Raw genomic sequence first — 144,179 nt, forward strand, 5'->3', positions numbered from 1 at the left:
GGTTTTGCTACACCGCCGCTTTGTTTTTGTTTTTTTGTTTTTTGTTTTGGCTCGCCTGCCCCGCGTCCCGATATTTGACCTCTGTCATGTGGTCACCCTATCTGGGGGACAGGGTTTTGCTCTGTGCTCTCCAGTGGGCCAGCCCTACTTCCTGGGCCTCCACTCCTGCAGTGTTATTCAGACAGCCTGGCCCAGATCCTCTTTCCTGGGCCCTGGCTGCTCTGCTCTTCCCCTAGAAACAGGTCCCAGCAGGGCAGGGAGACATAATATAAATCAGTGCCTGGCTGAGTCATAAAATCCTTTACCCACCCCTGGGAATACTAACTGCATTATTTCCAAAAATCAGGGCCAACTGAGCTGCCCGGGGCTCTAAGCAATTGCTTAGTCAGCTTATGCCAAGCACCAGCTGTGGTGGGAGACAGAGGACTGAATCAGTCCCAACAGATGAGCTCCTGGTTTAACTCCAGGACTGTGTTCAGATCATGCCTGGTAAACATGCAGAGGGTGGGATGGGAAATCAATGGAGCACAATGGGTGTGTCTGAAATTAGGCCTAGCTGGTGAACAAAATAATGAGGGGATGGGCTATTCCACCCACCGATCCTCCTGGGGACTTTTTAAAGAGAACCTGGTGGGGGGAGGAATTAGCTGATGCTGGCTGACTGGGAGCCGGGTGGGCCAGAGAGAGTGAGCTTCACTGTCATGGCTGCCACCCCCAGCCAGGGGCGGCTCTAGCCATTTCGTCGCCCCAAGCACGGCGGCATGCCGTGGGGGACGCTCTGCCGGTCGCCAGTCCCGCGGCTCCGGGGGACCTCCCGCAGGCGAGCCGTGGGACCAGCGGACTCTCCGCAGGCACGCCTGCAGGAGGTCCACCGGAGCCGCCCTCCTGGCGACCGGCGGAGCGCCCCCCACAGCATGCCACTCCAAGCATGCACTTGGCATGCTGGGGCCTGGAGCCGCCCCTGCCCCCAGCATGTGTTAGGGCCTCAGAATCCACCATTACACAGTTGGGCCTTCATAGCCCTGATGCAGAGAGGTGCGCTGAGCAGACACACACACACAACCTCTGTGTGTCTTTTTCCTTCCCTACCTTATTTTTATTCTGTCCAGTCCCTCTCCTTTTGCCTCTGTATATTTTTCAGTGGGGGCACTAAAAGCAATGACCTAAACAGCCGGATGCTTGTACATATTTGCTCTGTCCTCGGAGTGGCTGATCAGACCATGTGCTGTGATTCTCCAGCAGCAAGGCTGCGATTGAGAGTCAGACCCCCAGGCAGAAGCTGCATTTTCTCTCTCTGCTGTTCTTTTCTCTCCCCTCCATGGGACCTTGGCTCAGATGTTTGGGGCAGTTCACTCTTCTCAGAGCTACTGTTTCAGGCTGTCTGCAGGCTCAGGCAGTCATTGCCTGTTCACATTTTCAAGGTTCTTGCTTAAAAGTCTTTAAATCATGATTTGAGAACTTTGTTAACTCAGCCAGCAGCTATGGGTCTATTACAGGAGGGAGTGGGAGAGGTTCTGTAGCCTGTGCCATGTGGGAGGTCAGACTAGATGATCACAATGGTCCCTTCTGCCCTTGAAGTCGATGAGTAAATGAATTGGGTGCCCAATCCCCATTAATTTCAAATGGGAGCTGAGCCAGCCTTGTCCTGTGGTACGCTTGTCTAAGCTCCTTTATTTCCATGTGGTACTGCTGTGTATCCCTGGTGTAGCCCTTATCCACCATGTCCTGTGTGATTTTGGCATAGATATCAGTGTTTCTTGCTGGTTCAGACTCTGCCTGCACAAACTCTTCCCTCCACCCCTCTCTCCTCCAGCAATCAGATACAGCATCTCCTGAACCATCCATGCTGGAGTGAATTTGTGTGTCTGGGCAGACATGCTCAGCTATGCTGGTGAGCCCTCCAAGGTGCTCCAACAGGGAATGAACGTTCAAAAGTTCCCCAGGGCTTTTCCTGCTCACCTGGCTGAAGAGCATTGGAGTTCAAAGTGCTCACTGGAGCGCTCTGGGTCATCACCTGGAGGCCAGTAACTCCAAATTACAATACACAATGTTTACACTCCCCTTAATTCGAGGCATGAATGTCGCCTCTGACTTTACTCCACTCATTCAGGTGGAGTACAGGAGTCGATTTTAAAAGCCTTTAAGTTGACAGGAGTGTAAACACAGTCATTATACATTTGACCTAATGCTGAATACGTTGACCTAAGCGTGTAGTGTAGACCAGCCCTAAGAGATTTTTCCTCTTAAAAACTCTCCAGCTAAAGGGAAAGGAATCCAGGGATGTTGTTAAATGAAAGGCTAATTTAATATTTTATATTTCATATGTTTTAACTATTTTTCCTTCTTTTTCGATATCTTTAATAAAAGATTGAAAACATTTGTTAGGGTGCATTTGCCATGGTGCTAATCAGGCTGAGGTCTCTGTATACCAAATCCAAGCCCATTTTAACTGTTTAATACAGTAATTCCTCACTTAATGTTGTAATTATGTTCCTGAAAAATACGACTTTAAGCAAAACAATGTTAAGCGAATCCAATTTCCAGATAAGAATTAATGTAAACGGGGGAGGTTAGGTTCCAGGGAAATTTTTTGTGCCAGACAATAGGCATTATATACATTTGAAACAATTTTAAACAAGCAATTTAATACAGTTATTAAACAGGTTGGCAGCCCCCATATCAGCTCCCCTATGCCCCCTCCCCAGCACCTCCCGCCTGACGGTGAGCCCTGTGGATCAGCATCTTCCTCCTGCCCATGGAAATCAGCTGGTTTGCGGTGTTCAGGAGGCAGGGAAGGGAGTGGAGAGGCTGCGCGCCGCAGCCTCACTCCTCCTCCCAGAGCCAGAACACCACAAGACAGCTGATTGCAGGAGGCGGGGGGAGCAGGGGGAAGGCACCGATCCGCAGAGTCCACCAGTGGGCAGGAGGCACGGGGGGTGGGCGTTGGGGTACTGTCAGCCATGGACAAAGCAGGTGGCCAAACAATGTTATAGCGAAGCATTGCACAACTTTAAACGAGCATGTTCTATAATGGAGCAGGGATGCAAGATCGAAACAGCATTGGCAAGAGGATGTTAAATGTATTAAATGTGTTAAATGTTTACTGTATTGAACAGTGACTGGGTCATGTTAACACCTTTGACTCTTTGGGCCCCTATGGGTACATCCACACAGCAATAAAAGACTCACAGCAGTAAGTCTCAGAGTTTGGGTCAACTGAAAGTGTAGATATACCCTATATTACAGCTAAATTTATACAACACTCTTATTCCAGAAGACAATTGCATTGTTCCTGTTTACCCATTGCACTACAGAACTGGGCTAACACAGAAACAAGGCATTCTTACTCCAAAATTAGACTGTCCACATATGGATTTATTCTGGAATAAAAGACGGTTACTCACCTTTGTAACTGTTGTTCTTCTAGATGTATTGCTCATATCCATTCCAATTAGGTATGCGTGCACGCTCGTCGGAAGATTTTTACCCTAGCAACACTCAGTAGATAGGCTGGGTCGCCCCCTAGAGTGGCGCCGCCATGGCGCCGAATATATACCTCTGCCGACCCAACGGCCCTTCAGTTCCTTCTTGCCGGTTACTCCAACAGAGGGGAAGGAGGGCGGGTTTGGAATGGATATGAGCAATACATCTCGAAGAACAACAGTTACAAAGGTGAGTAACCGTCTTTTCTTCTTCGAGTGCTTGCTCATATTGATTCCAATTAGGTGATTCCCAAGCCTTACCTAGGCGGTGGGGTTGGAGTGAGATGTTGCAGAATGCAAAACTGCTGAGCCAAAGGCTGCATCATCTCTAGACTGTTGGACCAGGGCATAATGTGAGGCAAAGGTGTGGACCGAGGACCAGATAGCTGCGCTCCTGGATGGGTACCTGAGCCAGGAAGGCAGCAGAAGAAGCCTGAGCCCTGGTGGAATGTGCACTGAGGTGGCTCGATGGAACATGGGCCAAATCATAGCAGGTACGGATGCGCGACGTCACCCAAGATGAAATCCTCTGGGAGGAGACAGGTAGGCCCTTCATTCGGTCTGCCACTGCGACGACGAGTTGGGGCATTTTACGAAAGGGCTTTGTCCGCTCGATATAAAATGCGAGCGCCCTACGGACACCTAGGGAGTGCAATTGTTGTTCCCATCGCGATGAGTGTGGCTTCGGAAAGAAGACCGGAAGGAAGATATCCTGGTTGATATGAAAGGCCGATACCACCGGAGGAAGGCCGGATGTGGACGCAACTGCACCTTGTCCTTGTGAAACACAGTATACGGTGGGTCCACCGTGAGAGCCCAAAGCTCGGAGACTCGTCTGGCCGATGTAATGGCTACGAGGAATGCTGTCTTCCAGGACAGGTATAGCAGTGAGCAGGTTGCCAGCGGCTCGAATGGGGCAGTCATAAGTCTAGTTAGAACCAGGTTGAGATCCCAGGTTGGGGCGGGTCGGTGAACTTGGGGGTATATGCACTCCAAGCCCTTGAGGAACCTAGAAACCATAGGGTGTGAGAATATGGAGCGGCCACTCTCCCCTGGGTGGAAGGTAGAGATGGCTGCCAAGTGTACCCTCAATGGTGACACCGCCTGGCACTGCTGTTTGAGAGACCAGAGGTAGTCCAAGATGGAATGGATCGGGATCTTGGTGGGAGTAACATTGTGCGTTTCGCACAGCAGGAGAAACACTTCCACTTGGCCAGACATGTTAACCGAGTGGAAGGTTTCCTACTACCCAGGAGTACTTGTTGTACCGAGGCAGAGCAACGTAACTCGGATCGGTTTAGCCATGCAGCAGCCATGCTGTGAGGTGCAGGGATTGCAGGTCTGGGTGGTGAAGTCTGCCGTGATCCTGCGTTATGAGGTCTGGGCAAAGAGGCAGGGGAATCGGGTTGGCTATCGACAGATCTAGCAACATGGTGTACCAGTGCTGCCTGGGCCACGCTGGAGCGATCATGATCAGGTGCGCTCTGTCCCTGCGGAGTTTTAGCAGGACCCTGTGAACCAGCGGGAACGGTGGGAAAGCATACAGGAGATGGCTCGTCCACGGCATGAGAAAAGCGCCCGAGATCGAGCCCGGGGAGAGGCCTTGGAATGAGCAGAACGTCTGGCACTTCCTGTTCTCGCGAGAAGCGAAGAGGTCTATGTGGGGAAAGCCCCACTTCTGGAAAACAGAATGGATAACGTCCGGACTAATCGACCACTTGTGAGACAGGAAGGATCTGCTGAGGCGATCCGCCAGAGTGTTCTGAACCCCTGGGAGAAAGGACGCTACCAGGTCTATCGATTGGGCTATGCAGAAGTCCCAGAGCTGGATGGCTTCCTGACAAAGAGGGGAGGACCGGGCTCCTCCCTGCTTGTTTATGTAATACACGGCCATTGTGTTGTCTGTAACACTGAGACACAACGGCCTTGTAGGTGCTGCCGAAATGCCTGGCACGCAAGGCGGACTGCTCTCAACTCAACATTGATGTGCAAGGCCAGCTCTTGAGCTGACCAAAGGCCTTGAGTGCGAAGCTGACCGAGGTGAGCACCCCAGCCGAGAGATGAGGCATCTGTCATCAGGGACACCGAGGGCTGAGGCGGATGGAATGGCATCCCTGCACACACCAGGGAGGGCATCGACCACCAGTCGATGGAGCCTAGGATGTTCGGGGGGATTGTGATGATCACGTCTATGCTGTCTCTGCCTGGGTGGTATACCGAGGTGAGCCACGATTGGAGGAGACGGAGGTGTAGCCTGGCATGTTTGGTCACGAACGTGCAGGCAGCCATGTGACCCAGGAGACCGAGGCAAGTGCGAGCCGAAGTTGTCGGGAAGTTCCGTAGACCTAGTATAATTGTTACCATCACCTGAAACCGAGGCTGAGGTAAGCAGGCTCTGGCGAGATTGGAGTCCAGGATGGCCCCAATGAATTCTATTCTCTGTGTGGGAATCAGAGTGGATTTCTCTATATTGATCATCAGGCCTAGACGCAGGAATAGGTCCTTGACGATGCCCACATGACAGGTGACTTGGGCCTCGGAGGTCCCTCGAATGAGCCAATCGTCTATCTGGAAAAACATGTATCTGACGGCGGCGGAGAGGGGCGGTGACTACAGCCATGCACTTTGTGAATACTCTTGGGGCTGTAGAGAGGCCAAACGGAAGGACCATAAATTGGGAATATTGACGGTTGTCCACAAACTGGAGGTACCTTCTGTGTGGAGGATAAATGGCGACGTGAAAATATGCATCCTTCATATCGAGGGCGGCATACCAGTCTCCGGGATCCAAGGATGGGATGATGGTTCCCAGGGATACCATGCGGAACTTCAGCTTTATCATGAACTTGTTGAGTTCTCGCAGGCCTAGGATAGGTCTCTGATCTCCCTTCGCCTTGGGGGTTAGGAAATAATGGGAGTAGAACCCCTTGCCCCTTTCATTCTTTGGTACCTCTTCTATAGCTCCGATGGCGAGGAGCGTCCGCACCTCTTGCAAGAGGAATTGCTCATGAGAGGGGTCCCTGAAGAGGTATGAGGATGGAGGGGGAGGGCGAAATAAACTGGAGGTGGTACCCAAGTTCCACCGTGCGTAGGACCCAATTATCCGAGGTTAGATGGGACCACGCAGGGAGGAAAAAGGAGAGGTGGTTGTAAAAGGGAGGGAACAGATCCTGGGTAATAACTGGTACGCCGTCCTCGGGCATGCCTTCAAAAGTTTGGCTTTGGCCCCGCTAGTGGTTTGGCGGGACCCTGATTTTGGCCCCCTTGGGGTCCTAACTGCCGCCTACGACCGCCTCGGCCACACCTTCTCACAAAGTCCTGTCTTTGTCTAGGCGCAGGGTAAGGGCGGTGAGGCTGGGGACAGAAAGGCCTGTGCTGAGTCACCGGCATGTGCATGCCGAGAGAGCACATAATGACCCTGTTGTCCTTCAGGCTTTGTAGCCTAGGGTCAGTCTTTTCAGAAAACAGGCCTCTACCATCAAAGGGCAAGTCCTGTATGGTATGCTGTAGCTCCGGCGGGAGGCCTGACACCTGAAGCCATGAAATGCATCTCATGGCAACACCCAAGGCCAGAGTCCTGGCTGCGGAGTCGGCTGCATCCAACGAGGCCTCGAGGGAAGTTCTCGCCACCTTCTTCCCCTCCTCCAAGAGGGCAGCAAACTCTTGACCGGAGTCTTGAGGGACTAACTCCGTAAATTTACCCACCGCCGCCCAGGTGTTATAATTGTAGCAGCTAAGCAGGGCTTGTTGGTTTGCCACCCAGAGTTGTAGGGCCCCTGCCATGTACACCTTATGGCCCAGTAAGTCCATTCACCTAGCCTCCTTCAATTTTGGAGCAGGCGCTTGCTGGCCATGGTGTTCCCTCTCATTGTCAGACTGTACTACGAGGGAGCAGGGAGGAGGATGCACATACAAGTACTCGTACCCCTTAGATGGCACCATGTACTTGCACTCAACTCCCCTGGCAGTGGGCAGGATAGAGGCTGGAGACTGCCAGATGGTATCAGCATTGGCCTGGATCGTCCAGATAAACGGTAAAGCCACTCTTGTGGGTGCATCAGCCGACAGAATATCTACCACCGGGTCCTCTATCTCCGGGACTTCCTCCACCTGGAGGTTCATATTGAGTGCCACCCGCCTCAGGAGGTCCTGATGGGCCCTCAAGTCGATTGGAGGCGGGCTCGAGGAGGATGTTTCTGCCACCGCCTCATTTGGAGAGGAGGAAGAGGAAAGGCCGGGGACAAGCAGGTCCTGTGTGGGCTCTTGTTCTTGGACGACCTCCTGCTCCAGGTGGATCTGGGATTCTGGTGGCTGAACTGGAGCTTCCTCCGTACCGGTCGGAGGGGGACGGCTAACAGTAGCCTCTGGCACTCGGTGCTCTGATGGGACAGAGCGAGGCGGAACTACAGGTACACCTTGGGCCTGGTGGTACACCCAAGGTGTCCAGAATGACCACTGATGGGGGTCTTGGTCTTGGGCCTGGGTCTCCTGGAAGACTCTGGTGAGCACATCGGAATCATGGTCCTGAGCATAGGAACTGTCCGCATGAGAGGACACCGATGTGTGTCATGATGGCCATGGAGGGGCTGATAAGCCCTGGGCAGAGTCTCCCTCTCTGACTGATCTCGCTCTACTCAGCACCGGGGATCGGTACTAGGAGCCATACCAGTACTGGGAACGAGATAGGACCTGCAACCGGAACGGTGCCGGGAGGTCAACCGAGATCTCGAGGCTTGACGACGGGAGCAGCTGCGAGAGTCACAGTGCCTGGAGTGGTGCCAGGAGCTGGATCAGTGCCGAGAGTACCGGGCCGGCGAACGGGAAACTGATCGGTGCCACGAATGCGACCGGTACCGAGAAGGAGAATGGTGCCGGGAATGCGAGCGGCATCGGGACTGGGACCAGTGACGGGACCGAAAACGCCTGCGGGGCCACGATCGTGAACAGTGCCTCTCTGTGGTGCCGACAGAGGGTGGTCTGATCAGGGCAGGCTTGCTGATCGACTGTATGACCCGCACTGGCGGTGCCGGTGGTTGAGGCAGTGCAGACTCTGTCATTGCGATCAGCTCCCTCGCCGTGGAAAATGTCTCCGGTGTGGAGGGAATAGTGAGCTCAACCACGGCTCTCGCTGGGGAGTTTTTAGGCACCGGACTCGACGGCCCTTGCGGGACCGGAATCGACGGTGCCAACGTTGTCGGTGCCATGGCAGGTGTCGGTGCCGGGCGGTCCGACTTAGTCGAGTGCTCTGGCTGCGGTGCAGGTGTCACGGAAGCAGCAGAAGTCTTATGTCTGTTCACCCTCGGGGAGAGGGAGTGGTGCTGAACAGACGTCGGTGCCGGCGACGGTCGGTGCCGAGAGGCCTTAGCGGTACCGGTGTGATCCAGTGCCGAGGAAGCGCTTCTGCTTGTAGACTGTCCAGCGCTCAGTGCCGAAGGTGGAGGGGTAAGAGCTGCCTCCATCAGGAACTGCTTGAGACGAAAGTCCCGCTCCTTTTTTGTCATAGAATCATAGAATCTCAGGGTTGGAAGGGACCTCAGGAGGTCATCTAGTCCAACCCCCTGCTCAAAGCAGGACCAAACCCAACTAAATCATCCCAGCCAGGGCTTTGTCAAGCCTGACCTTAAAAACCTCTAAGGAAGGAGATTCCACCACCTCCCTAGGTAACCCATTCCAGTGCTTCACCACCCTACTAGTGAAAAAGTTTTTCCTAATGTCCAATCTAAACCTCCCCGTCTGCAACTTGAGACCATTACTCCTTGTTCTGTCATCTTCTACCACTGAGAACAGTCTAGATCCATCCTCTTTGGAACCCCCTTTCAGGTAGTTGAAAGCAGCTATCAAATCCCCCCTCAATCTTCTCTTCTGCAGGCTAAACAATCTCAGTTCCCTCAGCCTCTCCTCGTAAGTCATGTGCTCCAGCCCCCTAATCATTTTTGTTGCCCTCCGCTGGATTCTCTCCAATTTATCCAATTTGTCCTTGGCTTAAAGGCCTTGCAAATACCGCACTTATCTGCGAGGTGAGATTCCCCGAGGCACTTAAGACAGGAGTCGTGGGGATCTCATGTTAGCATCGGCTTGTGACAGGCTGAGCACAGTTTGAAACCTGGTGAACCGGGCATAGGCCCCGGCACCGGGTGTGGGGAAGGGGATAATCCCCAAACCTCTCTTAACTATATACACTAACTATGTTATGAACGAATAAAATTAACTACAACTATAGAAATTTGAACTATATATACAAGAATTAACGAGATAACTATGAGTAGCTAGGGAAGTGGAGATCAGCTAAGCCGCGCTCCACTGTTCCAACGACCGACACGGATGGTAAGAAGGAACTGAAGGGCCGTTGGGTCGGCTGGGGTATATATTCAGCGCCATGGCGGCGCCACTCTAGGGGGCAATCCAACCGACCCACCGAGTGTTGCTAGGGTAAAAATCTTCCAACGAACGTGCATGCGGCGCACGCACACCTAATTGGAATCGATATGAGCAAGCACTCGAAGAAAAAACATTAACTTTAGCACAGGTGCAGCTCCAGGAAGCAATCGATAGTGCAGACAGGCTGCCAGCTACTGCTGGCATTTTAACCTCAATGATGTTTGACCCTGCTTGGAGCTAGTGCAAACTAGAGCTACGGGGAGCATTGCAACTCCAGGCATTGCAGACCAGGGTGGGCTGACCCTTGTGCCAGTCACTGCACGTCTGATTTTGTTTGTTTGTTCTGTTCCCAGACCCAGCTATGATGACGGGGAAGGTTCCCTCATTCTCCCCTGGCTCCACAGTGAGCTCCGCTCTGCCCGGCTACGTCACTCTCTGCCTTACTCTACAGGTTCTCAGGCTGGCGTCAGGTAGGCGCTCTGGCCTTCTCGCTGAGTTTGCTGCCTGTTCTCACGCAGAACTCTGCTGCCCTGCAGCTCCTCACACATACAGAGAGAAGTGAACATGTCACCCCTACTGAATACCCACATAGCTCAGGGCACACCCAGAATATCCCTCCCTCTAATGCTGTCTGGTGGACTCCTGCCAGCAAAACCCTTGGGTGAAAACTCCCATTGACTTCAGTGGGGCCTGGATTTCTCCTCTGGCTTTGGTGTCTCCACTTCCCTTATGGTCCTTGCTTTAATCTAGCACCAGCCTCCTCTCTGCCCCTTCCTGCTAGTGTGAGAGTGTCCCCCTCCCTCCATCCCCCCCCCCTCATCTTGTCCTACCACCTGGCACATTCACTGACAAAAACCTTCATTGACGCAGAGTGAGGGTGAAGGAGCTGTTAAAGGGGATGAAGGGCTTGTAAAACGTGACAAGTGTGGGGGCTGTTTCTGGGCAGTACCTCAGTGTAGAACAGGGTAGGTAGCTCCTGTTCAGAGCAGCTCCCCTAAAAACAAGTTTTCCCTTAGCAAGGAGAAGGCGTTTGACTCTGTGCTACAGTTGTCTTATGCCCTGATCCCTGAGTGATGTGCCTTATCTGCGCAGGCAGAGTGTGGGTCTGTGTGTAGTGGGTGTATTTGATCATCTCTCAGAGAGGGCAGAGTTAAGGTTGGCTTTGAACCTTAACTCTTCATTAGCAAAGATTTTTGTCAGAGTCTTTCCTAGTTTCTTGAACAGAAAGAGGACTCCTTGTAGTAGATGTTAATGGTCATTTAGGCAGTTGTAGTCCTCACTTAGATTTGCAGTTGATACATGATACATGTATCAACTAGATAATAACACAAAGCCCTAGCTTTTATATATTGCTCGTCATCAGTAGCATTCAAGGAACTTTATTCATTATACCCATTTTACAGATGGGGAAACTGAGGCACAGAGCCGTGAAGAGACTGGCCCAAGATCACTCAGCAGGCCAGTGGCAGAGCCAGGAATAGTCCCAGTCCAGTGGTCTCTCCACTAGGCCACACGGTTGCTATGTTGTTCCACAGCACTCCTCGCCCTGCCTGTACATTTTGTTATGGTGCAATGGGGGATAATGGGATTGTGCTTTGAAGGGTTTACAGAGTGTAGTTGCTAACAGGGCAAGAAATCTGAGAGACAGTCCACGTCCCAGCATCTCAACAGTTCCCTGGTGCTTACAGTGACTGTAAGAGTGAGAGAAAACTGCTGAGTCTGACTCCTTCTCCATCCTCTGCCCCACCATCCCTCACAACGTGTAGCCCCCCTTCCTCCTCCAGCATTCCAGATCTCCCTTCCCTTCCCTCACGATGAAGCCATTAGTTAGCACTGTTGAAGCCTTTAATATGTAAGATGTTGTTCCTTGCTGTGTCCAGATGGGGTAGACATACTTGCACTAGCTCTGATCAAGCTGTCGGCAGAGTAGACACAGTAGCATGAGAAACCTCCCTGAATATGTATCTAGCGTCCTGGGCAGCATCATACCTGGGGAGCTAGCCCACCCCCCCTCCCCCTGCTCACACCACCACGGCTACACTTTCTCATGCTACCTCAATCAAAACTAGTGGGTGCATGTCTCCCCACACTGGAAATTACAGCTCCAGCTTGAAGTGTAGACATCTTCTCAGTGTTATCGGCTCACAGGACTTTATCACAAGTCTCATGCTATTTTATGGGTTTCTTAAAGCCACAGCTCCCGGAGGCCTGTAATAAGCTGAGACTCTCAGCTTTCATTTTGGTTTAAAGCAGGGGTCAGCAACCTTTCAGAAGTGGTGTGCCAAGTCTTCATTTATTCACTCTAATTTAAGGTTTTGCGTGCCAGTAATACATTTTAATGTTTTTAGAAGGTCTCTGTCTATAAGTCTATTGTTGTATGTAAAGTAAATAAGAGTTTTAAAATGTTTAAGAAGCTTCATTTAAAATTAAATTAAAATGCAGAGCTCCCTGGAGCCATGGCCAGGATCTGGGCAGTGTGAGTGCCATTGAAAATCAGCTCGCGTGCTGCCTTAGGCACCCGTGCCATAGGTTGCCTACCCCTGTTGTAAAGTACGTTTCGGTCCATCTTGGTGCAGATAAATACTTGGAAATGTGACCCAAGTCATCTTTAAAGGTTCAGAAATCAGAAGGCAGAGACCAATTTTATGATTTTTTAAAAATCTCTTTTATTCTTAAACCAATCTCATAATTTGGGCAGGGGCGGGGGAGGTTGTCTCTTGATTTTCTTTTTGAACACTTCAACGTTGGCAATACACATCCTGTTGCACTTACATTCCTGTCTGTCTTGGTTCCTCTCTAATTTAATTTTTTCTTTTTCCCCTGACTCATTTCACAGCACAGTTCACAGTGACTGGATCTGACCGTCCAGTTACTGCATCCCTAGGTGGGGAGGCCATCCTGCCCTGCCACCTCTCCCCCAGGATGAGCGCTGAGAACATGGAGGTGAAATGGTTACGATCCCAGGACTCTGCAGTGGTGCACCTGTACCGTGATGGGAAGGATCAGTACGGAGAGCACATGCTGGAATATCGAGGCAGAACTGAGCTCTTGAAAGACGACATCACCAATGGGAGAGTTTCCCTGAGAATACATGATATCCGACCCTCCGATGATGGACAGTACACATGTTATTTTCAGTCCCGTGCCTCTTACCAAGACGCTTTATTGGAACTACAGGTGGCAGGTCAGTAACTTGTTCTGATACTTTGACATCTTCAGCGGGGTAATAAGTGGAGTCAGAGGGGTCATTGTGAAATGCCACCGGAAGTGTCTCATTATAGTGGGGCAGTAGCAGTGCCCTGGTTAAGGTATATTCTAGCTCACTGTTTAACAGCTGTTTTTTCTAAGGGCTCTCAAATCCAGAAACATATTCAGATTGTCTTGAAATTTTCTGGGACACATTGGAGTCTGGGACAGAGTTAATGGGCTAAGATTGAGTTCATTAGAGCAAGGATTAATGAGATACACAAACACCAATAAAAAGTCAGGTGATGTTGGCATGTTGTGATTATTACAACTTTTTTGTGCACACCTGGGGCCAGACAATGGCTGATCCTCCCCATGCTGATGTCACCAGTTGTGATTGATGTCAGCTTGTGTCTGGCACCCACAGGGTAACAGTGGTTGATACACAGAGTCCTGTAGCCTGGTATAAGAATGGGAGAATTGAGGAATTTCCCCCCTCCCCGCTCCCCAGGACAGGTAAAGGCAGGCAGATGCTGCCAGAGAGACCAGCAACAGCACATGTGTAGCTAGGTCTATAACCAGGACACGAGGTTTAGGTCAGATGCAGCAAAACCAGGCTGCTGACAATCCCCATGGCAAGAAGACACCTCTGTGCAATTCTACTGGCACAGTGTACAAACCACAGCAGTGAAATGAGACATATACGTGATCCTTCAAGGTACATGCACCTCTCCTCATATTGCAGTGACAGTTCTGCCAGCCTGCTCAAATTAATCCCTCCACCAGTCACTACAGCGACTCCAAACACAGTCTCCGTCATGCCTGGGTGTTGTGGCACCACCCTCACTGAACCGTTCCCAGAGCTTATTGCCAGCCCCAGGAGGCAGAGTTAAGGTTGCAGGGCTGGGGTGGTGTGTGCCATTACTTTGTATCTCTTGGGTTTCAGGAGTTTAAGTTTAGCCGCTCTCTGCATTTTGGAAAGGCACCAGGTCCTGCTGGGCAACCGTAATTCTGCATTGGCAAGTATGTTGTAGAACCCTCGTGGCCAAGATGGAGTCTGCTCTGCAGAGTGGCTCCAGCCAAGATCAGTGTGAACTGGAGTATAGCAGGGTAACTCCCTTCCCCAGGGCACAGGTGGTGGTGGTGCTCCCCCAGATTTGCTGCCTGGCTTATACTGAGCATGCTGACAAGGACTGAGCTTGCTCAGTAATATTGCTGAAGCCAGCTGCCATCACCCTGATCCCCGTCCCCTTCCTCCCCCCCACACACACTATTGATAGGCAAGGGGTGTCCCTGCCTGTTCCAAAACCTCCAGTGTCAACACACACCCATCAGAATAGTAGAGCAATGATAGGATGGGAAAATATGTATTTACAGAGGGATGAGGGTAGAAAAACAACAGGGAGAAAATAGGGGGAGGGATAAAACACGCTTAGATCCAGTATAAGGCCCCACCTGCCCAGTGGTACCACAACATTGAAGCGTAGATGCCAGGCACTGTGTCTGCACTCACAGGTCAGGGATCATGGGCAGCGTTCCAGTTCAGCTGTGAGACTTTGGTGCTTCTGCTTGTCTTCGGCGCCAGTGAACTTTCCCCGGCAAACCCCTACGGTGCCCTCTTCTGCTTCTCTCTGTAAACCCCACAGAGTGGCAACCACTTAACTAGCTAACAGCCCCCTTCCTTATTCCTAGTACAGACTCACAAGCCCCAGTACTCACAGCCCCATACAGCCCTGGATGACAGGGATACTGGGACCTGCTCTGGTTTGTCCTGCTCAGGGGAGTCCTACCTGGCACAGTGCTCCTCCTGGCTCCCGTCCTGTGACATCCCCAGTCGGCTGCTCTGTCCTTCCTGGGCTTTTGGCAAGTGTTCGGCTACTGTCATTGTGTGAGGGCCTCTCGCTGTAGCCCTTTTGTCCAGATCTAGAGACACACACACCCTGTCCCTCCCTCTCTCCACTCTCTTCCCCTGGAACACCCAGCACTTCCTCTGCCCCAGCACAGATTCGAAGGGGCCGTGCTCTCTAAACCCCAAAGGGGTCACAAATATGTTTCTAATTAGCTTTGTAAGTGAAAGGAGTGGAAGAGTTTGGCCTCCCTGCCCATCAGTTTAGCAGCACTCAGCTCCTTCAAATGGCTCTTCTGATTCAACCCTTTGTCCCTGCTGTGCAGTGTGTGGTGAGAGGTGTCGTCTGTGTTCGTAAAAGGGAGAACCAGTCCCTTGTTCCTGCTCAGGAAACTGCAGGATTATGTAGTGGCTCCCCATGATTGCTAGAACAGTAATAAACGAGAGGTAGGGCTGTCTGGTGGATAGTGCAGTGGACTGAGTGTCAAGGGACGGGGGTTCTAGTCTTGCCTTTCTGACTGAGCTGTGCTTGAACTTCGGCAAGTCTGTTTCCTCTCTCATCCTTTGACTGTGTTGCCCGTTTAGACTACAGTCTGCAGGGCACAGACTGTCTCCTACAATGTGTGTACAGCCATGGGCAGCGGGTATAAGAGACAGGAAGGCAATGCCAGACATGGCCCCACCCACACTCTGTCCCCAGCCCTCCACCACTTCAGCACAGCTCCCTCCAGTCTCGTGAGGCTGGGGCCGCGGGGCAGTGCACCACCCACCTTCCCCCTGCTCCGGGGTCAGGGAGGCTGTGGCTGTCTGTCCTTCCCATACTTCGGGACCAGGGAGTCTGGGTCTGCATACCACTCACATAGGGGCCTGGAGGCCTGCTCCTATGGTGTGGGGGGCTTGGCTGCCGTGGGGCCTCCGGAAGAAGAGGTGGGGTTCACCCACTGCCCATGTGTACAGCGCCCAACACACCTGGGCCCCAGTCACTACTGTAAGGCAAACAATCATAGTGAGTGACTCTGATCAACTTTTATTTAAAACCCTTCCAGCCACTCACTCCATCCGCAGCACAGTAACGGTTGAATGTGCGTAACCTGAGCTGCCACAACTGGGTATTACACAGAGTTCATTTCATAACCACAAAAAGGTCATTCCCTTGTGTAATGTACACGTAATCCACCAAACTTTGGTTACACAAGCACCCGCTATAATTCCATGTTACTGCAGCAGGTTCAGTCTGGTCTGACAGCAGAACTCCCACCTGTGGATAACAACACATGATATTAATATGCACATTTTGACAGTAATGCATGCTCACACCCTGAGTTGCTCCAGTTTGGAATAAAGACACCACAATGGAGTAAAGCTGCCCCAAACTGAAACAATCGTTAAGTTCATAAAGGGGACAATCTGAGGGTTAACTGGGACTCTTCACAAATCTAGACACAATCTTATTATTACAACTATACAGCAAATACTTTACAAACAGCACCAACAAAATTAGCATCAAATATACAGATTTCTTTAGTGCCAAATGGTTCACAGGCCACAAATCCTGCATTTAAAACATACACTGCTGATTTGGTATTAATGTCACCACACCGCCATGAGCTGAACCAGCAGCAAGCTCCCAGTTCTTCAAATAGGCTGGTATCTGTCTCTTTGTGGTTATCTTCTCGCTGCAATCAGTAAAAGCAGGCCTGTGAGTATTAGCACTTAGGGCAGAAATCTTCACTTCCCCTCTGGTGTGGCTGTTGCCCTCTGGGTCTGGATGAACTAACTGAAGATTTTGGTACCTTTTTTCTTTATATTGGGAGTGGAATTGCCCCCCATTCTTGGAAATTCCCCTACTAAGCATACTGCAGGGGTTCATAAACTTTTTCCTTTGTTCACCCGTGTTACCTGCACACTGTAGGACACCCCACCCTTACCCAATTCCTAGGGCTCAGGGAGTACTCTTCTGTGGGTTTGCGGGCTCTTTCACTAGTGAAAGAGGCTTACACAGTAATGTCCTCACCCTCTATTTATTAACAATTACGGAGCAGCATACAATGCTATGCTCACCAATCCTGATCAGGCAGGCGGACTTTCTCTGTTGGCCAGGCAAGGTCAGTCTTGTCTGCATTCTGGCTGCTGCCCATCACAGTCATGCAGAGGATTTGTAGCAGCCCTAACCTGGGGTGTGTCTTACAGGCAAGTTCTTTCTTCTTCTTCCAGGTCTTCTTTTCTTCTTCTTCTTCTGTTTCTTCTGCTGGTCTTCTTGGACCCCAGGTTACATAGTGAAACTTCAGTCCTTAGCTGTACCTTAACCAATCATTTTACTAAAGTATTACAAACTAATTATTTGACCAATCTTAACATACTGTGAAACAATTCTTTAACCAATCATACCCCAGCACCTTAGTTGATTTAAATCTTGCAAAATTAGTTATGCAACAGACAGAAAAATCAAAGAAACAGACAGAAACCAGACAGATAAACAATGGAGAAGTGGGGACAATAAAGGCAAAACAATATCACAGTAGAGGTTTCACACCCACAACTGTTGATAAGTAATTCCTTGCCAGACAGAAGGCCATCAGGCCAAGTTTTCTTGCTTGGTGCCACAGGATTCTTTGCTGCTTCTCCTTATAGTGTGTATGGTAACACCCATTGTTTCATGTTCTCTGTGTATATATATCTGCCTACTGTATTTTCCACTACATGCATCCGATGAAGTGGGCTGTAGCGCACGAAAGCTCATGCTCCAAAACGTCTGTTAGTCTATAAGATGCCACAGGATTCTTTGCTGCTCTTGCTTATCTGGTGATGGTGGGTACTATTAGGACAGGATCTCCTTCTTAACAGCTTGATATTACATTGTGTTAATGTAATTTAGATGGAATGTGAGGATGGGACTTTCTGCTTCTTGGCTCATGGCTGCTGCTCTCCTAATGTTGCTGCAGGAAAAGGCCTCAGACCCTACACCTGCCAGACCCTGACTAGCTGGAATTGGTGGACTGTTTAAAAGGAACAGCCACAGAAGCACAGGGGATGGGATGGGTATGGTACATATAATTGCCACCATAGGCCCTTTAACCTCAGTTCTTGATTGCGGCTCTTGAGCATTTCCCATGAATCTGTCGGACCAAAGCCTTGTGAGTCACACCCCTGCTGGGATAGGACTTCATAGCCTGTGCTCTTCTGGTCAAGAATCCCACAGGGAAGGGTCTAGACACCTGTTCCTTCTCTGTCTCTCCTGGGAGGTTGTTTCCCAGTCTAGGCTAGTCTGTGTGAAATTTCCCAACTCCCTGAGGGCCTCTCTGCATACACACTGACACCGCAATAATGAAATCAGTTTGAATTCACACCTGGTTTAGGTACAAGACTCTTGCTTCAGATTAAGATAATTCTATTTCAGTGCATCTTGTCAATACTAAAAAAAATCCAAGTGTGATCTGGTGTGAGAGGCGTGACTTTAACCCAGCATTTCCTTCAGACTGCTGTTCTGGGCAACACAGTATGGGGAGGAGGTGAGCAGCCCTCAGTGGTGAAAGAACAGGTTAAGGGCTATTCAGAAAAGCTGGACATGCACAAGGCCATGGGGCTGGATCTAATGCATCCGAGGGTGATGAGGGAGTTGGCTGATGTGATTGCAGAGCCATTGGCCATTATCTTTGAAAACTCATGGCAACTGGGGAAGGTCCGGGACAACTGGAAAAAGGCAAAGTAGCAAAGTGAGGACTCACCGGTGCGGCGCCTCCTGCTGGTTGTCCAGGGAATTAGCTCAATTACAGCTTTGGAGCGCCTTCTGCAGGCCAGTGTTTCACCTGCCGCTGGTCCCATGTCCCTCCCAGACCCTTTACCTTGGGGTTCTGCCCCAGCATTACCCCCACGCTCTTGGTCTCGCCTCTCAGGGGAACCCCCAACCCTCTATCCCCAGCTTGCCTCAGTGGATGATCATCTGGATGATGGGATGGATTGCACTCTCAGCAAGTTTGCAGATGACACTAAGCTGGGAGGAGAGGTAGATATGCTGGAGGGTAGGGATAGGGTCCAGAGTGACTTAAACAAATTGGAGGATTGTGCCAAAAGAAATCTAATGAGGTTCAACAAGGAAAAGTGCAGAGTCCTGCACTTAGGATAAAAGAATCCCAAGCACTGCTACAGTCTGGAGACCAACTGGCTAAGCAGTAGTTCTGCAGAAAAGGACCTTGGGATTACAGCAGATGAGAAGCTGGATATGAGTCAACAGTGTACCCGTGTTGCCAAGCATGCTAATGGCATATTGGGCTTCATTAGTAGGAGCATTGCCTGCAGAGAGAGGGATGTGATTATTCCTCTCTATTTGGCATTGGGGAGGCCACATCTGGAGTACTGCATCCAGTTTTGGGCCCCCCACTACAGAAGGGTTATGGAGAAATTGGAGAGAGTCCAGCGGAGGGCAGCAAATATGATCAGGGGGTTGGGGCACATGATTTATGAGGAGAGGCTGAGGGAACTGGGATTGTTTAGTTTTCAAAAGAGAAGAGTGAGGGGGGATTTGATAGCAGCCTTCAACTATCTGAAGGGGGGTTCCAAACAGGGGCACCATTTCAGATTTTGGTGGGGGTGGGGCGGCTTTAACCATGATTCCCAGGGCTATTTTTTACTGCATCAATAATCCACAATCACTTCAAAAGTAGCCCAATATATTTAAACATTTTTATTAACACTACAGTCTATACCTTTAAAAAGAATCACTTTCTAGAGTATAATTAAATGATGGATGTTAGTAACATATTGATCTGTAACAAATTTTGGCAGCCAAATCATCCAAATTGTTCAGATTGGCGTAGGTTTATGTTCACTGAAGGGTTTATACAAATAGTTATAATAAATACAAAGGGTTAAGTTAGCAGGAGGTTTCTGATGTGTTGCTGTAAGGATCTGAGAGAGTAAACATCACCTCCATGAAATTCACTGATTGCACTCAAGTTTGTGAGACTGCCACCCTCACAGATGTTAAACAGCAAATCCAACAGGAAATATGAATATTTACCAGCTGGAAGAGAAGATACAGCAGAAAGCTGCATAATGGCTACTTGAGGGTAGCAGCTCCTCAAAAGATATCTGGGGAAAAGGTCCTAGAATAGAAAAGTGCAACCCCACTTTGGGGAGATTTGGTAAAATCCAGACATTCCCAGGGGAACTGGTGTTTCTGTGTCACAGCTGATGGACCTGACCCAAGTCACCTAAAGCCCATTGTTGGCAAAGGAATGACTCCCACAGACAAGTGGGACCAAATGGTAGAATAATGGCAGTGCCCAGTGTGGCCGTTTCACTACAAATTAGAGAGTTGGAAAAAATTGAGAAATTTTAAGTGTAATTTAAGCAATATCTCTGGTGGTGGCAGCTCATGCTTGTTTTCTCATAGCAAGGAGCGATTCCAGGTTTTCTATTCTGCAGCACGGCTCTTGCAGCCTGGCTAGGCTTTACTTTTTCCACTTATCTAAGTGTAGACAATGAAAAAAAAATCAGTTCTACAGCTTTAATTCATTTCACTTTCAATGTCCTAATGCTCCATGTAGACTGCAGACTCACCCCTGCGGCACCTCCTGCTGGTGACTCCTGGGAATTAGCTCAATTCCAGCTCCGGAGTGCCCTCTGCAGGCCAATGATCTGCCTGTCCTCTGGCCCCCATGTCCCTCCCTGGACCCTGGTGCCCTGTTAGCTGGGGTGCTGCCGCAAGCAGTAACCCCTTTCTCTCAGGGTCTCCCCTCCCTGGGAAACCCCCACCCTATCTCACCGTATGGCTACTGCCAGTCATCATCTAGCCCCATCCCCTGGAGCAGACTGTAGTATCAGCCACTCATCACTGGCAAGGAGGGTTTGGACCTGCTGCCTTGGCCTACCCCTGGGCTGCCCTCTGCAACCCCTAGTATCCCTTGGCCTTCTGCTAGGCTGCAGCCTGGGGTTTTCCAGGCTAGAGCTCCCCAGCTCCTCAGCCTGTCCCCAGCCCTGCTTCACTCAGGTACCCTGTCTTTAGCTCCCTGCAGCCAGGCCCTTCTCCCTCTACAGACAGCAGGAGACTGTCTGCCCCTAGATTCTCTGCCTTTATAGGGCCAGCTGAGTCTGTTTGTGGCATGGCCCCAGCTGCAGCCACTTCCCCCAATCAGCCCAGCCTAAAAGCTGCTTTCTCCAGCCACAGCCCCCTCCCAGGGCTGTTTTTAACCCTTCAGGGCAGGAGTGGGGGTCCACCTTGCTACATTCCAATGTTTGGGTTTCAAACACTGCACAGGATTCTTGGCCTAAGAACTATTTTCAGTCAGATACGTAGCCTTTAAAAATAAGTTTTAAGTGCTGGAACTAGGGGTACTGGAGGTGCAGTACCCCCTGGCTTGAAGTGATTTCCATCACATACAGGGCCAGCACAATGACTGCATGATCTCTAGATTATTCTTGGACATGATATTTTTGGAGATCTTTCTATTTTTATCATGAAATACATTTTCAGATTGTGTTGTAATTTGGTCTTTCACCTTTAACATAAATGAGCTGATGCTGAGCTACAGGGTTTAAGATGAACATTTACATGTTTGTCAAGGGGGAAAGTAGCATTAGACTCTAGAGAGAAAATATGTGCATTAATTAACAAATGAAAGGAGGGGATGAAATTAATGATGGCTCGAGTAGCTGAGGTACCAAACTTAAAAAAAAAATCTTAAAAAGTCACTATATAACTAAATGATGGATGTTAGCAGCATGGATCTAGACCAGGGGTCGGCAACCTTTATTATCAAAAGAGCCATTTTGCCCCCTCTTCCACTAAAGAAAAATAGTCTGGAGCCGCAAAACATAACACTGCTTATAAACTTTTAAAAGTTTTAATCTTTTTTTAATTTTACCTGTTACAACAACAGAATACAACAAACAGAAGTGCAGTGTGCATGTGTAGGCCTACTTTGAAATAAATTAAACACTGAACTATGCAGGCCTTTTTGAGTCCTTCCCGTATTTGTGTAAAATTAAAATAAAACGTAGCCCACTTTAATATAAAAAAACATATAGTTGCAGCTTAGCAGTTTTAAAAAAGTAAACATAAAATTAGGAATGTTTTTTGACAAGTCCATTTCAGTGTGCTCTCATCCTCTTCGGGTTTCTTTCTTGGCCAGCAATCAACCGAAGCACCTGAACATACAATAAAAAACTACATCAGCTCCGGGTCTGAAATAAATGTTTTTTTCTGAATAATAATAGCCTATTAAATGCTAGTGTTCTCACCTGTTTAATGTGACTTCTGTTTCTGAAGCTCGATGCTGATCTTCCCTATGTCGGGGCTGTAAGATGTTCTTTGATCTTCACACAGGACTGTAGGCTCTCATTTGTGAGGCGGGAGCGATATTTGGACTTTATGAAGTTCATGCTCAAGAAAACTTGCTCGCATAAGTATGTTGAGCCAAAGATGGACAGGACTCCAAATGCATACTTTTTCATGTTCATATACGTGTTGGGAATGGCACTCCATGTTTCAAAAACAAGTTTGTCGGGTTTGGGGAGGTTTTCAATATCATTCCATTTGTGCTCTTTAACGAGAGTGGCCTTCTGACGGGCGACTTCTTCGAGATCCGCTGTCAGGCTTTTGAACTTGGACACCCATAAGTCTTTATCCGCTATGTCGGCCAGTTCAATTTCAAGATCGGGCTGACTTATCCCTGTGAATGCGGATATGTTCAGCAGGGATGGGTCGATGTCCAGCGGTGTGACAGGGAAGGACAGAGAGTTTTTTTTCCTTTCTGAACTCGCTGAATCTTTCTCCAAATGCAGCTTGCATTGCCATAATTGCACGGTGTAAATAATCACAATTTATGTGATTGTTCTCTTCTTTGAACTCTCTCAGGGAGGGGAAGTGAGAGAGCGTACCTCTCTGTACATATCTGGCAAACACTGTCATCTTGCGCTCAAACGCCAGAACATCCTCCAGCAAATGCAGGGCCGTGCTTCCCTTTCCCTGGAGATTTTTATTCAGCGTGTTTAAGTGACTTGTCATATCCACCGTGAAATAAAACTTTTCCAGCCAATCGAGGTCTCCCAGTTCAGGATAGCTGAGGCCTTTGCTTTCCAAGAAGGTTTTCACATGTTCCAGACAAGCAGCGAAGCGTTTCAGCATGTCTCCCCTTGACAGCCACCGAACTCTGTTGTGCAGCAGAAGATCCAAATATGTGATCTCGACTTCATCTAACCATGAACAAAACTGTCGGTGGTTTAACCCGTTTGCAATTATTTTGTTCACTATCTTAATAACGAGGTTCATCACTTCCACACATTCAGGGGGGAATGTTTGAGCGCACAGTGCTTCTTGGTGCAAGATGCAGTGAAACGTCATCAGCTCTTGATCCAGCGACTTTTGAAGTAAATTCACAAAGCCCTTCTGTGCTCCTCTCATATTGGGTGCACCATCAGTAGACACTGACACCAGGTGAGTGGTGTTTATTCCTTTGGCTTTTAGACAACTCAAAACAGCCTCACAAATGTCCTGTCCCCGCGTTTGGCCCTTTAGCGGTATGAGTTCAATCAGTTCTTCCTGCGGCCTATCAGAGTTCACATATCTGCATAACAGTGCTGTCTGCTCAATATCGTTTACATCACTTGACTCATCACAGGCAATTGAATATGCTTGAGCTGAATTGATGTCATCAGTTTGCTTACTGGTGATGTTTGTTGCCATTTTAATGGTCCTGTCCTTGACGGTCTTTTCAGAGAGAGGCATTTCTTTAATTTTCTGAATAATTTCCTGTTTGTTTTTGAATTCGGAGAATAGATGCTCTGATATTTTTATGAACGATTCTTTCATGTATTCTCCGTCTGTGAACGGCTTCCCCCTCCTTACGATCTCATGAGCTGCCACAAAACTAGCAGCTGTAGTTGAGTTTGAAGAGTTGATCCACTTCTTGAAAGTATGTTTGCTCTGCTCAACTTTCCGTAGTAGTTCCAAAATCGCTCTCTTTCGCCCATCTTCAGTTGGGTACTTTTCAGAAAATGCTGAGTGCTTGTTTTGAAAATGTCTTTCAACGTTACATTTTTTGTTGTTTGCTAATTTCTTGCCACATATCAAGCACACAGGTAAGCCAGCGTCGTTGGCAGTGAAGGCAAAGGAATCTGTCCATGCAGAATTAAACTCTCTATTTTCTTCTGAGATTTTTCTTTTTTGGGATGTATTCATGGTTAGCTTACTGCGGGGGTCGCACACTCAAGAAGCCGCCTGCAGGTAAAGGCGAGGGCTATAGACGTGGATGTGACGCATATTTTAATTGACAAATTATAAAAACTTTTTAAAAATTCGATGTTAAAGTATCACCTTGAACTCCAAGATAACTGTGCAACAAAATAAACAAAAATAAAATAATATATAAATAAAAATTAAATTAATAAATAACCGTTATTCTTTTTTTTCTTTTTTTTTTCTTTTGTCAAGGCTGAAGGGAGCCACAACAAGGAGGCTGAAGAGCCGCATGCGGCTCCGGAGCCGCGGGTTGCAGATCCCTGATCTAGACTATAATAAATTTTGGCAGGCAAATCTTACAAATTGTTCATATTGGTTTTGGTTTATGTGCACTGAAGGGTTTGTCTAAAATGATAAATACAAAGGATCAAGTTGGAAGGCTTTGAGAGTAAACATCATATCAGTGAAATTCACAGATTGTACTCAAATTAGTGAGATTCTGAAATATTAAAGAGTAAGTAAACATGAGCCAAGATTACTTACCAGTTGGAAGAGAAAGACGTACAGCATAGCAGACACAGGCTATACAAAGACTGCTTAAGGGCAGCATTTGCTTGTATCTGCACATGTAAAGGAGAAGATTGCAATCCTGGGGAGATTTGGTAAGATCAAGGCATTCACCAAGGAATCAGTATTGTGTGTAACAGTCTATATGGCCCTACCTGGTAACCTGACCCAAAGCCCATTGTAGTTAAAGGAATGAATCTCACAGACAACTGGGATTAATGGAAGAATAGATGAGGGAGAAAAATTATTCTCCTTAATCTCTGATGATAGGACAAGAAGCAGTGGGAGCAAGGAAGGTTTAGGTTGGACATTAGGAAAAACTTCCTAACTGTCAGGGTGGTTAAGCACTGGAATAAATTGCCTAGGGAGGTTGTGGAATCTCCATCACTGGGGATTTTTAAGAGCAGCTTAGACAAACCTGTCAAGGATGGTCTAGATGGTGCTGGTCCTGCCATGAGTGCAGGGAACTGGACTTGATGATCTGACCCAAAGCCCATTGTTGGCAAAGGAAAGACTCCCACAGACAAGTGGGACCAAACGGCAGAATAATGGCAGTGCCTAGTGTGGTTATTTCACTACAAAATTAGAGAGCTGGAAAAAATTGGAAAGTTTTAGTTTAATTTCAGCAATGTTTGTGGGGTGACACCTCATGTTTGTTGCCAGCAGGGGAAGATCCCAGGTGCTCATTCTTTAGCTCTGCTGCTCTAGCAGTGAAGCACTGACATCCAAAGCTGGGTTTCTAACCTCATTGTGCAGCAGCCAGCCCCCACTCCTTTCTCCCCCCCTTCACCGCCAACCTGAGCAGCCCTGTCTACTGGTGTCACAAGGAGGGGGTTTGCTCTTCTGACATAAGCACACTGACTCCCCGAGCTTGCTTGTTTTGAATTTGAAAAAAAGTGCTGCAGAAACTCCCAGCCCTGAGTAGGATCAGTGAATTTCATGGAGGTGATGTTTATTCCCATCCTTACAGGAGTTTGCAGGGGCTGAGCCTTTAATTGTTCTGCCTGAAGAGTGGGCATCCCTCACTCCGAGCGGGGGAGGGGAGTAAAGCAAAGACACAAGCTGCCTGCATTCCTCTCACCCTTGGCTAGTGAGGGGAGATGCAGGAGACAGTGTTTAGGGGGGTGCTCCAGCCCCCTGTGCCCCCTGTGAATGGCGCCCTTGGTTCCAAAGAAGATGGAGCTTGACTGTTCTCAGTGGTGGCAGATGACAGAACAAGGAGCAATGGTCTCAAGTTGCAGTGGGTTGGATATTAGGAAACATTATTTCACTAGGAGGGTGGTGAAGCACTGGAATGGGTTACCTAGGGAGGTGGTGGAATCTCCATCCTTAGAGGTTTTTAAGTCCTGGCTTGACAAAGACCTGGCTGGGATGATTTAGTTGGTGTTGGTCCTGCTTTGAGCAGGGGGTTGGACTAAATGACCTCCTGAGGTCGCTTCCAACCCTAATCTTCTGTTATTCTATAATGCTATGGAGTGTTTGTGTTTCTCTTTTGCTGAGTGTATTTCCTGGCTTTCAGAGGTACCAGTTCTCTGCTACCCATTTCTGCATTCTGGAAGGGTACAAGGCACTGCCAGCAGAACCAAACTCCCCTATTGCAAGGTTTTTTATTTGTGACTTAATTTAGTGCTTGTCTACATGTATGTAACCCCTACCCGTCAGAGTTGGCAGTAACAAGGGCTGGGTTCAGTATCTAGGGGTTCCTTTTCAATAACACAATGCAAAACCAGCTTGAGCCCCCACCCAGTGACCCGGGACAATTACATACCACCCCCCGGTGCCTCTTCTGGGTGCAATACTTCCCCTCTTGTAAGCACAGAGTCTGATGAGTGTAGTGCAGAGCAGAGTCTGGGTGTAGCAAAAAATGTTTAATGAAGGTGGGAAACAATGCAGCATTATGTTGGGGAAACACCACAAACAAGGTTAATAAACAAATGAGCCAGAAGACCCATCCTCAAGTAGATTGGGCCGTGTCCTTTTCCTTTAGGTTCTTAAGTCCAGCAATTCAAAAGTCATCCCACTCACAGTTGCTGTCTTTGGTCAGTGCAGCCCCAGAGTTCAGAAATTAATCTGCAGAGTTCACTTCCCAGCCTGGGTGGAAGTGGGGAAAGGTATGGAGGCACCTTACACACTCCACTGCTAAGGCCCTCACTTGCTCCTCCCCAAGAACAATTGCCACACTTCTCCCCCAACCACTCTGTTAGCCACTCCTCTTCACTAGCCATTCACCAAGATGTCTTCATCCCCTCCCAGCCTCCCCCAAGTTCTCAATGATTTCAGGTGTTAGTAGAGGAACCTCACTGCTAGGGCATACTGGATAGTCTTGTGGAAGTCTTCTTGCATCAGAACCCCTAGCCCAAAGTAGGTATAATGTTTAGACTTACATATCAGTGATTTCTACTCTACAGCATATAATTAGACTTTTAATTAAGTCTAAATTAGCTCCATTATTACATAAGAGAAAGGGTGGCAATCACATTTAGAGTCATCATAGGCCAGGCTGTACAAATATTTATGTCCCAACCTCTCTCAACTCAATGAGCTTTGGAACCCATGTCCTTTGACTAGCGAGTGCTGCATAGTTGAGAGTGAGTATTTCAGTCAGAAAATGCCAAGTACAGGTCTGCTGTCCTTGATTCACACTACCAGGATAACAATGCTTTATTACTCCTGCCCTAATAACAAAGAGAGTGGGGATCCCACAGCAGCCAAAGTGACCATTTGGGCAAGCACCATGCAAATGAGATCAGTCCCTGAAGTCCTTTTCCACAGCTCACCACCTGATGTCAGAGGAGAGCTCATTCTGACTCTGCTTTCACATACAGATGCACTTCTTTTGATGAACTTCATTTGGCAACAAAAATGATTAGGGGGCTGGAGCACATGACTTATGAGGAGAGGCTGAGGGAACTGAGATTGTTTAGCCTGAAAAAGAGAAGATTGAGTGGGGATTTGATAGCTGCTTTCAACTACCTGAAAGGGGGTTCCAAAGAGGATGGATCTAGACTGTTCTCAGTGGTAGAAGATGACAGAACAAGGAGTAATGGTCTCAAGTTGCAGAGGGGGAGGTTTAGGTTGGACATTAGGAAAAACTTTTTCACTAGTAGGGTGGTGAAGAACTGGAATGGATTACCTAGGGAGGTGGTGGAATCTCCTTCCTTGGAGGTGTTTAAGGTCAGGCTTGACAAAGCCCTGGCTGGGATGATTTAGTTGGGTTTGGTCCTGCTTTGAGCAGAGGGTTGGACTAGATGACCTCCTGAGGTCCCTTCCAACCCTGAGATTCTATGATTATATGATAACTAATGCAAACCTCTCTATGACCCCATTTGTGGGGAGGGAGAGCTCAGTGGTTTGAGTATTACCCCGTTAAACCCAGGGTTATGAGCTCAATCCTTGAGAGAGCTACCTAGGGATCTGGGGCAAAAATCTGTCTGGGGGTTGGTCCTGCTTTGAGCAAGGGATTGGACTAGATGACCTTCTAAGGTCCCTTCCAACCTTGATATTCTATGATACAGGCGGCTAACAGGGGAGTTTTGAGTGGGAGTTTGGAGGGGGAGGTGGAAGGGGGCGGCACCGTGTCCCCTGTGCTCCCCAGGTAAGAACACCAAGCGAGGCCGAGACAGCAGCAGCCAGCAGCCATGAGCCAAGCAGCAGAGGACACACTGAGGATGAGAGCATGCAGCAGCTGCGGTATGTACCTGGTCCTAGCGGGGGACCCAGAACAGTACTATGTATGCATGAAGTGCCGCCTAATAGAGCTGCTGGAGGAAAAGATCCAGGGCCTAGAGCTGCAGGTAGAAACCCTGATAGAGAATAGAAGGGGGTTCGAGCAGCTGATGGAGCAATGGCAAGCAGTAACTGAGGGGGAACGCCCAGGGGCACAGGGGGGAGCAGGGGCTGAGGCCCCTGAGGGGGGACCACCAGATGAGGAAGATGGGCGGTGGAAGCATGTGACCGTGAGAAGCAGGCCAAGGAAAAGGAGAGCCAGTGAGGGGGAAATTGAGCTAAGGAACAGGTTTGAAGGTTTGGAGAATGAGGAAGGGGTAAAGCAGATGGTCACTGACAGTGGGAGGCCAAGAAAAAAGAGACGAGCAGCCAGTCCCATAGAAAAAGGGGAGGAGTCTATGGAAGTAGCACCAAGTTTGGGCCCAGGGAGGATGCAGGATGGCTTAAGGGGAACCACAAGGGATGATAGGAATGGAAGGAGCTTGCAACCAGGGGGGACGGAGGATAGGTTAGAGGACCGCACTGTCCCCAGGCGAAGGCAGGTCTACGTGATTGGGGATTCCATACTGAGAAGGTTGGACAGGCCTGTGACCAGGGCCGATCCGGAGAACAGAAGGGTGTGCTGTCTACCGGGTGCTAAAATACGGGATGTGGACCTGAGGTTGAAAAGGATCCTAAGAGGAGCAGGTAAGAACCCTTTGGTCATCCTTCATGTGGGAACGAATGACACTGCTAGATTCTCGCTAGAAAGGATCAAGGGAGACTATGCTAGGTTGGGTAAGACGCTCAAGGAAATTGAGGCTCAGGTGATCTTCAGTGGGATCCTACCTGTCCCTAGGGAAGGGCGCCAAAGGGGTGACAGGATCGTGACGATTAATAGTTGGCTGAGGGAGTGGTGTTACAAGGAGGGCTTTGGGATGTATGGGCACTGGGAGGCTTTTGGGGGACAGACAACTGTTCTCACGGGATGGGCTCCACCTAAGTAGGGAAGGAAGTAGACTTCTAGGAGGGAGGCTGGCTCATCTGATTAAAAGAGCTTTAAACAAGACACTGGGGGGAGACGGTTGGGAGAGGTCCTGGTGCTCTCCACGCCAAATTTATACATTGGGAGTGAAAACAACAAGATAACAACAGATATAGCCAGAGGGGGACGGTTAGGTGTAAGGAAGAGGGGGGGGACGGATACTAGATCTACAAGTCATACTGGAAGTACTGTGTCCCTACCGAGTTGGGTGAAAAGAGAGAGAGGAGCCCAACAGGAAAAATTAGGATGTTTGTTCACCAATGCAAGAAGCTTAGGTAACAAAATGGAGGAACTGGAGCTCCTGGTCCGAGAATTGAAACCGGATATCGTAGGAATAACCGAAACATGGTGGAACGGTAGCCATGACTGGAGTACAGGTATGGAAGGGTATGTGCTGTTTAGGAAAGACCGATGCAAAGGTAAAGGTGGGGGAGTAGCATTGTATATCAATAATGAGGTGAAATGTAATGAGATAACTAGCAATGCAATAGCAGCAAAGAATCCTGTGGCACCTTATAGACTAACAGATGTTTTGCAGCATGAGCTTTCGTGGGTGAATACCCACTTCTTCGGATGCAAGCAGTGGAAATTTCCAGGGGCAGGTGTGTATATATAAGCAAACAAGAAGCAAGCTAGAGATAACGAGGTTAGATCAATCAGGGAGGATGGGGCCCTGTTCCAGCAGCTGAGGTGTGAAAACCAAGGGAGGAGAAAGTGGTTCTGTAATTGGCAAGCCATTCACAGTCTTTGTTTAGTCCTAAACTGATGGTGTTAAATTTGCAGATGAATTGGAGCTCAGCAGTTTCTCTCTGGAGTCTGGTCCTAAAGTTTTTTTGCTGGAGGATGGCCACCTTAAAATCTGCTATTGTGTGGCCAGGGAGGTTGAAGTGTTCTCCTACAGGTTTTTGTATATTGCCATTCCTAATGTCTGATTTGTGTCCATTTATCCTTTTCCTTAGAGACTGTCCAGTTTGGCCGATGTACATAGCAGAGGGGCATTGCTGGCATATGATGGCATATATTACATTGGTGGACGTGCAGGTGAATGAACCGGTGATGGTGTGGCTGATCTGGTTAGGTCCTGTGATGGTGTTGCTGGTGTAGATATGTGGGCAGAGTTGGCATCGAGGTTTGTTGCATGGGTTGGTTCCTGAGCTAGAGTTACTATGGTGCGGTGTGCAGTTGCTGGTGAGAATATGCTTCAGGTTGGCAGGTTGTCTGTGGGCGAGGACTGGCCTGCCACCCAAGGCCTGTGAAAGTGTGGGATCATTGTACAGGATGGGTTGTAGATCCCTGATGATGCGGTGGAGGGGTTTGAGCTGGGCCTCTCTACACAAACATCCCACACACTGATGGAATACAAGCTGTCAGGAACAGTATCCCTGATGATGCCACAGCACAACTGGTTGCTGAGCTCTGTGCCTTTATCCTCACACACAACTATTTCAAATTTAATGACAATATATATCTCCAGATCAGTGGCACCGCTATGGGCACCCGCATGGCCCCACAATATGCCAATATTTTTATGGCTGACCTGGAACAACGCTTCCTCAGCTCCTGTCCACTCACGCCCCTTCTCTACCTACGCTACATTGATGACATCTTCATCATCTGGACCCATGGGAAGGAGACTCTGGAAAAATTCCACCATGATTTCAACAGCTTCCACCCCTCCATCAACCTCAGCCTGGACCTATCTACACGGGAAGTCCACTTCCTAGACACCACGGTGCAAATAAGTGGTGGTCACATTAACACCACCCTATACCAAAAACCTACCGACCGCTATGCCTACCTTCATGCCTCCAGCTTCCATCCCGGGCACACCACAAGATCCATTGTCTACAGCCAAGCACTGAGGTACAACCGTATCTGCTCTAACCCCGCAGACAGAGACCAACACTTAGAAAATCTCCACCAAGCATTCTCAAGACTACAGTACCCACATGAGGAAATAAGGAAACAGATCAACAGAGCCAGATGTGTACCCAGAAGCCTCCTACTGCAAGACAAGCCCAAGAAAGAAACCAACAGGACTCCACTGGCCATCACATACAGTCCCCAGCTCAAACCCCTCCACCGCATCATCAGGGATCTGCAACCCATCCTGGACAATGATCCCACACTTTCACAGGCCTTGGGTGGCAGGCCAGTCCTCGCCCACAGACAACCTGCCAACCTGAAGCATATTCTCACCAGCAACTGCACACCGCACCATAGTAACTCTAGCTCAGGAACCAACCCATGCAACAAACCTCGATGCCAACTCTGCCCACATATCTACACCAGCAACACCATCACAGGACCTAACCAGATCAGCCACACCATCACCGGTTCATTCACCTGCACGTCCACCAATGTAATATATGCCATCATATGCCAGCAATGCCCCTCTGCTATGTACATCGGCCAAACTGGACAGTCTCTAAGGGAAAGGATAAATGGACACAAATCAGACATTAGGAATGGCAATATACAAAAACCTGTAGGAGAACACTTCAACCTCCCTGGCCACACAATAGCAGATTTTAAGGTGGCCATCCTCCAGCAAAAAACTTTAGGACCAGACTCCAGAGAGAAACTGCTGAGCTCCAATTCATCTGCAAATTTAACACCATCAGTTTAGGACTAAACAAAGACTGTGAATGGCTTGCCAATTACAGAACCAGTTTCTCCTCCCTTGGTTTTCACACCTCAGCTGCTGGAACAGGGCCCCATCCTCCCTGATTGATCTAACCTCGTTATCTCTAGCTTGCTTCTTGCTTGCTTATATATACACACCTGCCCCTGGAAATTTCCACTGCTTGCATCCGAAGAAGTGGGTATTCACCCACGAAAGCTCATGCTGCAAAACATCTGTTAGTCTATAAGGTGCCACAGGATTCTTTGCTGCTTCTACAGAACCAGACTAACACGGCTACCCCTCTGATACTTGACACCATGCAAGGCACTGCATTTAGCCGTATGGAGTGGAAATCCATCAACCTCATGAAGAAACTTGCACAAATACAGACGGATATCATCTTCCTTTCCAAATGTAAACGGATGGACATCATACCTAATGGACTAAAGGTAAAAAATCCACTGCTATCTACATACTACACAGACCACAGTGAGAGATTATGCCATACTCTATCTAAGAAACCGAGGAACCACCTGATCAGCATACTATACAGCAAACAGGAAAACATCAAAAAAGAGCTCTCCAACCTAGAGACTCTCATCAATAACCAAACTTCCATACAAACGGACTTCACTAAAATAAGACAGGAGATCTACATTACACACTTCACCTCTCTAAAAAGGAAAAAGGACTGTAAGCTGTCTAAACTCCTACCTGCCACATGGGGCCACAACCGTGACACCCTAACCCACCCAGCAATATCGTCAATCTATCCAGCCACACACTCAGCCCAGAAGAACAGTCTGTCCTATCTCGGGACTCTCTTTCTGCCCTGCCACCCCACCAACATGATACAGTTCTGCGGCGATCTGGAAGCCTACTTTCGCCATCTCCGACTCAAAGAATACTTCCAGGACAACACTGAACAGCGCACTGATACACAGTTACCCTCCCACCAACAGCACAAGAAGAAGAACTCCACATGGACTCCTCCTGAGGGTCGAAATGACAGTCTGGACCTATACATTGAATGCTTCCCGACGTGCACAGGCAGAAATTGTGGAAAAACAACATCGCTTGCCTCACAACCTAAGTCGTGCAGAACGCAATGCCATCCACAGCCTCAGAAACCATCCTGACATTATAATCAAAGAGGCTGATAAAGGAGGTGCTGTTGTCATCATGAACAGGTCTGACTACCAAAAGGAGGCCATCAGACAACTCTCCAATACCAAATTTTACAAGCTACTTCCCTCAGATCCCACTGAGGAATACACTAAGAAACTGCACCATCTACTCAGGACACTCCTACACTAACACCGGAACAAATCAACATACCCTTAGAACCCCGACCAGGGTTATTCTATCTACTACCTAAGATCCACAAACCTGGAAATCCTGGACGCCCCATCATCTCTGGCATTGGAACTCTCACTGAAGGACTGTCTGGATATGTGGACTCCCTACTCAGACCCTATGTTACCAGCACTCCCAGCTATCTCCGTGACACCACTGATTTCCTGAGGAAACTACAATGCATTGGTGACCTTCCAGAGAACACCATCCTAGCCACCATGGATGTAGAGGCTCTCTACACAAACATCCCACACACTGATGGAATACAAGCTGTCAGGAACAGTATCCCTGATGATGCCACAGCACAACTGGTTGCTGAGCTCTGTGCCTTTATCCTCACACACAACTATTTCAAATTTAATGACAATATATATCTCCAGATCAGTGGCACCGCTATGGGCACCCGCATGGCCCCACAATATGCCAATATTTTTATGGCTGACCTGGAACAACGCTTCCTCAGCTCCTGTCCACTCACGCCCCTTCTCTACCTACGCTACATTGATGACATCTTCATCATCTGGACCCATGGGAAGGAGACTCTGGAAAAATTCCACCATGATTTCAACAGCTTCCACCCCTCCATCAACCTCAGCCTGGACCTATCTACACGGGAAGTCCACTTCCTAGACACCACGGTGCAAATAAGTGGTGGTCACATTAACACCACCCTATACCGAAAACCTACCGACCGCTATGCCTACCTTCATGCCTCCAGCTTCCATCCCGGGCACACCACAAGATCCATTGTCTACAGCCAAGCACTGAGGTACAACCGTATCTGCTCTAACCCCGCAGACAGAGACCAACACTTAGAAAATCTCCACCAAGCATTCTCAAGACTACAGTATCCAAATGAGGAAATAAGGAAACAGATCAACAGAGCCAGATGTGTACCCAGAAGCCTCCTACTGCAAGACAAGCCCAAGAAAGAAACCAACAGGACTCCACTGGCCATCACATACAGTCCCCAGCTCAAACCCCTCCACCGCATCATCAGGGATCTACAACCCATCCTGGACAATGATCCCACACTTTCACAGGCCTTGGGTGGCAGGCCAGTCCTCGCCCACAGACAACCTGCCAACCTGAAGCATATTCTCACCAGCAACTGCACACCGCACCATAGTAACTCTAGCTCAGGAACCAACCCATGCAACAAACCTCGATGCCAACTCTGCCCACATATCTACACCAGCAACACCATCACAGGACCTAACCAGATCAGCCACACCATCACCGGTTCATTCACCTGCACGTCCACCAATGTAATATATGCCATCATATGCCAGCAATGCCCCTCTGCTATGTACATCGGCCAAACTGGACAGTCTCTAAGGAAAAGGATAAATGGACACAAATCAGACATTAGGAATGGCAATATACAAAAACCTGTAGGAGAACACTTCAACCTCCCTGGCCACACAATAGCAGATTTTAAAGTGGCCATCCTCCAGCAAAAAAACTTTAGGACCAGACTCCAGAGAGAAACTGCTGAGCTCCAATTCATCTGCAAATTTAACACCATCAGTTTAGGACTAAACAAAGACTGTGAATGGCTTGCCAATTACAGAACCACTTTCTCCTCCCTTGGTTTTCACACCTCAGCTGCTGGAACAGGGCCCCATCCTCCCTGATTGATCTAACCTCGTTATCTCTAGCTTGCTTCTTGTTTGCTTATATATACACACCTGCCCCTGGAAATTTCCACTGCTTGCATCCGAAGAAGTGGGTATTCACCCACGAAAGCTCATGCTGCAAAACATCTGTTAGTCTATAAGGTGCCACAGGATTCTTTGCTGCTTCTACAGAACCAGACTAACACGGCTACCCCTCTGATACTTGACACCATGCAAGGCACTGCATTTAGCCGTATGGAGTGGAAATCCATCAACCTCATGAAGAAACTTGCACAAATACAGACGGATATCATCTTCCTTTCCAAATGTAAACGGATGGACATCATACCTAATGGACTAAAGGTAAAAAATCCACTGCTATCTACATACTACACAGACCACAGTGAGAGATTATGCCATACTCTATCTAAGAAACTGAGGAACCACCTGATCAGCATACTATACAGCAAACAGGAAAACATCAAAAAAGAGCTCTCCAACCTAGAGACTCTCATCAATAACCAAACTTCCATACAAACGGACTTCACTAAAATAAGACAGGAGATCTACATTACACACTTCACCTCTCTAAAAAGGAAAAAGGACTGTAAGCTGTCTAAACTCCTACCTGCCACATGGGGCCACAACCGTGACACCCCTAACCCACCCAGCAATATCGTCAATCTATCCAGCCACACACTCAGCCCAGAAGAACAGTCTGTCCTATCTCGGGGACTCTCTTTCTGCCCTGCCACCCCCACCAACATGATACAGTTCTGCGGCGATCTGGAAGCCTACTTTCGCCGTCTCCGACTCAAAGAATACTTCCAGGACAACACTGAACAGCGCACTGATACACAGTTACCCTCCACCAACAGCACAAGAAGAAGAACTCCACATGGACTCCTCCTGAGGGTCGAAATGACAGTCTGGACCTATACATTGAATGCTTCCGCCGACGTGCACAGGCAGAAATTGTGGAAAAACAACATCGCTTGCCTCACAACCTAAGTCATGCAGAACGCAATGCCATCCACAGCCTCAGAAACCATCCTGACATTATAATCAAAGAGGCTGATAAAGGAGGTGCTGTTGTCATCATGAACAGGTCTGACTACCAAAAGGAGGCCATCAGACAACTCTCCAATACCAAATTTTACAAGCTACTTCCCTCAGATCCCACTGAGGAATACACTAAGAAACTGCACCATCTACTCAGGACACTCCCTACACTAACACCGGAACAAATCAACATACCCTTAGAACCCCGACCAGGGTTATTCTATCTACTACCTAAGATCCACAAACCTGGAAATCCTGGACGCCCCATCATCTCTGGCATTGGAACTCTCACTGAAGGACTGTCTGGATATGTGGACTCCCTACTCAGACCCTATGTTACCAGCACTCCCAGCTATCTCCGTGACACCACTGATTTCCTGAGGAAACTACAATGCATTGGTGACCTTCCAGAGAACACCATCCTAGCCACCATGGATGTAGAGGCTCTCTACACAAACATCCCACACACTGATGGAATACAAGCTGTCAGGAACAGTATCCCTGATGATGCCACAGCACAACTGGTTGCTGAGCTCTGTGCCTTTATCCTCACACACAACTATTTCAAATTTAATGACAATATATATCTCCAGATCAGTGGCACCGCTATGGGCACCCGCATGGCCCCACAATATGCCAATATTTTTATGGCTGACCTGGAACAACGCTTCCTCAGCTCCTGTCCACTCACGCCCCTTCTCTACCTACGCTACATTGATGACATCTTCATCATCTGGACCCATGGGAAGGAGACTCTGGAAAAATTCCACCATGATTTCAACAGCTTCCACCCTCCATCAACCTCAGCCTGGACCTATCTACACGGGAAGTCCACTTCCTAGACACCACGGTGCAAATAAGTGGTGGTCACATTAACACCACCCTATACCGAAAACCTACCGACCGCTATGCCTACCTTCATGCCTCCAGCTTCCATCCCGGGCACACCACAAGATCCATTGTCTACAGCCAAGCACTGAGGTACAACCGTATCTGCTCTAACCCGCAGACAGAGACCAACACTTAGAAAATCTCCACCAAGCATTCTCAAGACTACAGTACCCACATGAGGAAATAAGGAAACAGATCAACAGAGCCAGATGTGTACCCAGAAGCCTCCTACTGCAAGACAAGCCCAAGAAAGAAACCAACAGGACTCCACTGGCCATCACATACAGTCCCCAGCTCAAACCCCTCCACCGCATCATCAGGGATCTACAACCCATCCTGTACAATGATCCCACACTTTCACAGGCCTTGGGTGGCAGGCCAGTCCTCGCCCACAGACAACCTGCCAACCTGAAGCATATTCTCACCAGCAACTGCACACCGCACCATAGTAACTCTAGCTCAGGAACCAACCCATGCAACAAACCTCGATGCCAACTCTGCCCACATATCTACACCAGCAACACCATCACAGGACCTAACCAGATCAGCCACACCATCACCGGTTCATTCACCTGCACGTCCACCAATGTAATATATGCCATCATATGCCAGCAATGCCCCTCTGCTATGTACATCGGCCAAACTGGACAGTCTCTAAGGAAAAGGATAAATGGACACAAATCAGACATTAGGAATGGCAATATACAAAAACCTGTAGGAGAACACTTCAACCTCCTGGCCACACAATAGCAGATTTTAAGGTGGCCATCCTCCAGCAAAAACTTTAGGACCAGACTCCAGAGAGAAACTGCTGAGCTCCAATTCATCTGCAAATTTAACACCATCAGTTTAGGACTAAACAAAGACTGTGAATGGCTTGCCAATTACAGAACCAGTTTCTCCTCCCTTGGTTTTCACACCTCAGCTGCTGGAACAGGGCCCCATCCTCCTGATTGATCTAACCTCGTTATCACTAGCCTGCTTCTAGCTTGCTTATATAATCACACCTGCCCATGGAAATTTCCACTGCTTGCATCCGAAGAAGTGGGTATTCACCCACGAAAGCTCATGCTGCAAAACATCTGTTAGTCTATAAGGTGCCACAGGATTCTTTGCTGCTTCTACAGAACCAGACTAACACGGCTACCCCTCTGATACTTGACACCATGCAAGGCACTGCATTTAGCCGTATGGAGTGGAAATCCATCAACCTCATGAAGAAACTTGCACAAATACAGACGGATATCATCTTCCTTTCCAAATGTAAACGGATGGACATCATACCTAATGGACTAAAGGTAAAAAATCCACTGCTATCTACATACTACACAGACCACAGTGAGAGATTATGCCATACTCTATCTAAGAAACTGAGGAACCACCTGATCAGCATACTATACAGCAAACAGGAAAACATCAAAAAAGAGCTCTCCAACCTAGAGACTCTCATCAATAACCAAACTTCCATACAAACGGACTTCACTAAAATAAGACAGGAGATCTACATTACACACTTCACCTCTCTAAAAAGGAAAAAGGACTGTAAGCTGTCTAAACTCCTACCTGCCACATGGGGCCACAACCGTGACACCCCTAACCCACCCAGCAATATCGTCAATCTATCCAGCCACACACTCAGCCCAGAAGAACAGTCTGTCCTATCTCGGGGACTCTCTTTCTGCCCTGCCACCCCCACCAACATGATACAGTTCTGCGGCGATCTGGAAGCCTACTTTCGCCGTCTCCGACTCAAAGAATACTTCCAGGACAACACTGAACAGCGCACTGATACACAGTTACCCTCCCACCAACAGCACAAGAAGAAGAACTCCACATGGACTCCTCCTGAGGGTCGAAATGACAGTCTGGACCTATACATTGAATGCTTCCGCCGACGTGCACAGGCAGAAATTGTGGAAAAACAACATCGCTTGCCTCACAACCTAAGTCGTGCAGAACGCAATGCCATCCACAGCCTCAGAAACCATCCTGACATTATAATCAAAGAGGCTGATAAAGGAGGTGCTGTTGTCATCATGAACAGGTCTGACTACCAAAAGGAGGCCATCAGACAACTCTCCAATACCAAATTTTACAAGCTACTTCCCTCAGATCCCACTGAGGAATACACTAAGAAACTGCACCATCTACTCAGGACACTCCCTACACTAACACCGGAACAAATCAACATACCCTTAGAACCCCGACCAGGGTTATTCTATCTACTACCTAAGATCCACAAACCTGGAAATCCTGGACGCCCCATCATCTCTGGCATTGGAACTCTCACTGAAGGACTGTCTGGATATGTGGACTCCTACTCAGACCCTATGTTACCAGCACTCCCAGCTATCTCCGTGACACCACTGATTTCCTGAGGAAACTACAATGCATTGGTGACCTTCCAGAGAACACCATCCTAGCCACCATGGATGTAGAGGCTCTCTACACAAACATCCCACACACTGATGGAATACAAGCTGTCAGGAACAGTATCCCTGATGATGCCACAGCACAACTGGTTGCTGAGCTCTGTGCCTTTATCCTCACACACAACTATTTCAAATTTAATGACAATATATATCTCCAGATCAGTGGCACCGCTATGGGCACCCGCATGGCCCCACAATATGCCAATATTTTTATGGCTGACCTGGAACAACGCTTCCTCAGCTCCTGTCCACTCACGCCCCTTCTCTACCTACGCTACATTGATGACATCTTCATCATCTGGACCCATGGGAAGGAGACTCTGGAAAAATTCCACCATGATTTCAACAGCTTCCACCCCTCCATCAACCTCAGCCTGGACCTATCTACACGGGAAGTCCACTTCCTAGACACCACGGTGCAAATAAGTGGTGGTCACATTAACACCACCCTATACCGAAAACCTACCGACCGCTATGCCTACCTTCATGCCTCCAGCTTCCATCCCGGGCACACCACAAGATCCATTGTCTACAGCCAAGCACTGAGGTACAACCGTATCTGCTCTAACCCCGCAGACAGAGACCAACACTTAGAAAATCTCCACCAAGCATTCTCAAGACTACAGTACCCACATGAGGAAATAAGGAAACAGATCAACAGAGCCAGATGTGTACCCAGAAGCCTCCTACTGCAAGACAAGCCCAAGAAAGAAACCAACAGGACTCCACTGGCCATCACATACAGTCCCCAGCTCAAACCCCTCCACCGCATCATCAGGGATCTACAACCCATCCTGTACAATGATCCCACACTTTCACAGGCCTTGGGTGGCAGGCCAGTCCTCGCCCACAGACAACCTGCCAACCTGAAGCATATTCTCACCAGCAACTGCACACCGCACCATAGTAACTCTAGCTCAGGAACCAACCCATGCAACAAACCTCGATGCCAACTCTGCCCACATATCTACACCAGCAACACCATCACAGGACCTAACCAGATCAGCCACACCATCACCGGTTCATTCACCTGCACGTCCACCAATGTAATATATGCCATCATATGCCAGCAATGCCCCTCTGCTATGTACATCGGCCAAACTGGACAGTCTCTAAGGAAAAGGATAAATGGACACAAATCAGACATTAGGAATGGCAATATACAAAAACCTGTAGGAGAACACTTCAACCTCCCTGGCCACACAATAGCAGATTTTAAGGTGGCCATCCTCCAGCAAAAAAACTTTAGGACCAGACTCCAGAGAGAAACTGCTGAGCTCCAATTCATCTGCAAATTTAACACCATCAGTTTAGGACTAAACAAAGACTGTGAATGGCTTGCCAATTACAGAACCAGTTTCTCCTCCCTTGGTTTTCACACCTCAGCTGCTGGAACAGGGCCCCATCCTCCCTGATTGATCTAACCTCGTTATCTCTAGCTTGCTTCTTGCTTGCTTATATATACACACCTGCCCCTGGAAATTTCCACTGCTTGCATCCGAAGAAGTGGGTATTCACCCACGAAAGCTCATGCTGCAAAACATCTGTTAGTCTATAAGGTGCCACAGGATTCTTTGCTGCTTCTACAGAACCAGACTAACACGGCTACCCCTCTGATACTTTGCAATGCAATGGATAATACAGAGTCTGTCTGGGCAATGGTCACATTGGGGAAAAAAACTACCAGAGCCTCACCCGGGATAGTGATTGGGGTGTGCTATAGAGCGCCGGGATCTAGCTTGGAGACAGATAGAGAGCTCTTTAATGTTTTTAAGGAGGTAAATACTAATAGGAACTGCTTGATCATGGGGGACTTTAACTTCCCGGATATAGATTGGGAAACAAATGCTAGTAATAATAATAGGGCTCAGCTTTTCCTAGACGTGATAGCTAATGAATTCCTTCATCAAGTGGTTGCTGAACTGACGAGGGGGGATGCCATTTTAGATTTGATTTTGGTGAGTAACGAGGACCTTGTTGAGGAAATTGTTGTAGGGGACAACCTTGGCTCGAGTGATCATGAGCTAATTCGTTTCAAAATAAATGGGAGGATAATCAATAGTGCATCTGAGACTAGGGTTTACGATTTCAAAAGGGCTAACTTTACTAAATTAAGGCGACTAGTTAGGGAAGTGGACTGGACTAACATATTTAGGGATCTAAAGGCAGATGACGCCTGGGGTTACTTCAGGTTGAAGTTGCAAGAGTTGTCAGAGGCATGTATCCCGAGAAGGGGAAAACGGCTCGTAGGTAGCAGTTTTAGACCGAGCTGGATGAGCAAGCGTCTTAGAGGGGTTATTAAGAAAAAACAGAAAGCGTACCAGGAGTGGAAAATGGGAGGGATCAGCAAAGAAACCTACCTTATTGAGGTCAGAGGGTGTAGGGAAGCAGTGAGAAAGGCAAAGCGACGGGTGGAGATGGACCTAGCGAAGGGGATTAAAACCAATAGCAAACGGTTTTTTAGCCATATAAATAGGAAGAAAACCAAGAAAGAAGAAGTGGGACCGCTTAAAACTTTAAACGGAGTGGAGATTAGGGATAATCTTGGAATGGCACAATATCTAAACGAATATTTTGCCTCGGTCTTTAATGAGGCTAATGAAGGGCTAAGGAATAGTGATAGAGGGACCGATGGGAATGAAGATATGGGGGTAGACATTACGGTACCTGAGATAGAAGCCAAACTTGAACAACTTAACGGAAGTAAATCGGGGGGCCCGGATAATCTTCATCCTAGAATATTAAGGGAATTGGCGAGTGATATTGCTAGCCCGTTAGCGATAATTTTTAATAAGTCTCTAAATTCGGGGGTTGTACCGTTTGACTGGAGATTAGCTAATGTAGTTCCTATATTCAAGAAGGGGGAAAAAAGTGATCCAGGTAACTACAGGCCTGTTAGTTTAACATCTGTAGTATGCAAAGTCATGGAAAAAATCTTAAAAGAGAGAGTGGTTCCGGAGCATGAGGCCGATGGCAACTGGGATAGATTACAGCATGGATTTACGAAAGGTAGATCGTGCCAAACCAACCTGATCTCCTTCTTTGAGAAAGTAACAGATTTTTTAGACAAGGGAAATGCGGTGGATCTAATATATCTGGATTTCAGTAAGGCGTTTGATACGGTACCGCATGAAGAATTACTGGTTAAATTGGAAAAGATGGGGATCGAAATGAAAATCCAGAGGTGGATAAGGAGCTGGTTAAAGGGGAGACTTCAGAGGGTAGTATTGAAGGGGGAACTGTCAGGTTGGAGGGGGGTTACCAGTGGAGTTCCTCAAGGTTCGGTTTTGGGTCCGATTTTATTTAATCTATTTATTGCTGACCTGGGAACCAAGAGTAGGAGTGGGCTGATAAAGTTTGCGGATGACACCAAGTTGGGAGGTATTGCCAATTCGGAAAAGGATTGGGATATCCTCCAGGGAGATTTGGATGACCTTGTAAACTGGAGTATTAGTAACAGGATGAAATTCAATAGTGAGAAGTGTAAGGTTATGCATTTAGGGATGACTAACAAGAATTTTAGTTATAAGCTGGGGACGCACCAGTTGGAAGTAACGGAGGAGGAGAAGGACCTAGGAGTCCTGGTTGATCGTAGGATGACTATGAGTAGGCAATGTGATGTGGTTGTTAAAAAGCTAATGCGGTCTTGGGATGCATTAGGCGAGGTATTTCTAGTAGGGATAAGGAGGTGCTAGTCCCGTTATATAAGGCGTTGGTGAGACCTCATTTGGAGTATTGTGTGCAGTTTTGGTCTCCATGTTTAAGAAGGATGAATTCAAACTGAACGGGTACAAAGAAGGGCCACTAGAATGATCCGAGGAATGGAAGGCCTGTCGTATGAAAGGAGACTTGAGGAGCTCGGTTTGTTTTCCTTAACCAAAAGAAGGATAAGAGGAGATATGATTGCACTCTTTAAATATATCAGAGGGATAAATACCAGGGAAGGAGAGGAATTATTTCAGCTCAGTGCTAATGTGGACATGAGGACAAACGGATATAAATTGTCAGTCAGGAAATTCAGGCTTGAAATTAGACGAAGGTTTCTAACCATCAGGGGAGTGCAATACTGGAACAGCCTACCGAGGGAAACAGTGGGGGCGAAGGACCTCCACGACTTTAAGATTAAGCTAGATAAGTTTATGGAGGAGATGGTATGATAGGATAACGGGCTTAGTCAATAGGTCAATTAAGTGCCACACTGGTAAATAGTACAATGGGTCAATGATATGATATAACCTTTTTCCAGAGGGTATGGCTGGAGAGTCTTGCCCGCATGCTCGGGGTTCAGCTGACCGCCATATTTGGGGTCGGGAAGGAATTTTCCTCCAGGGAAGATTAGCAGTGGCCCTGGAGATTTTTCGCCTTCCTCCGAAGCATGGGGCAGGGGTCGCTTGCTTAAGGAGTGGGTGGATCGGCTTATGTGGCCTGCATCTTGCAGGAGGTCAGACTAGATGATCATAATGGTCCCTTCTGATCTTGAATTCTATGATTCTATGATTCTATACTTAAATGGGTTTGGAAATGGCTTATCAATTTAGCTTGAGTTAATTCCTTCTTAATTTAAGAGTATCTACAGAGGAATTTACACTTGATTAACTAAACTGGAGCAAATTTGTACATAGAAAAGCCTTAATATTAATATTAATTTTACTGTGTATCAAATATGAATCTGGCCAGATTAACTGACCAACCACACTCATGGAATCACACTTGATTACTAGTTTAATAGGAAATGGCTTTTAATAACCATTTAATAAAACTTTTGGCTCATTACTGGGCAATGCAGGATTATCACAATTTCATTTATTTCTTCTGTAGATTTGGGCTCTGCTCCTGCCATCTCTGTGGAGGGACATCAGGACAGAGGGATCCGGGTGGTGTGTCGATCATCCGGATGGTACCCAGAGCCCAAGGCTCAGTGGAGAGATCACCAGGGGCAGCTCTTACCATCGGCCTCTGAAGAAATAACCCCAGAGGCCAATGGCCTGTTTCAAACAGAGATTGTCATTGTTCTAACAGAAGAGTCCAACCAGAAAGTGTCCTGCTGTGTCAGGAACCCCCGACTCAACCAGGAGAGAGAGTCAGTGATTTCCATAGCAGGTCAGTGCCCGTCCGTGCCACCCATGGATAGACCGAGATGCTGCAGACATGGGCGAAGAGTATTTATCATTGTGTCTCCTCTTCATTGGCCTGAACCTTCAAGGTGCTGAGCAACCTCAGTTCTCTCTGGATATGTCTACACTGCAGTTAGACACCTGCTGGTGCCCTGTGCCAGCTGGCTCAGGCTAAGGGGCTCGGACTAAGGGGCTGTTAAATGGCAGTGTAGATGTTCAGGCTTCTGCTGGAGACTGGGCTCTAGGACCAGGGCCGTTCCTAGCTATTTTGGTGCCCTACGCAGCCCTCCCCTTGGGGGAGCTGTGTGGGGCCCCAGGCCTCTGTGGGCAGGAGCAGCTAGCCCTAGGCCTCCGTGGGGGGCCTGTTTGGGGCCTCGCCCCAGGCCTCCACGTGAGGGGGTTGGCTGGCCCCAGGCCTCTGTGGGGGGTGGGGGCTGGCTACTTCCTGCGGGAAGTGGAGTGACCTGGTCCCAACCTGCCCTGCTCCCCTGGCTCCCAGCAGCACCTCCGGCAAGTACTGGAGGGTGGTTCCCCCTCCCCCCAAGTCTTGGAGCCAGGGGAGCAGAGCAGGCTGGGGCCAGGTCACTCCACTTCCCGCAGGAAGTAGCCAGCTCCCCCCTCCCCACAGAGGTGTGGGACCCCACACAGCGCCCCCCATGGAGGCCTGGGGTCAGCTCCCCCCGCTCCCACCTGTGGAGGCCTGGGGCCCCAGGCTGCTCTGCTCCCCTGGCTCCCACGCAGCTGGGGCCGGGTCTCTCCACTTAGCAATGAGTGCAGTGTCGGGCCTGGCTGCAATCTTCAGGACAGTGGGGGCAGGATGAGGCTGGGGCAGAGCAGGGGTAGGAAGTGTTAGGCCTGAATAAAGATGTAGCACAAAAACCAGTTATGCCAATCTGACTGAAGTCAGCATGTTTCATAAAGCCCTGGGAAAAAGTGAGATAAGAAAGGGAGGTGCATTCCTCAAGTTACCAGCTGCGTTAACTCCTGTCTTCCAGTATCTGGTGCTTGGCAATTATGCTGATAAGAAAGTTGCTGGGGCATCACAACTTGCTTACATTATAAAGAAAGACAGATGTGCTTTGTTATTAAGGTTTGTTACTAACCAAAGGGGGGTGGGATATGGGTTGTGTGAAGTGAATAATTTATGACGTAATAAAACTGTCTATATAGGCTAGTACTAAGCTGTAAAGGCTGCTGGTTCTCTTCGGATACGAGCAGTTCTTTACTGACACGTGCACTTGTCAATAAAGAGCTTTTGTTTTGGACCTTGCTGGTGTTGCCTGTCTCTCTGCGGTCAGACAACGAACTTTGCTGTTGGGGTTCGAGTCCCCGACAGAAGAAGTGGGGCTGGGGCGGAGCACAGGCAGGGGCCTGGGGAAGAGCCGGAGTAGGAGCTGGAGCAGCACACAGCTGCACAGGGCACCAGGAAATTTGGTGCCCTGAATTTCCTAGTTCTCTACGCAGCTGCATGCTTTGCGTATGGGTAAGGATGGCCCTGTCTAGGACCCTGGGAAGTGGGAGGTTCCTAGAGCTTGGGCTTCAGTCTGAGCCTAAAGATCTACACTGCAATTAAACAGCCCTTTTGCCCGAGCCCCCTGAGCCTGAGTCAGTTGGCATGGGCCAGCTGTGGGTGCTAATTGCAGTGTAGACGTGCCCTTTGACTCCAGTAGGAGCTGAGGGTGTTTAGCACCTTTAAGGCTGGGGCACCATTGGCCAGATTTTCATAACAGCTCAGAACCCAGCAATCATCCTTCTTTTCAGTGTGGGAGGGGGAGGGAATTCTCCTTTGTTCTTGTGCTGTACTGAGAACTGTGTTGCAATTGCAAGCTGTCACTGTAAGAGTGGGGGGTTTCCCAGTGCTATTTGCAGGATAGAGGGCTCTGTAGCAAAGCATGTGAGCAGAATCAGGGCTTGTCTACTGGAACAGTTAGGTCATGGCAGGCTGGGGTGCAAATCTGCCTCAAACACTAACTGTCTATGTGAACCTTACCACATGCACTAACGATTCCATACTGTGCTTTGATCTGCCCCACTTTGAAACAGGAACGGATCAAAGTGCACCAGGGAACTTTTAGTGCAGTGCAGCAGGGTGCACATAGCCAGTTAAGGCACAGCAAGCTAGTGCGAGGTGGATTTACACCCCAGCCTGCTGTGCACTCTCTGTGCCTTCAGACAAGCTGACATAAAGCAAGGTGGGGTGAGTTAGACTCATAGACTCATAGACTTTAAGATCAGAAGGGACCATTATGATCATCTAGTCTGACCTCCTGCACAATGCAGGCCACAGAATCTCACCCACCCACCCCTCTAACAAACTCCTACCCTATGTCTGATATCAGAGGGGTAGCCGTGTTAGTCTGGTTCTGTAGAAGCAGCAAAGAATCCTGTGGCACCTTATAGACTAACAGATGTTTTGCAGCATGAGCTTTCGTGGCTTGCATCCGAAGAAGTGGGTATTCACCCACGAAAGCTCATGCTGCAAAACATCTGTTAGTCTATAAGGTGCCACAGGATTCTTTGCTGCTTCTACCCTATGTCTGAGTTATTGAAGTCCTCAAATCGTGGTTTGAAGACCTCAAGCTGCAGAGAATCCTCCAGCAAGTGACCCATGCCCCATGATGCAGAGGAAGGTGAAAAACCTCCAGGGCCTCTGCAAATCTGCCCTGGAGGAAAATTCCTTCCCGACCCCACATATAGCGATCAGCTAAACTCTGAGCATGTGGGCAAGACTCACTTGCCAGCACCCAGGAAAGAATTCTCTGTAGTAACTCAGATCCCATCCCATCTAACATCCCATCACAGACCACTGGGCATACCTACCTGCTGATCAAAGATCAATTGCCAAAATTAGGCTATCCCATCATACCATCCCTTCCATAAACTTATCAAGCTTAGTCTTAAATCCAGATATGTCTTTTGCCCCCACTACTCCCCTTGGAAGGCTGTTCCAGAACTTCACTCCTCTAATAGTTAGAAACCTTCGTCTAATTTCAAGTCTAAACTTCCTAGTGTCCAGTTTATATCCATTTGTTCTTATGTCCACATTGGTACTAAGCTTAAATAATTCTTCTCCCTCCCTAATATTAATCCCTCTGATATATTTATAAAGAGCAAGCATATTCCCCTCATCCTTCTTTTGGTTAGGCTAAACAAACCAAGCTCTTTGAGTCTCCTTTCATAAGATAGGTTTTCCATTCCTCGGATCATCCTAGTAGCCTGTCTCTGAACCTGTTCCAGTTTGAATTCATCCTTCTTAAACATGGGAGACCAGAACTGCACACAGTATTCCAGATGAGGTCTCACCAGTGCCTTGTATAACGGTACTAACACCTCCTTATCTTTGCTGGAAATACCTTGCCTGATGCATCCTAAAACTGCATTAGCTTTTTTAATGGCCGTATCACAGTGGCGGCTCATAGTCATCCTGTGATCAGCCAATACTCAGAAGTCCTTCTCCTCCTCTGTTACTTCCAACTGATGTGTCCCCAATTTATAACCAAGATTCTTATTATTAATCCCTAAATGCATGACCTTGTACTTTTCACTATTAAATTTCATCCTACTACTATTACTCCAGTTTACAAGGTCATCCAGATCTTCCTATATGATATCCCGGTCCTTCTCTGGATTAGCAATACCTCCCAGCTTTGTGTCATCCGCAAACTTTATTAGCACATTCCCGCTTTTTGTGCCAAGGTCAGTAATAAAAAGGTTAAATAAGATTGGTCCCAAAACTGATCCCTGAAGAACTCCACTAGTAACCTCCTTCCAGCCTGACAGTTCACCCTTCAGTACGACCCGTTGTAGTCTCCCCTTTAACCAGTTTCTTATCCACCTTTCAATTTTCATATTGATCCCCATCTTTTCCAATTTAACTAATAATTTCCCATGTGGAACCGTGTCAAATGCCTTACTGAAATCGAGGTAAATTAGATCCAATGCATTTCCTTTGTCTAAATAATCTCTTACCTTCTGAAAGAACATCAGGTTGGTTTGGCACGATCAACCTTTTGTAAAATCATGTTGTAATTTATCCCAATTACCATTGACCTCAATGTCCTTAATTACCTTCTCCTTCAAAAATTTTTCCAAGACCTTACATACTACCGATGTCAAACTGAGGCCTGGTCCACATTAGGACTTTAATTCGAATTTAGCAGCGTTAATTCGAATTAACCGTGCACCCGTCCACACCACGAAGCTATTTAATTCTACATAGAGGGCTCTTTAGTTTGACTCTGTACTCCTCCCCGACGAGGGGAGTAGCGCTAAATTCGACATGGCTATGTCGAATTAGGCTAGGTGTGGATGCAAATCGACCTTAGTAGCTCCGGGAGCTATCCCACACTGCACCACTCTGTTGACGCTCTGGACAGCAGTCCGAGCTTGGATGCTCTGACCAGCCACACAGGAAAAGCCCCGTGGAAATTTGAATTCCTTTTCCTGTCTGGCCAGTTTGAATCTCATTTCCTGTGTGGACGTCGTGGCGAGCTCAGCAGCACTGGCAGCGATGCAGAGCTCTCCAGCAGAGGTGTCCATGCAATCTCAGACTAGAAAGAGGGCCCCAGCATGGACTGACCAGGAAGTCTTGGATCTGATCACTGTGTGGGGTGAGGAGTCTGTGCTTTCGGAGCTGCGCTCCAACAAACGGAATGCAAAGACCTACGAGAAGGTCTCCAAAGCCATGGCACTCAGAGGATACAGCCGGGATACAACGCAGTGCCTCGTGAAAGTCAAGGAGCTGAGACAAGGCTACCAAAAAATCAGAGCGGCAAACGGACGCTCCGGAGCCCACCCCCAGACATGCCGGTTCTACGAGGCACTGCATGCCATTCTCGGTGGGTCTGCCACCACTGCCCCACCAGTGTGCGTGGACTCTGAGGATGGGATACTGTCGACGGACTGTTCCTCGGAGATGTTCGCGGACGGGGAAGATGAGGAGGACGAGGCAGTTGACAGCGCTTACAACGCTGATTTCCCCGACAGCCAGGATCTCTTCATCACCCTCACTGAGATCCCCTACCAACCCTTCCCAGCCGTTACCCTGGACCCTGAATCAGGGGAAGGATCAGTCGGTAAGTGCTTTAAACATGTAAACATTTATTTCTAACAGAACAGGAATATTAACTATGCGAAAAGAAGGTCAATATATATGGGGATGGAACGGAAATCCTCTTGGGAGATTTCCGAGAAGCTCTCCTGCAGGTAATCGAAAAGCCTCCGCATGAGGTTCCTGGGGAGAGCTGCCTTATTGGGTGCTCCGTGGTAGCACACTTTTCCGCGCCAGGCTCTCATCAGGTACTCCGGGAGCATTGCCTCCACGAGCATGGCCGCATAGGCCCCTGGTTTGTGCTGGCTTTCACGCAGCCAGTGAAATAGCACTCTCTATCTGCCTCAGTGACCCTCCTCAGGGTGATCTCGCTCGGAGACTCCTGCATTTAATTACAGTAATTTGTGTACTATTAGTATTGGGAGTGCTTCACTGTTCCTTTGCATAACAATCAGCATCACTTTACAGCCACGTGGTGGAGGCTGCAGAGTGGCATCATACAGGGATCTTTCCCAGGGAAAGACGCGAAGGGGTGCAACAGGGGCAGAGTTTATGCTTTCAGGATTGCCTGTAGCAAGAGGACAGTGGTATACATTGACTTTTAAGCAGCCAAAAGTTTTTGGCTTACCATGCCTGGCTGCTCCACGGATTCTGCTGTCCTGCCCCGCTTGTCTGATCTGCAGTGCAATCCCCCAGGCAATGAAAGCGAATTCCGAAAATTCGAACTTTCCCTGAGTGAGTGCTGTGCATGGTCTTGTTCACAGAGACTGACTAGACTATGTTTCTTCTTTGCAGAAATGTATCTTTATAAGGAAGTCAATCCCTTTTTCCCATCACAAACAGCTGCACCTGTATCCCGACCTGCTCCAGCATGCCCCTCACAGAGGCTGGCGCAGATTAGGCGGCGCAAGAAAAAGACACAGGACGAGATGTTCGCAGAACTTATGGGCTGCTCCCGAGCCGAGGCGGCCCAGTAGAGCCAGTGGAGGGAGAACCTCTCTCAGCAGCAGCACTCACACAGCGAATGGGAGGACAGATGGCGTCTGGAGGACCAGCAGGCGACTCAAACGCTGATTGGACTAATGAGGGAGCAAACGGACATGCTCAGGTGCCTTGTGGATGTTCTGCAGGACCGCAGGCAGGAGGACGACAGAGCCCCCCTGCACTGTATCTGCAACCGCCCTCCCCCACCACAAAGTCCAATACCCCCCTCACCCAAAATAACAAGAAGGAGGTGCGCCAGGGGCCGTGAAAACTGTCACTCCATCCCAGCAGAGTGCTCAAGTACCAAAAAGCTCTCATTCCCTAAATTTTGAGAAGTCCTTCCCTTCCTGGATCACCCAAGCCCAAATCCCAGTTTCGTTCCCTCACTGTGTAGTTGATTATTAAAAATAGTTTGCTGTTCATTACTGTTTCCATCATGTTTCTTTACAGAAGACTTTGTGTGAAGGGTGGTGAGGGGTTTGGTAATTGCATAGGACGGTCACCATTACCTGGGTACAGACACGGGGGCAGGATCTACAGCAGGTCACACACACAGTGCAGTCACTAGGCACCCTGATCAGTCTGAGAGGTGTTTTTCATGTTCTGTGCATAGGCGGCAGGTGCCCTGCTCCAGCTATATTTGGAGCTGGGTCTCTCCCCCGGCCATGCCTGGATCGGGCCCTGGCCCCCAAGGGTCTCCCCCCACCCCACCGCGCTGCGTACCTGCCTGACAGTAGAGCGGCTCCCTGCAGAAATGCTGTCTGGTGCCCCAGGGTCCTAGTGCCTGCCATACACAAATGGCAAGGCAGGCTGCCCTTACCCTGCCCTTCCACCATAGCCCTGAGCCTCTCCAATGCCCCAAACCCTCAGCCCCAGCCACAGCCCTCATCCCCCTACACCTCCTCCCCCTTCCCACACACCCCTCACCCTTTCCTGCACCCCTCACCCCTTCCTTCACACCCACCTGGGCTCTTCTAATTGCACGGGTGTCTGGCTGAGCGTAATCAGCAGCCAGGCGATTTGCCTCAACCTCCCATCCCACCATAAAGGTCTCCCCCTTGCTCTCACAGAGATTGTGGAGCACACAGCAAGCTGCAATAACAATGGGGATATTGGTTTCGCTGAGATCCGAGTGAGTCAGTAAGCTTCGCCATCTCCCCTTGAGACATCCGAAAGCACACTCCACCACCATTCTGCACTTGCTCAGCCGGTAGTTGAAGAGCTCCTTGTCAGTGTCCAAGGCGCCTGTATAGGGCTTCTTGAACCAGGGCATTAGCGGGTAGGCTGGGTCTCTGAGGATCACTGTAGGCATCTCCACATCCCCAACAGTTATTTTGTGGTCCGGGAAGAAACTACCTTCCTGCAGGCGTCTAAACAGACCAGAGTTCCTGAAAACACGCGCGTCATGAACCTTGCCCGGCCACCCGACGTTGATGTTGGTAAAGTGTCCCCTATGGTCCACCAGTGCTTGCAGCACCATTGAAAAGTAGCTCTTTCGGTTAATATACTGGCTGGCCTGGTGGGCTGGTCCCAGGATAGGGATGTGAGTCCCATCTATAGCCCCACCGCAGTTTGGGAATCCCATCGCGGCGAAGCCATCTATGACGACCTGGACGTTTCCCAGGGTCACTACCTTTGAGAGCAGTAGCTCAACGACTGCGTGGTTCGGTACTGACTGGTAGCTGTCTGGTGTTGCAAGTTTCCAGAGGGCTATGGCCACTCGCTTCTGCACACTCAGTGCTGCTCGCATGCAGGTGTCCTTGCGCTTCAGGGCAGGGGACAGCAAGTCACACAGTTCAAGGAAAGTGCCCTTACGCATCCTGAAGTTTCGCAGCCACTGTGATTCATCCCAGACCTGCAGCACTATGCGGTCCCACCAGTCCGTGCTTGTTTCCCGGGCCCAGAATTGCCGTCCCATAGCATGAACATGACCCATTGCCACCATGATCTCCATGGCGCGGCGTACCGTGCTTTCTGAGAGGTCTGTGCCACTCTGAGACTTCATGTCCTCACCGTGCTGCTGGAGCCTCCTCGCCCGATTTCTCAGCATTTTACTGTTGAAGAGGTGTACGATAAGGTGCGAGGAGTTGACAACGGCCATAAGTGCAGCGATGATCACAGCGGGCTCCATGATCGCAGTGGAGTGCTGTGGCGTCCGCGCTGTCACTAACAGGAAAAGTGCGCGAACTGATTTCCCGCCGGCGGGAGTGACGGTTGAATGCTGACAGTTACCTAAGACCACCCTCGACACAGTTTTCCCCCCAGCATGCATTGGGGGGAAATCCCAGAATTCCAATGGGGAGTGCGGGAACTGTGGGATAGCTTCCCACAGTGCACCGCTTCCAATTTCGACGCTTGCCCCGTTAGTGTGGACTCACAAAGTCGAATTAGTGTCCTTACTGTGGACACACAAATTCGACTTTGTAAGGTCGATTCTACAAATTCGACTTAAGTTGATTCGAACTACTCTTGTAGTGTAGACATACCCTAACAGGCCTATAGTTACTCGGATCACTTTTTTTTCCCTTTCTTAAAAATAGGAACTATGTTAGCAATTCTCCAGTCGTACAGTACAACCCCTGAGTTTACTGATTCATTAAAAATTCTTGCTAATGGGCTTGCAATTTCATGTGCCAGTTCCTTTAATATTCTTGGATGAAGATTATCTGGGCCCTCCGATTTTGTCCCATTAAGCTGTTCGAGTTTGGCTTCTACCTCGGATGTGGTCATATCTACCTCCATATCCTCATTCCCATTTGTCATCCTTCCATTATCCCTAAGCTCCTCATTAGCCTTATTAAAGACTGAGGCAAAGTATTTATTTAGATAATGGGCCATGCCTAGGTTATCCTTAACCTCCATTCCATCCTCAGTGTTTAGCGGTCCCACTTCTTCTTTCTTTGTTTTCTTCTTATTTATATGGCTATAGAACCTTTTACTATCGGTTTTAATTCCCTTTGCAAGGTCCAACTCTAAATGGCTTTTAGCCTTTCTCACTTCATCCCTACATGTTCTGACCTCAATAAGGTAGCTTTCCTTGCTAATCCTGCCCATTTTCCACTCCCTGTAGGCTTTCTGCTTTTTCTTAATCACCTCTCTGAGATGCTTGCTCATCCAGCTTGGTCTACAACTCCTGCCTATGTTTTTTTTCCCCTTTTTTGGGATGCAGGCTTCTGCTAGTTTCTGCAGCTTTGACTTGAAGTAATTCCAGGCCTCCTCCACCTTTAGATCCACAAGTTCTTCAGTCCAATCCACTTCCCTAACTAATTTCCTTAATTCTTTAAAGTTAGCCCTTTTGAAATAAAAAACCCTAGTCCCAGATCTATTTTTGTTTATCCTTCCATCTAGTTTGAACTAAATTAGCTCATGATCACTCGAACCAAGGTTGTCCCCTATGACCATTTCTTCTATAAGGTCCTCACTACTCACCAAAACCAAATCTAAAATGGCATCCCTTCTTGTTGGTTCTTCAACTGCTTGGTGAAGAAATCCATCAGCTATCACATCCAGAAAAATCTGAGCCCTATTATTGTTACTAGCACTTGTCCTCCAGGCTATATCTGGGAAGTTAAAGTCTCCCATGATCACACAATTCCCATTAGTGTTTACTACATTAAAAACATTAAAGAGGTCTCTATCCATCTCCAAATCAGATCCTGGTGGTCTGTAGCACACCCCAAGCACTATCTCAGGGGAGGCTCTAGTAGCTTTCTTTCCTAGTGTGATTTTTGCCCAGACAGACTCTGTCTTATTCATTCTATCACTTCTTATTTCTTTACAGTCTACCTTATCATTGACATACAATGCTACTCCACCACTTTTGCCCGCTGCCTTAGGGAGCAGCTCCCTCTCCTGTTTTAAGGTTTCTTGTGTGTTAAGGCTCTGGATTTTAAGACATAAAGTTGTGTTACGCTGCAGCCTTCCAGCAGGAGTATTTATGTTTGTGTCTAACTGCTCTGTGTGCTGTGACCATCACAATTCTCAGTGGGGGTGGGGGAGAGAATTCTCCTTTGTTCTCAGTGAGAGCTGTTGGGTGCTGAGTATTTATGAAAATCTGACTAATGAAGTTATTTTTCCTAAACAGCAGAAGAGAGCCCTGGATATGGTCCGAGTATTGCTACTTAGATTATATCTGAAAATACCAGAACAAAAGTTGAGGCCCAAAATTGGCTGAAACAAAATCTTACCTAGGAGCATCTTAATTTTTAGAAAAAAAGGTTGTGATTTTATGTATTATTATCTACCAAATAACTTGGTTAATACTGAATGAATATTTCCTCACTGTAATAGTACGAATGTTGTATTTGTAAAGCACTATTCATCTGAGGTCTCATAGTGCTTCACTGATGGTTAGTCTATGATATGCCCAGTATTACCTAATTGTTCACAGCACACAGAGAGAGAGTTGAAACCCCACATAAACTCTCTTCCCAAAAGGCTGCAATGTAGCACTGCTTTATTTCTAAGAACCCAGAATTCTAACATGCCACAGACAAATACAGAGAGAGAAAAAGCAGGCTGCTCCCTAAGGCAGAGAGGCAGAATGAAACCCACTCTGCTCTAGGCTGGCTCTTTGCAGACTGACTGCAGAGGACCGAAATGCACACTCTCAAAAGAGCCCTTTAGCCTGCAAGCAGGACCAGGAATCCCCTCAGGATTTCAAGTGTCAGCTTGTAATTTGAACACAGTTTTCAATATACACCACTTAGCAAAGGGCCCTCTAGCCAGCCATTGCTCCAAGGCCCAGGGAAGAGGACTCTGGAGGAATTTTTACTCTGAATCTATAGGCTCAAGTTTTGTTTTTATTAAAATCCTGCTGTGACGGGTTGAATCACAGAAACCCCCTTGGGGCTGCCAACTGATGTGCCAAGTCTACTTCTGCTCCTGCTTTCCTGCCCTATCAGCTTAGGACTTCACTGCCCTGCCTGGTTTGAGCCAGACCTGCTGGTCTGTTGTAAACTCAAACCCAGATCTGAATCACATTCCCTAACAGCTGTGGGCTTAACCTGAAAGCAGCTAACAGCAGCGTTCTTGTCTTTAACACTCAGATGCCCAACTCCCAGTGGGGTCTAAACCCAAATAAATCCGTTTTACCCTGCATAAAGCTTATACAGGATACTTATAAACTCATAAATTGTTCACCCTCTATAACACTGATAGAGAGATATGCACAGCTGTTTGCTCCCCCAGGTATTAACACATACTCTTGGTTAATCAATAAGTAAAAAGTGATTTTATTAAATACAGAAAGTAGGATCTAAGTGATTTCAAGTAGTAACAGACAGAACGAAGTGAGTTACCAAGCAAAATAAAATAAAACATGCCAGTCTGTCTAATACAGTAAAAAACTGAATACAGATAAGATCCTCACCAGTTCCAGAATGCTCCCTATTACAGACTAATCTCCTTTTAGCCTGGGTCCAGCAATCGCTCACACCCCTTGCAGTCTCTGTCCTTTGTTCCAGTTTCTTTCAGGTAACTTTGAGGGGGAGAGGCTCCCTCTTTAGCTAGCTGAAGACAAAATGGAGAGGTCTCCCACAGGCTTAAATACACTTTCTCTTGTGGGTGGAGACCCCCTCCTCTCTCCTATGCAACATCCAGCTATAAAATGGAGACCTGGTCAAGTCACATATCCATGCATGACTGAGTTTCTTACCAGCCAAGCCATATTCCTGGGAAGGCCCAGATGTGGATTGGTGTCTCCAAGGCCTGGTCTACACTATGAGTTTATTTCAAATTTAGCAGCATTAAACTGAATTAACGCTGCACCTGTCCACACAAGAAGCTCTTTATTTCAATATAAAGGGCTCTTAATATCGATATCTGTACTCCTCCCCGATGAGGGGAGTAGCGCTGAAATCGGTATTGCCATTTTGGATTAGGGATAGTGTGGCTGCAATTCGACAGTATTGGCCTCTGGGAGTTATCCCACAGTGCACCATTGTGACCGCTCTGGACAGCAATCTGAACTCGGATGCACTGGCCAGGTAGACAGGAAAAGCCCCGCAAACTTTTGAATTTCATTTCCTGTTTGCCCAGCGTGGAGCGCCGATCAGCACAGGTGACCATGCAGTCCCAGAATCAGAAAAGAGCTCCAGCATGGACCGTACGGGAGATACTGAATCTGATCTCTGTATGGGGAGATGAATCTGTTCTATCAGAACTCCGTTCCAAAAGACCAAATGCCAAAACATTTGAAAAAATCTCCAAGGCTATGATGGACAGAGGCCACAACAGGGACTCGACACAGTGCTGTGTGAAACTTAAGGAGCTGAGACAAGCGTACCGGAAAGCCAAAGAATGAAATGGACACTTACGGAGGGAGGGACAACTGATGACTGTAGCTATCCCACAGTTCCTGCAGTCTCTGAAAACTATTTGAATTCTTGGCTCAGTTCCCAAAGCTTGAAGGGTCAAAAACATTGTCGCAGGTGGTTCAGAGTATATGTCGTCAGGCCCCGCCCCACTCCGTCTGTGAAAGCAAAGGGCGAAAAAATCGTTTCTCGCCTTTTTTCAATGTCACTGTATGTCTACTGGATGCTGCTGGCAGACACGGTGCTGCAGCGCTATACAGCAGCATCCTGTTCCTTTCCCTTCTGGATAGTAGATGGTGCAGTATGGTTGATATCCATCATCGTCTTCCTGTGAGTGCTCCTGGTTGGCCTTGGTAAAAATGGGAATGACTCCCAGTCATTCTCTTCTTTAAGTTTTGTCTCTTGGAGATTCACTCCTGCCTGGAATATCATAGCAGCTGCAGGCTGCTGTCCCCTTTAATCTCTGCTTGCAGAGGCAATAAAGTTAGTGTTGTTTCTTATTCCTGCATTGGGGGGAGGGGTAGCTCAGTAGTTTGAGCATTGACCTGCTAAACCCAGGGTTGTGAGTTCAATCCTTCAGGGGGGCCACTTAGGGATCTGGGGCAAAAATTGGTCCTGCTAGTGAAGGCAGGGGGCTGGACTCAATGACCTTTCAAGGTCCCTTCCAGTTCTAGGAGATTGGTATATCTCCAATTATTATTATTCTTTATTACTTCATCACACAAATGGGGGGATAACTGCCACGGTAGCCCAGGAAGGGTGGAGTAGGAGGGAAGCAATGGGTGGGGTTGTTGTAGAAGCACCCCCTAGAAGGGCTTGCAGCTCATTATTTCTGCAGGATGTCTGAGGCTTTGACCCAGAGCAGCTGTTTGCCGCTCTGGTTCTTCAGTAAGCTTGCCTGATATTCTAGGCAGGACTGACTCTCCCTTTAGACAAAACTTAAAGAAGAAAATGACTGGGAGTCATTCCCATTTTTGTCCCTGCACCCCCAGCCAATCCATGACAGCAGCAGACAGTACAGTATGACTGGTAACCCTCATTATCAACTTGCAAGGCAGCAGACAGTCCAGTAGGGCTGGTAATCATCTGTGCTAACTTGCAAAGGCAAGGGGATGCTGCTGTGTAGCACTGCAGTACAGTGTCTGTTAGCAACATCCAGTAGACATATGGTGACAGTGAAAAAAGGCTGAACAGGCTGAGAATTCCAGTGGGCAGGGGAGACTGCAGGAACTATGGGATAGCTATGGGATAACTACCCACAGTGCAACGCTCTGGAAATCGACGCTAGCCTCAGTACATGGACGCACACCACCGAATTAATGTGCTTAGTGTGGCCGCGTGCACTTGACTTTATACAATCTGTTTCCAAAAACTGGTTTCTGTAAAATCAGAATAATCCTGTAATGTAGACATACCCTAAATTCATTGTTGGCTTAAGTGTTTCTTGATTGGGCACTTAGAATAGTCTGTAGTCAACTGCTTCACTACAGCCTACTTAGAATCAAACAAGTATGCAGCCAATATTCATAACTTCAAATACAAAAATGATACATGCATACAAATAGGATTAATAGATTCAATAGATCATAACCTTTACAGAGATACATGGCATATGTAGCATAAAACACATTCTAGTTATGTTATGTTATATATATAACATAACATATATATATATATATATATACACACACATACATAAGTATATTTCTATAAAGCTTAATGGGGGGCACCAATTGTCACACCTGCATTAACATATTTTGGGCCGGACTCTCTTGTGAAGCTGAACCCCAATCTGCAGCCTTGGGATCACTTAGAGCAACCTAGGGACTTCTTGAGCTTATGCCAGTGGCGATAGGTGTAGCATAATGGAGCTGCCCCTTGCCCCCTCCCTATCCCCAGCATGCCCCCTCTCATTAATTAACCATATTCAGTAACCAGGCTAAAGCCTGGGCTTCCACAAGCTTAATAATAAAGCACAGAGCAGCCACATCTCCTTGTGTATTTCCCTGTGAGAGTCTTGTAACTAGTCCCAGTGTCACCACTGGCACAGTGTCCTGCCTTCATTCTGCACATGTTTGCTCCCAAGTCAATGGCACTTTCTCTTGCAGAGCTGTTTTTCCCACAAGTCAATCCCTGGACAGTGGCTCTGGGTCTGATCCTGCCTCTCCTGGCTGTTCTCACTGCCCTGGCCAGTTACTGCTTCTGGAGGCAGCACAGAGCAAAAGGTGATGTAATGAGAGGGGGTGGGGGGAACACGGTGAGAGACAGACAGAGATTTAAAAACCAAACAAAAAGTAAAGAGACAGGGATTAAGGGGCTTTGATTCAGTGTTTGGAGGAGTTTCAGGCAGTGGGAGCTGGGCTGAGGGTGAAGAGGGAGCTGAAGAAATTATGATCATGTTTGAACCAAGGCTATGGCTACACTTACGGTTTGCAGCGCTGGTAGTTTGCAGCGCTGGTCATCCAGCTGTGCAGGGCCAGCGCTGCAGTGTGGCCACACTGACAGCTACCAGCGCTGCAGTGTGGCCACATTGGCAGCATTTCCAGCGCTGTACTGAGAGGTGCATTGTGGGCAGCTATCCCACAGAGCACCTCATCCCGTTTTGGCGCCGTTTTGGCGCTGAGTATTGTGGGAAGGGGAAGGAAGTGTGTGGGTCATTCCGCTTCCTGTTCCAACGCCCCGCGGTGCATCGCTTCACTTCCCAGCAGTCACACTTTCGCCGTCCACGTTTCTTGCCATTTGTGAGTGGAGCACGCTGTGAAATGGAGCCTGAGCTGCTGAGGAATTTGCTGCTGACTGTCGCCAGCACATCACGTTTGGCAGTTGAGCTATTCCTTCAGCTCCAAAGTGACAGTGAGGATTCCGATGATGATATGGATTTGCCTAAAGCGGGTGACATGAAATTGCTTGTGGCGGTAACAGAAATGCTCAGCACCGTGGAACGCCGCTTTTGGGCTCGTGAGACAAGCAGTGAGTGGTGGGATCACATTGTCATGGAAGTCTGGGATGACGAGCAGTGGCTGCAGAACTTTCGTATGAGAAAAGCCACTTTCATGGGACTGTGTGCTGAGCTCGCCCCCACCCTGCGGCGCAAGGACACAAGATTGAGAGCTGCCCTGACGGTGGAAAAGCGGGTGGCTATTGCAATGTGGAAGCTGGCAACTCCAGACAGCTACCGGTCGGTCGGGAACCAGTTTGGGGTGGGAAAGTCGACCGTTGGAATCGTGTTGATGCAAGTTTGCAGGGCCATTAATCGCATCCTGCTGAGGAGAACCGTGACTGTGGGGAACGTGCAGGACATTGTGGATGGCTTTTCAGAAATGGGTTTCCCTAACTGTGGAGGGGCAATAGATGGGACGCATATTCCTATTCTGGCACCACCCCACCTAGCCTACGAGTACATTAATAGCAAGGGGTATTTCTCTATGGTTCTCCAGGCGCTTGTGGATCACCGTGGGCGTTTCATTGATATTTACACAGGCTGGCCTGGAAAAGTGCATGATGCACGCATCTTTCGGAACAGTGGCCTGTTCAGGAAGATGCAGGAAGGTACATTTTTCCCAGACCGAAAGATCACAGTAAGGGACATTGAAATGCCCATTGTGATCCTTGGGGACCCCGCTTACCCATTAATGCCTTGGCTCATGAAACCATATACAGGGAAGCTGAACAGGAGCCAGGACCGTTTCAACTTCAGGCTGAGCCGATGCCGAATGACTGTGGAGTGTGCTTTTGGCCGTTTAAAAGCTCGCTGGAGATGTCTGTATGGGAAGGTAGACTTGGGGGAAAGCAGCATCCCTGCGGTTATATCCGCGTGCTGTACCCTCCATAATATTTGTGAAGGGAAGGGTGAAGCATTCAGCCAGGCATGGACCAACGAGGTGCAAGTCCTGGAGGCTGAATTTGCACAGCCAGACAGCAGGGCTACTAGAGACGCCCACCACAGGGCAACAAGGATTAGGGATGCCTTGAGGGAGAAATTTGAGGCTGAAAGCCAACAGTAATGTTTTTTTGCCTTGACCAGGAGTGACGTGCACTGGTTACAGTGCTTTTAAGTGCCTGTGTTTTCCTTGATGTTTGTTACCTGTGTTTTCATTGGGGTTTGTTATCTTTCACTTTATGCAATAATAAAAACTGATTCATAATCAAAGAAATCATTTATTTAAAAAAAAGGAAGTACACGGGCAGGGGGGTTGGTTGTTGAACTGTACAGTCATAGTTTTTCATATGTACTGCCAGGAGTGCTGTGCACCTCAGGCTTGTACTGTTGCATGGTGATGGGGGTTGAGTGCAGAGGGTAAGGGTCGTAGTTCTCTGGGCTCATAGGTGACCGTACAGGTGTCGGGGGCAGCTGGTGATGGTGTAGGTAAGAACCTGGATGCTGGGGAACGGGACTTGGAGCTGACATTGGTGCATAGGGGAAAGAGGTTTGGGAGGGTGGGGGTTTGGCACGGTAGTGCTCTGCCTGCATTGCTACCATTGACTGCATACAGTCTGTTTGCGCAATGAGGTTTATAAGCTGCCTCGTGGTTTTCTTCAGCATCAACGCCTTTCTCCTGCTTTCTGTTTGCCTCCAGTGATGCATCTTTTCTCTCCATTCCTGCGCATTTTTATTCTCTGTTGCACACTGGTTCATAACTGCCTTCAACAGTTCTTCTTTGCTCTTGTTCGGTTTCCTCCTCAGGTTTTGCAGCTTTCTTTCAGTCACTGATAAGACTGGCCCAGGACTACTCAAGGTCACTGTAAAAATGCAGCAAATGATACATTTTAAGAGAGCTTCCATTGTGTATAATCTGAAGTTATTTTAAAGTCTCACAAGCATTCCTCACACATTTCAGCAACTGCTAGAGAATTCACAGCCTCCCAGAAATGGTAATGGTAATTAACCCTGGGGTTTCCTTCCGCGGTGTGCTCGAGCAGGGTGCTGCTGCTTTGTTAAATGCAGCACCTCCATCTCCCTCAGGAATTAACCCCGGGGTTTCCTTCCACGGTGTGCTCGAGCAGGGTGCTGCTGCTTTGCTAAACGCAGCACCTCCATCTCCCTCAGGAATTAACCCTGGGGTTTCCTTCCACGGTGTGCTCGAGCAGGGTGCCGCTGCTTTGTTAAACGCAGCACCTCCATCTCCCTCAGGAATTAACCCTGGGGTTTCCTTCCGCGGTGTGCTCGAGCAGGGTGCTGCTGCTTTGTTAAACGCAGCACCTCCATCTCCCTCAGGAATTAACCCCAGGGTTTCCTTCCACGGTGTGCTCGAGCAGGGTGCTGCTGCTTTGCTAAACGCAGCACCTCCATCTCCCTCAGGAATTAACCCTGGGGTTTCCTTCCGCGGTGTGCTCGAGCAGGGTGCTGCTGCTTTGTTAAACGCAGCACCTCCATCTCCCTCAGGAATTAACCCTGGGGTTTCCTTCCGTGTGCTCGAGCAGGGTGCTGCTGCTTTGTTAAACGCAGCACCTCCATCTCCCTCAGGAATTAACCCTGGGGTTTCCTTCCACGGTGTGCTCGAGCAGGGTGCTGCTGCTTTGTTAAACGCAGCACCTCCATCTCCCTCAGGAATTAACCCCGGGGTTTCCTTCCACGGTGTGCTCGAGCAGGGTGCTGCTGCTTTGTTAAACGCAGCACCTCCATCTCCCTCAGGAATTAACCCTGGGGTTTCGTTCAGCGGTGTGCTCGAGCAGCGTGCTGCTGCTTTGTTAAACGCAGCACCTCCATCTCCCTCAGGAATTAACCCTGGGGTTTCCTTCCGCGGTGTGCTTGAGCAGGGTGCTGCTGCTTTGTTAAACGCAGCACCTCCATCTCCCTCAGGAATTAACCCCGGGGTTTCCTTCCACGGTGTGCTCGAGCAGGGTGCTGCTGCTTTGTTAAACGCAGCACCTCCATCTCACTCAGGAATTAACCCCGGGGTTTCCTTCCACGGTGTGCTCGAGCAGGGTGCTGCTGCTTTGTTAAACGCAGCACCTCCATCTCCCTCAGGAATTAACCCTGGGGTTTCTTCCATGTGTGCTCGAGCAGGGTGCTGCTGCTTTGTTAAACGCAGCACCTCCATCTCCCTCAGGAATTAACCCTGGGGTTTCCTTCTGCAGTGTGCTCGAGCAGGGTGCTTCTTGCTTCATGGCTAGGCTGCCTGTTTCGGGGCTTTGTTAACCCTGGGGTTCCTGGGGTTCCTGCCTGCCGCGCTATGCAGTTGGGGAAACCAGCACTGAAACACTCCCTCCATTTCCCACAGGAGTTAATACTGGAAGATATCTCCCTTCTGCGGGTTACCAAAGAAGCAAGGGAGGGTCTCCTACAACAATGCGGATTCCGCCCGGGTCCTTATGCAGCGTGCCTCTGTGCAAGCATGGTTCCCCCACCCCTCCTGGAACAGTGGCGCGGACGCGTTAGCCTGAATGGGACAGGGACCACAATGGCTCTCCCTTTAAACTTGGTCACGCGAATTGCCTATGCTCTTGCAGAAACTTTTGAAGAGATTACAGAGGCAGATTACTGCGACGTGATAGACCACATCAATGGGATATTCCATGTCTAGGCATGCAGGCATGCAGCCATACCATCCCCCCTCCTCTCCCAAAACCTTTGCATTGCAATAAAAGCTGCTTACCTGGGACCTGCTCCTGTGATTCTTCTGCACCAAGTTCCAGGGGCTGCGACTGGCTAGCTTCCTCCTGGCTTGAGAAGAGCTCCTGACTGCATGCCTCCTGGGACTCCGGGGTGTCTTCCCCCACCACAGTAGCCTCACTGTCTGCCTCCCCCTCCCCCTCCTCTACCGGCTCTGAACTGTCCATCGTGGTCCTTGGATTTACAGAGGGGTCACCCCCATAAATCGCATCCAGCTCCTTGTAAAACCGGCAGGTCGTGGGGGCACTGCCGGATCTGCGGTTTCCCTCGCGTGCTTTGCAATAGGCACTCCGCAGCTCCTTTACTTTTACCCTGCACTGCACCGCGTCACGCTCATGGCCCCTTTCCATCATGGCTCTCGATACCTGGGCAAAGGTATCATAATTCTTACGGCTAGAGCGCAGCTGTGCCTGCACAGATTCCTCCCCCCAAACACTGATGAGGTCCATCAGCTCGCCATTGCTCCATGCTGGGGCTCGTTTGCCACGTGGAGGCATGGTCACCTGTAAAGATTCACTGATTGCATTCCATACCTGGCTGAGCAAACAGGAAGGGGATTTTTAAAATTCCCGGGGCATTTAAAGGGCGGGTCACCTGAGGCCAGGGAAGTAGAGTCTGACCTGATGAGCAGAGTGGCTGAACAGGCATTCTGGGATACATCCTTATACCCTGGAGGCCAATCACAGCGCTGGTGTGTGGCCACACTTGATGACCAGCGCTGCAGCACCAGCGCTGGAATCCTTATTCCCCATGCCGAGAGGGGTGTTCGGCCAGCGCTGCAGCCAGGGAGTTGCAGCGCTGGAAGTGCCTTGCAGATGTGGCCACTTACTAATTGCAGTGCTGGTGGAGGCTTTCCAGCGCTGCAAATCGCCAGTGTAGCCATACCCCAAGAATTGTTAAGTGGTTTCAGCCCTTCACATCTCACTCTGGGATCCTGACCAAATGTGTGAGTCCGAACTGTTCCCTGGGGAGCCACATGGCTCAGTTTGAAACACCTGTATGGGGCTCAGTGAGCTGTGCTGAGAGCTGCTGACGAGAAAAACAGAACGCAAAATAGAAGAGGGGTTTATTAGGGCCCAGTTCTGCCCTGTGCTTGTGAGTAGGAGCTGTGGATGGGCAAAGCAGCGTCTGTGCAAATGGAAAGGTTAGTACTTACCTATGCTCGGATTTGCTCTGCCTGCAGAACTGCCCTTCAGTGATCTATGTATTTATAGAGATTCTGGAATTTTCACAACTGCCTAAGGGGTCTGAATGCTCAACTTTTGTTTAAATTAATGGATGCTGAGTGTGCAAACTCCCAAGGCAGCTGTGAAAGTCCCACCCAGAGGGTTTTCTCAACTGAAGGGCTGTGAACAGTACATAGAAATGTACCAGTGTTGGAAGGATTGGGAAGGGGAAATGTCTGTTCCAATGATTTCCCAGTGGGGACGGAAGCAGGTAATTGAGAGAAGCAGAAAGGAGCTTTGTACTTGTGAAAGTTGGAACTGGATGCTGCACTTTTAGAACTGTCACCTTCAGCACCAGGTATAAACTGGTTTAGTTAGTGGTTTTTGTTAACAGATACGTTATGTGGGTTGAGTGCACGTTTAGGTACAGGGATATACTCGTTTTGAGCTGCCCTGGTGAGCTGTGGCTCGGATGCTGTAATAACACAAACACACTCAGGACTTGCACAGCTGGTTTGAGACACTGCTCACACTGGGCACAAGATGGTCTCGCTCAGGCAGTTCTCAGCAGTGACTGTCAGACATGACACTACCTCCATTTCCTGCAGTGTTGGTACCTCAGGGCTGATGCACCAAGGGGACAAGCTCCCAGTGGGAAAGAGCTGATTTTAGAGGTGACGCCTGTAGGGGCCCATCCACACCCCCATCCTTGGCTCCTGCTGACCTGAGCACCCAGCTAAAGAAAGGTCTCTCCACCCTGTTTTCTTAGCTGGGACCCTCCCCATCTACCCAGGCCCAGGGGGAGCTGTTCCCATGTATCACTAAGACCAGGGGACAGGCACCTGCCACAGGGTCAGGAGTTGGCCTTGAATGTAGCAAATCAGACCCTGTCACTTTCCTAGCCCAGGTCAGTGCCCCATTCCCATTGCTCACTTCCATCCTCCATCCCCCCAGTCAGGAGCTTGGGCGGGGGGAGGGGAAGGGGGGAGAGAGCTGGGGCTGTTCAGGGGATGGGCCAGAGGGGAGCAGACAAGGAACTGGACACAAAAACAGACCTTCTCCCCCGCACTGCCACCCTCAGTAGCAGATTAGACAGGAGTGTGACAGGGCCCAGGCAGTGGGGATGCTGGCTGCAGGGATGTTGAGACAGATCTGTCTGTGTGTCCTGTGTATCCTGTATGTCTGTCTGCCCCGCTTTCATAGTTACAGCACAATTACGTTAATAGCAGGAACTGCGCTTTAAACGTGATGGTGAAATCTCACCTCTCACCCTTTTCTTCCTCTAGAGACTCTGCAGTTGGATAAGAAGAGCGAGAAAGGTCAGTGTCTGGGCCCATCACATTACCTGTCAGTAGAGTTATCCCCATAAACACAACAGGGTGAAATCTTGCCGGCTATTATTAATTAATCATTGGAACAATTTACTGAGGGTCATGGGTGGCGGGTGGAGCCCCCTTTGGGAAGCTAGCCCCCAGCTCCACCTCTTCCATCTGGGCCCCCCCTCAGCCGGAGCCCCGAGACCCCCTTCCCCCCTTGGCTGGAGGAGCCCCAGGCCAGCTGAAGCCCCGAGCCCTCCCGCCTCCCACCTGCCCAGAGCTGCCCTGGGTCAGCTGCAGCTGTGCTGTGCCTCCCCTCCCCAGACCTCAAGCTGCCTAGGGAAAACCATCTCTCAGGTCTGGAAGACACTTTTGCTATGCCCCATGCAAGTTCCAGGGCAGCTGAGGAGGTGGTATGTGCTACTCATCTTCCTGGGTTCCACAGTAATCTCCAGTCCAGGGAAATTACTGATGAACCCAGGAAGCTGAATAGCACATACCATCTCCTCTGCTGCCCCGGAACCTGTATTGAACATAATAAATCAAAAACTTCCCCCCAAAACCGGGGATCTGGTGGCTGTGGCAGTGGCAGGGGAGGCTGAGCCTCTCCTAGCCTATTATACCCGCCACCCATGCCAAGGGTCATGGTGGATTCTCTAGCACTGGCAATTTGAATCAAGATTGGATGTTTTTCTAAATGATCTGCTGTAGGGAATTATTGTGAGGAAACCCATGGGCCTGTGGGGAAACCCACGGGCTTGTGTTATGCAGGGGTTAGACCAGGTGATCACAATGGTCCCTTCTGGCCTTGGAATCTGTGAATTGATGAATCACCTCTCACCCTTTTCTCTCTCTAGAGATCCTGCTGTCTGAACGGGAAGGAGAGAAAGGTCAGTGTCTGGGCCAGTTACAATATTAACTCTATCCCCATGAACATGACAAGGGGAAGTCTCACCTCTTCCTCTTTTCTCCCTCTAGAGGCTCTGCGATCTGAGATGGAGAGACAGAAAGGTCAGTGTCCAGAACAGTTACATTAGCTGTGGGGTTACCATTATAAACACAACAGAGGGAATCTCATGTCTCTCCCTCTTTTCCCCTCTAGAGGCCCTGCAATCTGAGATGGAGAGACAGAAAGGTCAGTGTCTGGGACCAATGGGATCTGATGGGCTGAAGATTTCAGGTCATCTCATTCGAATCAGCTCAGTCAAACCAACTTAACTCAATTGAAAGACCCATTTACTGCCAGTGGAGTCACAGTTTAACACCTTGAGCTCAATTTTAGCAGGTGGAGTTACAGCCTGTTTGAATGAGTGATGGGGAACATCTCCATGTCCGCACCAGGGCCCAAGCTGTCAGCTCAGGGGCTGCTCACACTGACACAAAGAGGCTCTGAAGGGGAAAGGATCATTTGATCTAATAAACCCCATGGGAATTACAGAAATGGCACCTTGAGCCCAGGGCCCTGAATACACTGTCCCAGCTCGGTCAGTCTCATTGTTGGAGACTGTGGGTACATGTACAGTGCAAAAAACCACCCATGCCCACAAGTCTCAAAGACTGGATCAGCTGACTGGAGCTCGCGCTGCAGGGCTAAATCTAGCAGTGTAGCCGTTCCTGCTTGGAGACCTCCCCCTTCCCTCCTCAGTGGGTGTCAGACAGGGCCGGCTCCAGGCACCAGTCCAGCAAGCAGGTGCTTGGGGTGGCCCCTGGAAGGGGGCGGCACGTCCAGCTCTTTGGCGGCAATTCGGCAGCGGGTCCCTCAGTCCGTGTCAGAGGGAAGGACCTACCGCTGAATTGCCGCCGAAGAATGAAGCGACGGCGGTAGAGTTCCTGATCGTGGCTTTTTTTTTTTTTTTGCTTGGGGGGCGGCAAAACTATGGAGCCGGCCCTGGTGTCAGAGCCCAGGTCCCAGCCTGAGTGGGAACGTCTGTACTGTGTGAGCCCCACAAGCCTGGCTCTGAGACCAACTGCCACAGGGGTGTGTGTGTGTGTGTGTGTGTGTGTGTGTGTGTGTGTGTGTGTGTGTGTGTGTGTGTGTGTGTGTGTGTGTGTGTGTGTGTGTGTGGACAAACCTACAGAGACTTGTCCAGTATTTAACAGGATCCCTAACCTGGGAACCCCCTGTGTTCTGGCCTTTCCATGCCCATGTAATGTAGGAGGGGCAGGATTTCACCCTCAGTGACCATGTACACCCACAACCTCAGCTTCAGCCTACAGCGGCTCCGCACAATAACCACACAGGTCTGGTCAATGCAGAGCAGTGTGTGGGGGGGGTCTATATTAAATGAAACTGATTTTTAATGGCATGCGAAGGTGGTTTTTTTTTTTTAATTTTTCCCCTTATAAAGTTACTATGGGGCAGAGTTAAGGTTGCTTAGGTGCCTTAGCTGCATTTCTACACCATGGCATGTTTGGATTTCTTTTAAATTGAACCTTAGTTTTGTATTTCCTGAGTTTATAATGCTTGGTTTGGGGATAATTACAAGATCCCTATCATGTGCTTTACCCTTAAATTACAAGTATGTCCTCTCCACCTTAACCCCATGCTAATCATAGACTCGTAGGACTGGAAGGGACCTCGGGAGGCCAGTCAGGCCAATCTTCTGCACTCCTGGCAAGACTAAGTATTATCTAGACCATCTCTGGCAGGTGTTCATCTAACCTGCTCCCATGGTGGAGATTCCACAAGCTCCCTCAGTTTTATCTCAGAATCGCATTATGGCACCGATCTACAAAGAGCCTTAGGCACCTGAACTCCAGCTACAATTCCCGTTTTAGGCACCGTGATCCACAACCCCCCGCTTGGCTGACACCTACCCCTGTAGGCACCTAAATTCACTCAGGACATAAATCTCTGTGTAAGTTCTCACACAGTCTAAGCTTCTGCCTCACTCTAGACGTTTGGGCATCTATCTCCCACCTGGGCCTTGAGCTACAGAGACTTGGTGGGATAACTCACATGATTGGAGTACTGTCATGGATGGATATAAACTGTTCAGGAAGGATAGGCAGGGCAGAAAAGGTGGGGGAGTTGCGTTGTATGTAAGAGAGCAGTATGACTGCTCAGAGCTCCAATATGAAACTGCAGAAAAACCTGAGAGTCTCTGGATTAAATTTAGAAGTATGAACAACAAGGGTAATGTCGTGGTGGGAGTCTGCTACAGACCACCAGACCAGGGGGATGAGGTGGACGAGGCTTTCTTCCAGCAACTAACAGAAGTTGCTAGATCACAGGCCCTGGTTCTCATGGGTGACTTTAATCACCCCGATATCTGCTGGGAGAGCAATACAGTGGTGCACAGACAATCCAGGAAGTTTCTGGAAAGTGTAGGGGACAATTTCCTGGTGCAAGTGCTGGAGGAATGAACTAGGGGAAAAGCTCTTCTTGACCTGCTGCTCACAAACAGGGAAGAAATAGTAGAGGAAGCAATAGTGGATGGGAACCTGGGAGGCAGTGACTATGAGATGGTCGAGTTCAGGATCCTGACACAAGGAAGAAAGGAGAGCAGTAGAACAGAGACCCTGGACTTCAGAAAAGCAGACTTCGACTCCCTCAGGGAACTGATGGGCAAGGTCCCCTGGGAGAATAACATTACGGGGAAAGGAGTCGAGGAAAGCTGGCTGTATTTTAAAGAATCCTTATTGAGGTTGCAGGAACAAACCATCCCGATGTGTAGGAAGAAAAGTAAATATGGCAGGCGACCAGCTTGGCTTAACAGTGAAATCCTTGCTCATCTTAAACACAAAAAAACAGCTTACAAGAAGTGGAAGATTGGACAAATAACCAGGGAGGAGTATAAAAGTATTGCTCAGGCATTCAGGAGTGAAATTAGGAAGGCCAAATCACACTTGGAGTTGCAGCTAGCCGGAGATGTTAGGAGTAACAAGAAGGGTTTCTTCAGGTATGTTAGCAACAAGAAGAAAGTCAAGGAAAGTGTGGGCCCCTTGCTGAATGAGGGAGGGAATCTAGTGACAGAGGATGTGGAGAAAGCTAGTGTACTCAATGCTTTTTTTGCCTCTGTCTTCACAGACAAGGTCAGCTCCCAGACAGCTGCACTCTGCAGCACGGTATGGGGAGGAGGTGACCAGCTCTCTGTGGAGAAAGAAGTAGTTCGGGACTATTTAGAAAAACTGGACGAGCACAAGTCCATGGGGCCGGATGCACTGCATCCGAGGGTGCTAAAGGAGTTAGCCGATGAGATTGCAGAGCCATTGGCCATCATCTTTGAAAAATCATGGCGATCGGGGGAGGTCCCGGATGACTGGAAAAAAGCTAATGTAGTGCCCATCTTTAAAAAAGGGAAGAAGGAAGATCCAGGGAACTACAGGCCAGTCAGTCTCACCTCAGTCCCTGGAAAAATCATGGAACAGATCCTCAGGGAATCAATTCTGAACCACTTAAAGGAGGGGAAAGTAATCAGGAACAGTCAGCATGGATTCACCAAGGGCAAGTCATGCCTGACTAACCTAATTGCCTTCTATGATGAGATAACCGGCTCTGTGGATGAGGGGAAAGCAGTGGATGTGCTATTTCTGGACTTTAGCAAAGCTTTTGATACAGTCTCCCACAGTATTCTTGCCAGCAAGTTAAAGAAGTATGGGCTGGATGAATGGACAGTAAGGTGGATAGAAAACTGGCTAGATGGTCGGGCTCAACGGGTAGTGATCAATGGTTCCATGTCTAGTTGGCAGCCGGTATCAAGTGGAGTGCCCCAAGGGTCGGTGCTGGGGCCGGTTTTGTTCAGTATCTTCATTAATGATCTGGAGGATGGTGTGGACTGCACCCTTAGCAAGTTTGCAGATGACACTAAACTGGGAGGAGTGGTTGATACGCTGGAGGGTAGGGATAAGATACTGAGGGACCTAGACAAATTAGATGATTGGGCCAAAAGAAATATGATGAGATTCAACAAGGACAAGTGCAGAGTCCTGCACTTAGGACGGAAGAATCCCATGCACTGCTACAGACTAGGGACCGAATGGCTGGGCAGCAATTCTGCAGAAAAGGACCTAGGGGTTACGGTGGTTGAAAAGCTGAATATGAGTCAACAGTGTGCCCTTGTTGCCAAGAAGGCTAATGGCATTTTGGGTTGTATAAGTAGGGGGCATTTCCAGCAGATTGAGGGATGTGATCATTCCCCTCTATTCAGCACTGGTGAGGCCTCATTTGGAGTACTGTGTCCAGTTTTGGGCCCCACACTACAAGAAGGATGTGGATAAATTGGAGAGATTCCAGTGGAGGGCAACAAAAATGATTAGGGGGCTGGAGCACATGACTTATGAGGAGAGGCTGAGGGAACTGGGATTGTTTAGTCTGCAGAAGAGAAGAATGAGGGGGGATTTGATAGCTGCTTTCAACTACCTGAAAGGGGGTTCCAAAGAGGATGGATCTAGACTGTTCTCAGTGGTAGAAGATGACAGAACAAGGAGTAATGGTCTCAAGTTGCAGAGGGGGAGGTTTAGGTTGGACATTAGGAAAAACGTTTTCACTAGTAGGGTGGTGAAGAACTGGAATGGGTTACCTAGGGAGGTGGTGGAATCTCCTTCCTTAGAGGTTTTTAAGGTCAGGCTTGACAAAGCCCCTGCCTTGTGAAAGTGAGTGAGAGTGGGGGAGAGAGAGTGACAGAGGGAGGGGGATGGTGTGAGCAGGGCCTCAGAGAAGGGGCAGGGCAAGAGTCTTGGGGTTTGTGCCATTAGGCAATTGGCAATGCTACCAGACAGGCATGTGGAAGCCCTGGCAGTGCCGGAAGAGCACCCGAACAGCACAGCCGGCAGCACTGCCCAAATGTCAGGTGGACCATGTCCACATGGGTGCAGCTTGTGTGTGCATGGGGGCCCAATGACTGTTCTGCCCTGGGTCCCGGAATTGCTGTCAGTGGGCCTGACCACTCCTATCTCCATTAAATCCTCACCTTTCACAGCTCCCTCCTCTCCCAGTTCTCTTCCTGCCTCCCTAATCACTTTTGGTTTCTGTTCTGTTGGGTTGATCTCTTCCTGTCTCCCTCTTTCACAGCACATCCCCCAAAGACCAGTGCTAGTCCATAGGGGTTCTTATGGGGGGAGGGATAGCTCAGTGGTTTGAGCATTGGCCTGTTAAACCCAGGGTTGTGAGTTCAATCCTTGAGGGGGCCATTTAGGGATCTAGAGCAAAAATCTGTCTGGGGATTGATCCTGCTTTGACCAGGGGGTTGGACTAGATGACCTCCTGAGGTCCCATCCAACCCTGATATTCTATGACACTCAAGGCATCAGATACCACCTCTATGCCCAGGGTTGGCCTTACCATGAAGCCTGCTTATTTGTCCCCTTCAACTGAGTGTTGAGAGCCACTATAGCTGGCACAGAGTGAAAGAAGAAAACATCCTTCTGGGGCAGCATTCAAAAAAAGCAAGCAAACAAAGGAAGCTTTTCTATCTAAGCAGGAAGGAGCTCTCCTGAGATACATAGACACAAATGTTCCTGGTGAGCCATCTGGCCCCAGTGAGTAGTGAGGAGATGCCTGATCTTCCAGTTAGTCAGAGTGCAGGTGACCTGGCAGCTACTGCAGCATCCATATCTCCATCTCAAATGGATGTAACCATGCACATTCCTGAAGAAAAATGTAGATCAGAGAAGAGTGTGGTGGAGGGGCAAGAAACAGCTGTTGCTGAGTTTAGTTCCTTAAGTCTAGATGATCCAGGACTGTGGACCCACTTGAGCAGTAGCCTGAGGGACTTCCTTGTACTGCCTGGGCCACAGCAAGTGAAAAACTTCATGTTCCCCAAAGACAATGAAAATAGAAGTTTCCATCCAATACATTGCTGGTGTGAAATCCCCAATGGTCACAAAGTGGAGAGGCCACGGCTTACGTACTCAAAAACCCAGAATGCTGCATACTGGTTTTGTTGCAAATTCTTCCAATCTAATGTTCCAGCCACACTGGGTTCTACAGGAACAAAGGACTGGAAAAATCTGGCTAGAAAACTGGCATGCCATGAGAAGGCAGCAAGTCAACAGAGAGCATTCCATAGGTGGAAAGAGCTTGAGATGAGACTAAGGTTAAAGGCCACCATAGATGATCAGCATCAAGAGAAGATTGCATCAGAGTCTCTTTACTGGCAAAATATCCTGAAAAGGCTCGTTGCCATTGTGAGAATACTTGCTACCAAAATCTAGCTCTTCATGTCACTTCAGATCAGCTGTATGTGCCAAACAATGCAAACTTCCTTAAAATTGTGGAGCTGATGGCTGAGTTTGATGCTGTACTCCGGGAGCATCTAAGAAGAGTCACCACCCAAGAAATGTAGACACACCACTACCTTGGAAAAACAATTCAAAATGAGATCATACAGTTACTGGCAACAAAAGTCAAACAGAAGATTGTGGCAGACCTGAAGTTAGCAAGTTATTACTCTGTTATTCTGGACTGCACACCTGAAATCAGCCATAAAGAACAAATGATTTTAATGGTGGTGTTTTGTAACAACAACAGAACCTAGTGAAAATGTTCCTGCAATGGTGACTGTCAGAGAGCATTTTCTAGAATTTATTGACACTGATGATACTACAGGAGTTGGTATAACAAATGTGCTTCTTAAAAATCTGGAAGATATGGGAATTCCTATAGCTGACATGAGAGGTAAGAGCTACAATAATGATGCCAACATGAGGGGAAAGAACAGAGGAGTGCAGACACGGATCCGAGAGTTAAACCTTCGAGCTTTTTTTGTCCCATGCGATTCTCATTCATTGAACTTGGTGGTCAGTGATGCAGCATCAGCTTCTAGTGAGGCTGCTAAATTTTTTAATGTAATTCAAAGCATCTATGTATTTTTCTCTGCATCAACTCATCGATGGCAAATTTTGAAGCAACATCTGGGAACATCCTCTCTGACACTGAAATCACTGAGTGCTGCATGATGGGAATGTTGAGTGGAGGCGATGAAGCCTATCAAACACCAAATTGGGAAGATAGATGATGCCATAGTTGCCATTATGGAGGATGATGCTATGACAGGAACTGTTCATTGGAGAACAGTGGCAGAGCGAAATGGAATCACCAGAAACATTCAAAACTTCAAATTTGTGTGTGGCTTAGTGTTGTGGCATGACTTACTGTTTGAAATAAATGTTGTAAGCAAGACTCCAAGGTGTTGACCTTGATATATCAGGAGCAATGGAACAACTGGACAAAACAAAGTCATACCTACAGTCTTACCAATCAGATGAGGGATTTCAAAATGTTCTGAAGAGTGCACAGAAGTTGGCAGAGGAACTTCACACTGAAGCTATTTTCCCACCCATTCAAGAATACAAGAGTCACCGAAGAAGAAGACATTTTGATTACAAGGCACGGGATAATCCCATAAGAGACCCCAAACAACAATTCAAAGTTGAATTCTTTTACCAGGTGCTAGATTGTGCAAGACAGTTAGTTGAAGAACATTTCATGCAGCTCAAGGAACACAGCAGTATATTCGGAATGTTTCATGATACTCCAAAACTCCTCACTATACCTGAAGACCTGCATCAGCAATGCAGGGCACTGGAGACAGTGTTGACACATGATGACATGCACGATATTGATGCGAGTGATTTAGGTGATGAACTGACAGCCCTTTCAAGATACATCTCAGCAGCTGTTCTGGAATATATGTGCACAAATAATATGACCACCCTCTTTCCAAATGCTTTTGTTGCTCTGCACATACTTCTGACACTTCCGGTAACAGTTGCCAATGGAGAAGGCAGCTTCTCCAAGCTGAAGTTAATAAAAACACATCTACGCTCCACAATCACACAGGAGAGGCTGGTCGGCCTTGCAACCATCTCAATAGAGCATAAGCTGGCCCAAACTGTGGACCTTCAGGAAGCAGTTCAAATCTTTGCAACCAAGAAGGCACGGAAAGCACCACTTTGATTATTCAAACAGATAAAAATGCCAGTGTTTACTATGCAGACAAGAAAAGTTACATTTGCTGTTCAGGTGTTTGAAAGTTAAGTGTTACTTAAAATTTTTGAACAAGGCATTTTAAGTTGTTAGTTCACCTTTAGTGGGATAGGTAGCAGAGCAGTACCATGAGAGGAGTAGAACAGGAAGAAGGCAGAATTGAGACCTTTCAAAGTTTTGGCCCAAGCAAGGGGGAATGTGGGCCTCATTTGAGCTCTCCACCTCAAGTGCCAAAATGTTGTGGGTCGGCCCTGTCTATGCCCAGTGACTCTCAAACTCGTGCTCTGCTAAAGACTGTTTCTAGGCATCCCATCCCACATCTCAGCCTGTCTGACAACGCCTCTTCCTCGATGTCTACAGGGAAATTTAAGCTCAAAGCTGAATGTTGAATCTCTTCCGCACCCTTCACAGCCCACCCCCCTTTCTAGTTTCTTCATCTCTTTGGATAACACCACGAGCCCTCCCCGAGGTAGGGGGCTGTGACAGCTCTCCCTCCCTCCCTGCCTCCCATCCCTCACAAAGGGCTGCCCTGAGCTCGGTACCAGGATCTCTGACCCTTCTGTGGGCCAGGGATTGTGGTCCTGAGGTGGGGTGTGAGGCCTGGGCTGGCTGCAGGGAGCCCAGAGTGAAGCGGGAGGCCTGCTTGAGGTGTCTCCTTTGGGAGGGGCCAGGGGGTATTTCCCCTGCCCTGGCTGGGAGAACCACTCCATGATGTAGGCCCAGGTTGGGGGAGGGGAGGAAAAAAACTGTCCTGTATTTTTTAAATACAGTGTTGGGCATCCTAACAACATCTCCGGTCACTCAGGCCAGAAATCTGGGCATTGTCTCTGACTTAGCCTCTCTCTGGGCTGCACGTCCTGACCTTTCCTCAGTCTCCCTGCTCCTGCCTGTACAACACAACACAGCTTCAGCCTCTTGTGTCTGTCCTGACAGCCCAGGCTCTCGTTCCCCCCTTCATCTCACAACCTCCACTGCTGTGATCTCCTCCTGTCCAGCCTTGATGCCAGCCGCTTTGTCCCCTCAGCTCCACCCAAAGCCCGGCTGCTGGGCTCAGCCCTCAGGCTCGTCTCTCCTGCCACCTCCACCACTTAGTTCCACTGAGGCCCCTCCAGCACCGCTCCAGCACAAGCTCCTTGTCTTTGCCTTTAGGCCCCTCAACTCAACATTAAAAAAAAAAATAATAATAATGGAGATATCCTATCTCCTAGAACTGGAAGGCACCTCAAAAGGTCATTGAGTCTAGCGCCCTGCCTCCACTAGCAGGACCAAGTACTGATTTTTGCCCCCGATCCCTAGGTGGCCCCTCAAAGATTGAACTCACAACCCTGGGTTTAGCAGGCCAATGCTCTAATCCCCCCACCCTGTCTGAGTGATAGGCGCCACCTTCCTTCTGCCAGCGATGGCCAGTTCCAGGGATGGGCGCGCAGGGTCGGCACCCTCATCACCACTTCCAGGAGGAGCTGTACAACCACTAAGCTTTTTATTTTGTTTTTCTCCTGGCAGCCTGGTACTCGGTAGGGTGACCAGATAGTAAGTGTGAAAAATCTGGACACATTTTGTGTGTGCGGGATGGGGAGGGCAGGGGATAGTTGTATATATAAGACAAAGCCCCTAATATTGGGATAATCCTAATAAGATTGAGATGTCTGGTCACCTGCCTATCTGCTTCTCCCTTAGACACCTCAGTGTTTTCTCCCCCTTCCCACTCCATGCATGGAAAAACATCCCCTCAGTATTTGTAAAGCTGCCCCCTTCTCCTCTCTTTAATCCCTCCGCCAAACCCAGCTGTGCTGTGGCCCCTGAAATCTCTCCTGGCTGTGCACATGGTGGGTCTGGCCCTGAGTGTGTGTGTACAGGACCTAGCACCATGGGGCCTAGTTCTAAGTGTGTGCATACAGGACCTAGCTTAGAGAAGCCTGGTCCTGAGTGTGTGTGTGTGTGTGTGTGTACAGTACCTAACACAGTGGGGCCCTCCCATGAATGTATGCGCATCACCTAGCCCTGAGTGTGTGTTCAGGATCTAGTGCTGTGGAGTCTGACCTTCAGTGTGCATGTACAGGACCTAGCACCGTGGGGCCCAGCCCTGAGTGTGTGTTTACAGGACCTAGCAGGGATCAGTGTGGAAGGGACAGAGACAAGTCATGACATGGAGCCAGGAAGCCCTGCTCTCTGGTCCAGGTTTATACCTGTCCAGTATCTGAGGTGTATAACACAGTAGATATAACAGATAGGGCAGGACAGCTTAAGTCCATTCGCCCATAAGAAGCCGGCTCCTGTGCTGTGCTCTGCTTAGTGTCTTATGGGCAAATCTTTCAAAACACTCGTATCACCAGTGAGGGAGACATCGCTTTCAGCTTGACTGTTGCCCATTAAGTTTTGAGACTCAACATTAACTCCCACTGTCTTTGACTTTCCAGCGGAATACGAGGCAGCAAAAGGTAAGGGCATTTTTACTAGTTTTGATTATGCTTTAAATTAGGGTGGTTTGAGCACTGGCCTGCTAAACCCAGGGTTGTGAGTTCAATCCTATTATTACTATTACTAAATTGGAAAAGGAACACTCAGAGCTGTGTGTGCAAAGACATGTTAGTGTAAAAAATGAATGTGTTATTGAGACAGGTAATGTACACTACAAGGGGAAATCCAGATATTACCCAGACATAATGGATGGGAAATTTTTGGTATTGAAATATGAATATTAACAGTTTTATTTTTCACAACATCAACTCTTGGAAATACCCTTAAAAAGCAAACCAACAAACGTCACTTACTGACACCTGAGAGACCCTGTAATGAGAACAATGATTCTTTTATACCAATAGGGCCCAGCCCAGTGAGCTCTCCATGGATATTCTCCTGCACCCATAGGTCTCCTTGGAGCAGGCTCGGGCCCTGTTGGCTTCCACACACAGCAGCTGTAGGATCAGGCACATGGGTCTGATCCCACTGAAGTCGGCAGGAGTTGTAGGCACTCAGCACTCCTTGGGGTCACCCAGCATCAGCCAGATGATGGAGACACTTATGAAGGAAGAGTTCTTTGAGCTGCAGGCCCAGGTTCTCTGCTGGGCCAGGACTTGCTTGGAATAGGGGCAGTGAGGGAGCTGGTTATGGCTCCCTGGTTCTCAGGCTGCCCCAGGGGTTGCTCTAATTCGCTCCAGCTGGCTGTGGTCCCTGAGAATTGGTGATGTGCCCTGCCCCAGCACACCTCTTCCCAGCCCCTCCCAGCCCTGACACTCCCCCTACACCAGGGTGGCAGGGGCAGTTGACACAGGAGCCAGCTATGCTGCTTTACGCCATCTGGGCTCTCCCTACAGCAGTGGAATTCTCTGATGTCCAGGGCCTGGTTCCAGCCAGTCTGCACCATCCCTGCACACAGTGACCGGAGCAGGGGAAAAGAACTGGGCCCCTTATCACCAATGGCCTCATTCTGCCCCCCTGACTCACATGAGTGATCCCTATTGGTGTGGCCCCATTGATTTCTAGGGGGACGGTTTGCAGGATCAGATGCAATAAAGGAGAAGTCCTAACTAGTGATTAGGAGCCCAATCCTGCTGTTCTTACTCAGGCAAAATTCCCATTGAAGCCAATGTAATGTGGGTTTAGAACGGGGCACTTTTGTTACTGAGAATCTCTCCTCCTGATTCATTTATGTTCTTTTTTCCCTTTTCTCCCCTGTCATTCCCATGGACCCTCTGGCAGAACTGGGTAAGCTGTTTCTAGTTGTGTGGTTTGTTTTTCACAGCATGTGACTTGCTGAGTCTGCATTTCGTTTGTGTAAATTCTCATTTCTGATTATTTCAGGACTCACCAGAGCCCAAGGATATGCAGGTAACTAACGCTGATACTGCCGCAGTCACTGTCAGACCCATTCCTCTGGGATACTCGGTATTTTTATGTGTATTTGTAGACACTGGTAGGGGCAGTGTGCTGGGAGAGAAGCTCAGCTCTGATGGTGGGGTGGGGCTTCTCTGATTAGGGGTCTTATAAAGGTAGCCAGTCAGTCAGTCAGTGGCACCAACAGCTGCAGCAGCACAGGAGCCAGCAAACAGAGGAGTTTGCAAGAGGAGTTTGGGGGGAAGACTAGGAGAACCAGGCAGAGGAACAGACAGGCTAGTAAAGGGAGTGTGCAGTGTTCTAGTGCTCGTTGGGGGTTTGTTTTGCTGTGGGTGGTGGTGGTGGTGTGGTTTGGTTTGTGTTTCTCAGATTAACAGGATTTAGGTGGGAAGGCTATGACAGATACAGAGGCCACAGTGGTAGTGGCCCAAGCAGTGGAAGACACAAAGAAGATGACTGGATGTGGAAGCTGCAGCATGTACATGATCCTGGAGGGGGTACGTGAAAAGAGTTTCATCTGCATGAAGTGCCACCTGATAGAGCTGATGGAAGAAAAGATCTGAGGATTGGACATGCAGGTGGAAACTCTGGTTGAGTTTAGAAGGGAGTTCGAGCAGATGATGGAGCAAAGACACAAGGAGGCTGAAGGAAAGAGCTCAGACTTGCAGATGGAAGCAGGACCAAAGAGCTCTGAGAGGAGACTGCTGAGTGAGGAAAGTGGACGGTGGAAGCATGTGATTAAGAGAACCAGGCAAAGGAAAAGACGGGCTAGTGCAGGAGCAATAGAGCTCAGGAACAAATTTGCGGAGTTGGAAAATGAAGAAGGGGCACAACAGGTGGTCACTGAAGGTGAGAGGTGAAGGAAGAGAAGAAGAGCAGCTAGTTCTATAGGAAGAGGGGAAGAGTCAATGGAGATAACACCAAATATGAGCCCCAGGAGGATACGGGATGGGTTGCAGACAGGGCTGGTGCAAGGATATTTTGCGTCCTAGGCAAAACTTCCACCTTGCGCCTGCCCTCCCCCCGAGCATCACTTTATTAAAAACTTTCAAAAATGAATGCTGCATAATGTGGCATTGTTCATTAGAATGAATACACATTCGGCTTGAAAATGTATTAATTTAATTATTAGTCTACATATTTAATGAAAATAAATGAATAACCTGACAGTGTTGACACTGTTATTGTTTTCACTTTACACAACACAGCATGGATCTTAAAATAAATCACATACATTATACACAATACACTGTCACAGAGTAACACGTTATAATTTATTTTTCCGCGCTTTCAGTTTAATAAATTTAGAAACAAGTTCCTCCAAGTCAATGCTGCAAGCAATGTCATGTTCTGTTGACAAGGTAGATAGCCCAACAAGTCTTTGTTGCAACATTGATGTTCGCGTGTATGTTTTTATCAACTTGAGCTTCGAGAAGCTTTGCTCACCACTGGCCACAGAAACTGGGAGAGTCAAGAGGATGCAAAGAGCAATAACTGTGTTGGGGACACTATCTGTCAGTTTATTTGTACATATGAAGTTCAATACATCTTGCGGTGATGCACTCTTTTGGACTCATCATGCAATAGCTTGCAATTCATTGCACAAGTGAAAGGCATCAATATCTTTGGATTCACCATGTTGCAAAGTTTGCTCCAGATTCAAGCAATGTTCCATAATTTGCTTTGGTAGTGTATTTTGCAAACTGTAAACATCATATAGGAAGCCAAATACTGAACTAATTTGCTGCATCAATGTGAATCTTTCTTCAACTGAATGTATTGCTGTATCGATGACTGCAAAGTAAGAGTTCACTTTGAATTTTTCTTTTGGATTATAAATAGGTTCGTCATCTGCTTCATATGTGAACTGCTTCCTCTTTTTTCTAATACGGATTGGATCTGGTTCAAAAAGTGCTGGTACATCCAACTCCTCCGGAAGTTCACCTGCAACTACCAATGTTTTCTCAAAGTCTGCATCACTTCTGCGGCCTACAAGAAACGTCTTGGTTTCTCCAAGTTGATTAATGTTATCATTTGTGTCGAATTCTTTCACCTGAAGTTGTTTGCTAGTCATGTTGATCTCAAACAATATACCACACAACAAGAGAAACAAGAAACTTGAAACTAGAAATGGCTTTTGCAAGATCCTTTGCATCAACTCGTGACGCATTGCCAGATGGTCCTGTTAGAGTAGTGTCATCCTAGATCTCTATCAGAGCATCATAGATGTCACCAAGCTTATAGCGAAGAGGTTTCAAGGCATCAATTTGACTTTCCCATCTTGTTTCACTCAATGGTTTAACTATGAGATTAGATACGTGGTGTGTTAGAACTTCCCAGCGATGTGCAGAAGCTGAGAAATGCACATAAACACGTTGAACTAAATCAAAGAAGGCAGTTGCCTCCAAGCAACACTTTGCAGCATCATTAACAACCAAATTCAATGAATGTGCACTGCCAGGAATGAAAAAGGCTCATGGATTAATATCCAAAATTCTTCACTGGACACCATTTTTTCCCCTTTTATATTGCTCCCATTGTCGTAGCCTTGACCATGCACGTTTTCTATAGGCAGTGACATCTCTTCTAACTGAAGACTAGTTTCTGTCATACCAGCTCCAGTTGTCTCCGTAAGCGACACAAATCCCAAGAAGTGTTCCTTTATGAATACTGATTCCGTCTCATTCTCTGTCTCTGAAGTAGACCTATCCACAAACTGAATGATTATGGTCATTTGTTCAACGTGGCCTGCATCTGGTGTACAATCTAGAATGATCGAAAAGTATTTTGCAGCATGAGCAGATGCTAGGATTTTTTGTTTGATGGCATTGGATAGAAGCTGAATAAGCTCATTCTGTATGTCTTTCCCTAGGTAATGTACATGCATCTCCTTGTCCTTAATCCTGCGAAGATGCTCATCCATAAGTGGGTCAAAGTAAGCTAGATATTCGACAAATTTGAGGAAGTTCCCGTTACCCGAAGTGTGCAGTTTTTCTTGTGTTCCCCAAAAGGCCAGGTTTTACATACCGAGAACTTTGACCAAAGCAATCAGATGTTTTAGTATTTGCTGTCAATACTTTTCTTCTTGTTTAATGAAGCACAAATGTTCTTCATCAATTGTTCTCTTGTATTTCAATCATAGTTCAATTTCCTTCCATGTCTGAACATTCATCAAATGTTGACTGCTTTTCTCGTGCCCTGAAAGACATGTTTTTTCCAATCCCTTGAGCCTTTTCCAGAAAGAGATGATGCTCCAATAGTACTACTGGCAAACAACTTGCAGCAGAAGCAAAAGACAGAATCATTTGATATGGAATACTTCAGCAATAGCACCAGGCTTCCACCACTGCCGTCATGCTGCTGTAACAGATACATGCTGGCTATAGATCTTCCCTCAGAGCCAGATACACACCAGATGTGCTCATCACAAGGCCCTTTAATGCTCTGCCAGGTATGGCTGAGGTTAGCTTAAATAAGGTCTGTTACACACAGCCCCACCTAGCTACAAGGTCCCTCCAATAGCTGCCTCCCAGGACACACTCACACATGTGCCTTTGGAGTTAAGTTTGTCTTTCATTCAGAGAGCTCCTGATTAGCATCTCTAATTATTACTGAGCACAGCTTTTTTTCCTGCATCCTTCAGTAAATGAGCTCTGGGAGCACATTTCAGATCCTCTTCTGTCCACATGGCTGGTGTAATGTTAGCAGCTGGGAAAGTGCCTTTCTGCTCCCCCCTTTTCCTGTAGGATAGACTTCGGTTTAGCCCAGCGCTGGTTTGGGCTTGTGTTGCTCTTTCAGGTCTCTGCAGGGAGAGGTCCCCATTCTCTTCCTTTTCTATTTCAACTTCCTCTTGGAGGTGTGTTTTTATGGTGACTTTTCCCTCCAGCAGGTGGAATCCCCACCTCAGACAGTTCATCTTCCACGCGATGGGCCTGTACCTCTGCACCCACCACAGCGCTGCTCTTGTCTCCAGCCGGCTGGTGTAGCTCACTGCCCAGCTGCTCTGTTTGCTGGAGAAGCTGTGCCTGCTCTCTGACAGAATTTCATCTCTTTCCACAAGGGCTCTGGGCTCTCCTGCTTCGTGTAAGAGCTGAGCTTTGTTCCACACTCGATCTTAAGTTGGTTCTGGAGATTAGTCAGCTCCTTCTGCAACAACAAGCACTCCTGTTCCCCAGTCACCTTCCCATGCTGAGACAGGCTCCTTCCAGGGCTCCTGCTCCCGCTGGATGGCTTGGGCTGAGATCCAGTCCCTTGCCAGTGCGACTCCTCTAGGTCCTGCAGGGCCTCAGCCTTTAGGCCTGGAAGGTGCTCAGCTGTGCAAGGCCTTCTGCCCTTTTCCCCTCAGCTGTAGCAACCTTTTCTTCTAGCTCTTCCCAGTCCATTAGTGGGTGGGTTTGTTGGGTCACTGTAGAGGACACGGCAACTATTACAGCTTCCCTTTTAGTCAGTACCTCTGTATCTGTGCCCGTCGACATCCAGCCCTTCAGTGTGTGATCCGCTTGTTCTGCTAAAAAGCCTCCCAGGACACCCGCAGCATCACTGCACTCCCCTGTGTAAATGCAGCCTCCTGGTGATTTATTGCTCGGCTCTCTCTTATCGCACACACCAGAGCCCTCAGCCTGCACCTCTGCCCCCTCCTGAGCCATCAGCTTTTGTCTGTCTAGTTCTTTAATGTATTCCAGGAGCTGTTCCTTCTCCTCTCTTAGCAAACATCTACATTTGATCTAAGAGGTGAGATTCCCAGCTCATGTAGACATACCTGAGCTAGCACCTAACAATAGCCATGTGGCCAGGGTAGCACAGGTGGCAGCTTCAGCTACTGCCTGAGTAGAAACCCGCCCAGCCCCCTTGGTAGGTACTCAGGCAGCTGGCCCAAGCTGCCCTTCCTAGCCCCACTGCTTCTACTAGCATGCAAGCTTCAGTGTGCTAGCCTGAGCAGAGTTAGTGCGGGGACGTTTACATGAGCTGGGAATCTCACCTCCCAGCTCAGTTGCAGACACGCTCTGTTTCCAGTTTGCCAGTTTGCCTTCTAACCGGTGTGGCAGGCTCCTGTGTCCCAGCAAACCCTGCTCTAGTTTCCCAGCCACACCACTCACGTCCTGCAGCCCTTTCTGGGCCCCTCCCACAAGGCCTAGGGCTTGTTTAAGCCTTTTCAGTTTTAGCTCCTAGGTAACTTTCCTCTGCATGGCTCATTTCCTACCTTGGCTGCCTGCAGCTTGGCTGCCTTGAAACTGTTGTTCCCCAGCAACTTGTTGCTTTGCACCTCCAATGGCTGAACTATTTTGGTCTCCAGGTGCTGCTTCTTCTCTAGGACCAGGGGTATTGGCAATTCCAACTGCCACTTCCTCCCTGTGGGGTGGGGCTTGGTACATTCAGCAGCTGTGTGTTTCTCCTGCATTTGAATAATCTCATCAGTCCTTCACTTACGCAGGTGCTGGAGCTTTATCTCCAACGGCTGGGCTCATTGGGAGCTAGAGCAGAATTTCTTCTTCCGAAAGCCCTGTTCCTTTTTCGGTGCCTGTAGCCTCAACCTGGTGGTTTCTCTCCTGCTCTGTGAGTAGCTCCTTCTGCCTGTCCTCTGGTCACTGGGTTCGCTCCTGTTGCTTCGCCAGTTTCAGTAAGAAAATCTGCACCTGGGCCTGCAAATTAGAGAGCTGTTCAATAGCCCTGTCAGAGCTCTAGTAATACTACTCTCTTGGGACCACCAGAAATGCTGAATCACATTTAGCTTCTGCCCCAGCTCCCTTGGCCCAGGCTGTGCACTAGAGCTGCTGGTTGGATCATTTTCCAAGGGAGTCCTTTCAGGTTCTTGGGGTAAGCTGCTCAAACGCCCCCAGTTCCCAAGCTTTGAATCTGGGAGGGAGGCTAAGGTATCCCTGGTAAGCAGAAGGACGTCTGCGAGTCTCAGAGCCGGAGTGACAGACATCGGCTTGTGGAGTTTGTGCTGCAACATTAAACACAGCTGTGTAGATGTTGTTTCTGGGGCTGGAGCCTGGGTTTGAAGCCCCCACTTACTCCCTGGGCTTCAGAGCCCCAGCTCCAGCCTGAGCCAGAAGGTCTGTACGGCTCTTTTTAGCACCATAGCAGGAGCCCCACAAACCTCCGTCTGTTCTCCTGGCTCTGAAACTCGCTGCCACAGGCTGTGTAGATGAACCCAAAGTGTCTCCAGAGTCTGGGTGTGAAAGTTCCCAGCGTGTCTGACCCAGGGCCATTATCCTCTCTGGGAGACGCCCAGGTGCAGCTGCAGAGGGTCTGTGCTGCTCGCAGAGTCCAGGGGACAAATTGCTTTGAGCAGAGTTCAGGCTGGAGCCGAGACTCCATTTTCAGCCTGGTTTTTGGGGTGAGATCAGGAGCTGCGGGGGATGGGGAATTTTCCTACCCAGGGTAAATTTAACGGCAGTTCTGGGGTGTTTCATAGCCGATGTCCTGAGCCCATAACTCTGCGTTGCTGGGGATGTTGACAGTCACTCACTGCAAGTCACTGGGGTTTGGGCTCCTAAGTTGTTCAGACAGGTTTGAAGTGGAGCCGGGTGAAATGTTTTGGACAAATAGTTTATTTGCTGCAATATATTATTTTGGATCGACTGAAACTTTGCAAATCCATGTTGAGTTTGCTGAATGGTTTGAATGAACAGAAGGTGCCACCGCTTCCCTTCTAGCCTTTAGCCCAGTGGCTGGGCCCTCCGCTGGGAGCTCCAGGTTCAATCCCCCGCTGTGATATGTGGGGCAGGGATTGGAATGGGAGTTCCCCCCCCCCTCAGGTGAGGGCTGGAACTGCTGGGCTCTCGCTGTCTGCTGTGGGGCTCTCTCAATCTCTCCTGCTGAAGACACCCCCTGTGTATAAACACTGCCATGGGCACTGGGCCAGAGCGTGGGCGTGAGAATGAGACTGCAGCCCAGTGCGTCAGGCTCCATCTGGGAGCCCAGAGTCCAGCTCCCCTGCTCCATTGACCCTGTAATTAATGATCCATAACCCCAGTGAGGGGAGGGATTATGGCCCCGGCACAACAGTGCCTCAGCCATGACGGTGCCCCCGTGCAAACCCCTAGTGCAGGCGCACTGCGCAGGTGTGAGCTGGGACTGGCCCCTGGTGCAGCTTCTCCCAGATGGAGGGGGCAGGAAGTGGGGAAATGCCCCCTCCTCTCCCCACTGCCCCAGCCTCATTAGTAATGGCCCCTGTTCCCCGCATGTCCCAGTTATACCTCCAAGCATCTCCCCACTGCCCATCCCCCCACTGTCTTGCCCCCACCCAGGAGCCAAGCCCAGATCCACTTCCCATGGCCTTGGGAAGGGGCTGGGCTTAGTGAGGGAAGGGGCCGGCTGTGGGGTTTGCCTGGATGGAAGATGATGCCCATGGGGCCGGCCGGCATGGAGAGTCCCAGCTCCACTCCTGGGGGAGGGCGGCTGCCTGGCCAGTGTGTGTGGGGATGGCACAGACCTGCTTTTAGTATCAAAACAATCACACATGGCCCCAAAGCAACAGAGATGCAGGTCTGTCACCTTCACCGATTTCTGTCCCCTGGCACCTGCCAATCTCCTCCGGCCCCTAGCTCCTGCCCCTCCCTTTCCCTTCCCTCAACTTCTGTGCCCACCTGGCCCCTGCTTTTATCCTCTGAGGCTCCACTTTGCCCCACTCCTTCCCTTCACCCCCTTTCTGCTCCCATGGTCCCCTCTCCACCCACTTTGTCACATGCCCCCTGCCCTGTCACATGCCCCTGCCCTCCACCTACCTCTGCCCCCCTGGAGCCCACCCCCTTCCTGCCCTCCTGGGCTGGCACCTGCCCCCTCTTCCAAACACTCTTTGCACCTGGTGCCCACCCATCACTTCACTCCCCCACTCCCTGGCCTCTGCTCTCCCCTTTCCCCGCACTCACGAATCCCAGCTCTCCCCTCACCCCCATCTGCCCCTAGTGCTCACCCCAGCTTTCACCCTCCTCTGTTGTCCTGGCTCCTGCTCTTCTCACTCCCCTCAGCGCTCTTGGCACATGCCCCCTCCCCATCCTCTCTGACCCTCTGGCTCCTGCCCCTTCCCAAGCCCGTCTCCTAACACCCTCTACCCACCTGCCCTGCCTCTCCCCTCACCCCTCTCTGTCCCTTGGTGCCCACCCCTCCTCCCTCAGCCTTCCTTGTGTCTGCCCCTCTGCTCACCCCCCTCAATCCCCCTGTCACCTGCCCTTTCCCCCCCTCCTCTCTGGTGCCCCCCCCACACCCTCTGCCCTCATCACCATGACTCCATTCCCTGCCTTCCTGGTGCCTACCCCTGCTTTCACACCATCCTGCTCCTAGCACCCACAGCGCCCCGCCCACGTCCCGCCTTTTTCCAGCCCCGGCCTTTCCCCCTTCTGTCACCCAGCACCTGCCCCACTCCCTGCCCCTCTGGCACCCACCTCTTACCTTGCCCCCTGCACCCCCCAATGCCTCCTCTTGCCCCTTGTTGGCCACAGTGCCTGCCCCTTTCCATGCCCCACAACTGTCCCCCGGCACCTGCCCCTCCCCCTGCCCCATAGCTGCCTGCCCATCTGCTTGTCCCCTCTACCCCCCGACTTTCACCCCTCTCCTCATGCCCCTCTAGCCCCCCTGGCACCCGGCCCTTCCCTTGCCCTCCCACCCCGTGATGACCACCCTTCCTCAATCTTCATTTGCCCCAGTGCCTGCCCCATCTCATGCCACCCCACTGCCCCCAGTGCCCACCTCTCCCCACTCTGTCCTGTCAGTGCCTGTCCCTGACCCCATCCCTCCTCACCCTCTGGCACAAGCCCCTTCCCTTGCCCCCACCCCACCCCTGGTGCCTGCCTCTTCCCTTGTACCCTCCCCTGCCACCTTCCCCTTAGTTCTCCCCCGCCCCTCCTGTCGCCCCCTCTGCCTCCCAGCCACCAGCACCCCGCACCTGCCACTAGTGCCCTGGTACCAACCCCACTGTTCACTCCTCTGCCCCGCGGAGGCCCATCGCTTCCCACGCCCCCCTCGGCCGCCATGGTGCCTGCCCCTTCCCTTGCCCCCTCGGCCTGCCTGGTGCAAACCCCTTCCCTTGACCCACTTTGGGCCCCCTGGTGTCAGACCTTCCTTCCCCCCATCTCTGCCCCCCTGGTGCCCACCCCTCCCCCCACCCTTTCCTAGTGTCTGCGTCCCACCCTCCCCTCATCCTCCTCTGTCCCCTGGTGCCCATATCTCCACACCCCTGTGCCCCCCTAGGGCCTGCCCTTCTCCACACCCCACTTTCTACCCCCTGTGTGCATCTGTTCCCTTCCCCCACTCTGCCCCCTGGTGCCCCCTCTCCTGTGTCCCCTCCTTACATCTGCCCCTCTGCTCAGCCCCTGCATCCCTCCTGGTGACTAGCCCTTCCCCCGCCACACCAGCACCCACCCCTACCATCATGCCCCTCTCCCCCTTGATGGCAGCCTCTTCTCTCCATCCCGTTTCCCCCTGGGGTCTGCCCCATCCCTTGCCCCCCCTATGGCCCTCTGGCACCTGCCCTACCCCTCACCCCTCTTCCTCCCTTTGTCACCTGCACCTTCTCCCTCCCATGCCAGCCCCTCCTTCTACCCCCTCTGCCTTCCCAGTACCTTCCCCATTCCTCCTCCCCTTCTCCCCACCCCATTGGTGCCCCCCCATTCCTTCACACCCCTGGTGCCCGCCCCTTCCCTTGCTTCTCTGTACCTTGGGGTCTGTCCCCTTCTTCTGCGCTGACACCCACCCCTCCCTTGCCCCCCTGCAACCTGCTCTTCCCTTCCCCGACCCCGTCATCCTGATGCCCACTGCTTCCCTTGCCCCCGTGCACTTGTGTCTGCCCCTCCCCTCCTCGCTCCACCCTTCGCCCCTGCAACCCCTTTGAATCTAACCCCCTTCACCCTTCCCTGCCCTCCTGGTGCCAGCTCCTCTTGCCCCCCCATTGCCCTTGTGCCTGCCCCCCTCTGCCCCTCCCCCACTGCCCTGTCACCTGCCCCAACCCTTTCCTCTCCCAGCATCAAGCTCTTCCCTCCCCATCCTCTGCTGCCCTCCCTTCCCCCATTGACATCTTCCCCCCCCCTCCCCCAGCATCTGCCCTTTCCTCACAGGCAGAGGGGCCCTGACTCCCCTCAGACAACAACCCTCCCCTCCCCGCACAGTGATTAACGGGGCTGCAGGTTAATTTCCCTTTGATCCCAGTGACCAGCCCCTGCCCCGGCCCTGACTCTGTGACTCTCTCCCCAGTGGACGTGACTCTGGATCCAGACACAGCAAATCCCAACCTCGTCCTGTCTGAGGATCGGAAACGTGTGAGATGGGGAGACACACGCCAGGATCTGCCCAACAAACCTGAGAGATTTAATACTTATCCCTGTGTCCTGGGCGCTGAGGCGTTCGCGGGCGGGAGGTGTTACTGGGAGGTGGAGGTGGGAGACAAGACTGAGTGGGACCTGGGGGTTTGTAGGGGATCTGTGAACAGGAAGGGGTGGGTCAGACGCACACCTGGGAATGGATACTGGGTCGTGTGGCTGAGCGGTGGGAGATACGAGGCCTGCACTTCTCCCCCGAACCCCCTCCCCGTGAGCGTCAGGCCCAGCCGGGTGGGGATTTTCCTGGACTATGAGGCGGGCGAGGTCTCGTTTTACAATGTGACTGACAGGTCCCATCTCTTCACTTTCACTGACACCTTCTCTGGGAAGCTCCGCCCTTATTTCAATCCTGGTGACTATGATGATGACTATGATGATGGTACAAACGTGGCTCCCCTGATCATCTGCCCAGTCCCAGCTCAGGCCGGAGGGAATCTCGGTCACTGACAGTGACCCTGCGGCACAGACTGGCCCCTCCCAGCCCCGCTGCTCTTCCCGCCCTCTGGTATTGGAGGCCGGTTACTGAAGATAACTGGATCTTTTTTTGTGCTGCCCAGATGCTGCCAGTTTCCCTTTTCAGCTGAAGTAGAAACCTAGACACCTGGCGTCCCCAGTCCAGGTTGGGTGAGTGGGACCCACTTGCTGGAAGGAGCAAGAAAGCTTCCCTCCCACTCCTGTTCCCCCTGTGTTTGGTCCATCCCTGGCACAGGGCGATGCTGGTAAGAAAAACTGCCAGACAGCTGGTGGGTTTTGCCGCCCTCACCTTTCCCCGTCCCTTGCCCAGGGGTTGCAGATGGTGAAGGACGGGGATCATTCACTCCTGCCAGAATTTCCGACCCCTGTGAAATCTCAATGCAAAATATGAAAAAAGAAGATTATTCTAAATTAGAAACTGTTATTGTAAACAAAAACATTTTCATTTACATTTCAACAGTATTTCAGAAACAAGCATCTAAACATATTTTTAGAAATGGAATTATTTACATTAATTTTTGATTTTCCCCTCAAATCTATATTGAGGTTTAACTTCTCTACACAGCATCATTTGTATTTCAACTGTGTTACTTCAGGAAATCCAAAATATTTCTCTTATCAAAATAATTATTAAAAACTGTCAGACTGGGTTGTTCAGTTACAATGTACATGTGTCATAAACATCACAACTACACATGCTCTCTCGCTCTCTTTATTGTCTTGACTGGTTCTCTCTGGAAGGCAGGGCACTACACCTTTGAAAATTAATAGGTGAAAAAATGATAGACTTAATTGAGCAATATATTTAAGTTAACTCACACAAGATTATAAAATAGTCTTTGAACTTCTGTCAGCATTAATTCATATGATTTTTAACTTTCTAGCCACATATAATTGGTAATCAAGACATGACCCTTCCTTTCTTGTTCTCACATCAATTAACAAAACATGGTCCCAAACCTCAAACGTTATCTTCCTGTAGATAGAAATCTCTTCTACAATATCCTTTTTCTAGTTTATTTTTCTTTAGAAATATTATTTGCAGCCAATGTACTGTCAGTGTCCACTGTTGATTTCAATGTACTGCCAGGCTCTTCATGTTCTTGGTTCTAAGGATGCAACAAATGTATTTTTGTTAAAAAAATAGAGAAGGGATTGTGTTCCTTTACTGAATCATCACAAATTAACTTAATTGTATTAAAGGTGCTGGCACTTAATGGCCCATAACATGAAATTTGGTGAAGCTTTATTGGGAAACCTTTCTTCTCGGCCATAAATCAATTGAAAGGGTGATATTTTTGTTGTCATGTGAGGTTTAGAGTACAAAGAAAATAAAGTTGCTCCAGGAAATTTATCACAGTTCCTCTGGGTTCTCTGTCCGCCACCTTCCTGGATGCTGTGTACAAATAGTGACTGATTGGTCTAATTCCTTGAAATTAGCAATTGAACCTCATTTCCTGAAGAGCTAGCTGAGCAGAGTATGAGGGGAGGCACATTGCAAGGCATTGCTAGGACTACTTTTTGTTTTAAATGTGATGCATTATGAACATTTTCAGTGTAATAATTCAGTTTTGAAAATTTATTCATGCCCTAAACATACCTTGATTATTTGAAAATAAATACCCTAAAATTATCTTGTGATGGATTCATTTGTGTTTTTATCCAGTCTGCTGCTGTCTAGGTGGCATGGGCTGGTGAAACCAGGGCCAGCTCTAGGCACCAGCAAACCAAGCACGTGCTTGGGGCGGCACATTTTCAGGGTCGGCTTTCCAGACAGCCTTTTTCTTTTTTTCCTCCCGCTTGGGGTGGCAAAAGCCTAGAGCCAGCCCTGGCAGCAGCAGTGTGTCCTGCGCAGGGGGCACCCTGGGGCCTCTGTACTTCGTGTCGGGGAGCAGCGCCCGCACCTTGTGGTTGAGCCAGGCAGGCTCCAAGCGTGAGACACTTGGGGCTGGGGACCGCCCTGCGGGGTGCACAGAGCCGCCAGCAGGTGCCGCAGGGCAGCTGCTCCCCAGCGCCGCAGCCAGGGCTGGGTGAAGAGGCCCGAGCCGCCCAGGGGCTGCGGCAGGGTGGCCAGGAACAGCAGCAGCAGCGGGGACATAGAGGGGAGTGGTACCCAGGGAACTGCCATGTGGGTCCCGCGTCCCACTCTCTGGGGCTCCACTCCCTCTGGGGCTGCCCTGCCCTGGCTCCTCAGCCCCCTGCCGGGGTGGTTCCCCCAGTTCTGCCCTCCCGGGTCCCGGCTAGTCCTGGAGGCGGGAGCCCTGGCTGGAGGGACCCTGGGCTGAGGCACAGCCCGGGAGCCCTGCTGCTTACCCTGACCCTGCCAGCGCCGGACCGGCTGGAGGCGAGGAGGGAGCGGGTGGAGTCAGCACTGGTGGTGGGGAGCCCAGGACTGGGGTGGCAGCGGGTTTGGGGGGGGAGAGCCCAGCGCTGGGACGGCAGGGGGCGCAGGTGGGGGAGGGCACTGGGGTTGGGGGTGAGAGCCCAGGACTGGGGTGGGGGGCAGCCAAAATTTTTTTGCTTGGGGCAGCAAAAAACCTAGAGCCGGCCCTGGCTGAAGATATCTGTTTTTGCTAGTTTTTAACATGGGGAAGTGTTAATCTAAAAATAGATAATTTTTCCTAAAATTTCCTTCAGAAATATCTGTGTTCCTTTCCCTATTTCCCATTGAATTATGTGTAATTACTGTGATTTCTTATCCAATCTTATTGCATTATTACATGGGAAAATATGGTTTGCAAATAGTAAAAACTATGTTGTATATTAACATATCTGACAAGACATAAAAGTGTGTTGTCACTAACAATTTACAGTATGAAGTGTCATTAAGAGATAGTTGGCAATGTTCATTTTTAAATTTCTAACTATGAATGCTCCTGCATCAGTTCCTGCAACCCTTGGCTGGCAGGGAGTCTGCCAGGGAACCTTCCACAAGTGTCTTTATTACCATTTATCGTGCATCACAAGATAGCAGCAGGTATGTGGAGGCCGCTTCCTGGTTCAGCCTTTTATACTGCTGCTTTCTTCACAGCACTGAGCTAGTGACCTCATCAGGCTCCCTACAGCAAGTGATTCCCTCTCCCCTTCCAAACCCAAACTACTCAGTCCCTCCTCCTCTAACTGCACTCGGTGCCCTGGGTGTGCTCAGTGACCAGGGTGCTGGTTTCCAAAGGGCTCCGTTTGTAGCTGCTCTCAGCCCCTGTCAGGCCATGATTGTGCAGGTGACCATGTAGTGAAAATAACACCAAATGGAAACTGTTACCTCATTATTATATTCAGAACCCAGATCTGCCAATATCTGCTCTGGACAGCCATGGTGATATATAATTTTACACATCCTCTTTCCACCTCACATGCCGTCAAGTTGGAGCGCATTAAATCAGTCCCGGGCACTATAACTCTCGAGGTGTCCACACTGGCAAGGCACGTAGAGTGCCCAGACTCCACGGCTGGAACGCTCCTGGTAATCCACCTCGACAAGAGGCATAGAGCTTTCTGCGCCCAGGCTAAAGCACCGCAGTGCCAGTGTGGATGCCCTGCTTTATTGCTGTGCTCTCGTCAGCCTCCGGGACATGTCCCATAATGCCTGTTCTAGCCACTCTGGTCATCAGTTTGAACTCTACTGCCCTGGCCTCAGGTGACCAACTGTCAGACCCACCCTTTAAATTCTCTGGGAATTTTCAAAGTCCCCTTCCTATTTGCTCAGCAAGGCATGGAGCGCTCTCTGCGCATCTTTCCAGGTGGCCATGCCTCCACACTCCAGGTGATCCTCAGCATGGAGCAATGCCGAGATGCTAGACCTCATCAGTGTTTTGGGGGAGGAAGCTGTCCAGTCCCAGCTGTGCTCCAGCCATAGGAATTATGATACTTATGGACAGATTTAAGAGCCATAACCGAAAGGGGCCATGACCGGGACGCAGTGCAGTGCAGGGTGAAAGTGAAGGAGCTGCGCAATGCATATCACAAGGTGAGGGAGGCAAACCACCGCTCCAGTACTGCCCCCATGACCTGCCGGTTCTACAAAGAGCTGGATGCGATACTTGGGGGCAACCCCACTGTGACATTGTACCCCATATGTTTATGGAAATACGCTTATGAATGTGAATACAGTAACTCCTCACTTAACGTTGTAGTTATGTTCCTGAAAAATGTCACTTTAAGCAAAACAGTGTTAAGCGAATCCAATTTCCCCATAAGAATTAGTGTAAATAGGGGGGATAGGTTCCAGGGAAATTTTTTTCACAGAAAAAAATCTCTATATTATATAAATATGTACACACTATGGCAAATTGCCAGCACTATTATGATGGGTCTCGCGCTTTCTCTTCTTTGTGGGGGGTTCAGGGCACTATTTCTTGCCCCTGAATTGGAATATTAATTGCCCCACTAGTGTCTTTGAGGAGGGGAGTGGAGAGGGAGGGACCTGGGCCCACCCTCTACTCCAGGTCCCAGCCCAGGGGCCCTGAGGATAGCGGTGAACCACTTGAACTGGCGGTTCCTTCCCCTGGGCTACTTCCCTCTCCTGCCCTTCAGCTTGTGGGGGGGGGGCTTCCTGTCCTCCCTCTGCACAAGCTGTTATATCCTTGGGGCAGCCGGTGTAGGAAGCAATCACTTGAGGCCAGAGAGCAGGCAGCTAACCAAAACCTCCATTTTATTTACAGATATATAGAGAGCTCACTCAGCTGGTTGAAACCGGCTGAGCTATCCCTTAATAGTCTAACTCAGTTGCCATAGTAACAAAACCCATGAGAACCAAATACACAACATATTCCTCCCCCCCAATAAGAACATCCCCTAAATAAAACACACACTAAACTAGAGAAGGAGGGTAGACTGCCTCCATTCCCGGCTAAACACTGGGGATTATTTTGCCCCATACCCGTGGGTTCGCCCTAACTAAAGATCCAGCCGATGAGGAGGCCTTCTGTCTCTAGGTGGATTACGGCGAACTTCTGGTGTTGTTGCACCCGAAAGTACTAGGGGCTCAAGGTCCGCAGCACGAATAGGTGAGGAGGTGGTATCAGCTCGTGCTGGGCAAAGGGGTATCTCAGCTGCCGGCAGTAATGGAGGAGAACAGTCAGGAACAGGTGACTCATGATTCGGTGTCTCACCAGGAGGGGTGAAGTCAGACCCCTCAACTGCAGATGGGTCCTGAAGACTGGCATGACCTGGCAACAGCTGATCTACATGTCGCTGCCAGGTAAGATTCTCTGCAGTCCGGACTGTATAGGAAACAGGTCCTGTTTGAGTGATGACTGTGGCCGGGACCCATTTAGCTCTGGAAGTATAATTCCGAGCCAAAACTGGCTGTCCTGGGTTAAAGGTTCGGTCTTTTGCTCTGGGTGCCCGTCTGATGACTTGATATTGCTGCTGACGTTGCACAGTTTGTCTGGGTTCAGAAGGTTTCAGCAGATCAAAGCAAGTGCGCAGCTGTCGTCCCATCATTAGAAAGGCTGGGGAAGCCTGGGTCGTAGCATGAGGTGTGTTTCTATAGGAAAGTAAGAAGGTATCCAGACGCTTTTGAATGGAGTGTTGTCCCTTTGCTGATTTCAAAGCGTTTTTCATTGTCTGCACAAATCTTTCAGCTAATCCGTTGGTGGACGGATGATATGGTGCTGACGTGATGTGGTGTATTCCATTTGCCTTCATAAAATTTTGAAACTCCTGAGAGACGAACTGCGGTCCGTTGTCGCTCACAAGTTGTTCTGGCAGACCAAAACAACTAAAGAGTCCTCGTAGTTTTTGGATAGTACTCTCTGCAGTAGTGGACTGCATTATAGAGACTTCTGGCCATTTAGAATGGGCATCTACTGCCACCAAGAACATGCTTCCTTCAAGGGGGCCAGCAAAGTCAACGTGAATACGTTGCCACGGGTTTTCAGGCCAGTCCCATGGGTGTAGGGGTGCCCACTGGGGTGCATTTCTTACACCCTGACATGACATACAAGCTTTTGCCTTCTCTTCAATAGCACTGTCCAATCTAGGCCACCAAAAATAGCTTCGTGCAATTTCCTTCATGCGCACTATTCCACAGTGACTGGAATGTAGCTGTTCTAACATCTGTGATCTCAGGGGTGGTGGAATAATGACACGCCTCCCCCACAACAAACAACCAGATTGGACTGATAACTCTGTCCGCCTGGACATGTAGGGAACAAGGTCGGGTGAGACCGGAGAGGTTTGTCGAGATTTTCCATGCATCACCAGGTCCATAACTTGGGATAATACTGGGTCAACGCGGGTTGCCTTCTTTATCTGAGTAGCAGTGATGGGTGTATTCTCTACCTGTTCAAAGTAGAAGATTTCCTTTTGGGCACTATCTTGATGTTTGACCGGTAAAGGCAACCTTGAGAGGCCATCTGCATTGCCGTACAGAGTGGATTTCCGATATTTGATTTCATATGTGTGTGCAGAAAGTATCAATGCCCAACGTTGCATACGACTAGCAGCTAATGGGGGAATGCCTGTGTAGGGTCCAAAAATTGATGTCAGAGGTCGATGGTCTGTAAGAAGAGTAAACTTTCGCCCAAACAGGTACTGATGAAACTTTCGAATTCCAAAAACAATTCCTAATGCCTCACGTTCGATTTGGGCGTAGTTAGTTTCTGCTTTGCTTAGAGTGCGTGAAGCAAAAGCAATAGGTCTTTCTTCTCCCAAAGGCATAATGTGTGACACGACCGCTCCCACTCCATAAGGGGAAGCATCGCAGGCCAATTGCAGGGGTAAGGATGGATCAAAGTGCGTTAGAACTTCAGAATTTAACAATGCATCCTTAGCTTTGTTAAATGCAACATCACAGGCTTCAGTCCACTTCCAGGCCTTGTTCTGCCCAAGGAGCTCATGAAGTGGTTTTAGCAGTGTGGCTAACTGTGAGATGAACTTCCCGTAATAGTTCAGTAGTCCTAGAAATGAGCGCAGCTGGCTTACATTTCGAGGTGGGGGAGCCTCCACAATAGCTTTAACTTTTGCAGGGGCCTTATGAAGACCTGCAGAATCGATGATGTGTCCCAAATATTCAACAGAGGGCTTGAAGAATTCACACTTGTCTTTGCGAACTCGTAGGCCATACTCTTCCAGTCTTTGTAGGGTAGCCTCTAAATTCTTTAAGTGATCCTCTTCATTTCTTCCAGTGACCAGGATATCATCCAGATAGCACTGAACTCCTGACAAGCCACACAAGAACTGGTCCATAGCCCTCTGGAACAGGGCGGGAGCCGATGTGATTCCGAAGGGTAGGCGACAGTATCGATAAAGCCCCTTATGAGTCACAATAGTCAACAGCTCTTGGGACTTTTCATCGATGTGCATCTGTAAATATGCTTGACTCAGATCAATCTTACTGAACTTTTGTCCCCCAGCCAGGCCTGTGAAGAGGTCATCGATGCGGGGAAGCGGGTATTGCTCTGCACACAACACTGGGTTGACAGTGACTTTAAAATCACCGCAAATCCGGAGAGAGCCATCTTTCTTCACTATTGGAACGATAGGAGTGGCCCATGAGCTATGGGTAACTGGTATTAGGACTCCATTGGTGACCAGGTGCTCCAGGTCTGCTTCAACTTTTGGCCTGATGGCATATGGCACAGTTCGGGCTTTCAGATATTTTGGTGGACTGCCAGGTTTAATGTTCAATGTCACAGTGATTCCCTTCATACTTCCCAAATCATCCCCAAAAACAGCAGCATGTTTCCTTAGTATAGGGGTTAGACTGGTTACTTCTTTAGTCATCCGGTGCACTTCTGCCCAGTTCAGCTGAATCTTCCCAAGCCAAGACCTACCCATTAAGGCTGGGTAGTCACCTCTCACCACAAACAGTGGCAATTTAGCCGCCTGTCCATTGAGCTCCACCTTAACATCAATAGTGCCCAACATGGGCACAGCTTCACCTGTATACGTCTTCAGAACAGTTTTTGTTGCCTTAAGCGGAAGATGCTGTAGCTTTTCCTTATACACAGTCTCAGGAACCAGCGAGACAGCTGCACCGTCTAGTGTGTCTAGTTCCATGCGTATAGGTTTGCCCTCCAATAAGGGGGTTACCCAGTATTCATGTGAGCCCTCTGCCAAAGACAAAACATGCAGTGGCACTTCCTCTTGTGAGGAGGTGTCACCTTGATCATCCTGGGTCTGCTCTAGGGTATGCAATGTTCCTCTTTTTGTTGGCCAGACCACAGGCCTCTTTTTCTTTTGTTTACAGGCATACTCAATGTGTCCCTTTTTGCCACAGTGTCGACACACCAGGTCCTTACACCAGCATTCTGATGCCTGGTGACCCAGCTTACCACAGCGGTAACATTCTTGACTCTGCACCGTTTTGTGGGTCAGTTCTTGTGACACTTTTTGCACCCTAGGGGATGCACCGATGTATTGTGCCTCCCTTGTAGCCAGTTCCATGGAGACAGCAATATCAACAGCCTTCTGTAATGTAAGCTGAGCCTCTGTCAGTAGGCGCTTCATAGCTTCACTGTAGAGGCCACACACTAACCTGTCACGCAGGGCATCATTTAACATCTCTTTAAATTCACAGTGTTCTGCTAGCTTTTTAAAATGGCTACAAATTGTACAACTGTTTCATCTTCCTTTGGTCTCTTTTGTGGAACCTATATCTTTCAGCAATTACCAGTGGTTTTGGGGAGAAATGAGACCCCAGGATTTCCACAATGTCACTGTAAGATTTAGTCTCAGGCTTAACAGGGTGTAGTAAGCTGCGTAGCAGAGAGTAGGTTTTAGCCCCTACAACAGTTAAGAATATTGGCACCTTCTTCGCTTCTGTAATGTCATTTGCAATACCAAAAAGCTCAAAACGCTCAGTATACACATGCCACTGCTCTGTATTCTCATCAAAAGGCTCCAGGGGCCTGGTCAGAGTAGCCATGATTTTTAGTTTCACTTTCACAGTCAGTGCAAACAAGCAGCTTTTTTGTTTGTTTGTTCTTTACCTTAACTTCTACTTCCTTCTGTTACTGGAGCAGCACCGGAGTCTCACCCTCGTCGCCAGTGTTATATCCTTGGGGCAGCCGGTGTAGGAAGCAATCATTTGAGGCCAGAGAGCAGGCAGCTAACCAAAACCTCCATTTTATTTACAGATATATAGAGAGCTCACTCAGCCGGTTGAAACCGGCTGAGCTATCCCTTAATAGTCTAACTCAGTTGCCATAGTAACAAAACCCATGAGAACCAAATACACAACACAAGCCAGGTGCCCCTTACCTAGGGTCTTGGACTTCTTAGGCCACTGCAGCACTCCTCCAAACTTTCCTCTGCTTTTCTTCAAACTGTTCTCTGCTCCAGCACCAATCCTTTCTGCTCCAACTCCCACACTGTCTGCTTGAAGCAGGGTTTTTTATCATGTGACAGACTGCATGTGCTCTAGTTAATCTATAGCAAACTTTCTTCCTCTTACAGGGAATAAGGCTCCCTTGTAACACTCTCCTGCTGCCCTCTGGCCAAGCTGTATCACAACACACAGTATAAGTTTTAAACAAACAATTTAATACTGTACACAGTGATGATGATTGTGAAGCTTGGTTGAGGTGGTGAAGTCAGATGGTGGAAGAGGGTGGGATATTTCCCAGGGAATGCCTTACTGCTAAATGATGAACTAGCTTTTGGCTGAGCAGTTGGGGGCGGGACAGCTGAATGCCAGCAATTGCTAGCCTGCTGGGCAGCTGCTGCACAGGGAACTTAGGGGAGTGGGGAGCTGATAGGAGGAGCTGATGGGGGGCTGACGGTCCATCCTGGTTTCAAGCCCCCCACCAGCTAGCTGCAACAGGTTGCTCTTCTGCAAGCAGTGGACAAAGCAGGCAGCTGCCAAACAACATTAGAAGGAAGCATTGCATTGCAGAACTTTAAACGAGCATATTGCCTAACTGATCAGCAACATAAGAACAAAACAACATTAACTGGGATGACTTTGAGTAGTTACTGTATGACATAACTGGAACATGCTTTATACTAAATATGCCATGTAACATATCTCTGCAAAGGATATCATCTACTGAATTTATTCATCCTATTTGTATGCGTGTGTCATTTTCATATCTAAAGTTATGAGCGTTGGCTCTAGTCTAGTATGTTAAGTGTTTGCTGTGGGAAACACATAAGGGAGGGTGAGCCAACCTATTGTGAAGACCATTCAAGTAAATTGGAAGTACTTGACTAACAATGGACGGTGGGAGACACCAATTCACATGTGCTAAGCTAACATGTAAACAATGGCGTAGGCCTGCAGAAAGCTGAATCATTCATGGACATGTGACTTGCCCATGTGGCTCCAAACTCCATCTAGCTGCTGTAATCTTGCAAAGGGGTTTCCTCCCACAAAGCCAAGAATATAAAAGACCCTGGAAACCCCTCCAGTTTGTCTTCAGCTGGCTCAAGATTGCTGGACCCAGGCCATAAACTACAGCTTTGGTCTGAAAAGGATTGGGCCCAGGCTAGGAAAGAATCCTGTCTGTGCAGTATGCTTACTGGAATAGCTTTGAGAGTGAGATATTACTTGTGTTAGGTAAAAAGCAAGTCCTACTCACCTCTCCAGCACCCGAGTTTGTGCGGAGTTGGTATGGGACTCAGAAATCTGTCAGAGACCAGACAACAATTCGTTGATCAACGGGCTCACACCATCCTTAGCTTAAAAGAAGAGCTTCGGAGTAAGTGCGGCAAGTTTATTAGGGGTGAGCATCAATGTTTATACACAGAAGTAAACAAAGTGATTAACAGATCATAATGGTCATGCATAATCAATCAAGATTCTACAGGATAAAACAGGTTAAAATGTAAATTGGAGAAGACAAAGGAGGAGATGGCTACTTATGGCTACTTATTGGGAGGGGAGGGGTCATGAGTAGTTCGCAGGTCAAAACTTTTTGATTAAAAGTTTCAGACAGAGACATGAAGTCTGAGTTAAGTTTCAGTTCATAAAAAGTTCAGACTCAACATTCCTCCATTTGTAGCTTTGGGATAACTATTTACCAAAAGCTACACCCCATTTTAAGGAGCCAAGGGCCGCTTGGCAATTTCAGCCTGGGCCAACTCGAAGAGAGTAAGGCCTTTGGCTGAAGTAGAAAAAGAATAAACTGACCCACATGAGTTTATGAGGGAGGGGACACACCGAATACAGCAACACAGTATTATAAGGATTACTATGGCCCCAACAACACCCACCGAGAGGTTTTTAACCCACCCAAATCCAGGCAACCAATTCCATAAGGCTCCCCACCAATCATAAGGTGGCTGGCCAGAGGAGTAGTTCTTAGCCATTTCCCTTAGATGTTTGGTACGTTGAAAAGTGTCAGGGTAGGTGTCGTTTACAAAAACACAGCATTCTTCATTTATGAGGGCGCAAGTTCCTCCTTGGGCTGCTAACATTATGTCTAAAGCCATTCGGTTTTGCAAAGCTAACTGGCGCAGCTGGGACATTTCCCCGGCCTGATTCTCAAATAGGGTCGCAGTCTCATTGGTTAAAGATTCTAGTAGTCCCTGTAGACGGATGACACCACCCCTCAAGCTAATAAGACCAGCCCACCGCTGCCACGACAAACCATCACGGATATTAATATCTCTGAAGGTTTCACGGATGTTACGAACGTGGGGAAAATGGGGGGGGGGTGAGGGAGATGCGAGAAGGCGGTGTGAGCCACGCTAAATAACATGACCCTGCCCAATCAGGGGAGAGAAAGTAATAAGCTTTGGGCCCGCACACCCAGTATGTTCCATACATTGCGTTTCGGGTATTCCATTTCTCAAAGTAGGAGGTAACCCACCACCCGTTGGACCACTGTTCCCCTGGTAATGCAGAGGGGTCGTTGTGCGAACCGCAGAGGCACAATTTGGTAGTGGTGTTTTCAAAGTGCAGTGTAGTACTGCTTGAGCAGTTGTAGAAGGCAATCGTATATCCCTTAGCAATTAGTTGGACACCCTCGTGATCTGAGCAGGGTTTCTTAAAAGCTGACTCTGAAGGCTTGTGAGGGATCCACATATGGGATAAGTGGGATGCGCAAGGCTTGAAGCCAAGGTTTTTACTAAAGGCAGTGCCATTAAAATACATGTTGCATTTACTGGTTCCCACAAAAGTTGACCCTTTTTCTTTAACAAAACACAGTGATCCTGTCTGATTTGTTACCCTGAGATATCTGTTAATTGGCACTCCTGTTTTGTCCCATGTAAGATTGTGTTGGACTGGATCTTTTATTCTAGCCGGTGGCATCCAAGTCATATTAGCAGTGGTCAGGGGAATGGGTGTGAAGGGGAGTCCCTGTTCTGCATTTACTGGAAATTGAGTACATACCCAGCAATTACTTCTATTTCCTAAAATACGAGTTTTAACCTCGTGGGAATATCTAATAAAAGCATTATCTTCATAAGCAGAAAATAAACTAAAAAGGCATAATAAAAAACATACAGTTGTCAGAATAAAAGGTCCTCTCATTTTTTTCGAGTCAATTTAAGTCTGATGTCTGAAAGAGGTAAGCTGGTCCACTGGTCAGAGGCAGTGTCCTCAGTGGTGGCAAGAGCTGCTGGTCCGTCACTGTGGTCCACTATGGCTGGCTTGACGTGGGAGTGGTGGATCCAGGATTTGCGTCCTTCCAGGAACACTGCAGTCTGGGTTGTTAAAAGAACCTGGTGGGGTCCAGTAAACCTCGGCTGGAGGGCGTCACCACGAACGAACTTTTTGGCCCAGACGAAGTCCCCTGGTTGGAACGGGTGGATCTGTTCTTCCAGCGGCACGGTCTGGGAAAACTGTGAGGCTTTCCAAAGGGTACGGAGGCGAGCCTGTAGGGAGAGAAACTGGCACGCGGTCATATGATCCCCTCCCAATAGTGAAACATCAGCACGTGGTAGCGCCCCGCCTTTGAAAGGGGGGTGTCCATAGAGCAGTTCAAAGGGGGATAATCCCAATACACGGGTTGGGCGAGTACGAAGGTGAAACAGGACCAAGGGAAGTACCTGAGGCCACTTTAACCCTGTTTCCTGACAGTATTTAGCCAATGTAAGCTTAAGCTCCCTATTCATACGCTCAACTTTCCCGCTAGACTGGGGGTGGTAGGGTGTATGAAAGGAGTGTGAAATGCCCAGTCCTTGTTCTAAACGGCCAAGGACATTACCAGTAAAGTGGGGTCCGCGATCTGAATCAAGTATGAGAGGGATGCCAAAACGGGGTACAATGTCTCTAAGGAGGATCTTCGCCACTGTGGCAGCAGTACAATTAGCAGTAGGAAAAGCTTCGACCCATGAAGTCAGAGGGCAAACCAAAACAAGGAGGTGCTTTTTCCCAAAAGCCTTTGGCATATCTGCAAAGTCAATTTGAAGATGTTGAAATGGGGCAGCAGGCGGAGGTCTTCCACCCTTAATTTTGTTAAGAGGCGGAGCAGGTCCATTTCGCTGACATGTGCTGCATGCTTTCACTATTGACAGGCAGTAGGGTTGAATGCCTGGAGCATACCAAAAGCGAGCGATGGTGTCCACAAGGGCGTGCGTGCCGTAGTGACCCCCCTTATCATGGTGCCAGCAAACTGCCACGGGGTATGTGGAGCGAGGGAGGCAGGCTCGGCCATCCGGCATAAGCCAGGTCCCTTTGACCAGAGTGGCTCCGAGGCTCTCCCACGACTGTAGTTCAGCAGCGGGTACCGGTACGGGGTGTGGTGGAGTAAAGGAGGAGGTCACAATAGCCAACGTGGGCATGGCTAAGGGTAAGACGGCAGCCGCCTTGGCGGAGGCGTCAGCCAGGGCATTCCCACGGGTGACGGGGCTATCATCTTTAGTATGGGCCCGGCAGTGAACTACAGCCAGGACCGAGGGTTCTTGGAGGGCATCCAAAAGCTTGTGGATGAGGGGGAGGTGCTGAATGGGTTTACCGGCAGCTGTCTGGAAACCTCTAAACTTCCAGAGGTGGATGTGACAATGCACAACTCCAAAAGCATACTTGCTATCAGTAAAAATGGTAACGGTCTTACCAGCGGCCAACTGGCAGGCTCGGGCCAGGGCATAGAGTTCGGCGGCTTGGGCTCCCCAGTTGCCTGGCAGTGAGGCGGCCTCTTGAATGTCCCATTCAGAGGTGACTGCATAACCGGTGAAACGCTTGCCATCAACATAGAAGGAGCTTCCGTCCGAGAAGAGGATGCAATCAGGGTTGTCCAGTGGCACGTCAAACAGGTTGTTCCTTATCTGTAAGATGCTATGAACTACTTCCACACAGTCATGCTGATCCTGGAGGACTGGCAGATCAGGAAGCAAGGTAGCTGGATTAAGGGGCCCACACCTTTCAAAAATTAGGTTAGTGTCTTCTAGGAGTTCGGCCTCTAGCTGCTGCTGACGATGGGCCGAAAAGACTTGGTCGTGCCCTCACGCAGAAGGGCTGACAAGGCATGAGAGGTCCAGACCGTGGTAAAATGACCCAGGGTCAGGCTCTTTGCCTTTGTGATCAGCAGGGCAGCTGCTGCCAGAGTCCGGTGCAGGATGGGGTTCCTGAGCGACAGGGTCGATCTGCTGGGAGTAAAAAGCAAGCGGGAAATGGTGGGGCCCGCTCAGCTGGGTAAGGACGCCACTAGCAATTCCGCCCCTCTCGTGGACAAAAAGGTGAAAGGGTTTGCTGTAATTGGGGGGGCGGAGAGACATGGAGGAGGCCACACTGTCCTTGAGTAACTGAAAGGCTTGGATCGTGTCTGGGGACCACTGCAAAGGGTCAGGAGCAAGGTTAGCAGTGAGTTGGTGGAGCGGTTTGGTCAACTCCCCGCAGGACGGCAACCAAGGTCGACAGAAGCCAATTAATCCTAAGAAACCTCGAAGTTGTTTCTTGGTGTTTGGCAGAGGGCAGTTTTGGATAGTCTTTATGCAGACTGGGTCCATTTGTCTCCCCTCTGGGGTTAACAGGAAGCCCAGATATCGAACCTTCTGTGAGACCCACTGAATCTTGTTAGGGTCTACCTTGTGGCCTCTGGTGTGTAGGTATAATAAAAGTGCCTTACCATCGATGCGGAGGGCGGCTTCTTCGCGGTTACCTAGTAGGATGTCATCTACATATAGGACTAACGTGGATCCCTGCGGACTGGTGAAGCCTTCCAAGTCGTGGCGGAGGCATTGGCTGAAAATCGTGGGGCTGTCTCTGTAGCCTTGAGGAAGTCATTGCCAGACATAACTTTGTCCCTCCCAGGTGAAACCAAAGAGATATTGAGAGTCTGGGTGCACAGGAATGCTGAAAAAGGTTGATTTTAAGTCAATAACAGTGAACCACTCAGCATCCCAGGGGATTTGGCTGATGATAGTAGCTGGATCAGGAACTACTGCATGAAGAGGGACCACATACTGATTAATAACCCGTAGATCCTGTACAAAGCGCCAACGAATAGGGTCTCCGTCCTTTTTAGGAGGCTTTTTGACAGGCAGTATAGGGGTATTACAGGGAGTGCGCTGAGGGCGGACTAGCTTTTGTGCAATGAATCCCTCGACAATGGGGCGGATGCCCTCCCGGGCTTCCAGCGACAGGGGTATTGGGGACTGATGGGGGCTAAGGAGGGCTTCACTTGAATCCTTACTGGCTCTGCCGAAAGGAGCAGGCCAACATCAGTGTCAGAAATTCCCCAGAGGGTTGAAGGCAAGTCAGTGAGGTCAGGGGAGAGAGAGGGGGGGGTTTCCCAATTACCCTGAGCTGGGGCCGAATCTCCTAACACTGTCATCAATAATCCTACCCCTTCAGGAGTGCAGGTTAAAGTAGCCTCAAGCTTACAGAGTAAATCCCGGCCCCTCAAAGGGATCGGACAAGCTGGGGAAAAAAGAAAACGGTGAGAAAAACATTTATCAGCATAAATAACATTTAGAGGTAAAGTGAGTCCCAGAGACTGTGGGTTGCCTTCCACCCCAGTTGCAGTTTTAACCCCAGAGGATAGCCAGGGAGAGGGGGCATGATTTAAAAGAGAGAAAGTAGCTCCAGTATCAATGAGGAAACAGACAGGCAGTCCCTGGACTGAAAGGGTTAGATGAGGCTCTTTGCTGGGAGGGGAGAAAGTGAGGAAAGAGCCGGCTAAAGACATTAAGGAAATAAGACCATCACATTGTTTGCCTTCGCCCCCGGGGTACCGTCATTGAGAAGGCTGAGTTCGCTGCAGCTGCTGCTGTTGCCCGTAGTTGATCCAGGCCTGAGGAACGGGCTGGGCTGGTGGTGCAGGGGTATATTCGTCCCTGGTGTAAGTATCTGCGGATGCGACCGGACCCTCTGGGCGTCCCCAGGGGCATTCACGTTTAAAGTGACCGGGCTGTCCGCACTGAAAACAATTTCCTGATGGCTGGGGTTGCCAGGACCCTCTTCCCCGAGCACCCTGAAATCCCCTGCCACGGCCACGGCTTCTGCCTCGAATACCACCGCGAAAAGCTAAAGCCATCAACTTATATTCTTCCTTTTTCTCTTTCTTTTTACTACTTTCCCTTTCTTTCTCCCATGCAAAATCAGCTACGTCCAACACTGAAGTGACTGACTCACCTCCCCAACCAGGGCGAAACTTTAAGAAATAATCCCTTACAGGGGGTACTGACTGATTCACAAAAAATGAAATAAGAGTAGGGTGGTCTGCTTCTCTCTCAGGATCCATCTGAGTGAACATTCGGGCCCCCTCCAATAGCCTCGACCAGAACTTTCTGGATGGCTCATCAGATTCCTGCCAAATCTGCATGAACTTAGCCTGATTAGGCGAGCGGCGAGCCATTTCTTTGAGTCTCTCTAACAATCGCTCTCGATCTACCCGCAGCTGAGTCAGCCTTGGCTGACTCCAGTCTAGGGGATTCCAGCCAGCGGCTTGATCCCGCCTATCCATCCAAGTGGTATTATCCGCATTGCTATCCCCCCATGTCCTTTCTGCCATCCACAATCTACTACGTTCCTCTCCAGTCAAAACTCTACTTAACAACTGATCTACATCTGTATAAGTAGGATTATGACTTGAAAACAATCTTTCTAAAAGTTCAATGATCTTTCGGGGATTTTCCCCAAAGGACCCTGACAACCGTCCCCATTCTTTCAAGTCCCATTCTAGCCATCCTTTATATTCCACAATATTAGTATGTTGTAACTGGCCATTATTGTTCACAAAAGGTTGGTCGTGCACCTGTAAAGGCATTTCTCTACTCACAAAAGGTTTGGCAGAGGCAGCCTCTGGGCTATCCTCAGGAGAGGGGTATGCACACTGCTGCATCTGCTTGATCTTTTACCTAGTAATTACTCCTCCCGAGGTGTGCCCCTCCATTTCCTCCTTATCACTCTGCAGAGATTCCAATTTGGAGTCCTGCAGATTGCCCTCTGCGCCCTGGAGAGAGTCCCCTTGCGGAGGAATAGGGGCAGGTGCAGTGGGGACCAACTGACGAGTTAAAACACGCCGTGGTTTACACCCTTCATCGAAATAACATGGAGGGGGTTCACTCTCGGAAGAATACCTGACTGCCATAATTTTTAAAGATTTCCACAGCTCTGCTGCTGTGTCCCAACAAAACCAGTAACATAACTGTCCCGGATGGTCTTTTTTGATCTGGCTCCTTACTCCTCTTAAGGCAGCCTGTTCGAAAGAGCCATACGAAGGCCACCTCATCTCCGGGTCGGCCAATACCGCGGTATACCCAGTCCAATTCCTTACACACAGTGTGTACAACTTCCTCCTAGACATTCCTGTCTGTACTGGGAGTTTCCCTTCATTCCATAACTTATTTACAATCCCCAGCGGACTCTCAAGAGGCACGCTAGTCCCTTGACCCATGGTGTCTGACAGGAGCCCTCCAACTGGCGTTTATCCTGCTGTCCAGTACACGACCCCTCAATATTGAATTGGCTGGGAGAAATCTCCCGTGGCACCTGCCAATTCGTATGTGAGTGGTCTGACCACTGGACAGAGGCACCGCACCAGAAGGTATCCCGGACGAGCCCCCAAATTGTTAGGTAAAAAGCAAGTCCTACTCACCTCTCCAGCACCCGAGTTTGTGCGGAGTTGGTATGGGACTCAGAAATCTGTCAGAGACCAGACAACAATTCGTTGATCAACGGGCTCACACCATCCTTAGCTTAAAAGAAGAGCTTCGGAGTAAGTGTGGCAAGTTTATTAGGGGTGAGCATCAATGTTTATACACAGAAGTAAACAAAGTGATTAACAGATCATAATGGTCATGCATAATCAATCAAGATTCTACAGGATAAAACAGGTTAAAATGTAAATTGGAGAAGACAAAGGAGGAGATGGCTACTTATGGCTACTTATTGGGAGGGGAGGGGTCATGAGTAGTTCGCAGGTCAAAACTTTTTGATTAAAAGTTTCAGACAGGGACATGAAGTCTGAGTTAAGTTTCAGTTCATAAAAAGTTCAGACTCAACATTTGTAATCAGTTTCTTAACGTATTAGGCTTAGACTTAGATTTTGTTTTATTTTACTTTTGTGACCTTCCTTGCTCTGTCTGCTATTACTTGAAACCACTTGACTCTTACTTCTTATACGTAATAAAATCATTTTTGTTTATTAATAAACCCAGCGTAAGTGATTAATACCTGGGGGAGCAAACAGCTGTGCATGTCTCTCTATCAGTGTTATAGAGAGCGGACAATTTATGAATTTGCCCTGTATAAGCTTTATACAGAGTAGACCAGATTTATTTGGGGTTTGGATTCCACTGGGAGCTGGGTATCTGGGGGCTGGAGACAGGTAACTTGCTGAGCTGTTTTCAGTGAAGCCTGCAGCTTTTGGGGCTTGGCGCAGACCCTGGGTCTGTGTTGGGCAGGCTAGCGTGTCTGGCTCAACTAGATGGGGTTCTGGGGGGCCCAGGCTGGCAGGGAAAATGGGCTCAGGGGTGATTTCAGCAAACCAGGTGACAGTCCCAAGGGGATCTCTGTGACCCAACCCGTCACACCCACCTCCACTCCGAGGAGCACCATGGACACTTCACAGGCCATGCCAGCCCAGAGTGCAAGGAGCCAGGAGGAGGAAATCGGGAGCAAGGGTGCTAAGGAGGAGGGGAGCCCAGAGACAGAGGATGGCTCGGCATCCATAGATGCATGCATCCAGGAGCTGTTTTCAAGCCCAGAGGAAGCTAGCCAGTCGCAATAGGTGGAACTTGGGGAATCGCAAAGATCAGAGGAGGCACCTGGTAAGCGCCTTTGATTTTGGGAAGCAAGTTGCTGGGGGCGGGTTGGTGGGGCGAGGAGAGTTGCAGAAAGCAGGCTTGGGTCTGTGCGGTGCCTAGAAGCAGAACAGGACATTGATGCATCTCTCACATCTTGACAAACAGCTTCACAGATCTCATCAAAGGTCTCATGCAAATACCGGGCAATCCGATTCTGTAGGTTCCTCGGCAATGCTGCTGTGTTCATTGTCCCATTAAGAGTAACATTGTGCCATCAGGGGTGGTGGGACCATTGCTGCACAAAAAGAAGCCACATAAGGGCCAGGGCAGAATCCACAGACTTGCAGAAAACCCTGACTTGCTTCCCTGCTCACCCTGAGCAGTGAGATATCTTGAGTGATGACGCAGCCTGTGGAAAATGTGTGGATAGTGTTGAGTATAAGGCCCCCCTGCAGTGTTAGCTCTCCCCATTACACACGGTCTTTGAGCAATGAGTTCCCCTGGCCCCTGAGCTTACTCTCCATTTTGGGGGTCTTGTGGCTTATATGCTCTTGCCTTGGGACAGACAGTTGTGATAGGTATGTGAGTTGTGTTTAAGTCCAGCTGTATCATTGCTCTGTCTGGTGTTAACAATGGTGCCTCTGTAAAATGTTGCATTTTGCCTTCACAGAGGCAGCCTTGGCATCACAGTTACCTTTGTTATCACTGGCTGAATGGCTGCACAGATTCAGGAAGCGGCCTCGACAAAGTAAAGAGGACCTGCTGCATAACTGAGAACAGAAAAATGCAGGAGTGATGTGACAACAAGATGAGGCAATGGAAGGAGAACACAGAGCAGCTCCTAAACATCATGGAGCAGCAAGAAGACTCAATGCAGGAGCTCGTAGAACTGTATATGGAGCAGCTTCGTGCGTGCCCTCCCTGTAGCCTGTGTCCCAAAACTCTTTCCGTTGCACCCCATGTCACCGTCAACACAGTAGATCATAATCTTTCAATGGTATGTTACATGGGGCATTTAGAATAAAACATATTTCAGTTATGTTATATTCTTGTTCATAAGCATATTTTCATAAAGTATATGGAGTGCAATGTCACAACTGCATTAAGTGAAAGCAAGCATAGCCCAGGAAAGCAACAAGCACTGCTAGTCAGTGCACCATATGGACCACTATGTACCTACTAGCATTACAACCATTGCACTCCTGTTCATGGCACCAAACATTACTGGCTTTCAGCATCGAATTGCTGCCTCAGAGCATCTCGAATACTCATGACCCCACGTTGTGACCCTCTAATGGCCCTGGACTCTGGATGCTCAAATTCAGCCTCCAGCCACTGAGACTCAGCACTCCGGGGGTCGGAGTGAAACTTTCACCCTTCCCTTCACAAATATTATGCAGGGTACATCATGCGGCTATAACCATAGGGATGTGGTCATTGGCCATGTCCAGTTTCCCATACAGACATCACCAGCAGGCCTTTAAACGGCCAAAGGCACACTCAGCAGTCATTCTGCACCAGCTCAAACTGTTGTTGAACTGCTCCTTGCTGCTGTCAAGGCTTCATAAGCCACAGCATCAAGGGGTAGGCAGGATCTCCCAGGATCACAATGGTTATTTTGTCTTCCCCTACGGTGATCTTCTGGTCTGGGAAGAATGTCCCCGCTTGCAGCTTCCTGAACAGGCCTGCGTTCCGAAAGATACATGCATCATGCACCTTTCCGGACCAGCCTGCATTAATGGCCATGAAATGCCCACGGTGATCCACAAGCGCCTGGAGAACCATTGAGAAATACCCCTTCCAATGAATGTACTCGGAGTCTAGGTGGTCTGGTGCCAGAACTGGAATATGCATCCCATCTATCGCCCCTCCGCAGTTAGGGAAACCTATTTGTGCAAAGCCAGCCACAATGTCATGCACATTGCCCAGAGCAATGTTTTTTCTGAGCAGGATGCAATTAATGGCCATCAACATGAGTCCAACATGAGTCCATCAACATGAGTCCAACAGTCGACTTGCCCACTCTGAACTGGTTAGTGACCGATCAGTAGCTGTCTGGAGTAGCCAGCTTCCACAATGTGATCGCCACACACTTCTCCACCAGCAGGGCAGCTCTCATTTTCGTGTCCCTTGCACTGCTGGGCTGGGGCGAGCTCAGCACACAGTCCTTATCCGAAAGTTCTGCAGCCACTGCTCATCATCCCAGACATATATCATGATGTGATCCCACCACTCGGTGCTTGTTTCCTGAGCCCAAAAGTGGTGTTCCATGGTGGTCAGCACATCCATGAATGCCACAGGCAATCTTGTGTCATAGCTAGTCCACGTGGCAATATTATTGTCAGATTCCTCATCTGTAGTTTAAGGAGTAACTGGACTGACATTCATGATGTGTTAGTGAGACCCATCAGCACATTCCTCAACAGTTCAGGATCCAGTCCTGCAGACAGAGAGCACAGTACAAAAATCATTGAAAGATGGCACCAAGTGCAGATGGAGACAAAGGGGCTGCTGGGATGCGAAGAGATGCATGATGGGGCATTGGGACAGGACCCAGGATGCCCCACGATCCCCCCCCTACACCTTCCCACAAGCCTCAGCAGCAGAAGAGGAAGAGGTGCCCTGTGAGATAGCTGTCCAGAGTGCACACGCAAGTGCCGCAAGTGTCCTGGCAGCTAACAGTGCTGGAATAACAGGAGTAACAAGAAGGGTTTCTTCAGGTATGTTAGCAACAAGAAGAAAGTCAAGGAAAATGTGGGCCCCTTGCTGAATGAGGGAGGGAACCTAGTGACAGAGGATGTGGAAAAAGCTAGTGTACTCAATGCTTTTTTAGCCTCTGTCTTCACAGACAAGGTCAGCTCCCAGACAGCTGCACTCTGCAGCACGGTATGGGGAGGAGGTGACCAGCTCTCTGTGGAGAAAGAAGTAGTTTGGGACTATTTAGAAAAGCTGGACGAGCACAAATCCATGGGGCCGGATGCATTGCATCCGAGAGTGCTAAAGGAGTTAGCCGATGAGATTGCAGAGCCATTGGCCATTATCTTTGAAAAATCATGGCGATCGGGGGAGGTCCCGGATGACTGGAAAAAAGCTAATGTAGTGCCCATCTTTAAAAAAGGGAAGAAGGAAGATCCAGGGAACTACAGGCCAGTCAGTCTCACCTCAGTCCCTGGAAAAATCATGGAACAGGTCCTCAAGGAATCAATCCTGAACCACTTAAAAGAGGGGAAAGTGATCAGGAACAGTCAGCATGGATTCACCAAGGGCAAGTCATGCCTGACTAACCTAATTGCCTTCTATGACGAGATAACCAGCTCTGTGGATGAGGGGAAAGCAGTGGATGTACTATTTCTGGACTTTAGCAAAGCTTTTGATACAGTCTCCCACAGTATTCTTGCCAGCAAGTTAAAGAAGTCTGGGCTGGATGAATGGACGGTAAGGTGGATAGAAAACTGGCTAGATGGTCGGACTCAATGGGTAGTGATCAATGGTTCCATGTCTAGTTGGCAGCCGGTATCAAGTGGAGTGCCCCAAGGGTCGGTGCTGGGGCCGGTTTTATTCAATATCTTCATTAACGATCTGGAGGATGGTGTGGACTGCACCCTTAGCAAGTTTGCAGATGACACTAAACTGGGAGGAGTGGTTGATACGCTGGAGGGTAGGGCTAGGATACAGAGGGACCTAGACAAATTAGAGGATTGGGCCAAAAGAAATATGATGAGGTTCAACAAGGACAAGTGCAGAGTCCTGCACTTAGGATGGAAGAATCCCATGCACTGCTACAGACTAGGGACCGAATGGCTGGGCAGCAGTTCTGCAGAAAAGGACCTAGGGGTTACGGTGGACGAAAAGCTGAATATGAGTCAACAGTGTGCCCTTGTTGCCAAGAAGGCTAATGGCATTTTGGGTTGTATAAGTAGGGGCATTTCCAGCAGATCGAGGGATGTGATCATTCCCCTCTACTCAGCACTGGTGAGGCCTCATTTGGAGTACTGTGTCCAGTTTTGGACCCCACACTACAAGAAGGATGTGGATAAATTGGAGGGAGTCCAGCGGAGGGCAACAAAAATGATTAGGGGGCTGGAGCACATGACTTATGAGGAGAGGCTGAGGGAACTGGGATTGTTTAGTCTGCAGAAGAGAAGAATGAGGGGGGAATTGTTAGCTGCTTTCAACTACCTGAAAGGGGGTTCCAAAGAGGATGGATCTAGACTGTTCTCAGTGGTAGAAGATGACAGAACAAGGAGTAATGGTCTCAAGTTGCAGAGGGGGAGGTTTAGGTTGGACATTAGGAAAAACTTTTTCACTAGTAGAGTGGTGAAGAACTGGAATGGGTTACCTAGGGAGGTAGTGGAATCTCCTTCCTTAGAGGTTTTTAAGGTCAGGCTTGACAAAGCCCTGGCTGGGATGATTTAGTTGGGTTTGGTCCTGCTTTGAGCAGGGGGTTGGACTAGATGACCTCCTGAGGTCCCTTCCAACCCTGAGATTCTATGATTCTATGACTTCTAGTTCTCCCTGCTTGTTCCCCAGGCTTCTTGCATTTGTGTATAAGCACTTAAGATAACTCGCTGATTTTCCCGCTTTCTCGGTCTGAGATAGGAGTCCTCCCCTCTTGCAGTCTCCTGCTTGTGCTTCCTCCCGGTATCCCACTTCCCCACTTACCTCGGGGCTTTGGTCTCCTTCCCCCGGTGAACCTAGTTTAAAGCCCTCTTCACTAGGTTAGCCAGCCTGCTTGCAAAGATGCTCTTCCCTCTCTTCGTGAGGTGGAGCCCATCTCTGCCTAGCAATCCTTCTTCTTGGAAGACCATCCCATGGTCAAAGAATCCAAACCCTTCTCTCCGACACCATCTGCGTAGCCATTCGTTGATTTCCACGATTCGATGGTCTCTACCCTGGCCTTTTCCTGCCTCAGGGAGGATAGATGAGAACACCACTTGCGCCTCAAACTCCTTTATCCTTCTTCCCAGAGCCACGTAGTCTGCAGTGATATGCTCAAGGTCATTCTTGGCAGTATCATTGGTGCCCACGTGGAGAAGCAGGAAGGGGTAGCGATCCGAGGGCTTGATGAGTCTCGGTAGTCTCTCCGTCACATCGTGAATTCTAGCCCTTGGCAAGCAGCACGCCTCTCGGTTTTCCCGGTCAGGGCGGCAGATAGATGACTCAGTCCCCCTGAGGAGAGAGTCCCCGACCACCACCACCCTCCTCCTCCTCCTCTTAGTTCTATCCATCTATTGTCTGTGTGCACACAATCCTGCTGTGCATCACTTTGACAGTCCTCCAATTGCTATCCCACGCTGCTTTGCAGGCAACTGTTACTGGCCTGTTTACCTGTGTGCCCTCCCCTGCTCTGGTGTCTAATTCCCTGGATGACCCAACTCCTGTTTAAAAGTTGGGATGGGGCCAAATTTTGCCTATTTGCTCCTGGGTTTGAGTATATCACTATTGCTGTGATATTACCCCAGAAGTCCTATGACACCCCTTTAGCAGCCTCTGGACACCGTGCTTTGACCTGGATCTCATCGCCATCGGGGAAGGATCATTGGTTCAGGAAGCTCTTGTAGCCAGTCACTGCCATAGAGATCTGGCTGTGGACGTTGCTAAGCTGATGCCCCTGAGGGGCCATGACTGGGATGCTGACCAGTGCCTGATAAAGGAATTTACATCCCTGTTACACACAGTGACCAGCACAAGAGAGACATTTATCTGCCCTGATAGGCCCCAACTCAGTGTTACCCATGGCGGGGTTGTATCTGTGCAGTGGGGGAGGAGGTAGCAGTGGGAGTCAGTTTGGGGAATTCCTAGATGCCCTCAGGGCCATTAATCTGACTCTGAGATGGGAACATCTTTGCATTTCCAGCCTTTGGGGGAGTCTCTGCCCATGGAGGGGAGTGAAACAGCCACAGGGGGCAGCAGTGAGCGCTGGGGCTCTGCTGTAGGGGCCGCCCTATGCTGCAGACTCAGTTGTGTGGTGGATCTGGTCCCAGCGTGATGGAGGGATGGGTAGTGGGCAGAGGTGGGAAAGGAATTTGATAACTGGGCCAGGGGAAGTGGAGTGAGAGCCCAGCCCCAGGGCCGTGTGCGCGATGGGCCCAGGCTGGGTGAATGGCACCAACTCATGGGAACGAGCCCAGGCAGTTTGTCTCCTGTTCTCACCACATGTTCACCTGACCACACGGCTCCTCCCCACTTCCACGTCCATTGCCTGGGCACCTTCCTGTACAAACACACACCTGCCCATCCTTGCCCTGCTCTGTACCCAGCAGCTCCTGCACTTGGTGCTGTCTCTGGGGAGAGAGCTGGTGACCCTGAGCTGGGAGAGTCGTGCTGAGGTCAGACAGGGGAGGCTGGAAGCAGGTTGGCTTTGCAGAGTTAAAAGGGTTTCATCGCACACACTCCTAGTGATGCAGCTGATTTAGCAGATGGTTTACCAGCCACACACACTGTGGGAGTCACGAGAGCCTCAGAGACATTCACTTACCTTTGTGTTTCTCTCTCTCTATCTCCCCTGCTGTAACACAACCAAGCACCAGCACGGCTCCCCTGTGTGCTGAGATGCTGTTGCTGAGTGTGTGACATTAACCACTGTCATTTCACAGACCCAGTAAAGATGTCATTCAGATCCACGTTATTCCTGTTTTCCTGACTTTAATTCCTGGCCTGGCTGCCTGACAATGAGCAGAATTGGGAATCAGAATCACGTAGGGATAGAGCTGGTTGGGCTGGCCCCTCCCCTGTCATTTCCCATGGCCCCAGGGTGGGGAGGCCAGAAGCAGAGAGGTCAATGCAGACCAGGGACATGGGCTGGGAAGATGCTGTGGAGGGGAAGCCCAGGATGGAGTCAGAGCCATGGAGGGAGTGGGGTCCCTGCACTCACAGAGCTGCTGGGTCTGTGAGGCTGCAGAGGAGCTGCTCCCAGGCTGTGGGACAAACTCCTGCAGGAGCCGGGAACAGCCCCAAACATCTCCACGTTGGGTTCCCAGCACCAGGTGACGTCTTAGACCTGCCTCGTGTCACCAGCGCACAGAGCGCGGCAGGCACCACATCTACCAACGGATAAACAGATTGAAAATCCCTGCCCCTGGGGAGAGAAGGAAACAGGAGAGAATCCCAGGGGATGAATGCGAGTCATGTGGCTGGTGCCCGGCTAGACGGTGCTGGGACCCTGGGGGATGAGGGGCTGTAAGGACGGAATAGAACAGAACAGCACATGGGGGAGCAGCACTGCCCGGCTGCTACCGGGGCAGTTGGTCAGACCCTGAGTGACTGGGTTAAACTCCCAACTACTAATTAAATAATAATATTAAATTCTGATATAAAATCCTCTGCAGCCTGTGACCCATTTCTCCAAATGATTGATAATTAACCCAATCCAGCCTCCCAGCTGCCCCTCCCGGCTGCTGCCTCCTCCCAACTCACCAAAGGAGCTTCCTGTTCTGTCCTGCTCTCTGCCCCAGCATCGCCCACGGCTCCCTGCCTCCCATGTCAATGGCAGGGCAGGGCAGGGGGTTAAGTGCAGATTTTCAGCCACTCTGGGCACTGCCTGTGTGGAGCAGGGACCCAGTCACACACAGAGCAGCCCCCCTTGGGTGGGGAGTGACCCCTCATCCTGCTGCATCTGAGGCTAAAACCAGATCAGGTCTGGTCAAATGTCCCACTAGCAGCTGGGAGACCCCGTTTCCCAGATGGGGGAGGCTCCTGGCTCTGATCAGGGCCGATGCTACCTTTTTTGCTGCCCCAAGTGAAAAACAAAAACAGGCCGACGAACTGCTGTTTCCTGCATAACCGGAATGCCGCCCCTTAGAATGTGCTGCCCCAGGCACCTGCTTCCTTGGCTGGTGCCTGGAGCCAGCCCTGACTCTGACAGTCACCACCAACATGTCAATTTTAAAGTGTGTAGAGGGGGAAACAATTTGATTCTGAGACGTGAGAGGGAAGGTTGGTCACTGGGCGGTTTGACCCCCTTTCCCTGCAGCCCCCCAACATGGAGAATGACTCAGGGCAACAGCTTCCCTCCAAAAAAGGCGATGCTGCTGCACTTAAAACAGGAGGGGGAGAATCCCAATCGGAGAGAATTTTCTGTCAGTAACTGATAATTACATGGGAAAGAGCAAACCTGGAGCAGATTTTATATCAACATTCAATTATTAAAGAGGAAAGGGTGGGGGGGTTAATTGATGTAAAGGGGGAAACAATCTGATGCTCAGACATGAGGGGAAAGCTGGTCCTTTTAGCCCCCCTCCCCTGCACTAGGGTAATGACTCAGGGCAACAGTTTCCCTCCAAAACAGGAAGTGGCAGCAGACAGAGACTGGGGAGCCCAGAGCCAGAGAGGATTTTACATCAGTATTTGAGAATTCGACAAAGTGACACAATCTGAGGAGATTTTACATCAGTCACCAGTAACGAGAGAGACGGGGCCGAGCTGCAGGGGATTTTACATCTAATTTGGGAATTCAATGGGAAATGGGGGAAGCCTGTGGAGATTTGATCAATATGGGGTTATCAGAGAGAAAAAGGTGAAATCCAAGGGAACTTTTCATCCACACTCAGTCACTAACCGGGACGTGCTGGGTCCCCAGACCCTGCCATTGACGCAGGCAGCCAGGAGCCCTGGGCAATGCTGCGATACCAGGGCAGGGGGGCTGTCACCCCCTTACCATAAGGAGGGCTGTGATGCTTATTGGGGTCTGGCCAGGGCTGAAGTTTGTATCCTAGGTTTTTGCTGCCCCCATGCCAGGCGACGCTCCCTGAAGCAGGGAGGAGGCTGGAAGGAGGGAGCTGAAGCAGCAGCTCTGCTGAGCACTGAGGGATTCCTGACCCCAGAGTCCAGGTGCCAGAGAGGAGCCATCCCCTCCCCCGGGTGACAGCTGCCAGGGAAGAGAGAGGGCGGCACGAGCCAGAGAGCAGGGATCCTCCAGCTCCCCTCACCGAGTGACTGTTTTCTCACTGTTCCCAGGCCTCAGCTGGGAACAATGTGGGGGAGGTTGAGCCCCTGTGACCATCTCTCGGGGCACAGGGGAGGCCTGACAAGATCCTGGAGCTTTTCCATCCTGGAAAAAGTACAAGTCTGTCATTTGTCTGTTTCCCTTTAGCAGCATCCAGGCAGCAGAGCCTGGTATTCCCTGCTGCTTCTGTGAGCCTTCATGTGCATCAGCAGTTTTCTTAGACTATAATTGGAGATGGAGGGGCTGAATCTGGAACAAGCAGATCTTTTCCCCCAGGTGTTTTGCGGTAGAATAAGTGTCATAAAAACAAACAAATTAAAAAATCTGTTTAAACTGACAGAATGAAACTAACTCCCCTTCTCATTTAAAAGTATATAGGCACCCAAGGATGCACATAGATGCCTTGTGGGATTTTTCAAAAGTGTCTGGGTGCCTAACTCCCATTAATTTCATCTGTATCAGCAGGCACCTATAACTGAGGGACCTTAGCGCTGTAGAAACTCCAGCAGTCTGGAGCAGAATTGTGATAATCCCTGCCTCAGTTTCCCTTAATTGGTTCAGTCTTTGTCTGTAACTCCAGTCCTCCAGATGGTTTACTTGTCTCTTCACTTTCAGGTCTGAAAGGAGTCTGGCCCCACCCACAGTGCTGCCAGCCCCGTTAGGGGACTTTTGTCCCAGGGGTTTGGGCCTTTGTCTCAAGGCCTCTCCTGACCCCTTTTCCGCTGTTTCCCCCTTTACAGGTTTCTTCCCTTCTTTCTTCAACAGGGCAGAAATAAAGTAAGTTACAGCAGGAACACAAAGTCCAGTATTCCTGTTCCTGTTGCCACCCCTGTTCAGGGATCTCAGCAGTCTCTATCCCCACTCCCGTCCATCCCTTGGTGGTGGGGGGACCCAGGCCCACCCTCTCCTGTGGGTCCTAGACCAGGGAGCCTGAGTGATGCAGTCAAGGACTGTGTTTAAATCACCTCCTGTCTCAGGACCTGGACCTTCTCTGATCCCTTCTGGCAGAGAAATGCTTTCCCTCCAGGCCTCCCCTTCCCTGGGTCTCCCTGTAGCTCCCCTGGGGCAGTTCCTGAACAGAGCTGAGACCTGGGTGAGAGCAGTGGCTTCTTGATGTTCACACAGCTGAGATCCCTCCTGCTGGCTAGGGTGACCCGATGTCCCAATTTTACAGAGACAGTTCCGCATTGACAACAAGGGGGCAGATTCCCAGGGGCAGCAAGATCTCAAGCTCCCGTGGTCCTTTGTGCAGAGTCACTTTTCCTGCCTGGCCCTGGCCCTTTCCCCCAGGTCTCTCTCATCATCTAGGGCAGAGGTCAGCAACCTTTCAGAAGTGGTGTGCCAAGTCTTCATTTATTCACTCTAATTTAAGGTTTCACGTGCCAGTAATACATTTTAACATTTTTAGAAGGTCTCTTTCTATAAGTCTATAATATATAACTAAACTATTGTTGTAAGTAAAGTAAATAAGGGTTTTCAAATGTTTAAGCAGCTTTATTTAAAATTAAATTAAAATGCAGAGCCCCCTGGACCAGTGTCCAGGACCCGGGCAGTGTGAATGCCACTGAAAATCAGCCCGCATGCCGCCCTCGGCACACATGCCACAGGTTGCCTACCCCTGATCTAGGGCTTCCAGCTCACGAGTTGGTGTCAGCAGAGCCTAGAGGTATCCTAGAGACAGGACCCCCTGTAACGATGCTGGTTCTGGTGGGACCCAACTGAGAGTGCCAATTCAGGACAAATTGCTTAAAGCAAGGCAGTTATAGCCCAAGGCTGGGGTTTTTCCACCTCTACGGCAAACCAAACCAGACAGACAGAGAGGACTTTGGTCTCACCCCACTGGCTAATCACGAATCACACAAGCAATTCCCTTAGACACTCCAGTTTCCCAGAGTCACCACCAGTGCCCCTTGTTATGGGGACAAATGGTTATGAAAACCAATATCCCAGTAAAAGAAAAAAGGTTCTCTCGATCCCAAAGGACCAAGCCCCAGACCAAGCTCAATATACAAATCAGATCTTACCCACAAATCACGCTGTTGTCAATCCTTTAGAATCTAAAATCTAAAGGTTTACTCATAAAAGGAAAAAGATAGAGATAAGAGCTAGAATTGGTTAAATGGAATCAATTACATACAGTAATGGCAAAGTTCTTAGTTCAGGCTTGTAGCAGTAATAGAATAAACTGCAGGTTCAAATCAAGTCTCTGGAGTACATCCCCAGCTAGGATGGGTCATCAGTCCTTTGTGCTGAGCTTCCGTTTGTAGCAAAGTCCCTCCAGAGATAAGAAGCAGGATTGAAGACAAGATGGAGATGAGGCATCAGCCTTTTATAGTCTTTTCCAGGTGTAAGAACACCTCTTTGTCCTTACTGTGGAAAATTACAGCAAAATGGAGTCTGGAGTCACATGGGCAAGTCCCTGCATACTTTGCTCAGTCACAAGGCATATCTGCCTTCTCTCAATGGGTCAGTTGTATAGCTGATGGTCCTTAATGGGCCATCAATCAGGATGGGCAGAGCTGACATCAACTTGTCTGGATGTCACCCAGAAGCATAGCACAAGTTTGAAAGACAGACAGTATAGAGCCAATATTCATAACTTTAACTACAAAAATTATACACACATATAAACAACATAATCATAACCAGCAAACCATAATCTTGTCTTAGACATCTTATTTGACTCCCTTTATACAAGATTTGGTGCCACTACAGGACCTTGGTCGCAATAATGATCTATACGGTCCCAGATTATGTCAATAACGTCACACTCCCCCTCCCCCCACCTCCCAGCTGTGCACAGAAGGGGCTTTAATGAAGGTCTCTCCTCAGAGGTGAAAGTAAGCTGGTATGGCATACTGGCAAGAGCCGGTATGCTGTGCCGGACTGGACCAGCTTCCCCAGAGGTGATTTAAAGGCCCCCAGGGCTCCAGCTGCTGCATGGAGCCCCAGGCCCTTTAAATCACCACTGGAGCTCCGGCAGCTCGGATCGGGTGGGGATTTAAAGGTCCCAGGGCTCCCCGCAGCAGCCGGAATCTCTGGCCCTTTAAATTCCCGCTGGAGCCCGGAGCTCCGGCAGCCGGGCTCGGGTTAAAGGGCCCAGTGCTCCTGCCACTGCGGGAGCCCTGAGCCCTTTAAATTCCCACCCGAGCCCGGCTGCTGGAGCCCCAGCGGTGGCAGGGCTCCAGCGGCGCTTTAAAGGGCCCGGGGCTCCCCTCATCAGCTGGAGCCCTGCCACCCTAGGGTGGCAGCAGCAGGGCTCCCGTGGTGATTTAAAGGGCCCGTAGCTCTGCGGCAGCCAGAATCCCAGGCCTTTAATTTGCCCCTGAGCCTTGGGGCTCCCAGCCACCTCTGCAGCTGGTAGCTCCAGGGTGATCTAAAGGCCCTGGGGCTCCCAGCCACAGCTGGAGCCCCAGGGCCTTTAAATATTGAAATACCCCACCTGTTCTGGTTGAGGCCATGCCTCTTCCAGTTGAGGCCACGCCCCCACTCAGGACTCCGGAGTACCAGTACTAGGGGCTGCAAGGGTGGCCAGCACATCCGTCGGCCCGCGCCGCTTCCCGCAGCCCCCATTGGCCTTGAGCAGCAAACCGCAGCCAGTGGGAGCCGGGATTGGCTGAACCTGCAGATACAGCAGGTAAACAAACTGGCCTGGCCTGCCAGGAGCTTTCCCTGAACAAGCGGCTGTCCTAGTTTGAGAACCACTGCTTTAAGTTACTTTCACCCCGTCTCTCCTTGGCACAGACACCACCGGGGAGCAGCAGTAGCTGCTGTCAAAGTTAGACTCAGAACTCTCAGTTTGTCAGACCACTCTGTTTTATTAGCACAGCGCTCTGCTAATGACACCCAGATAATGTGAGCACCATGCAAGACACAAACTATCTTATTTATACAGATAAAAGGGTGAGAACTTAACAAGATAACAAAGGAAGCAGAATCAGATAACTTTACCTGGGCTAGGCATGCATATCTTATTTCCTTACTAACTATTACCATCTTCTGTTAACGTTTCGCCATTAGCACCATTGTTTATGCCTAATGTTTCTTTTCCTGGCTCCTGTATTTCAACATTTCTTATTTCTGCTTAAAGGTACATATAACATTTCTTTAATCCATTCTTATTTTTCCAATATAATTCATTCTACTTTCACACTGCTCAGCCTGGGATCTCAAATCACAATGGAGGTGGCAGCATCTTGTAACAGGCTTTACTCAGACCCAGGGGCTGCCTTTCTAATTCCTGTTCTTTATTCTCCCCACTTCTCCCAGCACCAGCCACAAGAGCTCTCAGCTGCTTCATCCCCTTCCCCTCCATCCCAATCACAGCTGCCGCCCTCACTGGGACAGGGACTTTTGGAACCAGCCCCCAGCTGCACAGATTGTTTGGGGGAAGAGCTGGTGTTAACCCTTCGCTAGCCCTGTCTCTGTCTCCCTGGCCTATGGCCTGTGGCACTGGGGGAGGCTCACTGCAGCTCAGCACAGGAGCTGCTGGGAACAGCAGGAAGGGAAACACCCCAGTTCCAGCCAAACAGGCTCCTCTGAGCTCAGGAGAATGAAACTAACCCACAGAGGCTGGTTCCCGGTTTGGATGGGCCATGGCTGCTGGGGACCTGGCTGGGAGCTTTCAGGACAAAGTGATGTGCTCCACCTGCCTGGAGTATTTCACAGACCCGGTGACTATTGAATGTGGGCACAACTACTGCCAGGCCTGCATCAGCCAGTGCTGGGGGGAGTCAGAGCCAAACTTCTCCTGCCCCCAGTGCAGAGAAACCGCCCTGCAGCGAAACCTGCGGCCCAACAGGCAGCTGGGGAATGTGGTGGAGCTAGTGAAATGCCTGGGGCTGCGGATGGGGTCAGAGCCCGAGGGGCAGCGAGTCTTTGAGAGGCACCAGGAGGCTCTGAAACCAGGAGCGGATTTACCATTAAACATAGGGGGCCCTGGCACGGGGCCCCCAACAAAAGGGGGCCCCAGGGCCAGGCATTCGGGCAGCTTAGCCCCAGCACCCCCCTGCGGGGGGGGGTGGTGCTCCATGTGGCAGGGACTGGGCAGGGGAGCAGGGAGGGAGGCTCACCTCAACCTCAGGGGAGCCAGCAGGAGCAGTGGGTGAAGGACTCGAGAGGAGCAGGGGGAGGCCATGCAGCCGGCTGGAGAGAAGCGGCGCTTTTCAGGGGAACCTGCCCCTTCTCTCCAGCCTCCGGCTGCCCCCTGCTCCTGCTGAGTCCTCCATCTGTGCTCAGAATTCCCTACTGCGGGTGCACTGAGCATGCTCACCCAAACTGAGCATGTGCAGTAACATCTGCTGTTGCAGCTGCCCTCTCCCTCTGCCCTCCCTCTAGTCAGACTTTGTGGCCTGCTCTTTGGAGGGGTTAAAAAGGATCAAAGGGGGTAAATCACACCGGGTGGGGGGGTCAGGGTCTGAGCAGGGGGCAGAAATTTACTGGCCGGTGGGATCAAGCTACTGTAGCTGGCGGCAGGAGAGGGGCTGGAGGGGAAAAATCGGGGTGGGGGGTGGGAGCAGGGGTTAAGCCCATGGGGGAGACTCTGCCAGACCATGTGGGGGGACAAAACCCCTGTCCAGGGAGGGGGAGAGGGGGGAACAGTGACCCCCTGGGATGAGCCACCTGCTGTGCTCGCAAATCTGGGGCGGGGGGGGAGGGGAAGAGGCTTTTAGTTCTCCTCCCAGGATGCTGCATGTCAGCCCCAGAGCAGAGGGCGGGTTCCTGGGGCTGGGTTCTTAAAGGCACAGGCAGCCTAACTCCTAGACTGTCAAAGCTTAGACACTGCAGCTCCTCTCTATCTTATATAAGTGCTGAGGTGCTAGTTTACCGTTACAGCCAGGAGACTGAATGCTGTGAAATATTGTACATACATACACTCCCTCCCTCAAACTCTGCCTCACACATTTTGAGTATTTAAAAGAGTTTTCTATCAGTTTCTGTCTATATGAAGTCACTGCAGCTCCTTTCTCTTATATAAGTGCTGAGGTGCTAAACTCCCTCCCAGAGCCCACACATCCGCATCCCCTCCTGCTCCAGGTCAGAGCCTGCATCCCCCCTGCACCCAAACCCCCTCCCATCAGCCTGCACCCCCCCCCTGCACCCAAACTCTGTCCCAAAGCCTACACCCCAAACATGGCCAGATTAGCCTTTTGTGGGCCTGGTGCTAAACATATTTGTGGAGCCCCTTGGGGGCAATGGGGACATGGAGTGGGGGAGCAGAGTCCTCAGAGCGAGGGGCTGGCCGGGGGCAATGGGAGATGGGTCATGGCAAGGCAGGGACAGCCCCACTCCACCCAGCCCAGTACAAGGGCACTGTTTACAAACCAGCAGCCACCAGATGAAACTGGCAGCCGCCAGATGCACACTGGCCTGCCTGGCCCTGCGCTGCCATTGTGCTTCTTCCCCTTGGGAGCAGGCCCACGCCGCACCATGCTACGCCCTTGCCCAGGACCCCTCTGACCCCCTATACCCAGTGCCACACCACAGACCACTATGCCCAGCACCCCCCCCCACCCAGAACCCTCTCCACAGATCCTCTCATTGCCCAGTGCCCCCCTGTAGTGAGGCGGCCTGGCTCCCGACGGCCCCTGAGAGAGAGGAACCAGAACAGCCACCTCAGTGGGCGGAGCCACCTCAGTGGGCGGAGCCACCGCCGCCTGTTCCCGCCCCCCGGAAGTCAAGGGGCGGGACAGGAAGTATAAAAGCCCGGCCTCAACCCTCAGTTAGAGCCCAGCGGCCGGAGAGGACGGACGCTCCTGTTCAGGCTCCTGACTGGCCGAGCCTGCCCAGAGCCAGGTACCCGGACGCGGACGGACCAAGCCTCCCTCAAGCAAGGTACCCGGACGCGGACGGACCGAGCCTCCCTCAAGCCAGGTACCCCGAGGTGGACTGGCCGAGCCTGCCCCGAGCCCGGTACCCCGAGGAGCTGCCCGAGCGTTCCTGTGACCCAAGTCCAGAGGAGCAGCCCGACTTAGACCGCTTTCAGCGCACCGAGGAGCCCATGGTATGGGACCCCGCTGCCGAGCCCAGCGACGAGCAGGTACCCGAGGAGGGGGAGATGGAATGCAGCCCGGGGGTAGCCGAACCCTGTCGGCTGAGGGCACTGACGTGCCCATGTCAGTGTGTTGCGCCAGGATCCTCACTGACTGCAGCGGATCCACGCCGCTGTTAGGGCCCCGGGCTGGGACACAGAGGAGTGGGTGGGCCTGTGTCCCCCCTGCCACCCCACTCACGGGTGGCAGCCTCCCCCCTCCTACCAGCATTCAGGCAGAGAAGCCTGCACTTACCTGGGCTTCTTGAACTGCTGCCACAGCTCAGTTCCTGTTACAAGGCCCTGAGCCTTGAGCTATTGTTTGTTGCCCTGCCCTGACTGAGGGCCTGGGCCTCCTGAGACTGATGCCGCTGCTTAGCTCCTGCTACAAGGACCCGAGCCTTGAACTATAGTTTATTGCCCCACCCTGGGGCTTACTGACTCTTGCTGCTCTGCTCCTGCTACAAGGACCTGAGCCTTGGACTATTGTGTGTTGCCCCACCCTGGGGCTTACTGACTCTTGTGGCTCAGCCCCTGAGACAAGGACCTGAGCCCCTGGGACTATTGTTTGTTGCCCCACCCTGACCTAGGGCTGGGGATTACTGAACTATTGTTATTACTCAGCTCCTGAGACAAGGACCTGAGCCCCTGGGACTATTGGTTGGTGCTCCACCCTGACCTAGGGCTGGAGCTTACTGACCATTGTTGCTCAGCCCTGCTGTGAGGAGCTGAGCTAGAACTGCTGTGTTGCTGCCCCGCCCTGACTGAGGGCTTGGGCTTAAACTAGTGACTTTGTGTGCTCAGCCCCTGCCTGAGGGTCTGAGCTAGAACTGCTGTGTTGTTGCCCCGCCCTGAGCTAGGGCTTGGGCTTTACAGACGTGGACTGCTGCTCAGCCCTGTAGTGGGATCTGAGCTCCCTGGATTCTGGTGTGCTGCCCCGCCCTGACCTAGGGCTTGGGGCTTACTGACTCTGGAATTGCTCAGCTCCGGCTGCCAGGACCGGAGCCTAGACCTAGTGTCTGCTGTCCCGCCCTGACTGAGGGCTGGGACTCATAGCAGGAACTGTGTGCCTTCTGTTCTGCCCCTGCTTGAGGGGCAGAACCCCAAAACCCTTCAGAACCCGGAGACTGATAGGGCCGTGTAGTGAGGCGGCCTGGCTCCCGACGGCCCCTGAGACGGCACGGCCCCTACCTCGGACTATTACACGTGGTGCCTTCTCTGAGGACCTTTTTGCCCAGAATGTGGGCACGAACTCTAGACACCGGTGAAAAGGGGGCGACGGGAGAGAGATCTCCCGCAAGAGAGATGGACCTATCCCAGCTCCTGACCCTCATCACTGAGAGCCAGGAACGACAGCAGGCGGCCCAGGCGCGACACCAACAGGAGCACCAGGCCGCCCACCAGCTGCAGCAGCAGCAACTCGTAGAGCAGCTGGGGGTCCAACAACGGCAGCTGATTGCGGACCTGGTTACCCAACACCAGGACTTCCAGCAGAAATGTGTTCAGCAGCTTGCAGCGGCTCTAGCCCGACCGGGGGAACCCCTACCCGGGGGCACCGCAGGAGCCCCGCGACCCAACCCCCCAATTCGGTTGACGAAGATGGGGCCCGAGGATGATCCGGAGGCTTTTCTCGTCACCTTTGAGAGGGTGGCTGTCGTCGCGGGCTGGAACCAGGAACAGTGGGCCACCATCCTGGCCCCATACTTAACGGGGACTGCCCAGACGATCTACCGAGGTCTGTCGGTGGAAGCGGCCCAGGACTACAACTTAGTGAAGGCCGCTATTCTGGACGCACTAGACGTGAGCCCCGAGACCTACCGACAACGCTTTAGGAGCCTGTCCTATCCCCCGGGGGCCCGGCCGAGGATGGTGGCTCAGGAATTACGGGAGACCTGCAAAAAGTGGCTACAGCCCGAACGCCGGACACCGGAAGAGCTGATGGAACAAATTGTATTGGAACAATTTGCCCATGTACTTCCGCCGAGGGGAAGATCCTGGGTCCTACGCCACAGGCCGACGACGGTGTCCGCGGCCGTTGCCTTAATGGAGGACTTCCTCGCGGCTGAGACCCCGTCGGGGTCAACTGGCCGGGCTGTCCCGGTCCGGACGGAGCGCCCCAACCCGGAAAAGAGGGGGCCGCCCCCACGGGCAGCCATAAGTGTTCCCTCCCGTAGCGTAGAGGGCCGGGCCCGGGTGGCCGCGCCCTCCGGGAGACCCACACGGACCCCGGCGCCCACAGCCAGAGAGTACAGCCGGAAACCCCCCGGTGGTGACCCCGGGCCCCGGGCGCGGACGGAGCGAGCCACCTTGGGGCCCTGCTTCTCCTGCGGAAACTACGGCCATTTGCAGCGGGATTGCCCTGAAATGGAGTGTGCATTTGGCCAAGTCTACTCAGGGGAAGGCCGTGCCCGACGTCCGCAAGTGGCCAAGATCACCGTGCCCGTGGTCATTGAGGGACGCCAGGCGGTGGCCCTCCTTGACTCAGGCTGTGGCCAAACGCTGGTCTGCCAGGACTTAGGCCCGCCGGCGGACGGTCACCTCGAGAAGATTCCACTGCAGTGTATCCACGGAGATATACGAGCCTACCCCAGCGCCCAGACCCAACTGACCATTGATGGGATCACCCGGCGGATGAAAGTGGGGCTTGCACCCCGGCTGGCGTACCCGGTGATCCTGGGGCGGGACTGGCCCGACTTCACCACTGTATTACGCCGCCACCTCGAGGGTAGCCCGCAGGCCACGCCGGCATTAGAAGGGGAGACCCCCGTCCCTACCAGTTCCACGGGAGGACGTGAAGACCCTCCCCGAGGGGGAAGAGGGGATCCCTCGACACCCACAGACTTTTGCCGGGACCAACGGGCCGACCCCACCTTTAAACAGATCTACGAGCAGCTGGCCTCCGTAGATGGGACTATTCTCGACCCCCAGCGAGCGGCGCAGTGGCCGCACTTTGAGCTACGACAAGAGCGCCTTTACCGCGTGGAGAAAGACCCCCGCACCGGGGAGATCCGGACACAGCTTCTCGTGCCGCGGTGTCACCGCCGGGCGGTCATGAAGCTGGCCCACGATGTCCCAGCGGCTGGGCACCTCGGGCACGACAAGACGCTGGCCCGGATCCTGGGGCGTTTTTTTTGGCCCGGGGTGTACCAAGAAGTAAAGGACTATTGCAATTCGTGTCCGGACTGCCAGTTGGCCGCCCCTGCCCGGACCCCTAAGGCACCGTTGATACCGATGCCTTTAATGGAAACCCCCTTTGAACGCGTGGCCGTGGACCTGGTGGGGCCCCTCCCGAAGAGCAGCGCGGGGTTCCAATATATTTTGGTGATGATGGACTATGCCACCAGGTTCCCCGAAGCCATTCCTCTTCGGAACATCTCAGCCCGCACCATTGCCATGGAACTGGTGAAGGTCTTCGCCAGGGTCGGCCTACCCCGGGAGCTCCTCACGGACCAAGGGACCAATTTCACGTCCCGGCTGCTCAAACAAGTTTGCGAAATCCTGGGGGTCAAGCAACTCCGCACCTCTGTCTACCATCCCCAGACTGATGGATTAGTGGAGAGGTTTAACCGGACGCTGAAAGGGATGCTGCGTCGGTTTCCCCAAGAGGACCTTCGCCGGTGGGACCAGCTCCTTCCGCCCCTGCTCCTAGCCATCCGAGAAGTCCCCCAGGCGTCGACGAAGTTCTCCCCCTTCGAATTATTGTATGGGCGGCGACCCCGGGGCCTCTTGGATCTCATGAGAGAAACCTGGGAACAGGCTCCCTCCCCGGCCCAGGGTCTCTTACAGTATGTGCTTCAACTTCAGGAGCGCCTAAAGCAGGCGGGGGATCTGGCACGGGAAAACTTGAAAGCCGCCCAGGACACGCAAGCCCAGACCTATAACCGAGGCGCCCAGACTCGGGACTTCCAACCCGGGGACCGGGTATTACTCCTCCTCCCGTCCAGTGAATCAAAAATCCTGGCCCGGTGGCAAGGGCCATATGACGTGGTCAGAAAGGTGGGCCCGGTCACGTATGAAATCAATCAGCCGGACCAGAAGAAGAAGATCCAACGTTACCACATCAACCTCCTCAAACCCTGGAAGGAGCAAGAAGGGCTGTTGATTAACCCCTACCCGCCAGAACCGGAACTGGGGCCCCAGGTTCCCCAACCCGGAGACACCGAGGAACCCCAGCTCGGGGAGACCTTAACCGAGGAACAGCTCCGACAGACCCGGTGCCTCCTCCGAGCTTTTTCCCACACCTTTACAGACCAACCGGGACACACCTCCCTGGTATACCATCGGATCCAGACAGAGCCGGGGGTGGTGATCCGGGGGACGACCCGACCCCTGCCCTACCATAGGAAGCAGGTCGTAGAGAAGGAGGTACGAGCAATGTTGGATTTGGGGGTGATAGAGCCGTCGCAGAGTGAGTGGCGCAGCCCGGTAGTGTTGGTACCCAAATCCGACGGCTCGCAACGCTTCTGTATCGACTTCCGACGCGTTAACGCCATCTCCAAATTCGACGCCTATCCCATGCCCCGGATAGATGAGCTGTTGGCCCGCCTGGGGAGTGCCCACTACATCACCACCCTAGACCTAAGTAAGGGATATTGGCAGATCCCTCTGGAGCCCGCCTCCCGCGAGAAAACTGCCTTTGCCACTCCCTCCGGTCTCTACCACTTCACCAGGATGCCCTTCGGCCTCCACGGGGCCCCGGCCACCTTTCAGCGCCTAATGGACCGCCTCCTCCAGCCCCATCAGGACTATGCCGCCGCCTACCTCGACGACGTTGTAATCTACAGTCCACAGTGGGAGCATCACCTGGAGAGAGTCGCCGCTGTCCTGAGGTCCCTGAGGAAGGCCGGCTTAACCGCCAACCCGAAAAAATGTCGCATCGGTTGGCAAGAGACTAAGTACTTGGGGTATGCTATCGGGCATGGGCAGGTAAAACCCCTGATTGGCAAGGTCCAGGCCATCGCAAACTGCCCCCCGCCGACCACGAAGCGCCAGGTGCGGCAGTTTCTAGGCTTGGCCGGTTATTATAGGCGGTTCATTCCCCAATTTGCGACGATTACAGCCCCCTTAACGGGGCTCCTAACAAAGGACAGCCCACGGCAGGTGAACTGGACTACTGAGTGCGACAGGGCCTTTCGGACTCTTAAGACGTGCCTCTGCAGCGAGCCGGTCTTGTATAGCCCCGACTTTAACCAGCCGTTTATCTTACAGACCGACGCCTCAGAAGTGGGACTCGGGGCTGTCTTGTCCCAAGACGTAGGGGGTGAGGAGCATCCGGTTCTGTACATTAGCCGGAAGCTGTTTCCCCGCGAAAAAAACTATGCGGTGGTCGAGAAGGAAGCCCTCGCCGTGAAGTGGGCTTGTGAAGCGCTCCGATACTACATCCTGGGAGTCCCCTTCACCTTGGTCACCGACCATTCCGCCCTTCAGTGGTTGGCCCGGATGAAGGACCACAACATGCGGGTGCAGCGCTGGTACCTGGCCCTCCAGCCATTTGCCTTCACGGTCCACCATAGAGCCGGTAAGGACCATGCGAACGCGGACTTCCTCTCTCGGCTGGGGGGTATGGAATGGGCTGGTCCCGCTGCTCGGGAACCAGCCTTGAGGGGGGGGCCGTGTAGTGAGGCGGCCTGGCTCCCGACGGCCCCTGAGAGAGGAACCAGAACAGCCACCTCAGTGGGCGGAGCCACCTCAGTGGGCGGAGCCACCGCCGCCTGTTCCCGCCCCCCGGAAGTCAAGGGGCGGGACAGGAAGTATAAAAGCCCGGCCTCAACCCTCAGTTAGAGCCCAGCGGCCGGAGAGGACGGACGCTCCTGTTCAGGCTCCTGACTGGCCGAGCCTGCCCAGAGCCAGGTACCCGGACGCGGACGGACCAAGCCTCCCTCAAGCAAGGTACCCGGACGCGGACGGACCAAGCCTCCCTCAAGCAAGGTACCCGGACGCGGACGGACCGAGCCTCCCTCGAGCCAGGTACCCCGAGGTGGACTGGCCGAGCCTGCCCCGAGCCCGGTACCCCGAGGAGCTGCCCGAGCGTTCCTGTGACCCAAGTCCAGAGGAGCAGCCCGACTTAGACCGCTTTCAGCGCACCGAGGAGCCCATGGTATGGGACCCCGCTGCCGAGCCCAGCGACGAGCAGGTACCCGAGGAGGGGGAGATGGAATGCAGCCGGGGTAGCCGAACCCTGTCGGCTGAGGGCACTGACGTGCCCATGTCAGTGTGTTGCGGCCAGGATCCCCACTGACTGCAGCGGATCCACGCCGCTGTTAGGGCCCCGGGCTGGGACACAGAGGAGTGGGTGGGCCTGTGTCCCCCCCTGCCACCCCACTCACGGGTGGCAGCCTCCCCCCTCCTACCAGCATTCAGGCAGAGAAGCCTGCACTTACCTGGGCTTCTTGAACTGCTGCCACAGCTCAGTTCCTGTTACAAGGCCCTGAGCCTTGAGCTATTGTTTGTTGCCCTGCCCTGACTGAGGGCCTGGGCCTCCTGAGACTGATGCCGCTGCTTAGCTCCTGCTACAAGGACCCGAGCCTTGAACTATAGTTTATTGCCCCACCCTGGGGCTTACTGACTCTTGTGGCTCAGCCCCTGAGACAAGGACCTGAGCCCCTGGGACTATTGTTTGTTGCCCCACCCTGACCTAGGGCTGGGGATTACTGAACTATTGTTATTACTCAGCTCCTGAGACAAGGACCTGAGCCTTGGACTATTGTGTGTTGCCCCACCCTGGGGCTTACTGACTCTTGTGGCTCAGCCCCTGAGACAAGGACCTGAGCCCCTGGGACTATTGGTTGGTGCTCCACCCTGACCTAGGGCTGGAGCTTACTGACCATTGTTGCTCAGCCCTGCTGTGAGGAGCTGAGCTAGAACTGCTGTGTTGCTGCCCCGCCCTGACTGAGGGCTTGGGCTTAAACTAGTGACTTTGTGTGCTCAGCCCCTGCCTGAGGGTCTGAGCTAGAACTGCTGTGTTGTTGCCCCGCCCTGAGCTAGGGCTTGGGCTTTACAGACGTGGACTGCTGCTCAGCCCTGTAGTGGGATCTGAGCTCCCTGGATTCTGGTGTGCTGCCCCGCCCTGACCTAGGGCTTGGGGCTTACTGACTCTGGAATTGCTCAGCTCCGGCTGCCAGGACCGGAGCCTAGACCTAGTGTCTGCTGTCCCGCCCTGACTGAGGGCTGGGACTCATAGCAGGAACTGTGTGCCTTCTGTTCTGCCCCTGCTTGAGGGGCAGAACCCCAAAACCCTTCAGAACCCGGAGACTGATAGGGCCGTGTAGTGAGGCGGCCTGGCTCCCGACGGCCCCTGAGACGGCACGGCCCCTACCTCGGACTATTACACCCCCACAACTACACAGTGCCCTGCACAGACCCCCCCCACACACACTTCGCAGCACCCTGACACACACAGATCTCCCCTACTGCACAGCCCTCCAACACACACAGATCTCCCCACTCCTCACTACCCAGTGTCCCCCCAAAGCCCTCCTCTCCCCAGCACCCCCAAAACATGCAAACCTTCCTCACTGCTGAGTACCTCCCACTCCCTCAATGCCCAGCACACCCCCCAGACTCCCTAGAGACCTGCTCTCCCACGCCCTGCCCCCCGGCCACAGTAGCCGGCCCTGATGGGAGGTGACTGTGTCTGCTAGGCTGAGCCAGCAGCGCAGCCAGAGCTGGTCCTGGGGCAGGATAACTCCGGCCCCTTGGGATGGTGCAATCAGCCAGGCTGGAGCAGGAGCAGGGCCTGCCCGGGCCAGGCTCCCTCAAGACCCACATGCCTGGCACGACCCAGCTGAGCCCCCCCCCCCCGCACTGTCTCCTGTGACTGGCTGAGACTGGCCTGGCCTCTGCACCAGTCCCAGTTGGCTCTGCCTTTGGGGAGGCAGGTGGGGCCCCACAGGTCCCAGGGAGCAGAGACAGCTCAGAGCTGGAGCAGTGCTGGGGAGCAGGGCAGATCCCTTGGACGTGACCCCTGAGATCCCACCCAACCCACCCACACCCATTGGCCCCGTGGCCAGCAGCCCTGCCGAGCCCGCATGGTGGCCCCCAGCTACTGGGTGATGAGCCCCCTACAGGTGGGTGGAACCTGCTGGCTGAGAGCTGCTCACACAGCAAGGCCTGGGTGCTGGACTGCCCTGGGCGAGGGGCCAGACCTGGCTGTGTGGATGGGTTAGAGGGGTCCATAATGGGCCCCTTCCCAGTGTGGGCCTGGTGCCATGGCACCTTGGCACCATTGTAAACCTGGTACTGACCCCAAGGCCCCTCCCACAGTAAAACTCCCTTGGAACTTTTCTGGATGCCAGCAAAAAATATACAAACCTGCTGCCCCTGGTGCTACTTTACTGCTACAGGAGACTTGATGCAGTGAAATAATTTACCTACATTCCCTCAAACTCTGCATCACACATTGTGAATATTTAAAAGAGTCTCTTATCACTATATGTCTACGTGAAATCTCATAGCAGTTCACAAATTTGTCTTATCTGCTGCTGTGATTCCCTGAATTGCTCTCTCTTCCTTGTAATCCATTTTAATTGTAGTTTTGCTCCTTTAAAAATGTTATTTCTATTACTCTGAACACTTAGCAATTCCATCTGTGTTTCTATTACAGCACTTGCTATGATTTTTGTACTTTGATTTGTAGTTTTTAATTCTACCTTTTTTTCTTTTTATAGCACAAGTTTATTTTGTTGGCGTCCCTAACCCTAACCCTAACCCCAACCCCCACCTACCATCTTTGCTCAGTTTTGTCCTGGTAGAGCTTTGGCCAGTTTACCCTCATCCATGCCCCTGCTCCAACCACTTCTAGTCTAGGGTGCTTGACTGAGTTGTCTGGTTCATAGATTATCAGGGTTGGACGGGACCTCAGGAGATCATCTAGTCCAACCCCCTGCTCAAAGCAGGACCAATCCCCAGACAAATTTTTACCCTAGTTCCCCAAATGGCCCCCTTAAGGATTGAACTCACAACTCTGGGTTTAGCAGGCCAATGCTCAAACTACTGAGGGGGATGTAATAGCCCCCTGCAGTTTTCTCCCAGTGCAGGGGTTGCCATGGGGGTTAATTGGGATGGAAATGGGAGTGGAGAGCACTCTGTTTTTTCTGGGCTGCAGAGCAGCCTACGGGCAGTCATATAACGGTCTTGTAAGGTTGTTTGCTATCCTAGAACTAGGGTGGCACTACAGTGACTTGAAGCCAATTTTACCTTCCTGCCCCCTTTTTGCTGGGGCTTCAACTTCTGTGCTTTGCAGTGGCAGCCAAAGACATTTGTGGAGTGTAACAGTTTTTCCCTCATTGCACTGCAGGTGAGTGCTGTGTGGGTGAACTAGGTAACACTAATTAAAATACAGTTTCACCTTGAAATGTAATTTTGTTCCTCCTCTTTGCTATTCTATGTTTGGCTAATATTTGTCTCTAGACTGTTTTCCTGGATTTTAAGTGGAATTACAGTAGCTGAAGGTTACTAAATATTAGGGAAAAATTTTAATTCTGTTCATATTTGAAAGTATCTATTTCACATTCCAAAAAAAAGTTGGTGTGTGTAAAATATTCCTGGTAAACATTCACTGTTTTTTCATATGTAACTTTAGATGTGGGTTTCACATATAGACCACAAAATTATGATTAAATATTTAATAGGAAATTTTACTTGATGCTAAGGGACATCATGACTTTGCCTGCTGATACTTGGTTTTTCTTTGGTATTATACAGTTGGAAATCATATATCTTAACTGCTTAAAGAAATGAAAGGATTTATCTATACTTTCACTATTTATATGAAAGTTTTAAAAATTACATGAATTTCTCTCACTAATATCAGCAATAATATTGCCATTCCACCCATTCAGAGAGATGAATGAAAGTTAAAGAACTTGTCTACAGGTCTGCAGTTCTAAAATTCCACTTGTACTGTAGAAAAAGATTGTCCATTTTACAGGAATTCAAAGCTACATGTTGTAATTCACCCTGCAGTAAAAAAGTGGCATTTTTGTAAAGACAGTATAATTGGTTTGAGTTGTTAATTGGACTCCATTCAAACATGCTTTCAATCTTAGTTGTGTTTTAATTCAGTTTTTATTGTTTGTGAGTCTCTGAAATGTTTTCAAGCTCATTCATAAAACCAATGCAGCAGTTTTCTTCTAATTGAAGAAATAGGGAGTGTGTAATACGTAACCGATGCATCTAGCAGTGAGCGTCTGTGAGCAGGTGCCTTTCTCAACCTACTATAAAGCAAAATTCTTACAATGCAGAGTATCAAAAGCTTGCCTATTTCCTCTGACTTGGATGTATGTTTTAGTGAATTTCTTTGTTAACAAAATTCAGCTCAAGAATTCTCGCCAGCATGGATTTACGAAAGGTAGATCGTGCCAAACCAACCTGATCTCCTTCTTTGAGAAAGTAACAGATTTTTTAGACAAGGGAAATGCGGTGGATCTAATATATCTGGATTTCAGTAAGGCGTTTGATACGGTACCGCATGAAGAATTACTGGTTAAATTGGAAAAGATGGGGATCGAAATGAAAATCCAGAGGTGGATAAGGAGCTGGTTAAAGGGGAGACTTCAGAGGGTCGTATTGAAGGGGGAACTGTCAGGTTGGAGGGGGGTTACCAGTGGAGTTCCTCAAGGTTCGGTTTTGGGTCCGATTTTATTTAATCTATTTATTGCTGACCTGGGAACCAAGAGTAGGAGTGGGCTGATAAAGTTTGCGGATGACACCAAGTTGGGAGGTATTGCCAATTCGGAAAAGGATCGGGATATCCTCCAGGGAGATTTGGATGACCTTGTAAACTGGAGTATTAGTAACAGGATGAAATTCAATAGTGAGAAGTGTAAGGTTATGCATTTAGGGATGACTAACAAGAATTTTAGTTATAAGCTGGGGACGCACCAGTTGGAAGTAACGGAGGAGGAGAAGGACCTAGGAGTCCTGGTTGATCGTAGGATGACTATGAGTAGGCAATGTGATGTGGCCATTAAAAAAGCTAATGCGGTCTTGGGATGCATTAGGCGAGGTATTTCTAGTAGGGATAAGGAGGTGCTAGTCCCGTTATATAAGGCGTTGGTGAGACCTCATTTGGAGTATTGTGTGCAGTTTTGGTCTCCCATGTTTAAGAAGGATGAATTCAAACTGGAACGGGTACAAAGAAGGGCCACTAGAATGATCCAAGGAATGGAAGGCCTGTCGTATGAAAGGAGACTTGAGGAGCTCAGTTTGTTTTCCTTAACCAAAAGAAGGATAAGAGGAGATATGATTGCACTCTTTAAATATATCAGAGGATAAATACCAGGAAGGAGAGGAATTATTTCAGCTCAGTGCTAATGTGGACACGAGGACAAACGGATATAAATTGTCAGTCAGGAAATTCAGGCTTGAAATTAGACGAAGGTTTCTAACCATCAGGGGAGTGCAATACTGGAACAGCCTACCGAGGGAAACAGTGGGGGCAAAGGACCTCCATGACTTTAAGATTAAGCTAGATAAGTTTATGGAGGAGATGGTATGATAGGATAACGGGCTTAGTCAATAGGTCAATTAAGTGCCACACTGGTAAATAGTACAATGGGTCAATGATATGATATAACCTTTTTCCAGAGGGTATGGCTGGAGAGTCTTGCCCGCATGCTCGGGGTTCAGCTGACCGCCATATTTGGGGTCGGGAAGGAATTTTCCTCCAGGGAAGATTGGCAGTGGCCCTGGAGGTTTTTCGCCTTCCTCCGAAGCATGGGGCAGGGGTCGCTTGCTAAAGGAGTGGGTGGATCGGCTTATGTGGCCTGCATCTAGCAGGAGGTCAGACTAGATGATCATAATGGTCCCTTCTGATCTTGAATTCTATGATTCTATGATTCTATTCCGGGAGTGCCTACATCAGGAATGCTCAGCCCAGGAAAAGCTCCCCTTTCTGACAGCCACTCTCCTCTTCCTTACATTTACTTCAGTAATAAGCCACTTCCTCAGTGAGGAAACTAAGTTCGCTTAACCCTTTTCCAGCAGGATCATCTTCTGACAGTGTCCTCCATTCTCAAGCCAGCCTGCTGAGCAGGTTCACAATCTGGGAGTTCAACAAAGAAGACTTTTTTTTCTAGATAGCCAAAGAAAGGGCATTGGCATATTTTCTTACAAGGCCAAACCACTTATTAGATGATACTGTCCTCAAAGTGCTGAAGAAATTCAGAGAATGGGGCTAAGATCCATTATAACAGCTCTGGTGGCCTTATACATATCCACAGATCTTCTCTCTGTTCCTCTGCTTTAACTCAAGATCCTCTGCTTTAAAGTTTAGTTTTTGATAAGATTTGTGCTAACAGTTGACAGTTTGGTTCATGAAAGTGAAACTTTTTAAAGAAATGTTGACTTCCTGGATACGTGATTTAAGAATTTATCTCCCTTCACTCCCTCCTCCAGTTTTATTGTGAACTTAGGGTGTGTGGGTTGATCTGGAAGTCTTTCTCATGCTAAGACTTGTCCTCACGACCATTTGAGACCATTATTGGTGAATGGTGGATATAGTCTCTCGTGCTTCTTCAGCATGGTTGGTAAGATCAAACTTAGAGTCCAGCAGATGCTGACAATGCAAAATATCAATATGGTTCCTAAATATTTGGCCCGTGAGCTATGATTTTCCTTGTATTTCTGTCCTATAAGGTAATGTTTCTAATGCTGTAGGCCTGGTTTTTAGAGATGCTGAGCAAAGGGAGTGGTGGATGCACAAACCCTCTGAAAAACAGGCTCCTAATGACTGACAGGGTTCGGCAAGACGACTTACATGAATAAATAATCCTCAGCATGAGTGAGCATTTCAGAATTGTGAGCTGAGCAAGGATCTATGTGCAGGTGGAGAGTTTTTGCCTCGGCTTGCTTTAAGCCATGAGGATACATTTTCAGCCTCATAACTATATACATGAAAATTATAACCTATAACATTACTATAACATTACTGTAACAATAATGAAAAGACGGTTACTCACCTGTAGTAACTGGTGTTCTTCGAGATGTGTTGCTCCTATCCATTCCATGTAGGTGTGCGCGCTGCGCGTGCACGGCTCTCCGGAACATTTTTACCCTAGCAACTCCGGCGGGCCGGCTGGCGCCCCCTGGAGTGGCGCCGCCATGGCGCCCCTTATATACCTCAGCCGACCCGTCCGCTCCTCAGTTCCTTCTTGCCGGCTATTCCGACAGTGGGGAAGGAGGGCGGGTCTGGAATGGATAGGAGCAACACATCTCGAAGAACACCAGTTACTACAGGTGAGTAACCGTCTTTTCTTCTTCGAGTGATTGCTCCTATGCATTCCATGTAGGTGATTCCCAAGCCTTACCTAGGCGGTGGGGTCGGAATGAGACGTGGCAGAGTGTAGCACCGCAGAGCCGAAGGCTGCGTCGTCTCGAGACTGCTGTACCAACGCATAGTGGGAAGCGAAGGTGTGGACTGAAGACCAGGTGGCTGCTCTACAAATGTCCTGGATGGGAACATGGGCCAGGAAGGCGGCTGACGAGGCGTGCGCCCTCGTCGAGTGCGCGGTGAGGCGGCACGGGGGGACGCGAGCAAGCTCGTAGCACGCTCGTATGCAGGACGTCACCCAGGATGAAATCCGTTGTGAGGAAACCGGCTCGCCTTTCATGCGCTCAGCAATTGCCACAAAGAGCTGAGAGGAACGCTGGAAGGACTTCGTCCGGTCGATGTAAAAGGCGAGGGCCCTACGGACGTCCAGGGTGTGGAGCTGCTGCTCACGAGGTGAGGCGTGCGGCTTTGGAAAGAAAACCGGGAGGAAGACCTCCTGATTAAGATGGAAGGCCGACACCACCTTGGGGAGGAAGGCCGGATGTGGACGAAGCTGCACTTTGTCCCCATGGAAGACGGTATATGGGGGACCTGCTGTCAGGGCGCGGAGTTCGGAGACTCGTCTGGCGGATGTGATTGCCACGAGGAAGGCCGTCTTCCAGGTGAGATGGAGCAGAGAGCACGTGGCTAGGGGCTCGAAGGGTGGGCGCATCAGCTGGGTGAGAACCAGGTTCAGATCCCAAGTTGGAGCCGGCGGACGCACCTGAGGGTAGAGACGGTCTAACCCCTTGAGGAAGCGTGCAACCATTGGGTTGGAAAAGACGGAGCGACCATCTATAGCGGGCCGAAAGGCCAACAGTGCCGCCAGGTGCACCTTCAGGGACGAGATCGCAAGACCTTGGCCTTTCAGGTACCAGAGGTAATTGAGGACCGTCTGGATAGGGGTCGAGAACGGGTTAAGACCTCGCTGATCGCACCAAAGCGCAAAGCGTTTCCACTTCGCGAGGTAGGTAGAGCGTGTCGAGGGTTTCCTGCTTTCAAGCAGAACTTGCTGCACCGCCGCCGAACAACCCCTCTCTGCGTCGGTCAACCACTCAGGAACCAGGCTGTAAGATGCAGCGACTGCAGGTTCGGGTGACAAAGCCTGCCGAGGTCCTGAGAGATGAGGTCCGGCCATAACGGCAGGGGAATGGGATCCCGAATCGAGAGCTCGAGGAGCAGGGTATACCAGTGCTGCCTCGGCCAGGCCGGAGCGACGAGTATGACGCGGGCCTTGTCCCTCCGCAGCTTGAGTAGTACTCGGTGGACAAGCGGGAACGGAGGGAACGCGTATAGGAGGGGACCCGTCCAGGGCATGAGGAACGCATCGGAGATGGAGTCCGGAGCCCGACCCTGGTACGAACAGAACCTGTGGCACTTCCTGTTGGTCCTGGAGGCAAACAGGTCTATTTGGGGAAATCCCCACCTCCGGAAGATGGTGTGAGCCACATCGGGGCGAAGGGACCACTCGTGGGAGGCGAAGGACCTGCTCAGACGGTCGGCCAGCGTGTTCTGCACTCCTGGTAGAAAGAACGCTTCGAGGCGAATCGAGTGGGTCACGCACAGGTCCCATAGGAGCATCGCCTCCTTGCACAGCGGGGAGGATCGGGCCCCGCCCTGCTTGTTCAGATAGAACATGGCCGCCGTGTTGTCCGTGTATACCGCTACGCAGCGGTCCCGGAGGTGTGCTAGAAAGGCGAGACAAGCCAAGCGGATCGCTCTCAACTCCCGTACGTTGATGTGGAGGGAGAGTTCCTGGGCCGACCAGAGACCCTGGGTGTGCAGGTCTCCCATGTGAGCCCCCCATCCGAGCGCCGAAGCGTCTGTGGTCAGGGTGACCGACGGGCGAGGGGGGCGGAACGGAACCCCTGCGCAGACCACCTCCGGATGCAGCCACCAGGTGAGCGTCTGGAGAGTGGGGTCCGAGACCGTGACCACCATATCTATAGGGTCGCGGTGGGGGCGGTACACCGATGTCAGCCACATCTGGAACGGACGAAGCCTCAGCCTCGCGTTCGCGGTCACAAAAGTGCACGCCGCCATGTGACCCAGCAGGCGGAGGCAGGACCGCACCGTCGTGGAAGGGAAGGCCTGCAGGGCCCGGATGAGCGAGACCATCGTCTCGTGACGAGGACGAGGGAGGCAGGCTCTGGCGAGGTTGGAGTTGAGGACCGCTCCTATGAACTCCAGGTGCTGTGCCGGAACTAATTGGGACTTCTCGGCGTTGACAAGGAGGCCGAGAGACCGGAACAGGTGCAGTATCTCGGACACTTGAGCTGCCACCAACTCTTGAGAGCGACCACGAATCAGCCAGTCGTCGAGATATGGGTACACGTGGATTCCGCAACGACGGAGAGCTGCGGCCACGACCGCCATGCACTTGGTGAATACCCTCGGGGCGGTGGAGAGGCCGAAGGGTAACACCGCAAACTGGTAGTGGACCTCGTTGACCATGAAGCGCAGGTAGCGTCTGTGGGGGGGGGGGGTAAATTGCCACATGAAAGTAAGCATCCTTCATGTCGAGGGCGGCAAACCAGTCTCCCGGATCCAAGGAAGGGATAATGGTCCCCAAGGTTACCATCCGAAACTTGAGCTTGCAGAGGTATTTGTTCAGCTCCCGGAGGTCTAAGATGGGACGGAGACCTCCTTTCGCCTTGGGGATGAGGAAATATCTGGAGTAGAATCCCCTGCCCCGCCTGCAGGGAGGCACCTCCTCGATAGCACCCACACTCAACAGAGACTGGACCTCCTGTAAGAGGACTTGCTCGTGAGAGGGGTCCCTGAAGAGGGACGGGGAAGGTGGGTGGGAGGGAGGGGGCGAAATAAACTGTAGGCGGTAGCCGTGTTGGACGGTGCTGAGGACCCAGCTGTCCGATGTTATAGCAGACCACGCCGGAAGGAAGCGGGAAAGGCGACTTGAAAACAAAAGGGATGGATCCTGGGGGGAGAGTGGTGGGCCGTCCTCGGGCGTCCCATCAAAAGGCCGGCTTCTGAGCCTGCGGAGCCTTGGACGAGCCCTGAGCTTGGTTGCGCCGTCCCCCCGACGGTCTACGGCGGAAGGGGGCCATGCGGCGATTGTTAAACGGCCGAGTCCTGGCCTGGTTGAAGGGTCGGTAGGGCTGCTGACGGAACGAACGCCTCTGCGTGGCCGGCGTGTGCATGCCCAGTGTCCGTATTGCCACCCTCCCGTCCTTTAGGGTCTGAATTCTGGCGTCCGTTTTCTCAGAAAACAGGCCCTGCATGTCAAACGGAAGGTCCTGGAGGGTGTACTGGACCTCAGGTGGGAGGGTGGAAGACTGCAGCCACGCAATGCGGCGCATCGTCACTCCGGATGCCACCGTTCTCGCCCCTGAGTCCGCTGCGTCCACGGCCGCTTTAATCAGGGTTCTGGATGTTAACTTGCCCTCTTCCAGCAGCGCCGAGAATTCGGGGCGGGAGTCCTGAGGGATCAGTTCCTTGAATTTTGCGAGGCACCCCAAGATATTAAACGCATATCTGGACAATAGGGCCATCTGGTTCGCGATGCGGAGTTGGAGACCTCCCGCCGAATAAATCTTACGCCCTAATAAGTCCATGCGCCGGGCCTCTTTGGACTTCGGCGCAGCGGCAGGTTGTCCGTGACGCTCGCGGTCATTGACTGACTGGACCACCAGAGAGTCCGGGGTGGGGTGTATGTACAGGTATTCGTACCCCTTGGGCGGGACGGAATATTTCCTTTCCACGCCGCGCGCCATGGGGGTGACGGAGGACGGTGACTGCCAGATGGTGGCATTGTTCTTCTGGATGGTGCGGATAAACGGGAGCGCCACTCTGACGGGGGCCTCGTCTCCCACAACATCCGTAATAGGGTCATCGACCTCTTGGACCTCCTCGATGGGCAAATTAATAGCTTTTGCCACCCTTCGGAGAAGGTCCTGGTGCGCCCTGAGGTCAATAGGCGGGGGCTCTGATGGCGATGCCCCTGCCACCACCTCATCGGGAGAGGAGGACGAGGAGTGGCCCGGCAGCACCTCTTCCTGATGTTGTTCAGCCACCTGGCGATCTGGTGGCAGTGAGTCCTGCACTAGAGGTGGGCCGTGGGCGTCGGCTTGTGCCGGTGGAGACGGGGGGGGTCTACTCATGGTGGCCACTGGCACCGACCGTGCCGAGCCCGGCTGCCTGGGTGGCAGGGGAGGCCCCTGCTCATATTGTGCCCAGGGTACCCAATGCCCCCAATACTGGGGTCCATGGTCCGGTGGAAGTGATCCGGCTCTGAAGTCCACCGCGCTGCCCTGAGGGGAGGCAACGGAGGGTTCCCTTGAGGGCCAGGGTGGAGCAGTGGCGGCGCCTGGGCGGGCATCCAGCGCCGGCGTGAGATGAGCCTCCGGTGCCGCAGGTCGGTGCCGAGCGTCTCGGGAGGCAAGTGGCGAGCGGGACCTTCGCTCCGCGCGGTGCCGGAAGCTGGACCGATGGCGCCGGGAGGTAGACCTCCGGTGCCGGGAAGGGGATCGACGGCGCCGGGAGCTTGACTGGCGGCGCCGGGAGCTCGACCGGTGGTACCGGGAACCGGACCTTGAGCGCGATCTGCGGCGCCTTGAATGGCTGCGGGAGTCCCGATGATGTCCGCGGTGCCTGGACGTGGACCTGCTGCGGTGCCGGTGACTTCTCGACCGGGACCTGGAGCGCCGCCGGGAGTACGACCGGCCCCGCGATGGCGAGCGGTTCCGGGACTGCGACCGGTGCCGAGACACTGAGTGGCGTCGCGATGCTGATCGCCGGTGGGATGGGGAGCGCTGCGGCGGTGACCGTCTCCGCGAGAGGGACCGGGATCGAGTCCGGATCCTGGAGCCGCGGTCGCCCAGAGATGGAGGACGCATCATCACAGGCTTGCCGAGGGACTTAAGTGTCCGCACCGCTGGTGCCGGTGGCTGATAGGACGGAGCCGTCGCCAGGTCGATTAGCTCCCTCGCCGTCGCGAACGCCTCAGGCGTCGACAGGATCCTCAGCTCCTCCTCGGTGGGCACCGGGGAGCTGGGCGGTGCCGGACTCGACGGGCCTTGTGGCGCCGGAGTCAACGGCCCGGTGCACTTTGCGTGCACTGCCTCAGCCTGCACCGTTTTCGTCGGAGGCGGCTGGGCTAACGGCTTCCTCTGCTGTTTTGCAGTAGCCGTCTTCGGCACCTTGTGCTTCCTCCCCGGGGAGAGGGAGCGGTGCCGGGTCTTCGGTGCCGGCTCGGTACCGGAGCGGCTCGGTGCTGCCGGTGCGCTGCTCGTCGAGGTAGGCTTCGGCGCCGATGGAGCTGGTGCCGGAGGTTGGAGCGCAGACTCCATCAGCAACTGCTTTAGCCGAGAGTCCCGCTCTTTCCTCATACGAGGCTTAAAGGCCACACAAATAGGGCACTTATCTGGTCTATGCGACTCTCCGAGGCAGCGGAGGCAGGAGTCGTGCGGGTCGCTGACCGGCATGGGCCGCTGACAAGCCACGCAGGGCTTGAATCCCGGTGCTCCGGGCATAAGCCCACACCGGGGCGGAAGAAGAGGGGTAAGCCCTCTAATTCCCTAACTACTAACTCTATACACTATATATATATATATATACACAACTATAACAAGAACTTAACTAACCACTAACACTATATACACTAGACTATGGAGAAACACTAGGGTTGTGGAGGTAAGGGAGCACTCCACTGTTCCAACTGGCCGTCACGGGCGGGAAGAAGGAACTGAGGAGTGGACGGGCCGGCTGAGGTATATAAGGGGTGCCATGGCGGCGCCACTCCAGGGGGCGCCAGCCGGCCCGCCGGAGTTGCTAGGGTAAAAATGTTCCGGAGAGCCGTGCACGCGCGGCGCGCACACCTACATGGAATGGATAGGAGCAATCACTCGAAGAAGAATATAACACCACTATAACAACAATGCTCAGTGCATCATGAGCCTTCTGAAGACACCTGACATGACAAATTTTGCATTGGATACCACACAATCTTATTATAAGGATGAACATGGGGATGTAGGGTGCTCCCACAAGGTGCATAACGTCACAGCAGGTCTTGAAAAACTTTTCAGAAACCTACTGTCCAGGAGAGAGAGGGTATGTTTACACTGCAGTTAGACATCTGTGGCTGGTCTGTGCCAGCTGACTTGGGCTTGAGCTAAGAGGCTGTTTAATTGTGGTGTAGAGGTTTGGGCTCAGGCTGCAGCCCGAGCTCTGGGACCCTTTCACCTTGCAGAGTCTAGAACCCAGGCTCCTGCCCAAGCCCAAATGCCTGCACCACAGTTAACAGCTCTTAGCCTGAGTCAGGTGACATGGGCCAGCTTCCGGTTTTTAACTGCAGTGTAGACATATCCA

General features: G+C 50.5%; 1 protein-coding gene across 1 annotated transcript; it reads left to right on the forward strand.

Moving 5' to 3' along the window:
• Nucleotides 1–10,206: 10,206 nt before the first annotated feature.
• On the forward strand, nucleotides 10,207–89,600 carry LOC120394600 (butyrophilin subfamily 1 member A1-like). Its single transcript, XM_039518827.1, has 11 exons — nucleotides 10,207–10,330; nucleotides 12,697–13,044; nucleotides 44,192–44,473; nucleotides 58,944–59,060; nucleotides 65,901–65,933; nucleotides 66,788–66,820; nucleotides 67,033–67,065; nucleotides 77,277–77,297; nucleotides 78,559–78,564; nucleotides 78,661–78,687; nucleotides 88,885–89,600. Exons 1-11 carry the CDS (start codon nucleotides 10,222–10,224, stop codon nucleotides 89,454–89,456), a joined length of 1,581 nt encoding a protein of 526 aa, XP_039374761.1. The 5' UTR covers nucleotides 10,207–10,221; the 3' UTR covers nucleotides 89,457–89,600.
• Nucleotides 89,601–144,179: the final 54,579 nt, after the last annotated feature.

The sequence above is a fragment of the Mauremys reevesii genome, unplaced genomic scaffold, assembly GCF_016161935.1.
Source record: "Mauremys reevesii isolate NIE-2019 unplaced genomic scaffold, ASM1616193v1 Contig7, whole genome shotgun sequence".
Lineage (NCBI taxonomy): Eukaryota > Metazoa > Chordata > Testudines > Geoemydidae > Mauremys > Mauremys reevesii.

What these genes read in the sequence shown, in the direction of transcription:
- LOC120394600 (XM_039518827.1), top strand. Translation starts at nt 10,222, where the DNA reads ATGATGACGGGGAAGGTTCCCTCATTCTCCCCTGGCTCCACAGTGAGC. An exon ending in GTCAGTGATTTCCATAGCAG is followed by an intron (nt 44,474 to 58,943) that starts GTCAGTGCCCGT and finishes TTTCTCTTGCAG; the next exon opens with AGCTGTTTTTCCCACAAGTC. An exon ending in TGAACGGGAAGGAGAGAAAG is followed by an intron (nt 66,821 to 67,032) that starts GTCAGTGTCTGG and finishes TTTCCCCTCTAG; the next exon opens with AGGCCCTGCAATCTGAGATG.